The sequence below is a fragment of the Parasteatoda tepidariorum genome, chromosome 4 (assembly GCF_982258835.1).
Source record: "Parasteatoda tepidariorum strain Cologne lab strain chromosome 4, Ptep-v5.0, whole genome shotgun sequence".
In the NCBI taxonomy this organism is placed as follows: Eukaryota; Metazoa; Arthropoda; class Arachnida; order Araneae; family Theridiidae; genus Parasteatoda; species Parasteatoda tepidariorum.
In genome coordinates, this window is record NC_141758.1 from 98,453,044 (window position 1) to 98,597,222 (window position 144,179).

The 144,179-nt window shown below is 29.3% G+C and overlaps 7 protein-coding genes across 12 annotated transcripts in view; 4 read left to right on the forward strand and 3 right to left on the reverse strand.

The window, feature by feature from the left end:
- The window catches only part of RpL6 (ribosomal protein L6), a 6,467-nt gene extending 2,338 nt beyond the window's left edge, over positions 1-4,129 (forward strand). For all 4 annotated transcript variants that reach the window (XM_071181644.2, XM_087161777.1, XM_087161776.1 and 1 more), the window contains exons 4-6: positions 853-901; positions 1,829-2,016; positions 3,935-4,129. In XM_071181644.2, coding sequence (XP_071037745.2) covers positions 853-901; positions 1,829-2,016; positions 3,935-4,096 — 399 coding nt within the window. In that variant the 3' untranslated portion in view covers positions 4,097-4,129. The remainder of the gene's footprint in view (positions 1-852; positions 902-1,828; positions 2,017-3,934) is intronic.
- A 5,517-nt stretch (positions 4,130-9,646) lies between these two features.
- On the reverse strand, positions 9,647-36,790 carry LOC107455325 (epoxide hydrolase 1). The gene is made up of 7 exons (XM_043052899.3): positions 36,521-36,790; positions 33,159-33,445; positions 30,334-30,502; positions 28,987-29,119; positions 21,004-21,203; positions 12,272-12,503; positions 9,647-10,233 (listed from the first exon to the last, which is right to left on the reverse strand). Exons 1-7 carry the CDS (start codon positions 36,669-36,671, stop codon positions 10,032-10,034), a joined length of 1,374 nt encoding a protein of 457 aa, XP_042908833.2. The 5' UTR covers positions 36,672-36,790; the 3' UTR covers positions 9,647-10,031.
- Positions 14,598-18,199, forward strand: LOC147812069 (uncharacterized protein C17orf113-like). The gene is made up of 2 exons (XM_087161781.1): positions 14,598-15,108; positions 16,524-18,199. Exons 1-2 carry the CDS (start codon positions 14,749-14,751, stop codon positions 18,096-18,098), a joined length of 1,935 nt encoding a protein of 644 aa, XP_087017907.1. The 5' UTR covers positions 14,598-14,748; the 3' UTR covers positions 18,099-18,199.
- Positions 36,791-36,832: 42 nt separating the features above from the next.
- LOC107455326 (HAUS augmin-like complex subunit 1) lies at positions 36,833-50,062 on the forward strand. Of its 2 annotated transcripts, none has more exons than XM_016072845.5 (8): positions 36,833-37,081; positions 40,485-40,659; positions 42,717-42,840; positions 44,913-45,047; positions 45,158-45,281; positions 46,145-46,210; positions 47,157-47,228; positions 49,816-50,062. In XM_016072845.5, exons 1-8 carry the CDS (start codon positions 37,037-37,039, stop codon positions 49,942-49,944), a joined length of 870 nt encoding a protein of 289 aa, XP_015928331.3. In that variant the 5' UTR covers positions 36,833-37,036; the 3' UTR covers positions 49,945-50,062. The 2 variants fall into 2 exon arrangements, with proteins under 2 accessions (XP_015928331.3, XP_015928332.3); XM_016072846.4 differs by lacking the exon at positions 36,833-37,081 and adding an exon at positions 37,141-37,191.
- Positions 50,063-59,008: 8,946 nt separating this feature from the next.
- LOC107455327 (E3 ubiquitin-protein ligase PHF7) lies at positions 59,009-61,078 on the reverse strand. The gene has a single exon (XM_071181646.2). The coding sequence runs from the start codon at positions 60,885-60,887 to the stop codon at positions 59,904-59,906; it is 984 nt and encodes a 327-aa protein (XP_071037747.2). The 5' UTR covers positions 60,888-61,078; the 3' UTR covers positions 59,009-59,903.
- Positions 61,079-61,184: 106 nt separating this feature from the next.
- Positions 61,185-95,103, forward strand: LOC107455322 (endoplasmic reticulum-Golgi intermediate compartment protein 3). The gene is made up of 13 exons (XM_043052901.3): positions 61,185-61,412; positions 64,180-64,338; positions 67,131-67,250; positions 69,492-69,520; positions 72,530-72,597; positions 80,076-80,241; positions 83,430-83,487; positions 85,161-85,192; positions 86,323-86,419; positions 87,432-87,496; positions 89,157-89,293; positions 91,468-91,523; positions 94,728-95,103. Exons 1-13 carry the CDS (start codon positions 61,313-61,315, stop codon positions 94,802-94,804), a joined length of 1,164 nt encoding a protein of 387 aa, XP_042908835.1. The 5' UTR covers positions 61,185-61,312; the 3' UTR covers positions 94,805-95,103.
- A 3,242-nt stretch (positions 95,104-98,345) lies between these two features.
- On the reverse strand, positions 98,346-116,364 carry trbl (tribbles pseudokinase 2). Of its 2 annotated transcripts, none has more exons than XM_016072843.5 (4): positions 116,171-116,364; positions 114,521-114,978; positions 106,695-106,987; positions 98,346-101,541 (listed from the first exon to the last, which is right to left on the reverse strand). In XM_016072843.5, the coding sequence occupies exons 2-4, from the start codon at positions 114,791-114,793 to the stop codon at positions 101,088-101,090; spliced, it is 1,020 nt and encodes a 339-aa protein (XP_015928329.1). In that variant the 5' UTR covers positions 114,794-114,978; positions 116,171-116,364; the 3' UTR covers positions 98,346-101,087. The 2 variants fall into 2 exon arrangements, with proteins under 2 accessions (XP_015928329.1, XP_015928328.1); XM_016072842.4 differs by having other exon boundaries at positions 115,877-116,330.
- Between the last annotated feature and the right edge of the window lie 27,815 nt (positions 116,365-144,179).

The following is a 144,179-nucleotide window of genomic DNA, read 5'->3' on the forward strand; positions in this document are numbered from 1 at the left end:
GAATTCTCTCCCATTTTTTACTGTATTGAAAACACTGCTTATCCATAGCTGCCAACTCAACTGGATTTTTCCAAATTCTCCTAGTTTACTGGTTTAATAAAAGTTAGCCAGATTTTTGTACATTGAAGGAAACTCCTTTAAATTTAGCAAGTTTTCTATAAAATCCCTATTGAAATAGAGTTTCTACACTAAGTGTTGCTTGTTTGAATATTAAAATAAGTATTATATACAAAAGCTAGATTCATTTATAAAAATCAGTTTTAAAACTGTTTTTGTCCTTATAATTTTGATTGCTATAAAATTCCTTATGTGTAAAATATGTAATACATTATGCAACATTTACAATGTTTATATTTGGTAAAATCTGCTAGATTATTTTCCTATCCATGTTGGCACCTATACTTATTAATAATCACATGTTGAACCCTGCTCCTTTGATTGCAACAAACTTCAAAATTTATAAACATAGTTCGCTCAATAGGATGATTGTAAATAATGGCTATAGAGTTAAATGCGCCACATAGTGCGGCTTTGAGCAAAACTCCTGCAGGCTAAAATCTGGGGCTGTCTGCTGCTGTGGTAACAAGTGAGAGCACATTTCTACTGGTGGAATGAAGATGTTGATTGGTTTACTTGCGCTGACCTAAGCCAAGATCACGGCGAAGCTTTTTTCCCGCTCCCCTTTTCGAACCCTTTTTCTCGTGGCCTTAGTTCCAGCCATGGCATGGGACTGATGTCTGAAGGAGTTCTGAAATTCGCATTATATTAAAAATTTATTTATTATAAAGAGTGATTTTTATTTGATTCACATTCTTAACTATTTAAGGTTAATCTTGTTTTTATTGTTTACAGCGTGTTGTGTTTTTGAAACAGCTAGAGACAGGTCTTCTTCTTGTCACAGGTAATATTCAAATTTGTTATTTATTTAACTCTTTAATTAACTTTAATATATCTTTTTACTTACCAAGGGCTGATTGTGCTCCGGATTTTATGTTAACCATGATCCGGAGATCAAAGGTTCAGACGTTTCAAATAATCATTGATCACAAAGGTTACCGGAAATCAAATTTTCAAAGGTGGAACTTTAAAACACAGTTTATTTAATTTGTTTGTAAAGGAGAGCCAAATACTTTATAAGCTTATATTCAAGATTAACATTTATTTTTTATCGGTAAATAGTTATTATAATCATAAGCTCCAGAAGAAAAAACGGCTTTTTCGCTAACTGCGATTCGAAAGTTTCTGGAAATCCAAGTCCAGACTTTTCAAGAAATCATCGATCACATTTATGTATAGAAATTCTTGGATATTTTATTTAAATTATTAGAGCTAAAATTTATACTTGGCATTTCTTTCATTTGATAATATTTTGTTTGGTAGAATAATAAATGTGATTCGAGATAAAAGTAAACTTATACATGATTATTTGTTAAATTATTTTGCATATAATTTATTTAGAAATTCATAGTTTGAAAATTGCAATGATTTATCTTTATACAGACATAAATTTTTTCAAATGGGTCATTAATGATTTTACTCGAAATTTTCAGGACTATTGAGTTTGGGTCACATCACACCTGATTATTTTTGTAGATTTTCTTTTTATTTATTTTTCTTTTAAATTGGTTTATTAGGTTTATTAGGACTTAGTGTGCATTATGCATATTTAATACCATTTAGTGCTTCATATCTGTTTAAAGTAGAAAAGAAATTTGTGTGAATAATAATTTTTCTCTCTGTGCAACAGAGGCAACAAGTTAGTGTATTAATTCATTGAAGAAAAAAGCAATGCAGTTTTGATTGATGTGTGCTTTTTATTTGTTTGTAGGTCCCTACCAAGTGAATGGCTGCCCCTTGAGGAGGATAAATCAAATTTATGTCATTGCCACAAGTACTAAGTTGGACATTAGTAGCGTTAAAATTCCAGATCACGTGAATGATTTATATTTCCGAAGGAAGAAGCCACAAAAGAAGAGCAAGAAGGATGAAGAAGAAATATTTGATACTAAGAAAGAGGTATAGTGTGCTTTAGTTTTTTCTAGTCTGTGGTGCATTTGAAGGCCATGTCCAGTTTTGCTTTTTAATTGTTTTGGCTGTTACAACTAAATTAAAGTGGCATTTTTAGTCTATTTTTTAACAAAATGTGTCCTTAAATGTAGCACGAAACATCTAAGGAAGTCATATACATCAGGATTAAAATTTCATAACTCAGTGAGGGGTAATTCTCGTAAATGGGAAGTAGAAGATTAAATCTGTTGAAGAATAGGAACTGCCCCTTTTTAATGAATACCTCTTGAAGTGCAAGAGAGCATAGCATTTTTAAAAGGTGCTTATTTTTTATTCGGGGTTTGTAAGAAGTGCTTAATTTTGCTATCTTTTTTTTTTTTTTTTTTTAAATATTTTTTCTTTACCGCATCGATTGTTCTAAATTACAAAAAAAATGTGATTTTTCACAGGTGTCTCTGCAATATTTATCAGAAACTGGTTATTTTATCATGATTATGTAACATTTTTGAAAATGTTTCTAAATTTTATTGTTTTTATGTTTATAAATTAAGAACTTTAGACGATAGAGGAAAAATAATTTTTATTACTGCACATCTCTTGATTATAATTTTTTTTTCTTTGGTTGTGTGCTTAAAAAGTACTTAAAAGGTGTTTATTTTTTGTTGATAAAATTGGCTACACACCCTGAATCACAGCATTAAAGGATGATTTTATTAATCATCTTCCTTAACTTAAATTTTCTTATCTGCTGTTCAGCAGCCAGGGACTGAGTAATCTCTTTTTGACATGTAATTTCGCACATATGTTTTTTTTTTTTTTTTTCGAGTTTTTCCCACTTACTACGTGCTGCTTTTTACGACTTGCGAATTTCAAATTTGAGTTTTCATGTTTGACGCATTTGATTTCGTTGTAGATTCATTTAGATCCGTTTTATCAGTTATGTTTGCTTGCTTTTTTTTGTTGTTGTTGTTGTTTTTAGTTTATATTTAATCAATGCAATGTCGTTACGTTGATTTCGGTAATGACTGGTTGTTAATGATTGCTCTTGGGGTGTATTTAATTCCATCATAATTTCTGTTTTTTCCCCTATCCTTGACGTGTGTGTTAATTGTAAAAGCTACATGTACAAAAAACTGCTCCCAAGCTATTTTTTCCCCCTTTTTGAAGTAATAACTTATTTAATGTTTCTTCAGCTCTCCTCATCATGTATTACACCATTTTTAAGCTCTTAAAAAGTCTTCCCTAATCAGGGTTGGAAACACTGATCAAATATGTGATTCAGCACATACATTTTTTTTTAATTTTTTAAAAAAAGAAAAGAAAATCGTTCTGTTCAGAAGCTTTTGTGGCCGCACACCAACAGTCTGCGCCCTCCTATATTTTATGAAATTCACTAAAATTGCATAAGTTTTCTGAACTATATATATTTTAAGTATAACTAATATATAATTAGGTGGACCTCATTTTTAATAATCAGTTTAAAACTTCATATTGATCAGTTTTTTTATTCAGAGCTTCCTTTATAAATTAATCATTGAATCTTTTTACTATCAACAATGAATTGCTTGTGTATCGCTGTTTATAATTATAATTTTGAAATATTCAAATTCAGTGAAAGTCAGTTATGATGAATGGAAAATATTGCAGACCATTTATAGTTCTTAGTTTAATAAATTATTGTTAGTGAAATATTGATGTCTAAAAATCACCGAAATTCATTCCTTTAATGGTTCTATAGTTAAGATAGACACAGGAAGGCAAACTACATTTTATTACTACAGATATTTATTTTGTTTGGTTATTAAATTTGTTTGATAGCATGCTGTAAATGTTTTACTGTGCATAATACGTAAAGAATAAATTTGGAAGAAATTGAATTTATTAACCCAGTTGAAGGAGGTTAACTGAGATTGTTTTATTCTTTCAGGAGTATGCTGTAACAGAACAGAGAAAGAAAGATCAAGTAGAAGTAGATCGCCAGATTCTAAATGTTATCCGCAGCCACCCTGAAAAGAATGTGATGCTACACTATTTAAAAGCTTTGTTCTATCTACAAAACAAAGTATATCCTCACAAGATGAAGTTCTAGCTTTTTCCGTCAATAAAAGAAAATTGAAAAATGGTTGTCTGTTTTTTTTTTTTTTTTTACTTCTAATGATCTTGTTCTCATATTTACCTTGGATAAGAAGGTTCACGGTTAATCAAATCTTCACTTCCGTGGGTCGTCACCTCCCAATAAATCTTCGTTTTCAAATTATTAGGTTTTATCTTTGAAGAAAAAATTAGACAATTATTTTTTAGTAAATAAATTTAAAAAATATTACTTTTTGTGTAAACATTGTTTTTCATAATTTTTGCAAAATGATCAATTATGTTGTCACACCCACAGTGAAAGAATGGGACTAACCTCTATTTGTCTTAACAGAATTACTTTTGTTGAATCTGAATTCGCTTGAGTTTGTATTTACACCTCCAATATTTTAAAATAATGGGCTAAGTTGGTTTAGAGTTATTTTTTAAAAAATCAAGTTTAGGACAAATAATTTATAATGACAAATGGTGAAAGTAGAAATATGAATAGCTCCAAGGAAAAGTTAGTGGTGTAATTAAGGTATTGGTTCAAAAAGATATACAAGGTCAGCTATTTAGTCATTCATTTTGAGGAATGCTATTTCTAATGTTCATGATCTTCGTACCCCCACTCGGAAAACATTTTGAGTAAAGAGGAACTTTGCGTACATGAGTAAGGAATCATTAAAGAAAATGTGGAATCTTAAATGATGATGAACATAGAGAATTTAGTAATTCAAGCAAATTTCACACTTTTTAACTTTTAAAATAAAAATACAGAATCAAGGAGTTTCAGTTTTCAATCAAAGGAAAAGAGAGCCCTTATTACTATTTCTACATCTAATTTTTAATGGTGTTAGTTAGTTTTATTACTTGCAGAACTTTTAGAATTGATCCCCAAGATTCCTTTTTTAATTTGATCCCTGAAGTCCCTTTTTTTAAAAAAATAAATAAATATATAAAACGACCAGTATATGTTGGTGCCAATGTTCCAGAAGAGAAGTTGTTCCATTTTAGAGAGATTGATTTTGATGTGATTTCGAATCTCAGGCCAGTTACTGCAAAAATTCTTGTAAAGTACTTACTAGAATATTTTTCTTTTGCATTCTAATCATTCAGTTATAATCAAGTTAGCAAAGGCTTGGTCTGAAAGATAATTTTAAGGGGGACAAGGTTTTTTTAATTTAAAAAAAAGACTGTTTGCTTTATTATATATATGTACGGTGCGAAATTTCCAATGTTCAATTTCATTTTCTCCAAATAACCATGGATGTGCCACTCTTCAGCCTTTGGGAAAAAGTTTTAAGGAAGATCTGGACTGAAATTTTCTTTTTTTTTCATTTGAGATTAAACAATTTTTTTTGTTGTTAAAAATAAATAAAATAGCATTTTTAATGAAAACAGTATTTTTTTACAAGTTGGTACTCACACATGTGATCCATGACGTCAGCACCTGCTAGTCATTTTTAAGCGAAGTGACAAGTTTCTTCGCATAAATTATGTTATTTAATGTGAAGCTAATTATATACAATGCTGTGATGCACGTAAAGTCTTAGGATTGGTTAAACTTTAACATTTGCTTGTATTAAAAAAAAAATTGCCCACAGAATCTTAATAGTATGCTGGAGTTTGCTTCAGAACAAAGTTGTTCAGTGATTCGTGTAAATAACCAAGTGATTGATTAAATGTGTAGGCCTGTTATCAAGGAAAGGTAAATTTTGGTTTCAGTGAGCTATACATTTGGGGCCGTTCAAAAAGTACGTACACAAAAATGGAGAAATTTTAAACCCCCCCCCCCTCCGTACGCGTATTGACAAAACATACCGTAGATTATAAAAGGGTTGGCGAAACTTTCAATTGGCGTTAAACGAACGTTCTCCGCAAATCGCCAAACAGCTGTGTGCTTATGTTTTTGTTTTGTTTTTTTGGTATCATGTATCTATCATTCACCAAGTTACATATGGGTGTGACACTTCAGAGTTTCAAATAAGCTGATCTTCATTAGATTCTTCTGCATTATATGAAATATAAAGCGCATTTTTTTGTTATAGCTCCGACATAATCGTTTGTATCTATTGACATAATTGTGTTTATTAGCGTTTTTTAGAAGGTCGTAATAAAACTAAGATAAAAAATTTTATATTATTACCTCCATAATTCTGTATTTTCATAACTTTCATTAAATGTATATCGAGTAGTGAACTTCTTTACCTACTCATCCACTAATTAAAATTAATAATTTCACAATAACCTCTAATCCTTAATAATGAAATGATTATTACAATAAAGTTTGTTTACTTAAAAGATTTTTAAAAAAATTATTGTTCAGCAGAGACTTTGTTACTAATTCTGTATTCATTAATTAAACTTAATGGTTCTGCTCGATAACCATTTACAATTTTTTTAAAATTTTATTTAATTTTCAGTTATTATGGAATTTCTTAAATATTTTTCGACGTAGAGATTATTTAGCAATTATGCGAAAAGCTGAAATTTATAAATGTATAATATTTATAAATGTTTAAGAGAATTTTTAGCAGCTATTTTGTACTAATTATTTTAACTGAAATGTTCATTATTCACAGTTTTATAAAAATAATCGTAAAATTCATTGAACGATTGAGTATTACATTTTAAAATGCAAGTAGAATTCAATAATTATTTCATTTTATAATTGTAAACGGTAGATAAGTAACTTCGCCATAAAGTTTTACATGATACCAGAATATTATGCGATTGCTTTATAATGAAAGAACAACATTTTAAGTTTTAAACTTTTTGTGGAAAAGGAAAAAAAAAGAAATTTTTTTCCTGTCATCGGTTTTAGTGATTAGAGAGTGTTTTTATCGTATAAATATTCAGTCAGCACTGCTCCATTTTAAATAAAAATGCATTTTGCTCCGGAAAAAAAAATTATTTCAATTTGTCAGTAAAAATTCCTTAATTATCGCAGCAAGAACTTTTAAATTTCTAATCAAACTTTCCTTTATTATAATTTTGTGCAAATAATTATTATTAATAATATAAATGACTATTAAAAGGAATTAATTGAGAATATCCAATTTTAATAAATTAACTGTTTACGCAATCAGATTAATAACTTTTTTCATGATTTACAAATGTTGAAAAAGTCTTTTACAGTTCATTAATAAATTATTTTTATTTCTTCGCAAACACAATTCTTGTGAATTGCCAACACAATTCTTCTAAAAAAATTTAAAAAATTGAATATGTTATATCAAAAAACTAGATCGTTTTATAAAATATAAATTATAGCGTTTAATAAAATATGAAAACAGTGTATTTGTAAAGTGATCCTGACAGTAAAAAGGTCATTTTCATTTTTAATTCTCTTCTAAAAAGAATTAATGAGTTATTTTTATTCATCCTGGCTAGTCGAGGAGGGAGGGGGGGGGAAAGAATATCGAATTACACTGTTTAGGTTAATGTAATTTCGTTCTCCCACCACATTTACGCGTAATCCATCGCCAATTCCAACTGCAATCGCCTCGTTTATAATCCACGGTATGTTTTGTCAATACGCCCTCCGTACATAAGGTCTTACTCCCCCCCTTAGAGTACGTACATTTTTCATAAAAATTAAAATAATTATGTTTTAAATAAAATTAAATATTTACTTAAGGAGTGTGTAGGATAAAGTCAAATTTAAATTTGGTGTATGTTTATAACGTACGTACTTTGTATAATACCTCACCCCTCCCCATCGTACAAAACCGTACATAATAGCAAATCCCCTCCCCCCCCCTTCGGGATGTACGTACTTTTTGAACGGCCCCTTTCTAAAAGCTCTGGTACATAAGGCTAGACTAGGAGTGCATGCATATTTAGTCATGGTGGCAAATCTAATAATTTTTATCTCAAAATTGGTGCTCTGAACAATAAACATTTTCCTAAAATTAAATACTTTTAATTATTGAAATTCAGTCAATAAAAAAAAACTAATATTTTTTTTTTTTCTGAAAATATTTTTCTTTTTAATATTTAAGGAAAAGAGATATTATAAACTCTAACAAAAAAAAAAGTATAAAGCTCATAGATAAATATGTAAAAAAAACTACATATTTTAATGAATAATATAAATTTTAACTAAATATTTTAAAAGAAAATTTATAGGGTTTAAGCAAAAATTAAAACTTAACTATTACAGTACATATTATGATTCCATATTTTCTGAAGAGAAATTAAAAAAATTCTCAATTTTTACTTAACAAAAAGAAAAAAATATTTTGTTTAGGAGCTCTCGCGGGTCGCACATCGGCAGGCCGCATGTGGCCCGCGGGCCGCAGGTTGTGCACCCCTAGGCTAGACAGTATTAATTGTTCAAAAATAAATTCTGTCTTGAAATCATTTTAGAGAAGCACCCATTCAAGTAACTGGTTTCAAAATTAGGTTAAAGGTAACTTCATAATTATAATTATGTTAGATTCTCTTTCTTTTTTAAGGATCGCATGAACTGTGTTAAAATATTAAAATTCAGATATTTACTTCTACAAGCATAGAATTCTTATCAAAATGTTGATCAAGAACCAGGTGTAACACAGTATAATTGATAAAAACTTTTTTGAAGAATATGAAGATGGAAAAGTCAACATGTTGAAGTAGATGAAGTTTTTATATTTTCACTTCAGTATCTTGGGATTATTCAATTAGTAATGCAGTTTTCACTTTAGCCATACCATTTTTTCACATTTAAAATAGTTACTTTTCTTGTAAATACTGTAAATTAACCATTTTTACATGTTTTGCAAGTGGTACAATTTCAGAAACCAGTTGTTTGAATTGTACCTCACCTAGAAAAATTTGCAAAAATAGAGAATAAGTAATCAAAAAAAAGTGAGTACGGTCAAAAAAGTTGCCCTAAGAAAGGAGAGTTAGATGCTAAAATGATCAAGTATGACTTATACTTGGGAAAAAAACAATAAGTTCTTGTAAAACAAATCATTAGGTTCAATATTAGATAGTCTTGTTTTAGATACAACATTAAATTTTATGGCCAGTGCATTTTTCATGAACTCAAGTTTCACGTGGCAAATATTGCACTATATGTTCTAGTGAATGAGTCTACACGCAAACTTAAAAATAACATAATTCTGTAAAGAAGTAGATCCTTTTCTTTGGTTTAATGTACACCTAACTTATTTGATTAAAAAAAAATAAGCTTCATTGGTTTAAAAAATATGCAGCATTTCAAGTGCTCAAAAAATTGTTCCCTATTCTCAAGACTTGCCATATGTGAATAAAAAGAAGTCAAATTGATATGAAAAATAAAGGTAAGAACTTAAAACTAGTCAGGTTCGGAGGCTACATTTTGAATAATTACGGTCTCATTCACATCTGGAAATAACTAAAAAGTGGTTTTTTCAAACAGGAATAAAACTTATTCTTTGAAAATTGCACTGTTAAATGAGATATTTTTTGATAAAATAAACACGTCTAAGGTGTAAAGCAAGCTTATAAAAAAATTAAAAGCATTTAATAAAAAAGTAAAGAGTGTTAATAAATCATGTAATAGATATAATATAAAAAAAATTTATTCCCAATCCTTAAAAGAAATTTAAATAATTTTATTTTAATAGAAAAATACAATTATAAATATGAATATAATAAGTAGCAAGCCTAACAAAAATAATACTCAGTAACATATTCAACATAAGTATACAATAGGAATCACCAGTCTTTTAAAATTTATATAAATTTTGACTTAATGCAAGAAACAACCCATTTTGAGGCTGATGGAAACTAAGTTTCAAAATTTCCAGATAAAATATTTTCCGTTGATGACATAGTAAACTGTTAGATGAAATGAATTTTTCTTCCATCATATCCTATTCTGAGTGTTTTTTCTTCTTGAAACAACACCCATTTGCTATTCATCTCAGATTTTTTTCTTTACGGAAATGGCGACATTGATTGTTGCATTAAGTGATATAAAATTATGATTTTTCCACTGCTTCCACAAATCTCCAGACATCCTTTGCAAAGATTTCTGGTTCTTCCATGGCAGCGAAGTGACCTCCTTTAGGCATGTGGGTATAGAAGAGTAGATTTTTCATCTGTTGGGACATCAACAGCTTTGGAAGCATTAATCCTTCATTAGGGAAATGGGCGACAGCACTTGGAACAGTCACTGGTACTCTGCAAAAGAATTCAAATTATAAGTTATGCATTTTTTTTACTAGCAGTCAATCACAGTATGGGGAACACATAAGGGTGCTTTATGCATGGGGAACACATAAGGGCAATGCCCGGGGGGCTTGAGAATCTTAATTTTTATAAATTGTATTAAGAATAAAAGACTAAGAATAAACAACATTGCACTATGTATTTTTTTAAAAATATATTCTTGTGTAAAAAGTATTTTTTTCCAACAAAAGTGTTTGATTATCATGCAAACACCATTAATTTGTATAGTTTATCACAAGGAAAAAATTTAAAGGGCAACCGAAATCTAGTTTTCTATGTAATAATAAGTTAATAAAGTAATGAGTATAATAAGTTAATAATATAATAAGTTAAATAAAGTAATGAGTGAAAGAGTTTAGAATTACACAGCACTATGAGACAGCAACTTTTAAACTGGTTATGTCTAATGTGCATTTAAAGATGTTTAAACAACTGACTTTAATAGTTTGCCGAAATAATTCATACATTTTCAATTTTTTTATTTTGTTATACCCTTATGTTTTTTTTTAAATTTAATTATCTTAATTTGCGACTATTCCATGTTGCTTTTTAAAAGTTTTACCAGCAGCTATTTTTCATTTTTGCACACCCTTTTCATGTGGTTTTCCAAACTAATAAATAATCACCATTATGTATCATACTTTTTTATCATATTGTAATATATCTTAGCCAAAGTTGCATCAATAATCATAAACTAAATGATCACCTTTTGATTCACTCAATTTAAAAAGATTCCGATCGTTTCTTGCTTTTTCGTCTGTCTCCATATGTTTTTTTTTTTTTAAATAGGTTGTTGATAATATGACACATGAATTTTAAATTTGTGTAATCACTTTTTGTCATGCTAAATTCGTGATCATGCTGCCGTAAATGATCATTTTCCAAGTTTTGTCGGCTTTATTACAGTTAATTATTTTTCTTCATCAGCCATTTCCATATAATTTTTTAAAATTTCTATAGTTTATTTTTTATTCTGTCGTTGGCCTACCTTTGGCGATAAGAGGAATATAAAAAAGATAATAGTTCATAAAAAGATGATAGTTCAAACTATGTGCATTGCACAAAGAATGATAAATTGGTGAAGATAATACAAAAAAGAAGATTGCTTAAAATTAAGAAACAATTTAGATTCAAATATGGGCCAACCGATCTGTGTAGGGGTCAAAGAACTGGCCTTGTTCTGGGCTTAAATCCCAGGCAAGGCATGGATGTTCTTTCATTCTCTATACTATCTATCCTTACTGCGGGAGCAACGTTGATCCACCTAATATGATGCCCCTGAAAGAGTGGTAAAAAAAAATCTGCCCTGTAAATGCCTTAATTGACAAAATGTTAACAAAAGAGGGCAATGGAAATACAAAAATAAATATATTATTAAAATAAATAAAAAATTTACCTAACTCGCAATGATGTCATTCTTTTTCTTGCCTTCTGGAATTTTTAAGGTTTAGAATGAACTGTAATCTGTGATTCACAGTGTGGAGGATGTACAATGGGGGGGGGGGGACATGCGGCAAACTTAATTTAAATTAAGTGAAAGTTAAATTTACTTCATTTGGACAAATCGTTATTAAAAAGTTTTTGTTAAAATTTTGAGGGTTTAAAAAATTCAAATTTTAAAAGTGAAACAATACTTTCAATATCTGTGGCGTTATATACCAAAAAATCATACTTTTGATGTCTCATATATATCATACTTTTTGATCATATTGCATTATATTTTAGCCAAAACTGCATTAATAAGGAAACAAAACATTTTTTTTTCTGAAACAAAAATTTTTCTTTCTTGAAAGTGTCAAATTAAGCGCATAATTTTGGTTTACTGAAACATGGTTTACTTTTTTTTGTTTACTTATCCTTTAAAGTTACAAATTTTAATTAGGTAGGTCTTTGATTATTACTTTATTGAAATATTTTTTCTAAGTCAATATATTAATATTATTTGTTATTCACACTCAATGTTACATTTTTGATTAAAGAAAATATTTACTTTTCATGTATCACTTTAAACATTTCAGGTACATTTTCTTTGTAAAATCTTGCAGCAGAAGTGAAATTGTTGTTAACCCAATAGATCATGACTAGCGTAAGAAGTTCATCGAGAGAAAATTTCTGAGTCAGGCCACCATCAGGCAAATCCAAATTCTCTGCATTTGTTGCAACAGAAAACTTCTCCAATAAGTAAGCGGCCGCTCCTATCGGGCTATCCGACATGCCACAACCTGCAAATAAAATGCAACCAATTTTATTTCCTTCAGATTAATAAGTAAACATTACAAGTTACCCACAATTGTCGTAATTGCAAGAAAAAAAATATATTTCCAACTGTCTTTTAAAATATATAAAACATGATGTAATTTACTTCTGTGGAATTGTAATGGTTTTAAGAATTTCTAAGTATGTCATTTTTTTTTCCCCAATAAGGTAAAAAAAAAAAAAACATTAGCATATTACATTCAACAAATTGTTCTACATATAAAACCGTTTTATGTGAAAGATGGGTACATGAATGAATGATACAAAAGTGAGGTTGCAGTGCTGGAAAATTTTCACTCATGATAAAAAGTAAAGTAACAAATAAATTTGAACTGTTGTTATCAGCTTTCGTTTCTAAATAAAAGGTAACCTAACCGAGAAAATGAACTTCGTTCTTAAATGTGGGTTATTTTGTAATTTTTTCAAGTCATTTTATATTTTTATCACTTTGAAATTTGGCATTGATTATTAGGATCTTCAAAGTAGTGAACTGTAATCTTTACTTCTGCTTACTTTAATCCTTAATTTGGGCATTACTTAGTATACAGGCTGGCCACTGGGCGAATTTTATTAGTCAGGAAAAATTTTATAAATAGCAGGGAATCTAATTAATACAACAACAAAAAGCGAGAGAAAAGGAATTAATTGTAGTTTGAAGCATAAGTGATATGCAATAAATTTTACATTATAAATGATATAAGTGATATGCAAGTATAAGTGATATGCAATAAATTTTATATATAAGAAATGACATAACTGAAAAATCAGTAATAAAATGTATGCCAACATATACAAAAGTCTAGGAAAATCGATAAATCTTTTATCAGCACTATTATCTTTCTGTCATCATAACATCAATGCTGCTTTCATTTAGACAACCCTTATGCATCAGATAAACCTTTGTGGTTTTTCCTTCTTCTGAAGCAAATCTTGATTTTGTACTATCAACTAAATAGATCTTTCAAGGTATAATGCTAACTGAAAAATATAGTGTGATTGCAACAATATGATTAATTTATCAAATATATATAAACTTTTAGCTAAGAAATGAGAATAGGCCTTATTCTCAACATTTGAAATAAACATAAATAGTTTCTCTTCATGCATAATTATATTTGAGGCATCATTTGAATGCCGCATTTGCAAACTATTGCTCTAACTTGTAACTTCTACTACAACTTTCGAAATTTGATGTAATTTGTAAATTTTTATCCTGCTTGTAGCATAATTGATCATATTATAATTAATAATAATTAAAAACAACTACAATAATTACAAAAATTTAAAAAGGATCTCTGCTAAGCATGAAATTAAAAATTTTACGATCAAAACATTAGTTTAAAATCATATGTTCCATTTTTGGAACAGTGGCATTTCAAGGGTAAGTTTTTTTTAATTTTAAGTGATTCGTTGAGTTATGTGGTGAGCATTTTGTTCAAATGGTATTATGTTACTTAGGTATAGTGATGTTTAAATGGAAAAAGGTGGTGTACACAGTGAAGACATTTACGCGCTATAGCGCGTAAAATACGCAAAAAATTGAAATCGGACGCAAAAAAATGATCGCTACGCGTCCCGCGGGACGCGTAAATTTTTGAAGAAAGTTTATAAATTTCCCGACTTTTTAATCTTTGATATCGAAACATTTTAATAAAATCGAAAAATTGGGACGCAAAAAATAAATCGGTATGCATCCTCGGTATAAAAAAAAAAAAACCCTGTCTCCAGAGTTAGACCAACACATGTTAGACACACAGGTGGGAAACCAGTTCTATGACTCAAAATGTTGACCATTATAGCAGGAAACATCCTACAAGACTTTCTCCCCAAACTTCTTTTCTCTGCTGAAAACAGTGACGTCATCGGAACTGAGGGGCGCAGGTGTTATTGAATGGGGGAGAAATGACCGTACTGGATTTAAGTGACCTCGAATGAGCAAGTTGAAAGAAAGAGGTTGAAGGGGTTTATTTTCAAAATATCATAGTACACACGTAAAAGATTAGGGTTGATTGGTTATTTAATACCTACGTCATGCAATCACATTTTTAGTGGCCCCTTACCCTTTATTTTCGAAGGAGGTACTTACGCACCGTTATATTAAGCTATATGTTACTTTTAGTTCAGTTAGAGTCAAACATTTTTAATGACCTGACCTACGCATCCAAACTTTTAATTTTGTTTTATAATTAATACATGTGCAATAATTAAACGATGCCTAAAGTACGTAACTTTAATATTAGGTGGAAAACTGAATTTAATTGGTTAGTCTACGAAAATGGTAAAATGTTTTGTGATATATGTCGCAAGGCACGAATAAAAAATGCATTCACCACTGGCTGTGAGAATTTTCAACGTAGCGCACTAGTCCGGCATATTGACACATCGGGAAAAGACTCTTCTGCTCATCATTTACGTGCTCTTAATATATTAGAACAGCAACGGTCTTTTAAAGTGTCATCTGAAAAACAAATTGCTAATTGTGTTCAAGATTATTCACAAATGCGAACGGTCTATTGGATGGCTAAAGAAGAAATAGCAGAAGCTAAGTTCCCCGCATTAATTGAATTGCAGGTAAGTTTTTATTTTAATTATTAAAGAATTATAATTTACAAAAATTTTTATGTTTATACAAGTAATTAAATAACAGTTACGCAAGGGCCGTATTATACGGTTTGAGTCGTGACCACGTGTCAAATTTCTTTTTTAAATATTAACTTAAATGGTCATTTTAAGTATAAATTAGATAAGTGTAATAGGATATATTTTATTTAATGCTATAAATATTAATTATTTTTGTATTTCCGCACCACAGGCCATGATACGGAATTCAGCTTTCAATTATTCAAATAAGCGCCACTTTTTCTCTTTTAGGGTTTCCTTATAAAAAAAAACAGAAAGATAGTTTTCAAAAATAATTAATTATAAAAGAACATAGTTTCACTATTTTGTCTTCTCTGTAATGCGTATTTTTATTAATTTTTGAGTTTTTTTTTTTGTTCGGTTTATTGATTGGGCTGGTCGTTTACAATAAATAAGAATCGAATTGTGCCATTTTGTCTTTGCTGTAATGCGTATTTGTTTTCTCCCTACGATTTCGCTATAAAACTTTGGATTTTTTTTTTGTGGGATTTTTTAAAAAGGGCAAATCGTTTAGAATAATTAAATAATGGAATTGCGCCATTTTGTCCCCGCTGTAATGCGTATTTATTTTATAGCTACGATTTCTATATAAAACTTTGAGTTTTAATTTTGTGGGATTCGTTTTTACAATAATTAAATAAAGGAATTGCGCCATTTTGTCTTACACGTGATTTGTATTTTCATTCTCGCTAAAATTTCTCTATAAAAACTTTGAATTTTATTTTTGTGGGATTCATTAAAGGGGCCGATCATTTATAATACTTAAATAAGAATGGAATCTCGCCATCTTTTCTTCTCTGTAATGCGTATGATTATTCTAGCTAAGATTTCTCTATAAAAAGTTTGAATTTTAGTTTCGTGGGATTTATTGATAGGTTGATGGTTTTACCGTTTTTATCTTCGTTGTAGTGCTTATAGATTCTGTGTAGATTACATCATTTAATGATTGTTTAAATAAAATAATTGATTAAAAAAACTTATAATAGTTTTATTCCTCTAAGAAATGAATTATGTCATTTTATTTTTGTGATTAAAAAAAAGTTGTTTTTTTTAAAAAAAAGTCAATAATTGGTTTGCAACTACTTATGAATTAGATTAAATTTTAATAAATTGACTACAATGAATAAGAAATTTAAAGTTAATTATTTTTTTGTACACTGCAAAATATATAATTCAATTTTAGAATTGTAATTTTTTTATTAATATAATTTATTTTTTTTCACTTACACTTAAAAAAATTTTTTATTATTTTGTTTGTTTTATATTTATTACGACACATGTTTGGATAAAATAATTTTAAAACCCCCCTTTTTTTTAAATATTCATATATATTTTTTTTATTTCAGAAAATGAATGGGGTGAATTTTCAGACTAGTACTTACCAATCTAAACAGTCTATCTCTGATATGACATCAGCATCCGCCCAAGCTATTGAGGAACTTTTGATACAGAAATTTAAACCATCATCTTTTTTCGGAATAATTTGTGATGAGTCGTGTGACGTTTCAAATTTTAAAAAACTTATTGTGTATTTAACTTACATAGATGAAGATGGGTATGGTAAAACCGCGTTTGTGGACATATTAAACATAAATGATGGAAAGGCTGATACAATTGTCAATTCTTTAAAATCTACAATGGAAAAATTAAACATTGATTTAAATAAAATTGTTGGTCTTGGCACTGATGGTGCAGCAGTAATGACTGGCTGTAAAGGAGGTGTTGGTGTGCGATTAAAGACTGCTGGTGCAACGCATTTGCTGCAAATTCACTGTTCTGCTCACAGGGTTTCTTTGGCCTTGTCACAAGCAGCGAAAAATATTAAACAGACTAAAGACCTGGAGAATACTTTGCAGCAACTTTACCATTTTTTCGATGATAGTCCTGTCAGAGAATCTGTGCTACGTCAAATTTTTCAAATAAATGAAATATCGGAAATAAAATTGAAAGAACCCAAAAATGTTCGATGGCTGAGCTTGTATGAAGCGGTGAGCGCTGTAATACAGTGCTTTGGGTCCATTGTAGAGGCACTTGAGCATATCGCCGAAAAAATGAACGATTTAAACTCTGTAAAAGCAAAAGGTTTGTTGTCAAAAATAAAGAATGCCAATTTCCCATTTTTACTTGCGATCATACTGGACGTTTTAGAGCCAGTAAAAAAATTAAATGTATTATTTCAGCATCAAAATGTGATTTTCTCTAAGGTGAATGTAATGGTATCCAGTTGTATAAGTGTTTTAGAGAATCTTAAAGGTAATAAGGGGGAGCATGAAAATAATTATATTGAAAATTGTACTAATGATGAAGATGATGTTGTTTATCAGAATATAAAACTTGGAAAGCAAACTTTAAATGAACATTTTAAGTCTAATTTTATATCTGAAGTTGTAGGTAATTTAAAGTTTCGTTTCCCAGCGGAGTCATTAGATGTATTAAAATCACTAGATTCGATGTTAAACCCGTTTAATTATCCAACGAATTCAGAGGAATTACTGAATTATGGATCAGAAGATATTGATTTATTGATTAGAACATTTGGAGAATTGATTTCTGGTGATAAACTTAAAAATAACTTTCAGTATTTTAAACAGATCGTATTAAACTTTAAATCTATGAGTATGAAAGACTTTCTTAGAATCTTCATCAAACAGTATAGTGATGAATTTCCAGAATTTTCTAAATTAGCAAAGATAGCCTCAGTATTGCCAATTTCATCAGCTGATGCTGAGAGAGGCTTTTCAGCCATGAAAAGAATAAAGACATGTGCTCGAAATAGGATATCTGAAGGAAAACTGAAAACATTAATGATGATTACACTTGAAGGGCCAGATATGTCAAATTCCCAAGATGTAATTATAAGAGCACATAAGATATTTCAGTCTTGTAAAATACGTAGAGGGGGAAGCAGTGTAAATAAGTAGAGAGGGAAGCACACTAATAAAAATATTTTACATAAATTTAGATTTTGTTTTATTTTATTTTTCTATTATATTTCAATATTAGCATATTACAGCATTATAATTGTTATAATTCATGTACTAATAATCTATTAAGTATTTTTCAGAAAGATTATATTTGTTTAAAAATTTATGTAAAGGACCCATTTTTTTTCAAAAGGACCCATTTTTTTAAAAGTCATGGGTCCCAGGGACCCGGGATTTTGAAAGCCTAGTGTCTTCCCTGTGTACACATTCAGATTCAACTTTTTTTACATGAATTTGCAGTAGCTGATAATAGAGTGATCAAAACAGAACACTTAGAATTTAGCAAAATATGTAATTTTAATACTCAGTGTTTTTCTCTTTAGTTGAAATTCTAACTTATGAAAAGAAATTCGTTCTGACCAGGTAATTACTTTAGGGGATTGTTAAATTCTAAGTTATTTGACTCTGATTGGGTTAAAATTTAACATCAAAGAGTTTTTTCAATGTGTTCGAAATGTGTGTTTTCAATCGATTTTTGACGATAGTTTTTCCTTTCTGATTTTTGGATTTATTTTACTTCCCTGATAAATATGTTGTTACTGAGTGAGTCGAAAAGAGTGTTTCTTTTTTATTCGTCTCATTTACAACTTTTGCTTATACTTAGTAGTCTGAGATAAGCATAATGATACATGATAATAATGACCTTGTTAGAAACATATTTCGATCTAGATTTGGAAGATCTAGACATTTGTCAGCTAGAGCCTGAGAAACCAGGAGTTTTAATTGATACAGAAAACATAGATGAAAATAACTTAGAGCCAGTAGAATTTTGTTTTTAAAAGTAATATTGGGGAAGACGAGGTGAAAAATCTTACAATAAAAAAACCAGGGATGGGAGCAGTTGAAAAGTAAAAAAGAGGAAATTCAAGAATGAATATATATATATATATATATATATATATATATATATATATATATATATATATATATATATATATATATATATATATATATATATATATATATATATATATATATATATATATACAAACATTTGACAACAAAGTGCAATTTTTAAACTTGTAAACCATGTGATTATAAATCCCGATGATTTATTTTAAAATTGCATGAATATAAAAATATGAATCACATGCATGATTTTAAATTAAGAGAAAATGAATCCCGAAATGAGGCTTTTAAATCACGTGAATATAAAACTCTATATCGAATTTAAAAATTGCGAAAATACAAATCATGATGCGTAATTTTTAGATCACGTAAATACGAATCACGATGCGCAATTTTTAAATAGCGCGAATACGAATCCCACTGTCTAATCTTTAAAGCACGTATATATAGGAAAATCGATATTTGATATTACAACCGCAAAATTTTAAGATTGGATTTTAAGCTCGCGTGAATACGAATCGCTACATAGGGTTTTAAAAGGGCGTAATTACAAATCGCGATATTGGATTTTTAAATCTCGTAAATAAGAATCGCAATGTACGACATTTAAATCGCCTGGTTAAGAATAGCAACGTTCAACTTTTAAATCAGGTAAATACGAAAATCAATGTTTGAGGGGGGAATGAGGACTTCAATACTTTCGCTTCGCGGAAAATTTAATTCCTCATAAAATATTTTAACTTGTGCAAAAAAAAAAAATAATAATTTCAGAGGAAATTTAGCGGGAATAATCTGAAAAAAAAAAGCGGAAATCCGCTAATCCGCGGAAGAATTACATCCCTGATAAACAAAGGTAAAAAAAAGTTAAAGCCCAATTATAAAATTGAATAAGAAAGTGAAATTTGATGAGCAAACAGAATTAAAAAGCCGAAAATAATTTAGTAACAATATCAAGAAGGGGAATCAATATATAGTCATTTTATGCTTTACAATTTTTTTTTAACTATTCTGCATTTTTTAAAATATTTCACAGTTTCATGATCTTCTAAGAAGATAGCGTTTTGTCTTGAACATAGGAACATAGGTGAAGCAAATGTAGCAGCCTCCTGCCAAACATCTATAAAAAATGGAACATTACAAAAAACATTAAAAAAATTTTTTACCTTATCTCTTTATTTTACTGTTAGATGCTCTTAAGTAATAATTTATTAAATATAAAGTTATTTGTTTACCCTTTCTTAATTTGGTATTCAAATGGTTAAGAGCAATAAGGGCCCAAAAAATTTCTCTACTACCCTATTGTGGTATTTTGAATTATAGTGCCCTTTTTTTTCGGAAAAAGTGCATTTTAAAATATATCCATGTGGTAAAGTTACCATTTTTTTTTTTTTTACTTCATAGAAATTTAAATATTTTTTGCTTCTATGATATGAAATTTGCAACAATGGATGGTTGTATTAACCACATCAACTAATAACACAAAATATTCTCAAAAATAGTGGGATTGTTCTTAAGTTTAATGAAGGAAAATTTTTCAGTATTTTTTGTTCTTACGTTTTATTTCAAAGGGACTACAGATGGCAAAGCATGTGATTACAATTTCAAAATACTTCATTTGCTTTTACAAACAACTTCTTAATTCTGTCAATTTTAAAGTCCAGTGAATACTGACATGAGAGTGGGAAAATAAAAAAAAAGTCTGAATATCTATTAACTCAAATTACGAAAAAGAAAAAAAATCATCAGAGAGTGAAATTATTTTGCACAAAAAGGAAATACTAACTATTGGCATACTTTTTTGCAAATTTTCTTTTACTATATGTGTACAATGACAGTCCAGTGAAATGTAAAGCTTTATATATAAATCCTTATTAAAGAGAACCAAATAATAATAAAATAAAACAACAAAATAATTTAGAAATATTAAGAAAAAAGTATTTTCTTTCATTACTTTCTCTATGAAATTTTTTTATTTTTTTAAAATATACTTTACCAAGTGTATCAGGTTTAGTAGCATTCATGTGAAAGTAACCAGTTTCCCCTAAAAAGAAGCGCAATGTTTTCTTTAATGGAAAAAGGAGTTTGTATTCCTCACGACTCATCAGGAAGGGAAAAACAAAGAGCAGAACAAAATTTAGCTTTTCGAGAGAAAGCATGTTAAACAAATACATATTCACATGCAATCCAATGATCCTTCAATAAAATAAATGAACATAATTAGGAAGCAAAATTATAAACATAAAAAAAAGATATTAAGAAACCATACAGGGTAAAAACACTATAATATATTATTAGATTAAATATGAAACACTCTAAAACGTGCTATTAGGATGAGAATGAAACATCATTGTGACATATTACTAGGATGAGAACGAAGCAATACTGTTACCCGTTATTAAGATAAACTTGCAACATGTTATTAGGATGAATATGAAACTTCACTGTATAAGGTTATATGGATGAATTGAAACAGCACTGTAACATTTTATTTGATAATGGAAAAACTTCGTTAGCTTCAAAAATTATTAAGAAGGAAAATTTCAACATGTTTGAAGTACTCAAAATGATATGAAATAATAATTTTTTTAATTTTATAGCTAATGACAGATTATGAACAGTTACAACAGAAAACAATAAAAAGAAAGAACATAATATTAAAATGAGCAGTGGTCGAAAAAAAAAATTTTTTTTCAATTCCTACTATTAGTTCACACTCTCCCAACTCTCTCACTTGTTCAAATTTTCAATCATTAATAAAATACTTTTTATTCATCAGTTCAAATACATTTTTTTTCAAAACTTGTAGTGGATGACACTTGATGTTAATATAGTTTTTTCAAATATTAATTCATTCATTCATTAAACAGGAATGAGCGAAAAACAATGGAATTTTCTGATTGTTTAAGCGTTAGTCATTGTTTTAAATATAAGCGATTCAGATTTGCACATATTTTAAAGATAACATCAGTGATAATTTCTGACTTATAGCTTCATAGTTTAGCATAGTTTTTCACTCACATTTAAATATTTAATTATTTTATATTCTCTGTGTTCTCTGCGGATAAATTCAATAAAGAACATTACACAGTAGTTCGCATGGTCCACATTACCAAATTTATACTTTTATTTATATAAATACATTTGATGTTAATACAGTTTTTTCAAATATTAATTCATTAAATAAATTTAATAATTTTAGTTTTATATGAGAGAAAAAATTTTAATTATTTAATCAAAAATATTTTAAAGATAACATCAGTGATAATTTCTAACTTATAGCTGTATATGATCAAAAAAATAGTCATCAGCATAATGATAAAAGTTTGGGTTGTCATCAGCATAATATTAGTAAGTTTGGGTTGTCATCAGCATAATATTAATAAGTCTGAGTTGTCATCAGCATAAAATTAATAAGTTTGGGTTGTCATCAGCATAAAATTATTTTCGGGTTGTCATCAGCATAATACTAAAAGTTTGGGTTGTCATCAGCATAAAATTAAGTTTGGGTTGTCATCAGCATAATATTAATAAGTTTGGGCTGTCATCAGCATAAAATTAATAAGTTTGGGTTGTCATCAGCATAAAAATTATTTTCGGGTTGTCATCAGCATAATACTAAAAGTTTGGGTTGTCATCAGCATAAAATTAAGTTTGGGTTGTCATCAGCATAATATTAATAAGTTTGGGCTGTCATCAGCATAAAATTATTAAGTTTGGGTTGTCATCAGCATAAAATTATTTTTGGGTTGTCATCAGTATAAAATTATTTTTGGGTTGTCATCAGCATAATACTAAAAGTTTGGGTTGTCATCAGCATAAAATTAAGTTTGGGCTGTCATCAGCATAAAAAAGTTTTTTTGGGTTGTCATCAGCATAAAATTAATAAGTTTGGGTTGTCATCAGCATAAAATTATTTTTGGGTTGTCATCAGGAATGTCTAATGGAATTGTTTTTTTTTTAAATTTTATTATGTAAAATTTAAGCAAAAAGATAAAGTAGTTATTTAAAGAGGTGTCTGTTATAATATACTGTTATAATATTATGTGTACTAATCTATTATTATAAAAACGATTACATTGATACTTAACATTTAGTGAAAAAAAAATTACCAATTGAAAAAATAAAGCTGGAAATTATATTTTTTCTCAGTTCACATAAGAGACAATTATTACTTGAAAAACTACCTGGTTTAGCAAATTAAAACTACTGAGAATATACATTAACTAGCTGCCCTTACTGTGGGAGCAACATTGGCCAATCTAATATGGTGTCCCTGAAAGAGTGGCCAACAAATCTGCCCTTCAGGTGCCTGTATGACCTATGTCATTATCCAGGTGGGCATTGGAAAAAAAAAATATTTCCTTTTATTTATTGCTAAGAATGTTTTTATGCTATTTTTTACTCAATTTTCGAATACATTTTTTTAAATTAAAAATAACGATTTTACTTTTTTTTTTAAATTTAAAATATTAGCAAATTTTAATAATAATTATTTATTCTGTTTAATTTAAATACCTATGAAAGAAAAAGGATAAATTACAAAAATAGAGAAGTTAAGCTAAAGAAGTATGAAAATTGTGTTAAAACTCTCTATACTATTTGCATCAAATTTTATTTATTTTACTAGGAGGCTCCGCCCCCTGCTCGCTAACGCTCCCCAACCCCCGAGAATTGCTACGCAATCCTATGTGGGTGTGATCACACTGTGAACCATGGCTCTCTGCGCTCGCTCGCCAATGAACACAATGTTCTAGCACAAAGACATAGTATATTATCATCAAAGACATAGTATTTTATCATCAAAGACATAGTATTGTACTTATGTAGAAGAATTCTATCAATGTTCTTATTTGCTTTTAAAAAAGTATATTAGCTATTTAGATTGTACATGGTGAAAAAATCAAAACATTAGCTAAATAAGAAACATATTAGCAAAATAAATTATCTGAGATAATAACCATCAAAAAGTCTTTCATTTTCAAGAACACAAAAATTTGTTTTATCGCCAAATGAAATATTTTTTGGAGATCAGCATTATTGAAATCAATTTCTATATTAATCAACATTTGTGATAAAGTACATAGCATTTTAGAACAAAATAAGGATGTTTTACATATAATAAATTAAAATGCATGGCTGTTAGCATTACCCGAGAAATACCACGTGGAGGTCGCCATGCTGCATTTCTAATCGGGGTGTTTTGATTTTGTCAGTTCCCCTTGCCTACTGCCAATAGAACTTTCAATTAAATTTTTTTCCAAAAAACATTTTTTTCTGCAAATCTCTAAGAAATTAACACTAAGCATTTAGAATTTCTTTGAAAACACAATTATAGATTTGGCATCTTGGTGCAATTACTGAAAGGCTGTCAAATGACTTAACTCTTGACAGGCCAACATAAAGTTGTCCATGACTAAAAACTTGACTACATCTTTAACAGTTATTATTGCACTTGATCTCTGAAATCTACGCCTTCCATAACATTCCTCAATACTTTCTTGGGCTCTTCGAACACGTTTTCTTTCATTACGTTTAAAAGCCCTACTAATATTCTGCATTTTAAAGCGTGACAATTCAATGCGTAAATAAACGCGAAATACAAAAAAATTCAATGCATTCAATACAAACACTTAGACGTTTTTTAGACGTTTAGGTAGCTTCTAGTAGAAAAATATCAATTCAACAGCGGCCTTTTAAAGCATTCTCACTTCAATTAATTAATTCCTAATTGAGTTTAAATTAAATATTGTCATGTTTTTAGTGCATGAATCTGAATTAAACAACCTGATAATGCTCACTCTGGTTATTGTTTCCGTTTTTAAAAGAGCTATATGTTGAGCCACCTCATCTAGATTTGCCATGTGACATTTTTAGCAGCAATCATTGGTCGATTTTCTAAAGTTGCCATTCGGGGAGTTGTAATGAGGCTTTTTTTTGGTGCCGTGTAAGAGAAATATATATATAGATATTTCATTTCTTCTAATAAATATTGTTATGTGATTTATAGCAAATTTATCAGTAATATTACTTTTTAAATTATATTGGGAAAAAAAAACTTTAACAATGGACCGAATCATTATGTTCATATTATAGTCTAATCTAACTACAGCCCTCTGAAACATATCAATAACAGTGAAGTAGAAATATATAGTAACTCCTTAACATACAAAAATTGCTATTTTAGTTTGAAAAATTACATGACAATCAGCAACTGTTTAGATAATTGTTTCTTATTTGATAAGAATTTTGCATTTTATAGCATAAATAACAGCAATTATAAATACAATTTTGATGATGAGTTAATTAACTCTTTTTCCCCAAAAACAAATTAAATTAAATATCTTTTTAAGTGATTGCTTTTTTTCGCTATATCTTTTATGTTTTCTACATTTAGTCGTTAGTCCATCTTCAAACATCTTGTGACAAATCCTATTTTTTCTTCTTTGCAAGCACAGAATGTAAGTTTTGAATATATTCCCTTCCAGTTTCTCTGATGTTGTAACACTTACATATACTAATAATCGTCCTTAGAAAAACAGTCACCTTTATAGTAACTAATTTTAAAAAAATGTACTTCTTACAAGAATCGTGATAGTTGATCTTAAAATTGCGTGAATATGAATAACAATTATGGGTTTTGAAATCACATGAATATGAAACTAGATATATGATTTTGAAAATGAGAAAATACATACAGGGATATAGAATTTTTAAAACGTATAAATACAAATCACGATTCATAATTTTTAGATCGCGTAAATACGAATCATGATGCGTAATTCTTAGATTGCATAAATAAGAATTATGATGCATAATTTTTAGAATGCGTGAATGCGAATCCCAATGCCTTATTTTAAAATCACATATAAATACGAAAATCAATGTTTGATATTATAAACCGCATGAGCAAATCAAGACATTGAATTTTAAACTTGCGAGAATCGCTACATAGGTTTTTAAAAAGGTGTAAATACGAATCACAATATCGGATTTTTAAATCTCGTAAATAATAATCGCAACGTACAATATTCAAATCGCGTTAATAAGAATCGCAGCACACAAATATGAAAAGCTATGTTTGATATTAAAATCGTGTGAATAAGAATCGAGATATTAGCAGATTCCAGGCTTGGGACCTCTAAAAGGCTTGTCAGAAGCAGTGTCGTTTGAACTACAAAAATCGGAGGGCGGATAAAAAATTTGGAAAATCTTATCTGCTGCGTGAAAAAGGGGGAGAAAATAGCTAAAATAAGTAAAAATGAGAAAGGATTGGTAGCTATGTAGTTTGAATTTTCTGTTTCTCTTTGAAAATCGGTGAATTTTCTGAAAAAGTGGAATACTTATAAAAAAAAGTGAAATTTTTAGAAAATCCGAATTTTTGATAAAAAAGCTGAAATTCAAGAGATAAAAGGGAAAAAAGCGGAAAAATCTCATCCCTGTAGAGAACAACAAAAAATGCTGAAACAGAGTTCATTAATCTAACATCTCTAGCGTCCCAATAACGCTCGGTGAGAAAATCTTGCCCAGAGCAGGAGTCCAAGAGCTCTCCAGAGCTGCACAGAGTGCATATCGGGAAAGAAACAATTTTGAGACTATAAAGATGGTTTCTTGGGCAGTCATGTCCAGTCGCTAGGCGGAATTCAGTTGCTGCTCTACGCCTTGGGCCATTACACAAATTTGGGATGGCATTTTTCCCAGACTTTTGGGAAACACAGTTATAGAAGTCTTCCTGAGCACAGGCTTTAATAGATATTTTAAAAAGATTTTAAATAGTATGGAAGAGCATAGGACGAGAAATTCTTTGCACAATTAAAGCAGCCTTTTTAGCCAGGAAGTTGGCTTTCTCATTACCAGGAACTGAACAGTGGGCAAATGTAGAGTTCCAGGCCATTCAGCATCATTGTAATGGAAATTCTTTTCCATTAAAATGATGCTAAATGGCTTTGTTTAGTCGGAGTGTAAGTTTGAAACAATTTTATTCCCGATGAAATGAAATCCACCTTAATAATTTTTAAAGCTAATGAAACATTTTACTTATTAAAAAGAATATCTCAGGATTATTCATTTCAAAACAATAACAAGTTATTAGATTAAATATGCGACATAACATTGTAGTATGTTATTAGGTTGAATATAAAACAATTTAACATAAGATATAATACTCCCATACATATATTAATTTAATTCATTGTCACTTAAAATATATTCTGTTTTTAATCAATCAGGTCTATCAATTCATGATTTAATATGTCAAGAAAATCACAAACAGAACAAAGCCATTCAGCAGCATCGAAACAAGTGAATTTTCAAGTTTGATGGAAACCTTCAAAAATTTGTAGAGTAGAAAAAATTCTCAAGTATTTTTGAATAATAAAATGCACGTCTTGGTATCTTGCCTCTTACAGAAATCAGAAGGAAGTGAATTTGCTATTTTTTTTTAAAATCAATTTCTACTAAATAAAATTATAAATTATATAATTTGTACAAAATAAAAATTGTCACAAAACATCATCTACCGTAAACATCTGATAACTATTTCAATCCCTAAATATTGTCGCGAATAAGCATTTAAGCATAATGGAATATGGCTTCATTCTTTTTTGATTTTTGTGCTTATCATTGAGCTGTGACATATGATTGATTAAGTAAAGAAAAAATAAAAATTATTAATAAAAATGCCATTTGAAAGCATAATGTGGGATATCTGTTGAATAGTGTTTTGAGTTTAGTTATGTTACGTATATAATTTGTACTTAATTAAAATGTACAACAATTTTAAAACTACTACATGATTATTTATTGGGAGAGATGAACTAATTAAAACTAAATCTTACAAGTGCCAGGATAAAGTGAATTAGCAATAAGATCTTAAAACCATCGTTCACTGCATATATTTCATAATTATATCAGTCCTGTAATAATGTTTAAGTATAAGTTAAGTTAAACACTCTAGAGTATGATTTTATCTTTCTACAATTTTTTTGAAGCTAAATATTGTTAAACAGTAAAATAGGGATTAATAGTTAAATTAGTTGATGTATCTGAAAACACAGGGCAAAATATGCAAGCTTTGTATCTTTTAATTTTCAATATTATTCAACTCCAATTATGTGACTAAAAGAGTGCACTATTTAGTGCAATTTCGGACAAAAAAGTAGCACTTTTTTTAATTTCTAAATAGATTGTTCTTCTCGATCACTCATTCAGTATCTTTACCAAGAGTAGGAATTGAACAGTGCTGAATGAGCAGTGACATAGACAATTTATTTTAATTTAAAGCTAACTCATGATGAAGAATGTCTCCTATTGATATTTTAAAATAATGGAGTATCATCATATGTTGTTTTTCCTCCTTCCACACACATACAAAACTTTAACAACAGAAAGAAAAATATTTTATAAATAAACATTAAAATTATTTATTATTGATTTTCAGCACTAATGTTCAAGTATTATCTTAGCTTCATTTCATATTCTTAAAACAGATTAAAAAAACCTTTGCTTTGTCAGAAATGTCTAATATTGCAAGGGATGCAAGGTGAAATTCAAAAAGAATTCTTTTTTTAGTGAGGAATCAGAACATATATATATATATCATAATAAAGACAAAAAGGATAAAAAAAGAAAAACGAGAAAAAATTATAAAGTTTTATTCACCGTGCATAAGCTGCAGGTATATAGAACTCATAAAATAAGTTCAAAATACAGGGAAAACATGGAAAATATTAAAGATTAATTAAAAAAAGAAGAAGAAAAATTATTAAAATAAAATATAATAATATTTTAATAATAATTAATATATAAATAATTTAATATATAAATATATCAATATTTTATTTTAATAATTTCCATGCTTTCTCTATATTTTTAACTTATATACATGTATACATATTTAAAAATAGAAATAATACATGCAAATACATTAACATGGAAATTATTTAAGCAACTTATTAGAAAAGAAAAAGCTTTTTGTTACCTTTCAGGGTAGTATCTCGCCATTAGAGAAGCAATGCAAGAGCCCCAATCACCGCCCTGAACATAAAACTTTGAGTAACCAATTCTTTCCATTAAAGAAATGAAAATTCTAGCAGCAGCACGAGCATTCAAACCTAAAATAAAATTTTTTAAACATTTAATTTCAATATGAAATCTTAAATATAGATAGATTCAATTGCAAATAACAAATAATGCATGAAAAATATGTGTAATAATATAAATTTAAGGTTTTGTGAAAATTTAGACATAATTTGTGAAAAATAAAAATTATATTAAAAAATCAACACAAAAAGTATGGATTTATCGTTTCTTACGAGATACAAAAATAAAATTTTAAGAAAAAGTATTTTGTGAAACGACCGTTTTTCCTAAAGTTGAATTTGTGAAAGTACCGCTAAATGGTAGTAAATTTGGCCTGGACAGACCCCTGCTTAAGCAATGTTGAACACAACAAAGAGTAAACTAAAAACAACCTTAGGCGTACAACAGTTTAGGCGTAGTTTTCTATATAAATTTTTTATAAGTATTCTAAAACACAGATGAAACATCTTGCCTCAGTGCATTTCACTAAACATCTGTCATAACTTTCTCACAATAGCTCGATATTAGCAGTGAATATGTTAAAGTGTCGCTGCTTCTATGGTTTAAGATCATTATTGAAATCTCACTTAATAAAAAGAAAGACGAAGATTTTACTTTATAAGGTATTAATCAAGTCAGTTTGACTTATGCTTCAGAGACATAGACTTTAACAAAAAGGGAAGAGAAGTTATTAACCGCCATCGAAAGGAAGGTCCTACGAACCATCTTTGGCACTATCCTTGATAACAACAACTGGAGAAAAAGATATAATTTTGAAATATATAAGATCTTTAATCGTGATGATATCATTAAATCTATTAAACTAAGTAGAATGAGATGGGCCGGGCATGTAGTGAGAATGAGTCCACAACGAACAGCATTAAGAGTCTTTAATGCAACCCCCTCCAATAAAAGGCCAAGAGGAAGGCCCAAAAAGAGATGGAAAGACTGTGTGGATGAGGATTTTGCCATCCTAAAAGTAAAGAACTGGAAATCAATTGCTGGGAGAAGAGCAAAATGGGAAAAGCTTCGGAGGAAGGCCCAGGCTCACAAAGGGCTGTCGTGCCAATGCTGATGATGATGTTAAAGTGGGGTCATTTTGGATCAACCTACATATCTTATTATCATCTCTCTAGCAAATATTTTCCCATTTCTTTTTTAATACATCATAAAAACTTGTAACTGGAAAAATACAACAATTAAAATAATAAAAATTACCTGTACTCATTTATAGTAATTTACTTGCCTTTTCGATGAGGAGATTCGGAGAAACCAAAACCTGGTATAGATGGACAGATAACTTCAAATACAAATGGACAACCTGGACGTGGTGTGGTTAAAAGAGGAGATACTTTCATGAATTCCATAAAACATCCTGGCCAACCATGAATAATCATCAAAGGTACAATTTTAATCTGTTAAGAAGAAGAAAAACAATAACATGCATATTTATGTCTTCTGAAGCTTGGACAATGACAAAATTGTATCGCAATATTTGAGAGAAAGATTCTGCGGGGTATACTTGGTAGTGTAAATGAAAAGAACTGGAGAAGGAGATTTAACTTTGAACTGTACAAGATTTATAAACAACCTGATATTATTTTATACATAAAAATAAATAGAATGAATTGGATCGCCCACGTGATTCGAATGAGTGACGACAATGCTATGAAAAAGATACTGCTTTTTAGACCCGCTGGAAAAAGAAAGCGGGGAAGGCCACGGTTGAGATGAGCTGACTCAGTAGCCTAATTTTCTCACAATTAATGAAAAAAATTGGAGATCAAAGATAAATCGGAAGTCGTCATGGAGAAATCTTCAGAGGAAGGCATTGGCTCACATTGGACTGTCTAGCCAACTATGATGATGATGATGTATATTTATGAAAAACCAGAACAAATATATACTTGGACCCTTGCGATCCAGTGGACTATGCAAGGTGAGGTCATCCCCATAGCAGAATCGAGGCGAAATTGTTGCAAAACTTTATGAAGTTCTTGCAGAAAGATTTTTGTTTAGGAAAGTAAAAACTTTGGTTTGCTTGCACATTACCGTATATTCCGGTCGTATATACCGGCGCATAAAGCGCACTTTTAATACAAAAAATAACATTGGAATTTACGGGTGCGTGGTATACGCCGAATATAAAAAATTATAGATTAAAAAAATTTAAATACTATAGAAAAATACTTTTATTTTAAAGAAATAACATACCTTTACTTATATACTTTATTGATTTTCATTATTACATAAATAGTTCATTATATTCGTCTTCCGTTATTTCTTCAGGCACGTCATCACAATCTGTTTCGTCTTCATCATTTGTGTTACCCTCATCCATAAATAAACAGTCATCTTCTGATCCGACCAGATTATTTGAAATACTGCATTTTTTGAATGATTTTCTAACCATCTCAGGCTTAATTTCATCCCATACTTTTAATATTGATTCGCACACTGTTTCCAAACTTGCATGACCTATATGTCCTCCTTTCGTAAAGGTTTTCTTGCCCTCCAACGTCCAAATGTTTCACTGTTTTTTTTTAAATTGGCTTTAAATGGTTTGTTTAAGCATACGTCCAATAGCTGAACTAATAGTGTCAATCCACCCGGAATAACTGCCATATCGGTGTTACATTCTTTCAACAATTTTTTTGTATTATCTGTAAGGTGGGACCTAAACATGTCCCACACTAAAAGGCTTTCTGGTTATCTATTGATACTAGACGAGATATTGCACATGTACAGTCCAAATTTTCGTGCGCGTTATACGAAGAGTATATCTTAAAATTTTAAAAAAGTTATTAGAAATTATGGGTGCGCGCTATACGCCAGGGTGCGTTATGCGCCGGAATATACGGTAGTATTTTTTTATACATAAATTTTTAATTACTGTACCATTGATTCCAGCGAAATCTATTCAATTAAGCGGGTCATTTGATTAAAAGGTGAGCGCAATATTCAATCTTAAGTTCTAAATTTTTGCAAAATTTTACTATTAATGGTATTTAATACATAATATATAACGTTTTTATTAAATAAACTCAGTTTTATGATCAATAAAACAATTATAATTAAAACTGTCTGTGTTAGCATCATAAAATATTTTAAAGTTACATAAAAATAAATCAATGTTAGCGAGAAGTATAATATAGATACTAAAATATTATTTCATCCCTTCCGAAAAAATCTAAAATTTTTTTATACCCGTTTTTAATCCGTAGATTTATCAAAATTAGATTTTCCCTTTCAGTTTCTACTGAGACTTTTATGACTTACGTATTCCTTTCAAATACATTAGGATTTTTTTTTATTTATTTATTCATTTATTTTTTTCCTTATCCTCGAAACTTGAGAAATTCCAAATTCTTTTGCTATTCTAGTTTGAGATTTTTTGAAATTTATTGTCACTAAGATTCATTGTTTTTTTTCTCAGATTAATTAAAATCAATCCTTTTCAAGCACGGCTCTACTTGCAACCAACTCAGAGTTATTCATTAGATTAAGCAATGATTATTCTACTTAAGAGAAAGACACACTGTACACTAGTGTGTACTTTTTTCTTATCAAAGCTAATAGCGCACAAGGAGGGGACCATAAAACAAATCACTCTGCACCTTTTTTACATTCTAAATGATGCGTGTGAGTGAAGTAAGTCAAAGAGGGGTAAAACCCCTTCCTTTACTTCAATGTATAACTGGCAGCAAAACTTTATTAATTTTTCAACTTTAACCCCTAACACCTGCTTAGACCAACTGCCTATTAAAATGACCACCTATTGTATCCTTATCTTAACTGATAAATGGAAATTCCATTTTAGTTGGTGACACATTTCTCAAAAATAGTTTTTTATTTTTATTTCAGTACCTCTTCTTTGTGCAATTAGGTGGGGGGGGGACAACAAATATCCGTTTAAACAGGGAAGTTTAACATTAGTTTCATATAAAATGATTTGGTTAAATTAAACTTTATATGTATAAGCATGTTATTCGACTATCTGATGTACAATTAAACAGAGAACGACTGTACTAAAGTTAAGTTTGAAATGAGAAGGATGAGAAAGACACTCACCTTAGAACCTTCTGGTAGATTTGGTTTAATATGCATAAAGTGTATATCCAGTCCTTCAATTCTGGTCTTGAAATGTGAGAATTTGTTGAGCTCCTTTTCTTGTTTCCTCCAATCATATTGCGTCTTCCAGTATTCCACAACTTCCTTCATGTAATCTGGATTGAAGCCATAGCGGAAGTTTGAGTCTTTAACGGGCGTTTCATACCTTGGATTTTCTAAACGACGCTTCAAGTCGTTCAAGACGTCATCCGAGACATTTATTTTAAAGCTGTGTATGGCTTCATCCTCTAAAAACAGAAGATACAGTTTACATCCAAAGCCAAACAATTACTTCATTATAAAGTGCTCTCCCTAAATGTTTTTTGAAGGGTGGTCCTTCTTGCTTGACCTTTGATCCCAATTAATGCGCCCTTTTTGTAAAAATAAGCAGACATCCCTTACAAACACTGCCTATTCATTCATAGGGATGTAACGAATATTCGGCCACTATTCGGTATTCAGGCCTCTTGCCGAATATTCGGCCTAGCCGAATACTGAAGTTATTCGGCCAAATAGTGAAGTATATGCTGTTATTAATTATGCTGCTATTATTAATTATTTAGATTTGTGAAAGCCTTATTGTTGGCATCAAGATATTTAAAATATTACAAAAAATACATCAAGTTGTTAAATTTTTTTTAAAATATGGAAAGTTTAAAAAAGAAAATTTTTTAATATTTATTTCATTTTTAATTTAAAATTTGAAAACTATTTAATTACAAAATTAAAATTTCAAAAGTGAAACTTTTTAAAAAGTTCTTAATTTTCTGAGTTTTAATAATTTTTCTGACAAAAAAGAAAGTTAAGAATACACTTAACAGTAGTAAGTAATGAGTTCTTATCTTAAATAAAATAGCATATAAATTACAAGTATAACTTAACTAAAATATGCTATTATTAATTATTTAGATTTATAAAAGCCATATTGCCTTGTTATTGGCATCAAGATATTTAAATTATTACAAAAAATAAATCAAGTTGTTAAAATTTTTTAAATATACAAAGATTAAAAAAGCAATTTTGTTAATATTTATTTCATTTTTAATTTGAAAATTACTTTAATTACAATCAAAAGAGAAATTTTTAAAAAGTAAGTATTCGGCCTAAAATTTGGCCGAATATTCGGTATTCGGCCCCATCACTATTCATTCATATTCCAATTTGAAAAAAAATTAAATCACTATTCAAGTAACAATTACACACTGGCCCATAAGCAGAATATTTTCAAATGTTCTGCAACAGGACTTATTAATTTATAGAAATGTTCTGTAAGCATTTCACAGCAAAAAAAAGTAAACTTTACATTAAAATACTATATTTTCATTTATTAAAATACAGAATCATACACAGATACACTATATTATTTTTTAAACAAAGGCAAACATTCCTGATTTATTAATTTTTCAATCACTTTTGAAGAACAAAATTTTGTTAATGATGATGATAATGATGAATTATTAATAAAATGCCTATGATTTGAATGTCCGAACATTAAAATAAGGGTTGCCTTAAAAATCTGTAGAAGAATGTATGAGATTAGGGTTCGGGATTGTTCTGCAAGACCACCAGAGGCAGATGGGCGGGGAGGGGGTTTCACAAGAAAACGCTGACACTTATTCAAGTTACAAATTGTTCTGCAGGATTTCGTTTGTTCTATGACATATGTCACAGTTTCAGGCACTTTCTGTTTCCGGGCACACTGGTGAAAGTTTATGGGATTAATTCTGATTAATATTTACTTAGTTAGGATCATTCTCAGCTAGTTTAACTCTTACAAGTATATATATAAATATATATAGTACAGAACCCGTTATACGGAAATCAGAAAACCGGAAAACCAAAAGACCGGAACGAAATTCGATAAATTTTCCCGCCTTTTTTTAAAAAATATTTTGTTTTCCTCATAAGATTTTAGGATTTTTCTTTCTTTTTTGAAAGATGTTTACCTTCCCATCATTTTGGAAATAATCATTAGTGTATTACTTCATCGTTTTTTCCTCATTTTGAGATTATTTCCAAATATATATATTTTTTTAGTTGGGTTTAACAATAATTTAAACGGCTTTTTCAGAAAACCGGAAAAATCAGTTATCCGGAATAGCGATGGTCCCGATCATTCCGGATAATCGGTTCCCTACTGTATATATATATTTTTTTTTGGGGGGGGGGGAGTTATATTAATGAATTTTTGAAGAGATTTTAAATTTTAAAAGTATTTTTTTAATGTATTTTTTTTCATTAAAAAAATCCACTTTTAAATGTTTATCTTCTTTTAATTTTCAGTTTAAATTTAAGAAAAAAAATTCAAGTTTTTTAACAATTCATAATTTTTTGTTAGTTTATTTATTTATTTATTTTTTTCCTTGAAAAAAATATGCACAGAGCCTTTTAGCCTCCTTTAGTTATTTTCATAAACTACACATTCTTCTCTTATTTTGATAATGAGAGAAATAATTTTAAAAATATACACATAAAATAGTTTAACAGGGTAATTTAAAAATTGTTATGCTCTTCAAGTTAGTCCCTTACAGTGCTTTTTTTTTTTAGTTTCTCCAGGGCTACTAGAAACAAAAAGAAGCATTATAGAAGGGGACCAACTTGAAGACGTAACTTGTAGTGTAAATATTTCAGTATCATGATTTGTCTTGCTAACTCTACAACTGCCAAACAGATTTTAAACTTACAATTTATAAAAACAAAGGGGAGATTTCTGTATCGTGATCTGTGGCAGAATAATCGCCAAGTCTTGGAAACTTCCGGGCAGTGGCCTGCGAGAAACTAAAAATTTAAAAAAAACATCGCAGAAAGGGGCCAACTCGAAAGGTATAACTCATAGCCACCCCCTGGCAAATATCGACATGTTTTTTTTTTTTTTTAAAAATTTCAAGTTTAAAATCTATTTGGCATCTTGGCGATTGTAGTTGGCACGATAGATCACGATACGGATATATCCACAAAACAAAACACATCAGGGGTGACCCTAATGTTTTTTTTTTTTTTTTTTAAAGTTTCTCGCGGAGGAGCGAGGGCCTAATTGGACTGGACTTGGCAATTATTCTGCCGCTGATCACGATTCGAAAATCTCCCCAGTCTGTTGTCAACCTAGTAAAAACCTATAATATAATAAAGAAAAATATTGGAGATTTCCGTATCGTGATCTGTGGCAGAATAATCACCAAGTCTGCGCTACTGTGGGTAACTACCACTATAAATATTGGCAATAATATACCAGCCCATTACAATTTCTGGGCAGTCTATTGTAGTTGGCGCTACAGATCAGGATACGGAAATATCCCAAAAATATTTCTAGAGAAAGTGCATACCACTATCATCAAGAGGTTGTTCTTCCTTTCCAAACCATCCTTTATCATAACCAAGATCTTCTTTCCAAGATTTCTTAGAAAAATACTTTGAAATATATTTAATAACAAAGACAGCCAAAGCAATGGATGCACTAAGAATAATGAAACACATACTTGAAAGAAAAATCAATTTGGGAATACTACAGTTTGACTCATATAAGCAGTAAAGTATGGTTAGTTCCCCTATGAGCTGCTTGACAGAATGTAAACAAAAACAAGCTTATAAAGCCGGAAGAAATTTAGAAATTTTCCGGTGTATCCTTCCGCTTGTTTGACATTGCCATTCCGTAATAAAATCTATGGAAACAAAAGAACTAAAGCCTTTCGTTCGGTTCTTGATGTTGGCAAGAATAAACAACAGGAAGCGTTGATAAATTGAATTCAAATTTAAATTTATCAAAACCAAATAAAAACTTTATTTAATTAATTGTTTTAGTATTCTTTCGTAGTGGGTGTATATAAGTCCGATGAAAAGCAATGTCTAAGTTTGAATTTAATACTCACAAACGTGTGTTAAATTATGTATGATTTTGTTTGCTTATATTTTACAATTAACTAGCAATTTCTAACTTGTCTTTAATAACCAGTATAATTTTATGTATCTTACACGCCTTCTATTTGTAATTCAAACAGTATAGTATCTTTTGATAATTATTATAAAATATAATTGACCCTAAAATAAGCATTGTATTATATTTTAATTACTTATTTTAATTTAGAATCATCATGAAATGAGTTATAGTTTGTGCTCGGTTTATACACAAGCTTTCTTTATTTTAGGAGTTAGCAGATATACTTTGTGCTAATTTACTGTAATTGCATGAACTCTGATCAACTTTCACATATCATAATAACCTATTATCTCTCATCTGTTTCAGAGTACATTAACATGTATTCAGCTGAAAAATTTCACAGAAAGGCTATCTTCAGACTGCTCATAGGTTAGCCCCCACTCCAATAATTTTCCTAAACTTTGGACTTTCTTTAAAAGTTTTTTAAGCCCCGAACAACTTATGTATTAGACAAAATGCTTTAAGAAATCAAGAATGTTCCACAGTTTATGTATAACTAAACCAAATTATTTTATAATTATCACTTTTTTGTGTAGGCTATCTTTAAAACTAGTTAAAGATTTTTTGGTACTTTTCTATTTCATCAGTGCAAGTAAATTGTTTTTTTTTAAAATTTATTTAGTATATTTTTTAATAAAACACAACCAAAAAATTAAAAACAGTTGAATTTACATTAACTTTCATTGGAGACTTTATCACTTAAGTCAGCTAAATGAAAAATATCGATTTTTTTTAAAAATTTACAATTAAACAATTTTTCAATTAAACAAAATTTAGTTTTTTTTTTTTCAGATTATATTTGTAGGTAGCAGTTATTTTAGTTTAGTTTGTGCACAATATTATTTTTTTTTTTAGTTTTAATTATTATTTAAAAACAGTTAAGACTACTGTCAAATGTTTTTTAATATCATTAAAATAATCCTATTAAAATTTAATTATCTTTTTATGCTATTAAAATTAATATACTAGGAAGCTTCGTTTACCAACCATCGTTGTTGCCTTTCAATCATTGCTGTCTTTTATTCTCAAAAGTTTGCTTTTTTTTAAAAATTGTTTATGTAATCTATAAAGACAGTTTTGTGTGTTAATCTCAAAAAAATTAACGATTACTTGGAATTAAGAAATATTCAACTGTACATGAAAGATACAAAATGTGTTATATACCAGAATAAGAAAAATTAAGTGTAAAGTAATTTTGCTTGTTAATTATATGCAATATATTACAGAGGTTGGACAAAAATGCAGAAACAATTTTTTCAGAGTTTGGTTTTTTTATGTTAAAAACAGGTTTTTGACATGACATGTCAAAAATCTGTCATGTCATGTTGACATGGCAAGTTTCTTTTTTATCACTAAGGAAATTTTATTCGATAATAAATCATGCACAATACTTTCATTGTATACTACAATTATGATTTTTATTATAGACCATTAATAAAAATATCTAACCAAAATTATTGAAACTATTAATTGGTTTTTCTATAAACATGATAATCTTAATACTTTAAGATCAATGTTATTTTCTATATTATAACTGTTCAGTTTATTTTACAAGTAATATGTTAATTATTATAAATCTTATGATTTAATTCCTTTGAGCAATAATTTAGGAATATTTTTTTACAATATCACCATAATAGTCGAATCTCAATTGATAAAATTTTATTTTGATTCTCAATATTTATTGTAATTACTCATAAAGAAGCAGAATTTGTTTGATTGAACAGGCAGCCATGAAGAAATTTGCAGTTTGAAAAAATTATTACAGAATTTTTTAATCTTAAGAAATGTGTCACTTTGCTAAATATTTCCTTGTTATGAAAACAAATTATATAAATTTGTGTATTTATTAGTTAAAACTCCTTAAGTTCATGAAAGGGATTTCAAATTTAATTTAATAAATTATTTCAATACATTCTACTATTTTTAACTCATTGGCTCATTTATTCAAGAAGTATGGAAAATCAAATGAATTTCTTCCTTATATAAACTTTAATTTTCAAAAAAAGAGTTATTGTTCTATAAAAAATCAAAACTTAAAAATTTAAATTTTAGAGAAATTTTGATTTAAAAAAAAAACTTCATTTTGCGGAAATATTAGGCTTTTAGACTTTTCTGCAGTCTTGCTTATATGTAGATAATAATCATGTTATATGTAGGTACATAATAACCCATGCTTATAGTACCTACTTATATGTAAGCCATCACTATAATTCATTCCCTTTTAAGTAAATTAATTATAATTTACATATAGGGGTGCACAACCTTATGGAGTGAAGGACCACTTACACAGCAGGTAGATTAACGAAGGGCCGCATGTAAATTTAGTTATGTTAGCAGCAAATAATTTTTTTAAAAACAGTGTTCTAAGCACTAAATATTTTTATCAGTATACATTTTCATATATTTACAGAAAATTAGTTACTTTTAATTATTAGAATTTATTTATAACTAAAAAATTTTATACATTTTTTTAATTTTTTTCCATTTTTCACAATAATTAATTTACTATTAATAATTAGTTTATTATATACAGGGGTCTGTCCAGGCCGAATTTACTACCGTTTAGCGGTGCCTTCACAAATTCAACTTTAGGAAAAACGGTAGCTTCACAAATTCAATTTTAGGAAAAACGGTAGTTTCACAAAATACTTTTTCCTAAAATTTTATTTTTGTATCGTAAGAAACGTTAAATCCATATTTTTGTGTTGATTTTTTAATATAATTTTTAATTTTTTACAAATTATGTCTAAATTTTCATTAAATAGGTACCTCTCAGAAAAACCTAGACAGACCCCTGATATATATATACATAAATATTGGGGGATGGATATAAATTCTAACCAAAAAGAAGCTTACAGAATGAAAGTTCAGAAAATTTATACATTTTATCGAGTAATATAAATTTTAATTAATGAAAATTTATAATGTTTAAGCAAAAACTAATTTTTTTTTAATATCACCCCTAATTTACAGAAAATATGTTTAATTGAGTAAATAATTTTTAAATCCTTCAATGGTTTCATTAAGTTACTATCAATATTTAGTTCAATTTTTAGAATCAATTTCTTAATTGTTATTTAATTATGTTATAATAGTTTTAGTAGGTCTACATTTTAGTCTATGCAACTCAGCATTACTTGAAAAAATCGTTTCAAATTTCATTCTTATTCATACAGAACTGAAAATGTAAATCTTTTATGCTATTCTATGAGGATGCTTAATTAGAAGACGAGTATTTATGGCATAGTTTATTATGTTTTGCATTGTAATTGGTTACATCTTTTAGTTAATGTGATAGTTAATATTAGTTAATGTATATTTTATTAATTAATTTTTCATATCTCTTTAAGCTCGAAAATTGGCTGATACAGTTACATGGGGATGAAGTGTGTTCAAGTCTGCAACCTGATGCTCATAACTTAGAATATCTTTTATCACTTAAATCACAAAATGAAGAATCAGAAAAAAATGTGAGAGAGGAAATTAAGTTGAAGAGAGCTCGTATTCATTCCTTCAACACAAACAGTATTTTTTTTTCAACCTTTATAAATAATATTTGTTCTATCTTTGATTATAATTTAGTTTTGAAATGTGTCATCCAATTATTGTGTTCTGTGCAGTGACCGCTAAGTATCTCAAGAGTGGGGGGCTCTCTCCTTCCCTGTATGTATATATGTATACCCTAGCAGCAAAATAGCATAGACCTTCAATGGACCAATATTCACGAATCTTGGCTGAATAAGGATTCTAATGGCTGATATTTTTCCAATATGGGCCACGTACATGGGTGCAAGTCTTCCATCCCCAGGACGGATTTCCGTCTTTCGAAAATGTCCGCGGACGGAAGTAAGACGGAAACAAGACTGACTCGAAGACGGAAATCAGAAAAAAAAATTTCTGTCCTTATAAATATTTTTTAGGTCTACGTTATTGGTCTACTTTCTTATGTCCTGTTGTTATTTTATCAAAAGACAGATGAATAAATATTTTTTGTACAGTACTTAAACTTGATGTATTATGGTCAAGCTTTCTTAGATAGTTTGCATATGTCGAGGGGGTATTGTGTATGTTAGGTATTTCAGTCAAAAAATTTTCAGTCTTGGCCTTTTTTCCAACTTGCACCCATGGCCACGTATAGAATGTTCGATTGACCCAATATTTTACTGCCACTTTACAGCCAATATCAGCCTTATATAGAATTTTCAGATTCACCCGATATTTTGTAATCATTATTCAGCCAATATAAGCCCAATATTGACCCTATATAGGCCAATATTGACACTGCATAGGACCAATGTTAAAATCTAGGCATCCCAATATTGGTCCCTCGGAACATGTTCATTGAGCCAATTTTGAGCCCAACTTAGACCAAGGTATAATTGTTGCTAGGGTATATATACAACAACTGGGTCCAAATTATCTGAGCTTCACAAAATATTGTGAACTTGCAATTTTAACTTCTACGAATTGTTTTTGTTTATCAGTAAATTATTTATCTAAAAGAAATTGTTTACCTGTTAATTATTTATCTCTCCTTTAACGGTATATTTTTTTTATTCTGTTTTACTGTTGCTTGTTTTTTATTCTGTTCGCTGTGACATTTAAAACCAGGAATTTACCCCATCTGTCAGCAATAGGGACGTGTACTTCCTCTGCGAGGGGGATGAGTAAGGGATTATTTGGTAACAGTTTTCACGAAGGACACATTAAAGCTCACTCGAAATAGACATTATTTTTTAGAATTCAGACACAAAAAATTTTTGTTGTTTTTTAATTCTAAATTTAATTACACAAATATTGTGAGTTAAAAATATTAGTCTTAGAAAGGGATGTGTGCCTTCATTTATAAAATGTGAGGGGGCTAAGGCCCTAAAAAATAATCATCATGTACAAAGATTGTACATGAGTGTTAGTACAAAGATTATACAAGAGTATTCAAATAGTTTATGTAACAAACTTATAAACATAGTCAGGACTTGTAATTTAATTTCATTCTTTCCAGAATACAGAGAATTTCTAATCTACTTGAGAACATTTTATGATGTTTGAACAAATTCGAAAATACATTTACTTAGTTCAAACATTATTATATTTAACATATTAAATTAATTCTGTTAAATTTTTATGATTATTCTGCTACTGATGATGATGTTTTCTGCTAGAGCTGTTGTTTTTTTCTTTTTAACAACTTCAATGATTGCAAGCTGTATCATTATGTTCTTGCTATAGTACGGCTTTCAGGAGAACTTTTCCAAACACCAGGTGCACATAGTGGGGGGGGGGGTGTGCCAAGGTTACGAGGAAAAGTCACTTCAAATAGCGGTGTGGGGTGAATATTTTTGTCTTGATCTTTGCATAGGTCAGCATGAGTTAACACTTTCATTTCTCTATTGCACCTCCATTAGAAATGTGCTCTCAATTGTTACCATAGCAGCAGACAGCCCCAAACTTTTCGTCTGGAGGAGTTCTCCTCAAAGCCGCTCAATATATTTCATCTTATCTAGTCTGTCACTGTGAGATAAATAGTAGAGAAGTCACTATTATTATTTATATTTATTTAATTATTTATTTATTTCTAATAGTTGGGAAACTAAAAGCTCTTCTTAATAGTGAAGATGCATCTCTTAGTGAGGATACATGGAAACAAATTGACTGCGTAGCAGGATTGGCTGCAAAAATGAATATAGAGGAACTTGACTTAACAAAGTAACTTACCAATCCAAATGAAAATTCTTATTTACATTTAATATATATGTATATATGGCATTCGTGGGCAAATGCTGGGTGTATAAGGAATCAAACAAAGTAGACAGAAGGCGCTCTTTATTTAGATATTATGATGAAGAAAGTGAAAATCCAAGTTGCACAGAATTGAATTGCCTCCTTTTTTTAAAGTTAGGAAAAATCCTGCAAACTTGTCACGAACTGAATTTTTAAATCACATGCAAAAGAGAGTTATATTTTGCATTTGTTGTAATTAAATTTGGTAGTTTTTTTTATCATCTTTTTTTTTTAAAAAAAATAAAAGTTCTTTCAATGCATTTATGTCTAATAATTTTATAGAATTACATTAAAAAAATTAAAATAAATCTTATATTTATTTTTTAGACTTTGATGTAGGGTTGCCACTTGTGTCTAAAAAATTACTGTTTGCGAACTTCCTTTGACTTTTTTGAGCATTTGAAAACAAAAATTTTTTTTTTAAAAGTCGCGACTTTTTGAAGATTTAGCCTACTGTTTCCTTACGTATTGTGGTAAAATATAATCAGCAATAGGTCCTTATGCCTCTTTTAATTCCCCCCAAAACCAAACGGTTTTTATCTACAATAATTGAAGTATAATAGTTAAAAGGGTAAAGAAAAAGCTAGTTGCTGCAATATGATCTGCATCTGGTCGACAGATTTTTTTTATTATGCTGATTACCTTAATCAATGAAAATGCATCATAGTTAGCGGAATTTCTCCCTACTAATTGCAGTTTTTGCTCATAACTGATATTTTGAACACTTAACTGTTAGCAGGGCACTGGGCCCATGTCCAAGAGTTCATGGGTTTGATCCCCGCTGACCAATGACTTCCCATGTAGTAAATGGTGACTGATGCACGCTAAATCTGTTGAGTTGCAAAATTCTCCATGTTCCCATAACAAAGCAATACCTCTGGGGGTACTGATCCAGGAATTTCCTTGTCTTCTGGATTGGTTCAAAAATTACAAGGCTACGGAGTTGAACATTAGTAGTCATAAACCCAAAATTGGGTCAATGACGGATATAAAATAAAATACTTAACTGTTAGTCCAGGTAATCAAGGATTTTGCATGAAAATATTTGATAAAAAATTTCATTTTTTGTACATTTTAGTTTTTTCCTTGTTGACTTAAAGTTCCGCAGTCTTTGCCTCATTTTCTAATTAAGAAAGAATCTTTGAAGAAATCTTTTTTTCTTCTTTCGAAGTAAGAATTCTTTGAAGAATTTATAAAGATTTTCTTAAAAAATTTAATAAAATTGAATCTAATAAAATTGACTAATATAAAAATGATTAAATCTAATAAAATTGAATCACCTAATCTTCTTGAAACATTAAATGTTTTGTTTTACCTAATTTTAGCTTTATCTTAGCTTTGCCTAAGTTTTAGTCTCTATACATGGTGCGTAGCAATTTTAAAAAGTGCTTTTTTTCAATTTTCGTCTTTTAAAAGCCCTTAGAGGTGCTTTTTTCATTGGGCATTTTTAAAAAGTGCTCAATTTTCCCTTCTCGAAAATTAAATTTTTTCTGTTCCATGTCAATTTTCACCACATATTATGCTAAAGAGTGCTTTTCACATTGTTCTATTCGACCTTTTCACAATTCATTTAACCACAATCTATTTTAGCGTACCGTCGGTCCAAAGCGTATGAAAGCGCCAATCATTTTGCATGTTTGATGAAATACTCGGGAGTACACATGTGCATCTACTGGGTTCGGTAAGATTCTTGCCCTCTCGCGTGCAACTCTGCTGCATTTTGCAAGATATTCTCAATTTCAGGCTTCATTTTCCACCGGCTGATATCATACCGAAAAACCTCTTCATCTTTTTATGATGATTAATATAATCAAGAAAAGAATTCTTTATCAGAAACTGGTTATTTTATCATGATCATGTAAAGTCTTTGAAAATTATGTTGCATTTTGTTAATGTATATAGTGCTTAAAAATATTTTTTGAGTGCTTAAAAGGTGCTTATTTGTTGTTGGAAAATATGGCTATGCACCCTGTCTATATATATAATGATTTTTTCAGTTTCCTACTGGCGATTTGTGAAATGAAAAATGAGAATTTTAAAAATGAAGAACAGAAAATGATTAACTGTGCCTTGATGTCTTCGTATAGTCAAAAAAGCTTAAAAATAAGAAATTCTAATGATATTCTTAAAAGGTATAATTTGTTTAATATTGTGTAAATAAGCATGTTATCCTTTACCATAGAATTTCGAAAAAATAGTTGTGTATAAATCGTCTTTTTGTGCTAATTGTATTGTATTTCAGTCAATTAAATGCTTTGACAGAAGTAGTTGACACTCAAGAATCTAATAAAGAGAAGATGACTGGAAGAACAAAATTCTTCAACACCAAATCTGCAGAGTATGAAAGGGATATTAAATTATTTAAGGTATTTCATTATGTTTGTTTTAGTTAGCATTATAAATATCAAAATTTAAATACATATCTGCCAACATTGGAGAAATAAAATAACAAAGACTAGCCACATTTTTGAAGCTACATGTAAAGTTTTCATACATGTGCATAATCATTTAAGTCGAAATTGGTAATAATATGAGCAATTACATTTAGTGAAGTAAAAAATATGTATATAAGTTTTAATCTAAAGAAGTTTTTTTTTAAACCATAATTTATAATTACTTTAAAAAAAACTACTTCTTTTTAATTGTTTGGAGTTACCAAAATGTACTTAAAATTGTACTTATCACAAAATGTACTTTGAAATTTTTATACTCCCTCACCCCAGTTTTTAAGCTCAGCATAATTGTTCACTATATACAGTAGAGAACCGATTATCTGGAACGATTGGGACCAACGTTATTCCGGTTACTGATTTTTCCGGTTTTCTGAATCGCTACAAAAAGCCTTTTTTTTTTTATTGTCAAACTCAACCAAAAAAATATATATTTAGAATAATTTAATAAAACTCTTACTTCTTTTGACAGTGTAGGGAACTAATGATTATTTCTAAAATGATGGCAAACATCTTTTAAAAAAGAATTCTGAAATCTTTTGTGGAAATTTTTTTTTTTTTTTTAAATGGCGGGAAAATTTATTGAATTTCGTTCCGATTTCCGGATAAGAGGTTCTGAACTGTATTTATTACTTTTAACATATGGTGACAGTTCAGAAGAAATTTAATATTTATCAAAATTAATAATAAATTGTTAATTTCTCATTTATCAAAATATTGACATTTGGAAACTTTAACTTTTTCAAACATAATTTTTTATAAATCTTTAATTCTTTTAGGAAAGATTGAAAGTGGTCAGCTTTGAGGAATCATTACAACACAGCAATTTAGTTGAATCTTTAGAGGTAAGTAAAGGTTAATTTCTTTACAATTATTTTTGAGATCATTATTGTAGTAGTTATTTCAGACAGGGGTGATGGAATTCTGGGTTTTTAGTATTATCCTTCCGGGTCTAAAAATCAGAAGCAGAGCATATGATTTTTCTGGGAATATTGCGTAGTTTCGTGTTTCTCAAGACTATTGGTTCGCTGACTTTCGCTTATCAGAAACCTATAATCTGAAGAAATTTTCACAATCTTTCCTCAATTTAATTTCGAAACTTTCGCCAATTCCTGTTTTACATACACGCGATTCTTCCACCAGTGGGCTGAAATCCGCCAATTTGATTCTTTTGGTTTGGTGGATTTTTGCCTTTTTGGAACTATGCTTGATGATTTGCTTAGGTTTTATTTGATAAGAAAAGGTTAGTTTAAAGTGACAATACCTGGCTTTTGAAATTGCAGGATGGCATGTTGATTGCTTCAGAATTTGTATCTTTCGTCAAATCCAATTGGTTTGATGCAAATATTAAAGAAAAAGCTAATAGGAAATTTCTGAACTGAAATACTAGACTTTTATCTGACAATTATGTGCCATAAAAGACAGGGTATTCATATTCATTTAGCATTGCTCATAAAATAAGTGCTTCTTAAAAAAAATTTTAAATTTCAACACAAATTCATGTGTGACAGCTTTTTTGAACTGTTATCTTATTATCAATCATGATCTTTTGTAGCTAAATAAAATCGAACACATTTTGCATCAATAGATAGGTTAAAAATTGAGTAGTTAGAAGCTCATTTTAAGATATTTATGAGCAAAAATATGTATGCAAAATTTTTCTTTGGAAGACTGTAAAATAAATCTGGCTATTGAATTAAACCAAGCATATTGTAATATTTGATTTTCTACACTGGGAAAAGAATAACTGCTTCTCTAATGCCATTTTTAAAATAAATGTTTATATTTTAGGTTATTAAAGTTTTAGAAGAAAAACTAAAAGTTTCAAAAGATAAACTGAAAAGTTACATAAATCTTCCTCCTGTGAGTATTTTTTTTTTCTTCCTCCTTTTTACATTTTTTTCAGTAAATCATTTCAAGTTCAGATCTGTTTCTTTCAAAAGCATGTCATTTGCAGAAAATCTATGTTTTTTTTTTTGGATAAAAATAAATATTAATAAAATGTCATAATCCTTTTTTTTATTGAATTAACAATTATGATGAAACTCCTGTTTCAATTTAAGTATTCTGATAATGCAATTATGAATAGTTTAATGCATTTCAATTCATGTTAAATTGAACTAAAAGTCAAAGAAAATTAAAAGCATGTTTCAGTAAATGTTAACAAATTCTGTGTTAAATTGATACATAAGAAAAGATTATAACTTGCATGAAATCTATTTAATATGTCAAATAATGTGTTTTGAATTTTCTGCAATTTGGTATTTCAAAATCTCCTAAATGTTTTCATGACTCTATGTTAAATATGCAGCAAGATGTTATTTTTCATATTCTTTTCGCTTTATTGTTTATATTGTTCAAACTTTAAGTATAATTTTAAAAAAAAAATAGAAAAATTCCCATTTTTAGCCATTACAAAAATCTACAGAACTACCTAGAACAATGCCCTACAAAGTAAGCAAGAATTCTTTCTTCAGATCTCCAACTTAAAATTGAAGGAAAAATATGACATATACTTTTTCATGAAGAAACAAACAATGAATTTCAACCTCATCCGAAATCACCTATCTACTGCCCCACAGAGATCATAATATATATATATAGTTAAGAATCAGATTTAGCTGTAATCACCTAAACAATGTAATTGAAATATTCAGTGACGGCTCTAAATTAATTAATGTACAAACAGGATGCACATTTGTTGTAAATTAAAACCGGTCGATCATCAAAACAAAACTATTCAGACTAGTCTTCAAAGTAAAGCTCCGGGTCATTCTCCAGTCTATATACTAGATTAAAGGTCACAACATCTAACAGAATATTAAAAAATTTCGACTCCATGTCAGTTTTATGAAAGACTAATGATGTAGAATTTCTAACCACCACCATAAAAATTGTCATAACCCCAAACATCCATCTGAATTGAATGGATGAGAAGAGATTGGATGGATGAGTTAGATAAGGGTAATGAGAAGACTGACAGACTAGTTTAACTGGACTACAGGAAACTAGCTTACAGGAAAAACAACCAAGAAAACAATTAGACAAATTCTCTTAAAACAAATGAGAAAAGACTGGCAGACTAGATATAGCAGCCCAGATACCAGAGCAATGTATTTACTAATTTCCAGAAATAAGAAAATATACAACTCTTTTATTTACAAATTCCTTACAAATCAATAGGGCTTAACATTGCACCAACATAAAATGTATCAAAAACTATAAGAGTGCAGAAACTGCAGCCTAATAGAGAACCTTGAATGCATATTAATGTACAACCAAATTAGAAACTATTTTTCTAAACATAATTTTAACTTACAATATCATGAAACATAAAATACAGGGAATCCGATCTATCACGGAAGCTATCTTCAATAACGGACTGAATGTCCGTATAAAATTTTTTTGAGTTTCCTGGCCTCCAACGAACAATATTCAGATTTTTATTTTTAGCAGTTTATAATGAGCTTCTTTCCATATATATCTTAAAGTAAAATGTAGAAAACTTTTTATCATCAGTAACACATATTCTGTATATCACTAGAAAATTATATGAAACCAAAATTTCATTGCAATATCTGTACTGACACTTCTAATCATCACAATTATACATTATTCTATTGCAATCAGTACATTCAAATTATAACCTACTTCAGTAAACCTCAGGTGCTCCCTAAGGGGGCCAGTCGAATTTAGGTTAGAATTCTTGTTCACAAGCTCTAAATTGTGATAAAAATCTCTTTTTTTTTTAAAGGAAATCACCATTCCTACATTGCTTAGAAATACATTTATTGTTTTATAGCAGTGTTTCCCAAACTTATTACTTTTGTGTACCCTTTCTAAATTTTTCGTACCGCTGTGTACCACTAAAACAAAATGAATGTATTTTTTACTGTAAAAAAATTGTCCAAAAGTTAAAAATTACAACTGGCTGTTGATACCCCTAATTATTAACTGTTAACTCTGCAAAAAATAGCCAATAGAAAAATACGTAATTGTAAATTTTCATGGCTAGCTTTGTTTTTAAATAAAATTTTCGTTTGTTTCAAGATATTTCGCATTAGAATGTGTACCTCCGCTAAACTGCTCCCGTACCCCTGGGGGTACACGTACCACACTTTGGGAAACACTGTTTTATAGTAATGCAAAGCATACTACAAACAGATTGAAATTAATAAAAGTTTGATTTGTAATAGATGAGAATGAAATTTTTTATCATATTTCAACACTTAGTCATCAATGAATGACATTACACTCACCATGTTAATAATGAGTGATAAAAAAAAGACTGCTGAATATACTATTTGTAGTAAAAAGTTATGTTACATTTTTCTAGATGAAAATACATCTCCTAGGTGTAGAATGTGGAAACTGATCGCCTTTTCATTCAGAAATATTCTGACTTTTTTTTTTCTAATCTTGCACTATCTCTTTTTTCTTTACTTTTTAGAATGAAAGCCTGACAAGATTAAAAGTTGAAGAGAAAAAAGAAGAGTTAAAACAATTGGAGTTGGAGTTTATGTCTCTATTAGAAAAGTGGGAAAACCGTAATGATAGTATCAATAATACTGGTACTTAAAAGTTTTAAAGTGGTAGATTTTGTAAATACTTGCACACACACCATTTAATTATGTTCATCTGTTATATTAAATAATTCGTATGCTTAAGTTTCTTTAATAAAACAAATTTTTATTAAATTTTTGCATTTAGTCACAGCATTATTTCAATTTATATCCAACTAGTTATCAGAAAAGGGACTTTTTGTTTGTTAAATATTCTTCCAAAAATTAGTTACAACCTATTGATTTTAAAAGTAAATTTTTATCTGTTATGAGAAAAGTAGTTCTTAGTGAAAAATTAATGACAAACTATCTGACAAATGATCTAGTTTTTGATAAGTCTTTCCCTTGATCCTCAATAGTGATTTGCTTTTTATATAAATTTATTAATAACCTTTTATTTCATATTAATTAATCTTAGTATCAATATTTTCTGGCACCACTGCTTATTAAATTTTTACAAAATATAAGTAAGTATAGAATAGTAAATAAATTTTGGAGCGCAATATGTACAGACTAAAAATAAAGTATATTAATGTAGTTATGTAAATGAAGTTTATTGATGCTATGAGAGTTATTTTTTTGATATAAACGAAAGAAAAAAAATTATATTAACATAAAAGATTACCATCTCATCAAAAAATTTGAGTCTTTTTCAACATTTTATGTATGTGAGCAAGTTATTATTACTTTATAAAATTAGACATAAAAATCAAGTTTTTTAATTAGATCTCTTAAATGTAGTGTGAAATTAAGTAAATTATTACCGTCCAGTGACTAGTAGTAACATTTTTAATAAGGGCCACTTTTTCCAAAATTCTCAACTGTTAAAAAAAAATATTGATCTAATGCATTTTAAAGCATTTCTTATAGCATGAAACACTAAAGGTTCATTTGTAATATGAAAAATTAAGTCTGAATTTTAAACTAATAATGCTATATAAATTTACATTTTACATAAACTTTATAAGTTAAAAAATAAATCTGAAATAAAAATATTGTATGTAGTATAGTAAATACTATAATATAATGATGAAATTACATTCATTAGATTATTTTTAATTATTATTTATCATAAATTGAAAAAAAAATATTAAATTTAACTTGAAACTTTTGATAAGTTTTTTTGAATCATCCTAAAATAACCTGAACTTTCCAGAGATGATTACAGATATGAGAATTTATTAGCACATTACAACAAAAATATCTGTTGACGATAAATATTATATAGCTCATACAAAGAGACAAATCATCGCTCAGTATAACAATATTATAGACTTGAAATTAATTTTATTTATGAATTTTGAATTCTGCTTCAAAAAGGGTGGACAATCATATGCAATCACCAACCTTGATTTAAATTGTATTGTGCAAAGTTGTGTTTAATATTTGGAATCATGAAAAGAAAAAGAAACATTATTTAAAAATTGTTTTCAGGTGTTCTGTAATCAAAATCTTTTTTTTTTTTTCTGCACAATTTTACAAATAAGTTTTGTTATTGAGCAGCAAAGCACCCATATTCATAGTGGGAGGGGGTAAGAGAAGAGATAAAGCATCAGAAAATCACTTCTTAGGCTTTTCCTTATTTTCAAAATAATTTCAATTAATATTTATACAATGAAAAATTTATTTAAAATAAATTTATTTATTAAGAAAACTCGATGTTTTAACATATTTTATGAGTAATAATCACCAGTGAAATTTTGTTTCTTTTATAATATTTATGAAAATGGGTTTATTTCTGAAATACTATTATTGCTTCTCAGCCCACACTTAATATTAATTGTTCATAAAATAAAAATGAACTTTTTGCCAAAAAAAAAAATTTTTTTTTTTAAATATATTTTCTATTTTGAAACAGTTGGAATTATAATTTCCTTAGTTAAAAATTTAGAAGATTATTTACTTCAGGCTATATTTAAATAAAAAATCAGCAGCTCCATTTTGATTATACTTGTTCTTTTTAAAAACAACACTAGCTTAAATAATCACTTATTTACACTTTCCCCTTTATTTATTTTAGATCAAAAATCTAAAAATGCAGGTATATCCAAGGCAAGGTCATGTCATGACCATTAACCGGTCCTTAAATTCGTCAATGTCATTAAACAGTCAGAAAAAATTTTAAATTCTTCATATCAAAACTCAAATGATTTTTTTTTTGTGGTATTGCATTGATTCTCTTCTGATGCTTTGTTTTTCTGTCGCTTATGACACCTCAGAACTACTTTCAGTTTTTAATCCATATCACTTTACCATAGCTGCCAACTCAGATAGGAAAAAAAACAGAAGATTTTACAATATAATTTAAATTTCATAATAAGTGTTGCAAAATATACTAAATATTTTACACAAAGGGGATTATTATTATTATTGAAATAGAAAAACTGCAATATTTTCCAGTCATGATTTCACATTAAATGAACTAGAAATGTTATGTATTATTATTATGTATAATTTTGGATAGTAATAGGCATTTAATTCATCAAAGATAGTTAACTAAATTTCATAAATGAAGCTCGCTTTATAATTATAAGCGAGCCCTGTCGTATTAGTCACACTCTTTTAAATATTTAAGCAAGAAATAATCTGCACAAAAATTCTATTTCAATAGGGATTTCAGGCAACTTACTCAATTTTAGGGAATTTTTCTACAAAAATCAGAATTTTTTTTAAACCAGTAGAGCAGGAGAAACCCTGCTAAATCCAGTAGAGTTGGCAACTATGATTCACTCATTCATTTTTCTTAAAATTAAAATAACATGCAAACATTCAAAATGAAATAATAGTAACATTTATTTAGAAACTAAAAAGGGAAATTTACATCAATAAATTGTTATTTCTTTTTCATTTCTTTAATTTTTATTAGATAGTAAATACATTTAAAGTATCAAATTCAACTGTGAGGAAAATTTTAAATAAGGTATGTATGTTTAAAAATTCAAATTGAAAAATAATTAAAGAAAAAATAACCTGACCTTCTCACCTGTGTGCAGATCAGAAGTGGAAAGGAAAAAAAAGAGATCAATAGAAGATCTTTTGATGTAAATGTTAACATCAAAACTCCTGATTAAAATATTCAAAGTCTTTTCTTAAAAAATGAAAAGAGAATGTATGGCTTTAGTTTTGTGTAAAAGACAAAAAATATGCATATTTTATTACTCTTTCAGGACAGCGTAATATATATATTACTGATAAATTTAAGCTTTCTAAAATTTATTTACGCCAAAACTAATTCAAAAATTCAATTTTTAATAAGCTTTTTATCAAACTTTAAAATGATAATTTTGTTATTAATTTCATGTTGAGCCTGCTTGGAAAATTAATGGTTTTATTAAACAGAAAAGTTTATTTCAGAGACAGAATAAAACATTTTATAGCTATAAAGTCAATTCAGAGTTGGCAGTATCTATTTTTAAAGAGAACAGCTGTGTAGTTTTAGATTTTTATTTTTTTAAAAGAGAAAAATAATAATTTGCTCTTTTTTAAAAACTTTAGATGTTTGCAGGGCTGTCAACTTTCTACGCTTTTTGTAAAAAATTATTTTTGTCCAGGCAGCTAAATTTATGTTTAATTTTTTTTTTTTTTTTTTAACCTATTTTTCACACTACTACATATAAATGCTTTAAAAGTTCATTTGCAACGCCACTTTGTTCCAGATCCTTCGTGATAAGGCTTTTAAAAAGGTGACAAAATTATCAAAAATTCTGTGAAAGCTTTGGTTCTAAATGCCTACCATTTTATAAAGTATTTTACAAAAAGCATAGTAGTTGGAAGACCTGATTTTGTAACTTTACATCATCTAAATTTCCTACCTAATTTTTTTAAATTACATATCTTGAAAAATCATCAGTCAGCAAAGAAATTTCACTTTTAAATAAATATTTAGACTCCTTGCAAAAATGAGGAAAAAGAAACTAGAAAATAAAAAGCTGATACAAACGTGTATGATTTTGACAGATATAATTTGGTTTTAAAATTTTTGTTTCGCACATGAGTTTTTGAATAAATTTGAAGTTTTTAATTATTTTGTGCTCATGACCGATTATCTCGCTTTCCATCTCTCAAGTAAAACAGGGTGGCCACCCACCTTGAAAACCTGGAATTATCAGGGAATTTTTTTTATACTGGAAAAATCAGGGAATTTTAACGAAAAGCTGAAAATTTTTTTAATTTCACTAATTTAAATTATTTCATCCATTATACCCACTTTTTTAAACGGAAATATATCGCCAAACAGTTGAAATATCATCAACTTAGTGATACTTAGCTTTCATCAAAATTTGCTCCATTACTGCTCTGTTAAACTAGAATGCCACATAAAATTCTCCCACATATGCTAAACAAATATAGAAACCTTTGACCGCTATGGGACTGTGCAATTTAGGAAAGATTCTGGTGGAGGTGGAAAAAGGGATTAGGATATTAGCTTCTGTTTTTAAATTCTGTCTGTGGGCTGAATCCATTTATGGCTCAAGTTTGTTCGATGTTAATTTTTTTTTCTATTTTGACAAAATGTTTTTGTATTTTTAACCTTATAAAATTCTCCAAAAATTAGTTGGTTATAATTTAATAATAATAGATTTTATATCGCACTCTTTTTCTGAAAGCTTTTCTACTCCCATTCAAACCAACCAATCACACATTTTTTTACAATCGCTAACAGCAATATTAGTGGAAAAATCGTTACAATTGTTGCATTAATGCTAATTTTTTCTATTTCATTTTAACCATTTATAACATATTTTAATTTTTAAAAAAATGTTTTTTTAAGAACTTACTATATATTAATATTTAATTTTACTCTTTTGTTGATCAATATATGATTTTCGATTCAAAATTTTGTACCAAAACGTCAAAATAAATTATTTTTTTCAAGATGATATGTTCAGGGATGTGATTCTTCCGCGGATTTCCGCTTTTTTTCAGATTTTTAAATATTTCCCGCTAATTTCCGCTGAAATTTCTTTTTTGCACAAGTTAAAATATTTTATGAGGAATTAAATTTTCCGCGAAGTGAAAGCATTGAAGTCCTCATTCCTCCCTCAAACATTGATTTTCGTATTTACCTGATTTAAAAGTTGGAACGCTGCGATTCTTATTTACGAAATTTAAAAATCCAATATCGCGATTTGTAACTACGCACTTTTAAAACCCTATGTAGCGATTCGTATTCACGCGAGCTTAAAATCCAATGACGTGATTCGTTTTTGCGGTTGTAATATCGAATATGTATTTTCCTATTTATACGTGCTTTAAAAATTAGACAGTGGGATTCGTATTCGCGCTATTTAAAAATTATGCACCGTGATTCGTATTTAAGTGATCTAAAAATTACGCATCACGATTTGTATTTTCGCATTTTTCAAATTCGATATAGAGTTTCATATTCACGTGATTTAAAAGTCTCATTTCGGGATTAATATTCTCTTAATTTAAAATCATGCATGCGATTCATATTTATATATTCATGCAATTTTAAAATTAATCATCGGGATTTATAATTACATGGTTTACAAGTTTAAAAATTGCACTTTTACTGTCAAATTTTCATATATATATATATATATATATATATATATATACACACACATTCCTGAATTTCCTCTTTTTTACTTTCCAACTACTCTCATCCCTGTATGTTAAAATAATACAATATTTTATAGTATAAACACTTTTCTTGTACGCATCTTATACTTTAGAAGAAAAAAGAAACAAAAACCTGGAAATTTTAAGATTTTTATCTGGAAAAATCAAGGAAATTTGAAATCTGATTCGAGTGGCCACCCTGTAAAATAATTGCGGATTGTGTTGGGACAGTGCTTAGACTTACAAATTTATTCTAATGTTTGTGGTTTTAAAGAGTCTTGGAAGCAATATTGTCCACAAAAAAAAAAAAATTCAGATTTTTGTTATCAACATGGTGCCTCTATCTATCATCGTTCTCTTTAATTTTATAGACCATATTAAAATTTCAAAATCATTCAGAAATTAGTTCTTTCTTACATAATTTATCTTCTTCGTATATAATTTTTTGGGGGAAGAGAGGTTTAAAATAATGATAAAATATACAAATTAGAAATTTAGTATTTTTTTTCCTTCAAAGTATGGATAATAGCTAAGTATTTTTTAACTGGAAATTTTTTTCTTCATCTAATAGGATGGAGAGACACTTAAAAATCTGCTAGATTAAAAATTCTTTTCGGATCGGATAATTTTTCCCCCCTCTCATTCCAAAAAAAAAGAGGTCAAATCCACACGATTTTTCAGAAGTGACTGACTCTCATTCTTAACCCTTTGACGGTTAGGGAAATGAGCAGTTTCCGTTTCACTAATTCGCACAGTATCACGAGCAAACAGCAGTTGAAATAAGCAGCTGTTTTCCCCCGCCATACTTCCGAAAATTTCACCCTTCTCTGGCGATACCGCAGATAGCTCATCTCACACATTTTAAAAATTTCTTAAAGTATTTGTAGTACATAAATAACACTTTTTACGTACTTAAAAATAATTAATAAATGATAATTAGTAATAGTAAATTATAAATGATCATAATCAATTATATAAATAGCTAATTATAAATATAAGACAAATTGAAAGGACTAAATAAATACAGTTAATGTAAAACTTTATGAAGCATTTAAATACAGTAATTACCTAAATACTCTGAACAAAGTCTTCATCAGACTCAAAACTAGATAAGCTTTCTATATCATAATTATGTAACTTTCGCTTTTCAGCCATTTTACTTTACAAACACCTTAAAAAATACGCATAAAAAGAACAAGGTAAAAAAATTAATTCCCCCTTCATTATGAAAAAGAATTTTATGGAACCAGTACTGCCATCTGTAGGCAGTGAAACTAACTACGCTTCGCAAGTATGATTCGTTTTTAACATGATCAATGTAGATTAATAATGGCAAACGAGCTCAGCTCGTCAGCGCACACTGGGGAAGAATTTCACTATGCGAGCAGAGCTTATTACTAACCATTTTGGTCAAAATCTTGCTCCCGAGCGGAACTCGTTTGTGTGCATTATGAAGCACGATTTGATTGTGAGCCGAACTCGTTCATAACCGTCAAAGGGTTAATGAAAAAATTTAAATATATTACTAATAGAATTTTAAACAAAAAGTGATTAAATTTGAAGAAATATAACAAAGAAAATCCAAGCATTTTTCTCTTTTGTTACATAATTGATTGAAAATAAACTACAACATAAGTACATTAATTTAAAAAAACAAAATTTATAATTAAAATATCTTAATATTATATATACATGATCAATAAAAACCAAAAAACACATCATAACATCATAAAAACAATCATAAGTAATATCAATTTTTGAATAAAAGAGTTAATTAAGTTAAAGTCAGTTTAGTTAACTGTAGTTGAAATGAATTAAAGCAAATAGCGCAAAATTTTATAAAACAGAATTTTTAATAGGTCAATAAATTTTAGCAACAAAATTAATTCAATTGATCTAAATTACTTGAATTTTTTTTAAACAAAGAAACATTGATTTCTAATAAAACATAACATAATTTTTTTTTAAAGTCATAAATAATCTGGAAGTTTTTTTAAAAACTGTAATTAATAAATATATTATTTAAGGTGAGATTCTTTTAAATTTACTTTTTAATAATCTAATTTTAATGATATTGAAAGTTTTTTACTAAGAAATATGAAAAAATACATTTAAATCAGCTGAGCATTCCGGAGTATCTTGGAAGATGATGTGGTTGCGATGCTCAGACTTTGTACCCGGCATGACTGTCTGGTTGACATCTATTTTTCCATTGGTCTCCTCCCTCTATTATGTTTTCTGTGGGGATCACATCATCATGGATGGTCATCACACTGCACAGCGCTTCGTGGGAGTTCCTTGGTGGAGTGTTATTGGGAGGCTGAATGAGACAGACTTTTTTTTACGTTCATGTCTTAAATCCCCTTTATTTCAAGTTCTCTGCCATTGAAAATGAAAAAAATATGAAAAAGAAAGGCCTGAAAATCATATTTCAAAATAATCTAAAACAAGACCAAAAGTAGATAAGAGTGACATTAAATCTATAATTTTTCATTAAGAGTACATAAAATAATTTGCTGGTTAATTACATTTTTCAAAGTGTCAAAAACCTCGAACATTGGTAAAAGGTAAAAATCCTATACGTGTAACCATTGTACATTTAATAATAATTATCATTAACAATCATTTAACTCTTAACATAACTGAATAGAGTTATTTTCAAATAGTTTTTTTCTTTCCAAGACATAATTTGTATGGCAACAATCCAATTATCATAATAGTAACAGTTTTAATCTTTTGTGGATGGCAATGACTGGTAGTTCTGCTGGACTTGAGAGAATCTTCTCAAATTTCTCGTTCAAAGTATAGCAAACTGAGAAATTGTTTAGGTTTAGAAACTGCATCAAAACTTGTCTTTTGTTATAGATTACTGCAGAGTGCAAACAATGCAATATTTGATTTTGAATGGTGATAATTTTGTAAATAAATTGTAATTTGCTTAACATTTAATTGTTTTTTCTATGAATTATCCATTGCATGTTAATCTCAGTACTTTTATGTTATTTTCTTAAATTCTGCCATGCCAGTTTTAACCGGTTTCTACCAGTGGTTTTAACAACCTCGGCAGAAACTTGCCAACCTTGAATATTAGCTAGTGTTAATAAATTTTTTCAAATAATATGATTGGGAAATTTAAAAAATAGAAAAAGCAGTCTTCATTTTAAAAAAAAAAATTTAATTTAAATCAAATAAATCAGATTTTTTCTTTTTTTGAAAAAAAAAAAAAACCCCATGATTTACACCTATCTTGGTAAACAAGTATGTCGCTAACATATATATAAATAAGTACTGGTAATATATATTATACGATCCTAAACCAAAAATATCAATAATAATATAATATAGTAATAGTATACATATTTTTATGGTAGTATTTAATATGGTAATAGAAGTATTTTTTTTTCAGTAATTTTCTTCATAGGAATCTAATTGGCAAATTATCTGTCAATTTTTAATATTCATTTGCAAGTAGAGTTTGAAGAAAATAAACTTCGATTTTGTTAATTCATTTTTTATTAGTTTGTAATAAATTCATTTCTTAGTTTGCAACCATTTTTGCCAGATATATTTAACATTTTAGCTATAATATGTTTTTAAATAATATTAGCTAGTGTTAATGCACTTTTTCAAACAATATGGTTTGTAAAATTAAAAAATAGAAAAATCAGTCATTTAAAAATATAAAAAATTTAATCAAATAAATCAGGTTTTTTTTTAATTCATTTTTTGTTAAAAAAAATCCATGATTTACACCTAGCTTAGTAAAAAAGTACGTCGCTAATATATATAAATACAACAACAGATTTTAAACGATCCCAAACCAAAATGGATAAGCAACCAAAAATAACAATAATATTATAATATAGTAATGTCATAAATTGGTAAAAAATATAAAAATATAATCATAATTTTAACTACAGGTCATAATTTCAAAATTTTAACTATAGGTCTGCGTCTAAGGACCTCATGTAAAAGTACTGAATCACAATGAGAGACTCGTCCTTGCATTCAGAGGGTCGTTTGCCAATTACTTTCTTATTACATTTTACTTCAGCTTGAAGTCATGAGCAATATTAGTTAGTGTTAATACACTTTTTCAAATAATATGGTTGGTAAATTTAAAAAATAGAAAAAGCAGTCTTAATTTTTTTTTAAAATTAATTAAAATCAAATAAATGAGTTTTTTTTTCTTCCAAAAAAACAAAGACATGAGTTACACCTATCTTGGTAAACAAGTATGTCGCTAACATATATACAAATAAGTACTGGTAATAGATTTTATACAATCCTAAACCGAAATGGATAAGCAACCAAAAATATCAATAATATAATATGGTAATATCAATAATTGGTAAAAAACTAAAAATATAATCATAATTTTAACTACAGGTCATAATTTCATAATTTTAACTATAGGTCTGCGTCTAAGGAGCTCATGTAAAAGTACTGAATCACAAGTATAAATGAGAGACCCGTCCTTGCATTCAGAGGGTTGTTTGTCAATGGGTTTCTTATTACATTTTATTTCAGCTTGAAGTAGTACACAGTCATTACACATCCATGATTCAATATTATGCAAGCCTCTGCAAAGCGGATGCGTTGCGTGACTCCCACACACTGAACAAGACAACAATTTCCAACCCCCAACTCCGTCATAATCTTTGCCCTTCAGACACCTGCACACTGATGCATCGCATCCCGGGCGAGAGTAAAGTTCTTCGAAAGCGTTATTTTCCAATTCCCATTCTGCATCTTTATCAGGAATATCAATACCCAACTCTAACATTCTATCCAAAAAATGAGATACATTATTACAAAGAGGGCACTTGAAGAAATAACGGCCAGCACTCAGGGCATATTGCTGAAGGCACAATCGATGGAACCAGTTGTTTTTGCAACAAGGTGAATACAAACACTCCTCAAGATCATCTTTTGAAATGGGTGTGTAGCAAATGTAACAGAAAGGATCATTCAAAGGACCGCTTTTTTGCTTTGGCTTATGCGACGCACAGTAGGAAGAGAAGTTACCAAAATATTGATGCAATGAATGATACTGAACACCACAAGGAAAGTGAAAGACTCTCCTACACATTTTCACTATGCATCCAACTGTAGCCCCGATTTTTTTACAGTAAAAACATTTTAATCTCTTTCCACGCGAAGCTTCGGCTTGAATATCACTTAAAAGAAAACCAAGAATCCCATTTTTACTAGGTTTTGAGCGCTGAACCAGCCCGCTAGTAAAAAACATACACTTATGATGAACTGATAAAGCACGTCTGTGGTAAAATTTACCATACAATAGCTCATCGTCGTCTGTTCTTCTACATAAAATACAAGCCTGCATTTTTGAAAGTTTGTCTTTTTTTTCCATCACAAAAGTAATGAAAAGCAAATAAATTCATCAAAACATCGATACACAAGATCGTCAAAAGTTAAAAAAAACAACATAAATATAGAATTTATAACGCTTTTAAAGCATTAAGGATACATATATTTTTTGTAAACACTACATATCTACTTATTTTGAAAATCTGCTCTTGTTGCATTGGATTGGCTGGGGCTTTGTATTTCCCGGTCAAAGCTTTAACAGTTAAGGAACTTCCTAGCAGAATATTTAAAGAACTAATTTGGCAGCCGCTCCATTACCTAACCTTTGCGCTTGCGCATTTGCTCTGCCAGTTGTAAGCGGAGAGACTGGCTACGGATAAGGACTGGCAAGGGATAAACATTCATCCTGTTGGGTTGTGGTCTTTTTTAGATTTTTAATGATTGGGAAAATTGTTTATCGGAAGCATAATGTTTAGGTTACATAAATTTTCTGAGCAAATTAGAAAGTTTGACGCCTATCCTAAAACATTGGAAGACTTTCGAGTGAAAACATATTCTGGTGCTTTAAGTAAGCTTGAGACAAAAAATTTCCCTGGATGTTATTTTTAAATTTATTTGATATGTTCTGTTATTATTACCTAATCTGTTAATATTTTAAAAATATACAGAGTGTAAAGCTGTCTGCTTTTCTCATTAAATTGGAAATTCTGTGTTAAAAAAAGTTATCTTTACACTTTTAATTTAGAACATTTTTATCAAAAATGTTTTAAAAGCCATACTACCTACTCTTTTGTACTTCTTTTCAATATGTGTCATAAGTATAATATATAAATAAAAACTGTATGTTTAATATGGTCTGCTTTGGGAAATAGAGCAGTGAATTTTAACTGCAAGCATTTGATTCTTTAATTTTGGTTGGTGTTCTCCATTTGCACTATTCCAAACAGTGTAGGAATCAGCTAATTTTATTCTTCAAATTCGGTATTTAAATTTTTTTTTTTGAAATTTTCCGTTAAGAACTAATCTATGAAGTGATTGCACTGTTCATAGGATGTTGCAGTTTCGTATAGGCGATACTCATAAGAAAGCAAGAAATATTCCAGTTGTAATAAATTAAAAATAATTATTCTTCCTATGTAAAATGTCATCGTCCTGTAAATAAATTTGCTCTTGTCTAAAACAACCTGTTTCTTCTTGTGAGTCATAGTCCAATATTGGTATAAAATTCAAAGTTCGACTTCGCAACATAGGAGATCCTTATCGCAGAATTTTTTCGAGCTGTCTGTGACAAAACTTTTTAGCACTAATATTTTTCTGCAAGATACTTTGAAAAATAACAAACATATATATTACTAATTTAAAATAACAAAAGCGCTATGTTTATAGAAAAAAAACTTTTTAATTGAATGGGCAATAATTTTTTATTCTAATATTATGTGTGATGTTCTTGCATTTTATTGTGGAAATGACGCACAAATTATTTCTATCTTCGCATTTTGTAAATAATCATTACAATAGGAAAAAAATAATGAAAATCATTAAATCTGTAGTAGTAATTGCCGAAAAAAAGATCAAAGACGTTATCATACGAATCATACTCCTCAAATGCGTATTTCGTTTCGAGATTAGGTTGTTGTAATAAATAATATCGGATTTAAAAACTGTAGAGAAATTTAAAGCAATAACTGCCATTGAATTATTGCCTTTAAAAGTAAATACACAAATACACGATTTGAATTTTCCATATTGTTTGAAATACATCAGGATATTAAAAAAAAACATGCGAAAATCAATATCAATAACTGCCAAAAATACGATCAGAACATTACATTGATCGCGCGTCAAAAAGTGATTATCTAAATGCATGATTCAAATGTTACCTGTAAAATTCTGTAGAAATGAAAAGTTATTATTTTTTTATTCCCCTTTTCAAAAGAAAAATCAGTACTTTTCCATTATACCTGCGCAAATCTCGCCAAGCAGACTTTTTAGCGACCACACTCAGTCGCTGGAACAAATCACACGAAGCAGACTTTATTGGCCACAGCATACACATAAAATGCAGTTAATAAATGGTTCAAAATTTTTTTTTACTTTGGATGCTTAAACATTTTAATACAGCTTAAAATTTTTTCAAATCGGTCCTCCGTTTGCCTTCTCCACATAAATTCTGCAAGATAACTTTCGAGATGATGGCGTACAGTTTCTCTTTGTTTCTTATTTCGCCATTTAACGCTGCCCCTCAGTCACTCAATTTTTTGCTTGTGCGTTCCAGTTTCCGGATCGACTAAGATGTACTTATGGTTCACTTCGAAATGTTCGAAACTTTCAGCTTACTAATCAGTATAATTTCCATGAATTGGAATATATTATAGTTTCTTTTTCGATATTTTTTCCTTGATTTCCAACTGCTTTTCACACTATTTAACTGAGGTTAATTCTTCGCTCCAACAATAAATAAACTTTGCATTTGTGCATTTACGGATACTTCTTTTACAGTGGACAAGATGAAAGGTTGCAACGCCATTGAATTTCATCGTCAATATACAATTTCATTTGATGATTCTTATCAGAAATTGCAATTTCAGCCGAAACGACTTTCTCTTGAAAGAATCTGACCGCTTCTTTCTCTGTTTTGGGCAAATCCCAAATTTTCATTGCTTTTTGCGTAAATTTTTCATATTAAGAAAAAGACGTTACTGATGAGGGGAAAAAGGCAGCAACTTGTAAGTAAATGTAAGCAAACTAAGTTTTGTCTTCGGCAGACGCTTCTTCCTTTATTCGTCTGAAATGAATATTCTTTGCTGAGCAGTATAGGCTAAATACTAAATATTTGTATGTTGCATCTCTAATTTAATAGCAGCAGTTGCTGTTTATTTTTTAAAATTTAATTTTTTTTTATTATAATTTTACTTTGTTGGGCATAATCTTGTATCTATTTACAATTTAAAAACTCCTTGAAAAAGTTTTTTGTACTAACAGAACCCTATTTGCACAAATTCACAAAAGCAGGACCCTGGTTGAAAGAATGTGACTTAACGTTTATTTTATATTCACAAATTATGAGTAATTTTTTCACAATTTTACAAAAACGGAGCTTTCACAAAATGTCTGGACAGACCCCTGTTAATGTATATAGTACTTAAAAATATTTTTGTATAAATATTTTTAAAAATATAATTTTGTTTAAATATTTTTGTAAAAATATTTTTGTTAAAAGTACTTAAAAGGTGCTTATTTTTTGTTGAAAGATTTGGCTACTCACCCTGTATAAATATAAGTTTCATTATTTGTTTTGAAGTTTTACCTACTTATGCTTTCTTTGTGTTTTCCAGTTACAGTCATCAGTGCAGTTATCATAACTCTCCTCTTCATATCAGAATTAAATTATTATATGACTCCTGAAGTGGCAGAGGAACTTTTTGTTGATGTTTCTCGAAGTGAAAAGCTGAGAATCAATATTGACGTTATATTTCCGAAAGTAACATGTGATTGTGAGTTTCATTTTATGTATATTTAAACCTCTTTATAGTTTTTTTTTTCTTCTTTTTTAGAATATAATAAGTGTGATTGTGACCTTGTGCTTGCCATCATAAAATTAATTGGCGAATTAGAAAGTTTTTGAATATTTTTCCAACTAATTTCAATTAAAAGTGATAAAATTGTCATAATAAGAAAAGTTAATATTGCTCTTATTGTACAGAGAGGTAGCAATAGCAGCACGCATTTAATATTCACAACATAAAACAGTTGTATATTCTATTCAGAATTTGATTTCTCAGAAACTATTCTACTTATATTCAAATTTTATATTTAGTCATATAAAATTACATTCTTTAAAATGGTGTAAAAATTTGTAAATCTTACAATTCAAAATTTTTCGTCTATTAGGTATTAAAGTAAAATAATAATAAATAAATAAATATCAAATCTAAATAAATATTAAAAATTATTTTTTGCCTGAAATTATCTGTACTTAAAGGAATATTGTAATTGTATGCAAACATGACTCAATACCCTTAAAAAAATCATCGAGATATGGTGAAAGACGCAAAAAGTATAATTAACGTTAAAGGGTCCAGACTTTTTACCGCTCCTCTCTTGATTAAATTTTATGGATTGCAGTCAATTATCCCTGAGTTTTTGAGGATCAGAAATTCAAACTTTTTATTTTATTGGGGGGGGGGGAGAGTATATTCAGAAAAAGTACATTTTTGTGTCTGCTTACGTAACTTAATATTTTCAACACTAATTTGTAAGCATATTTGAGGTCACCTCAGTGAACCATTAAGTCTGAATCCCTAGTACAGTAGAGAACCGATTATCCGAAACGATCAGGACCATCGCTATTCCGGATAACTGATTTTTCCGGTTTTCTGAATCGCTACAAAAAGCCGTTTTTTTTTTTTTATTGTTAAACCCAACTAAAAAAATTTTTTTTGTGGAAATAATCTTAAAAAGAAAAAAAACGATGAAGTAATACACTAATGATTATTTCCAAAATGATGGTAAGGTAAACGTCTTTCAAAAAAGAAAGAAAAATCCTAAAGTCTTATGAGGAAAAAAACTTTTTTTTAAAAAAATGGCGGGAAAATTTATTGAATTTCGTTCCGGTTTTCTGATTTCCGGATAACGGGTTCTGTACTGCATACGAATTCTTGATCAAAAGTTATTCAGGGTGTTCCTTTTTTTTATGCTGAAGGTATGTAATAATTTTCATTTTTTGTACTTAGTCTAAAATTACCGATCTGCAAGTCATTGTATACAAAGACAAAATTTTTGGTGGTGCCAACTATTACGATTTATCTGCAATTGTTACGGTCTTATGATTGAATAATAGAAATTATGGTTTTTAAGAATTTCTGTCAGATATTTTTTTTTCTTCTCTGAACTACCAAGTGTTGTGAAATTTTGTTGCTTGCAATTAATCTACGCTATTTCTTTTCTACTCTTTAAAAAATTCTAAAAATAATAAATTAAATACAAATCACTTAATAGAAACAAGTAAGAATGATTTGATAAAAACATGTAATAATAAGAGCGAAAAAAATTTTTTGCTGACTGTTCCGAAATTTTATCTTCTCTCTTTAAAGAAAATCAAATCTTAAATTCTGTGAACAAAAATTTTTATTGGTTCAAATTTGAGATAAGAAGGAAGTAAGAACTTCTAATTTAACCAAAATCTAGAAAATTAATTCCAAATAATCAATTTAATTATTTTATAATGAAATGTAAAATATCTGTGTTGTGTAATTCATTTAGTACCCTAATATAAGTGTTATTTCTTTTAATTTAATAATAAATTCATGCTTAATTTTATTATATTTTATAGAATTATCTAGTGTACTCCTTAGAATGTTGCTAATTTGAATTTTGTAAACCCTATATATATATATATAATTATGTGTTATTATGCTTCCTGATAACTAATACAGTTAAGCTCCGCTATAGTAAGCACGGTTTATAGTGAACTCCCTGATATAATGAACGAAATGTTCGCTCCCGTGTCTTGCTACGCACGGATAATGTTATTGTGGATATATGAACCAAAAAAAAAGAGAGGTTGGATATTATGAACTTTTTTCTGTCTTCGACTGATTTTCTTCTTTTTTGAAATTTCTACTTCAAAATAAATACATATACTGATTTTTAAAACCATCTATAGCATGGAATGTAGTAACAAGCATTTTTTGTTTTTGTTTGCTTCATTATTGAAAAGCATTATTGAATTGGTTCAGCATTCAAAGAAGCCACAATCTTCCAGTATCTGGACAAATGCTTCAAGTAAAAGCTGGTGAATTTGCTAAGCGATTTGGCGAGACTACTTTTATGTGCTCGAATTTCTGGCTAACCAGGTTCAAAAAGCAGAATTGCATAAATTCAGAAAAAATTATCGGAGAGTCGGGAAGTGTTTCCATATCTCATGTTGAGGATTGTTCGTGAGCTAAAGATTATTCTAATTTTTTTTGTATGCAAGACGAAGAGTAATAAAAAATGTAAGTTAACACATTTTTTGATACTACGTATTATTTTTCAGTCATTTTTGTATTTCATTTTATTGATCATTTATTTAAATAATGTGTAATAAAAGGGGGGAACCATTAGTTAAAATTGTTTGTGAAACGGACATAGTGAAGTCCCGGTTATAGTGGAGCAAAATAACGGTCCCTTGAAGGTTCTCTATAGAGCGGGGTTTGACTCTAGTAAGTTTTGATACCTTTGCATTTCCTACATTGCATATACTTCCTATAATTGCATTTTTGTTGAAAAGAGTGTTTTATTTTAGTTCTGTCTATTGATGCAATGGATGTGTCTGGAGAACAACAAATTAATTTAGATCACAATATCTATAAGCGCAGGCTCTCTCAATCCGGCGAACCATTGGAAGAAAAACCTGAAAAAGAAAGAAAGTATACATTTTTTATTTCTTATTAGATGGTTCATTTTTTTTTCTTATTTATTTATCTTTTAACTTGATACTTTTGACATATTGAAAATGTGTTTAAAATAAAATAAAGACTTTCAAATGATAGAAGAGTTGAATATAAATTGTACATATGAATTATGATTTGGTAAAGATGCTCAGAATATTCAACTGTCTTTTTCTTCCTCAGAATCACATTGTTACCAAATTTTTTTTCTCCATTGTTCTTCATTGCATTGAATTCTGTTGAATTATATTCAAAAGATGCCTTTCTCGAGCATCAGTAGAGAGAAAAGTTGAAGTTATAACAGATATAGTTAAAGTGATTTTTCTTTTTTTTTTCAAGGGAAATTCAGGCAACATGAAAAAATTTTAGGTCTCAAAAAATCTCTAAGAAATTTTTTTATGTTTCTTAAAAAATTTCTAAGAAATTTTTTATGTTAAAAAATATTTTTTTTTGCACAATTTTTCCTTGTGAAAAAACATGTCAACTTGTGTATTTATTAGTATGAATTCCTTACATTTGAGTGGGACATTACATTTTATAAATTATTACTATTTCAATATATTTTGATTTCTATTATTACACATATGCTTATTTATTCAAGAATTGTGTAAAATTAAATGATTTTTTTTCTTATATAAACTTTACCTTCCAAAAATATTTTGAAAAAGTTATTGTACAAAAAAATAATAAAGCTACAATTTTTGGGGCAACTAAAAAAATAATAAAGCTACAATTTTTGGGCAACTAAAAAAAATAATAAAGCTAAAATTTTTGGGCAACTAAATTTGAGAATTTTCTGCACTTAAATGTGCATGAATATTTCCAATAAATCATGATTATATTTCCGTATAAGTTGTTTTAATTCCATCAGTTCAATGATTTAATTGAGAATAAATTTTTAGTATAGTTATAAAAATAAATGTCCTAATTACGTATTTTATAACTATGTTATAATAGTTTTAATACGTTTACATTTTAGTTTATGTTGCCCAGCATTAATCGAAAGAATAGGTTTGAATTTCAGTTTTATTCATACTAAACAGAAAAATGAACATGACGTCCAGAGCACTTCAAAACTTTTTTTTTTAATGGCATGCTTCCGGGAAAAGAGGAGTTAAAATGGAGTAAACGAAAATTTATTTTACGTATAATCAATAAGATGATTGTTGAGAGTTTTTTTTCTCTCTAAAATGATTTTTATTATTTTTTCTTTCTTCCCAAGATGATTGTTGAGTGTTTAAGAAAAAGTTAAATGTCAAAATAATTCAAAAATTGATTTAAATGCTTCATATTTATAATAGCTAATAATTATAATTACACCAAAATTTTGATTGTTGACAATAGTAAAAAACTATGCCAAAAAGGATTTCTGTCATGACGGTTAAAACCATGGTTAAAACAGTTTGTAACCATCAATTGTCAAAAACTTGCCATCCGTGCTTCTAGAGGGCATATCATATAAGGAATTGTATAGGAGTTAATGCCCAAAAAAGTTTTTGTGCAGATAGCTTCTTTACGTTTCTTCTTGTGCCTTTGAATAGTTACTTTTATTTATCTTTTGTGTTTTCTTATTATAGTGAAAAATTACAGATGAATAGGTTCGACGTTTGATTTTTAATTCTAGTTTAATCATGAATAATTTTGCGACTGGTTTGACAATTTCGCCAAATTATTAAATTGTTCTAAAACTGCTATTTTTACCACAATAATTATTAAAACAGCATAAAATTAAGAAATAATAAAAGTAACTGTTTAAAGGCACCAAAAAAAGTTCATAATTAGGAAGCACCACCAGCTGCGTATGATGACGTTTCTGGGCATGGGTCTTTATGCAATTCTTAATCCTTATGATGTGCCCTATCTTCCCTAGAGGTTTTTCACTACAATTAGGGTACACCTTATATAGGTGTATATATCAGGTACAGGAGATAGTTTTCTGCTACCGCTAATTCGTAACTGATTTTTAAAAAATGGACATCAGAAATATTTTTACCGTCTCCTGAAAATAAAAAATCCACAAGAAAACATTATTTTGAACTTTAAATTTCTACCAAGTGTTTCTTAAAAGGAAAATAGTCAGTTGATCCAGGCATATCATTCAACTGACTGCGTTTAAAAGTGAAACATGATTAACTTTCTTTTTAAAATACTTTTATTGTATTCATAATGAACTTTAATATTGAATTTACTAATGAATTATTATTTTTTTTTTACAGAAGTTGGAGAATCAAAGGTATTGAATATGGTAAGTGTTAATGGGTTTCGATATGTACATTTATATATGTGGTCTGGGGTGACCCGCTGGTTCGATTTACAAACTTGCCCCATCCTTGTATTACATGTCCTTTGCCTGTGGTTTTGAACCCTCACCGTTAGTATTTAACAGCAGATCAAATGGTGAGAAATCTTTCTCAAATTTGCCTGCGATGGTCAGTTAGTCTAAATAAGAAAATAAACTTTGTATTACGGAAATAAGAAGCTAATTGAAACATTTTTGCTCCTTTCATAATTGCTTTTTAAATTAATAAATTAAGAAAAAATTATATTCCACACAAATCTGTTACATAAAATTTATGACATATTCGTAAGACCATTGAAGGGTGAATTAGTTATGGTTACAACCAATTAGGCTTTTCTGCATAATTTTAACACATGTTATTCAATATAAAAAACTAGTGGACTGCGCCCCCTGCTCGCTAACGCTCGCCAACCCCCGAAAATTGCTACGCAATCTTATATTGTTTGCTTCGCTCGCTACTAACTTAGGTACATTGCAAATACACAAAATTCTAAGAATTCAAAACAATCATTCAAATCCATATAAAAACTTTTTTTTTTTTAAATTACATCTTTTTAGTAAAAACTAAGTCATTAAAATAAATTTTAATTCAAATAAATGACATGTAATTCGTGCTATAGTATAATTCCTATTAGAAATGTGCTATAGTATAATTCGTGATACAAGTTAGAAAACGTCAGATAAATTCGTAATACAGTGGAGCATCGTTTATACGACGTTTACATTTATACGACGTTTTAGTGTGGTCCCAAATCATTCCTATTCATTTTAATGTAAAAATATATCGTTTATACGACGCACAAAATCGGTTATACGTCGATTTTTAGATTTTGTTCTTTATTTAATTTTTTATTTTTTCTTGTGTATTTTATAAAAGGGCGGAATTTGCCAACATGAATGATGCAGAAAAGGGTGTCAACAAGAATGCTTGAATGACGACCGTAATTTTTACTAGATGACTGAAAAAACTAGACAATGTTATGAAGAGGAAAAAACGAAAAATTGCTCTATTCATCGACCAATGTCCAGCGCACCCATCGATACTAATTATTTTGGAAAATGTAAAAGCTCTCTTTTTTCCTGCAAATTGCACAAGTGCGCTTCAGCCATTAGATTTGGCCGAGATTAGAAATTTAAAATTGCATCATAGAAAGCAGTAACTTCAACTCGCTATTCAAAGCATTGTAGAGAATAATAGCAAGAAAATATAATTAAAGGTACCATACATTCAAATGGCTCACTGCAATTTTTCTCCTTTGGTTATTTGTTTGTTTTGCTTTGTTTAATTTAGAAATTTATGTAAATTAACACGTTAAACATTAAAATTAATTGAAAACAGAGTTAGTTTCAGTTTTAGAAGTAAAAATCGATTATACGACATTATCGTTTATACAACGTTTTTGGGTGGTCCCTTCGGCGTCGTGTAAACGATGCTCCACTGTATATAAATTTGTGAAAAAAGCCGCTTTCAACAAAATACTAAAATAGAGATCTATCGACAGGGACTACTCTCTTCTGCCTAGCTTAATAGTATGAGATTGCGGCAGCTGATGCTCTCTGGTTATTTCAGTTTCCATTTTTAAAAGCGCTATATGTTGAGCCACCTCAGCTAGATTTGGCATGTGACATTTTTAGCGGCAATCATTGGTCAATTCGCCATGTAAGATAAATAGTAAGGTAAACAAAACAAAGCAAACGTTGCTACCGGCAGAAAAGAAATACAGCCAAAATTTGGGAGCCACGTAAGAGAATTATATATATTAGATGTGGCAGAGGAATGATAAGTAGCAAATCAGTTGAAAGATTAACAAGGTTGCCACAAGCGACTAAAATGTAACTATTTTCAACATGAGGCGATTAAGGCAACTTTTTTTGTCTGAAAAGACAATAAAAGCAATTATTTTTAGGAAAAGGATACTATTGGCAGATTTTTTTGTACTCCTAGCAATGTTTTTTTTTTTAGCATAAATTGAGTTGAAAACCTGCAGCCCGCGGGAGCTTCTGAACACTCCGAATTTTTTGTTTTCTTAAAAAATAGACAATTTTGAATTCGAAACTTCAGTCATCACTTTTTACTTTGTTCAATTTGCACAAATTCCATTGTAAGACTATTCTGTCTTTCGATCGCCTTTTCAATGGTTATTGCTACAAAATTCCTCTCTCTATATCCGATACCTATCTATGTATAATTGCTACAGTTACATATTTGCTAAATCAATTATTGATAAAAGGGAAATTTTCTTTTAAAAAAGTGTTTTTTCCAATTAATTTTAGGAATTAAAAGTATTTAATTTTCTGCAGATAAGCTAATGTTTTTGATATAAAAGTTTAGTGCTAGAAAATTTATGTTTATATAAAAAATATCATATTTGCCACCAACTTGACAAAATGGATCATGGTTGATGACAATTAAGTGACTTAATAAAATTTTGTCCCGCAGTGGACTGATCGTTAAGACACGGTTCCCAGCAGATCACCAAAGTCAAGCATCACTGGCTGCGATCAGTGTGCGGGTGATTGACCCACTGGGATCAGTCTGCCGAGGGTGTGCGGTATTAGTCCTCGTTAAACTGTGCTACCGTAAAGTGCTCGACTTCTTGTGCAGGTTGTTGGGCTACCGAAGCGGGGATGCCATCCCCTCTGCAGAGGATCAAAATTGTGATGGCATGTCTTCGGATCATCCTCAGGGATGTTTCCCAGACCGTCGCCAATAGCCCATTGTGCAGCTCTAGTGCGACGTAAATGAACTACAACTACAACAACTAATAAAATTTTAGCCATATTTTTGAGGAATTTTTGTTCTTATTTTGGCAACTGTTTTCATGCTTTTGGCTATTAAAAGCTACTATTTTGTTCCTTTTTTTTTCAAACCTGTATCTTTAAAAAGATTTTGAAAGATGCTTAAAATTGTGTAAATCACTCATACTAAATATATTTGTGTATTCTTTAATGCAGACCATTCCACCCGTATTGGATCCAAATCGATGTGAAAGCTGTTATGGGGCAGAATCTCAAGCTTACAAGCAAGTTTTGTTTTTATATCTTTTCCTTCTGTCTATTCATAGCTGAAACATAGCTACTCTACTAAATTTTGTCTATTTCTTGTGATATAATCAAGAAATGTTTTGTTTGTGTTTTTTAAAAAATATCCAAAAATCAGAGAGCTTTATGAAAATTTCTAACCTAACATTTCCATTTCATTATTTTGTTTTCATTAAGGATTTTTTATTTTATACATACACCAGAACTCTCCTTAGGAATAGAAAAGAGGCAGAGCGCTTCCTCACAGAAAAGTACATTTTGAATTTTGAAAGGACACTCACTTAACACCGCAAAAATTTATCATGCAGGGTGCGTAGCGTTTGTAAAAAGTATTTAAAGGTGCTTTTTTGGGGATTTCGTTTTTAAAAGCTTTTAAAGGTGCTTTTTTCAGCTGGCGTTTTTAAAAAGTGCTTTTTTTCCGAATAATTTTTTTTCTCCCTTCAGTGATATCTGGTGGATCCCATGCATTTCACGAAAAATGGGGAGTTTGCTACGTAATCATTCACGCGGACTTCATGTCGTACCCACGTTATGACTTGCGCATGCGCGCACACTTGAAACTGAAACCCAAGTGCTCCAATTCGGATAGAAAATATCAGATCCTTATGAAATGTTTTTCTTTTTAATTTTGTTCTTGTTTATTTTACTTCTAACACTTTTTTTGACGTAGGGGGTAAGAAGGGTTACTTTTCTTCTGAGTTCAGGGTCAGGTTGAAATCACTCGGTGATGTGAGAAAGCAGTGATTGTTTCGATTTACGCCCATTTCTTTCTTCTTTTTTTTTTTTTTTTAACGCTAAAACTGTTCATAAAAAGTTTTTGTTTTTCAATAATATAATTGAATGAATATGAATTTTTTGAGTGCTTGAAAATTTTTGTAAAGTGCTTGAAAAGTTTTTAAAAAGTGCTTATTTTTGATTCAAAGATTTGGCTATGCGCCCTGTCATGTTATGTAATATGTAATGCCTGATTTTGATCCACAAGAATTTTTAAATACTATATATTTTATTTATTACGTTATATTTACTATACTATAATCTATTTACTATATAGTAATGTATTTACTATTTTATGTATATATTTCAAAGAGTAATTTTCTCGCATTATCAAAGCAAAAGAAAAATTTGTAGTTTATAAAAAATATTTAAAGGCATGCTAAAAGACTATCTCTGAACATAATTTTTGTATTAAAAAAGTAAACGCTTAAAAATGATTGCAATTGATATGCAACTTGAAAGTTTTTTTCTACAATTTAAACTGAAAATAAGAACATTTAAAAGTTGGATTTTTGAAAAAAGGTATTTATTTAAAAAATAATTTTAAAATCACTTAAAAAATATTTATACTACACTTCGATCCTACACATGCGAACTTCTAAAAAAAGAGAAACTTAAAACTTAACGAGTTGAGAATAACCCTAACCAAGGAAATATTTGTAATGAAACCTATGAACTCGGATAATTTTACCAGTGTAAAATTATTTTTGAAACATTGATTTTTTTTTAGTGGAATATGAGTAAAAAAAGCAGTGTTTTTAAGGGATGATGGCTTATTTTTACAAAAGGGCGCATTTATAAGGGTCAAAGGGCTGAAAGGTCGATCCCCCTCCTAAAACCGCTTAAGGAGAACACTACACAACAAATATTCTATAATTATTCTCATGATTTTTTTTAAGAAATAGATATTATTATAACACGCACATTTGTTTATAATTTACCTCCTAATTTGACGATTTCACCGTTTTTTAGACTTTTCTAAAATGGTTTTAATGTGTACTGAGTACATTTTAAAATTGTTAATGGTGAAAAACAGCATAAAAGGATTATACTAAAGTTTATTTCTTATCCATCACAATTATGAAATATTTAAATTCATAGTCACTTGTGCAACATAGTTTTTGTATTTTATTTATCTGTATTGACTTTAAGGCAGGGTTGGGTTTTTGCCGTCAAAAACTGGTTTTTGACATGACAGTGGTAAAAACCGTGTTTTTACCGGTAAAAACTGTCGAAAACCTACTGTTTTCTTTAATTTATGGCATATAGCGGACAATATATTATTTTCACATAATTGCCTTTGTAAATTATTGAATAAATGAATGTTGTAAACAGGGTTGGCAAGATTTTGCCGCAGGTGGAAAAAACCATGGTAAATACCGGTAAAAACCGTCCTGGCAAAAACAGGTTTTTGCCAAGCAAATTGGCAAAAACCTATATTTTCCAAGATGAGAGGACAAAAACACATTTTTGATACAAAATTATTCCTAAAATTGAAATATTTACCATAAATATAAATAATTACAAAAAAATTAACAAAATTATTATTCCATAATTAAATTATAATGTAATAATATATCATTTTAATAGTTTAAAGCATTATTGATTGGAAAATTTGTGATTATTCTCTTTTTTCCAGTGAAATGAACTTATTTTAAATTAATATAACTATAATTTAAAGCATAAAATATCTATCAAGATGTGTAGTTAATTATTGTACAAATAATAATTTTTTATAATAAATAATAATAATATTATGCAAATAATAATATTTATTTAAGGATTCTAAAATAAAAAGAGGTCAAAAACTTTCAATCTTTTAAAAATTATTGCCTTTATATTAATTATTAATATGATAAAAATAATTTTTTCATGTAATGTATCAAAATTATTATTCCTTATAATTGATTTAAATTTGTTTCAAGTATTTTGTAATAATATTTAATTAGCAATTTAGATAATTTGGTTTTTGCCGGTTTTTACCAGGTTTTTGCCACTGTCCTGGCAAAAAAGCCTTTTTGCCGGCAAAAACTCCAACCCTGGTTGTAAATGATTGCTATTGATTTTGCAACTATATACATGTATTCTTATAGAAGGATATACATTCATATAGAAATATACTTATTGAAAATAGTGATGCTTATTTTTACAGGGTTCCCACGGTCCTTGAGAGTCCTTGAAAGTCCTTGAATTTTTTTTTGCTAAATTTAGGTCCTTGAAGGTGCTTGAAAAACGTCTTAGGTCCTTGAAAAACTTGATAGGTCCTTGAATTTGTCCAATACTGCTGGCGGCCCTTTTTATAAAACACCCGCGGATCTTTCTCGTTCTTTCTGTTTTGTTCCCGAACTCTCTCACCTGGTTTTTAACGCCACCGTTTCTAACCGGGCCTAGCGTCTTGGTGTCTGCCAAGCACGCGGAGCACAGCAGACAATCAATGCGTTCGGGACGAGACTCCACTTCATCTTCTGTCACATATGCTTAGATCTTCTTTTTTCTTAACGAAACTGGAATACTCTCGAATTTCGTAACAATATGTACCTTGTAGTTTTCAATAAATTTGCCGTTTTACCATCCGCACTTGTCCTTACGTTTGCGTCATTTCAAAACTTTATTGTAAAGCGTATTCGCAAAGGCACGGCTTCGTATTTGTGTTATGTAGTTTAGACTAGTTATGCCTGGGAAGTGCTATTTTAATCCCCAATGGATGGATAATCAAGCTTATAAAGAATGGATTTTATCGATGCCCGAAAAGAAGTTCAGAGCCAAGTGCCGATTATGCATGAAGGAGATCGATATCGCGAAAATGAAAGAATCTGCAATGAAATCACACATCAAAGAAAGGTAAAACAAAAAAGCAGTCTCATGCCCTGAGTTCTCTTTTTCCAAAGACATCAACATCTAATTCATCTGGTGTAAATACTCCTTCGACATCGTGTGCCCCATGTGAAACAGAAACTCTAGTGGCCGAGGTAACATTGTCTTCTTATCTGGTCAAAAGGAATGTGCTTGATGCTGAAATTCTCTGGAGTCTGAAGTGCATCACTAGTAATTATTCATGTAACTCCTGTGAAGGGATTAGTAAATTGTTCTCCAAAATGTTTGCTGATAGCTGTATAGCGAGACAATTTTTTTGTAGTGCCACAAAGTGAGCCTATTTGGGCTCCTTTGGATTGGCACTATACTTCAAAGGGATTCTTATAAATGAGCTGAAGAATGTTGATTGCTACACTGTACTCTTTGATGAGACGTTAAGTCAGTCTCTACAATCTAAGCAGATGGATATTATGGTAAGGAATTGATAATAAAGTTTGCACTAAGTATCTTACCTCCCAATTTATAGGTCATGGAACTGCAGAAAATATTTTGTCCTCTCTTTACAAATGCATGGATGATGGTTAAAAGCTCTCTAAAATACTTCAATTATCCATGGATGGACCCTATGTCACTTGGAAATTCTATTAGAAGCTTCAGTGTGAATTAAAAGAGAAATATTCCCACCAGCTCATATTCATTGGCAGTTGTGGATTACACATAACGAATAATGCTTTTAACCATGGTGAAAATGGGATATGTTCCTTCTAATTTTTATTTTCAGAAAGAATTGTTGCTGCATAACATTTAGAGAAGGTTGTGTAAATTATGGATGAATAATTTCAGAAACGATGCTTAATAGAGGAGAGGAGGGGGTTATGGAATAGTCACGGAATATGGAATACCTAAGATTTAACTCTGTCTTTCATGCAGCCTTCACATGGAAATACACAGGATTAAAGGATTTCACCATTAACACCTCATTACCATTACTTACAGATTGTGCTGAAAATGATTTTGTGAATTAATATGTAAAACCAGTAGGGTTGTTTTTAAAAAAATCAGGGATGAGATTTTTCCGCTTTTTAGCGGATTTCCGCTTTTTTCACTTTTATCTCTTGAATTTCAGTTTTTTTTTTTATCAAAAATTCAGATTTTTCTAAAAATTTCACTTTTTTTATAAGTATTCCGCTTTTTCAGAAAATTCACCGATTTTCAAAGAGAAACAGAAAATTCAAACTACATAGCTAGCAATCCTTTCTCATTTTTACTTATTATAGCTATTTTCTCCCCTTTTACTACAGCAGCTGATAAGATTTTCCGAATTTTTTACCCGCCCTCCCGATAGATCCGATTTTTGTAGTACAAGCGACGCTGCTTCTGACAAGCCTTTTAGAGGTCCCAAAGCTGGAATCTGCTAATATCTCCATTCTTATTCACACGATTTTAATATCAAACATAGCTTTTCATATTTGCGTGTTACGATTCTTATTCACGCGATTTGAATATTGTATGTTGCGATTCTTATTTACGAGATTTAAAAATCCGATATTGTGATTCGTATTTACGCCTTTTTAAAAACCTATATAGCGATTCGTATTCACGCAAGTTTAAAATTAATGTCTTGATTTGCTCATGCGGTTTATAATATCAAACATTGATTTTCGTATTTATACATGATTTTAAAATAAGGCATTGGGATTCGCATTCACGCATTCTGAAAATTATGCATCATAACTCTTATTTATGCAATCTAAAAATTACGCATCATGATTCGTATTTATGCAATCTAAAAAGAATGAATCGTGATTTGTATTTACGCATTTTAAAAATTCTATATCCCAGTTTGTATTTCCTCATTTTCAAAATCGTATATCTAGTTTCATATTCATGTGATTTCAAAATCCATAATTGTTATTCATATTCACGCTATTTTAAAATCAACTATCGCGATTCTTGTAAGAAGTAAATTATTTTTTTAAATTAGTTACTATAAAGGTGACTGTTTTTCTAACGACGATTATTAGTATATGTAAGTGTTACAACATCAGAGAAACTGGAAGGGAATATATTCAAAACTTACATTCTGTGCTTGCAAAGAAGAAAAAATAGGATTTGTCACAAGATGTTTGAAGATGGACTAACGACTAAATATAGCAAACATAAAAGATATAGCAAACAAAAGCAATCACTTAAAAAGGGATTTAATTTAATTTTTTTTTTTTTGGAAAAAGAGTTAATTAACTCATCATCAAAATTTTATTTATAATTGCTGTTATTTATGCTATAAAAGGCAAAATTCTTATCAAATAAAAAACAATTATCTAAATAGTTACTGATTGTCATGTAATTTTTCAAACTAAAATAGCAATTTTTGTATGTTAAGGAGTTACTATATATTTCTACTTCACTGTTATTGATATGTTTCAAAGGGCTCTAGTTAGATTAGACTATAATATTAACATAATGATTCGGTCCATTGTTAAATTTTTTTTCCCAATATAATTTAAAAAGTAATATTACTGATATATTTGCTATAAATCACATAACAGTATTTATTAAAAGAAATGAAATATTAATGTATATTCTCAGTAGTTTTAATTTGCTAAACCAGGTAGTTTTTCAAGTATTAATTGTCTCTTATGTGAACTGAGGAAAATTATAATTTCCAGCTTTATTTTTTCAATTGGTAATTTTTATTTTCACTAAATGTTAAGTAGCAATGTAATCATTTATATAATAATAGATTAGTACAAAATTGTATGTCAACACATTATTTATTACCTTAAACTGTCTGGAATTTATTATCAAAGGGTTGCGCTTGCGTAAAATTTATGATCGTGGAAATTCAGCTTTTTTGCCTTTTGGCTAATCTCATCCCTGAAAAATATAAATTTTAGTCCATAATACATATACTTTCTTCTCTCTATATAGGCAAAGCATTTAGGTATTATATTTGAAATTAATTATTGCCACAACAAGCATTGTTGCTTCTAGTAAAATAGAAGAGAATAATTTTTGAAATTGGTTTTAGATTAAGGTCCTTGAAAATTTTGTTGAGGTCCTTGAAAAGTCCTGGAAAGTCCTTGAATTTCAATCTCATCATAGAGTGGGAACCCTGTTTTATCATTATAGCTTGATTTGCAAAGGATTCAAAATTTTGCTCTTCTTAATTGTTAGAAATAAACAAACAAACAAAAGAGCTTGGAACTATTAATAAATTCGAGAACTAAAAAGAAGAATTTAAAATTTGGCATTTCTTAAATATTAGAAATAAGCTAAACAAAACTTTCAAAACTTGTAGCTACTAACAAACTCTAAGTCAAGAATGACTTGACATTCTTCAGTAATGTAATATGCCAAACAAAATGATGCCTGGAAATGTTGAAAATTTTGTTTAGTATCCTAATATTTTACTTCAAATAGTATGTTTTGATATAATCATGCTGGGAAAATGCAAGAATCTGTTCTTAAATATCTTTTAACAACTTTTTTTCTAATTTTATTGCCTAAAATGAATTAATTTTAAATTACAAGCAGTTAAACTCAAATAAAAATACAGTTTTACCAAAACTATGGGTTTTTGACAGTTTTTGACGTTTTTGACTGAGGGGTTTTTGACATGACGGTAAAAACCATGGTATAAACCGGTAAAAACCGTCATGTGTCAAAAACTTGCCAACCCTGCTTTAAGGATAGTTTTGTATGATCAGTTATAATTTAGATTTACAATATTCATGCAAGAAGTTTCTAGCAAAAGTTATAAAACATGTATGTCTTTAATGTAAAAATGTGTCTCAAATTAAATGTCTTTATTTTGAAGTATAAATATACTTAACCTAAAGGGAACATTGAATATTATTTTTCATTGTAGCTGTTGTAACACGTGTGAAGATGTGCAGAATGCGTATCGCATGAGAGGTTGGGCCGCTCCTGATGCAGATAGCATTGAGCAGTGTAAGAGGGAAGGTTGGAACAAAAAGTTAGAGTCTGTGGATATTGAAGGTTGTCAAGTATTCGGTTACTTAGATGTGAATAGGGTGAGTGATTTCGCTATTTTTAAATTAGTGTAAACCTAATTTTTAAGGTTCCTTTATTGGAAAAGAACCTACCCTCGAATGTCAGAGTTTGTTATGGAACCAAAGATTTGACGGTCTCGAAAAGAAGCCTTTTTTTATCTTTGAAAAAGGCACTGTTGGTGTTGTCTCACTGAAATAAAAACCACCTTGATTTTGTGCCATAATAGAAATTGCTGCAGACCATTGAGAATGAAACATGCATATTAAGAATGCGTATATGGCAGTACTTGTACTTCGTTACTTTTTAAATTTTGTGCTTTTACTTGTTTGTTTGGTTTTTTTTGGGGTTTTTTTTGTGAAAAAGTGCAAGTATTTGTAGCGAAATTGTCTAAAGAAATCATTACCTTTTCCTAAATTTTTTTTTCAAAATTTTTCTAAAAAAGTTTTTTTTCTTCAAAATTTTTAAAATTAATTATTTTTATTTATAAATTTAATATATTATATGTTCTTTAACATCTACCTTCTTTTTCCAAACACCCTTAAAGTATTTCAATTTCCTGAAAGAGATAGGGCCGTTCTCTAGAGCACTCAATGTTTTTGCAGACATCATTGAATGATAAATTTTTCCTATAGCATTGGTACAAGCTTTATTTACTTTTTACAAATCAGTTGTGATGTATGGCGTAAATACCTGCAGTGTTGAAAGGAATTGTTCAGCTCTAAAAGTTTGTTTGAGAAAAGGGGGGGAAATGTGCATTTAAACAAAAAAAAAAAATTTTTTTTTTAATGGTGGGAACTTGGCTCTATTTCTCATTGGCCTCAGATATGCCAGAATTGCTACTCTCTTATCGTTACACAGTGGGCGCCTGTGGTTAAGGCATGGCTGTTGAGTAACGTCGCCCACGTCATTCAACCACAAACCCATTTATAGGGTGGGATACAATCACACAGAAGAAAGGACATAAAACACAGAGAGAAAGTTGCATCCATGCCTAGGGTGGGATTCGAACACACAACCTCTGGCCCCATAGTCCAGCTCAGTAACAACTAGACAAGTGATCAGCTGTAATATGAACTATGTAATGTATATATTTTCAGAAAGATAGTTCATCCAACCTCTTAGTATTGGAATATTATAATTATTCTGACATCGGTGTATTGCATACTTTCACACCCTCTGTCCTGTATGAATTATCTCAGTGGATATGTGAGTTTTAGCAACTTGCTTCCTCAAACTCTCTTGCATTCTTTCTGGAAATATTTCTTAGTAGTATTAGCTGGTAAGCAATGGAGGGGAGAGCGAATTATTCATGTTCTTATGAATTCCAATCAGTGGTAGTATCATAGAGTTTATATTGGTTTGCAAAAAAAAAAAAAAAAACAACTAGAGTACATTGCAAATTTAAACATTAAAAAAAAAATGTATTGTAACAAATTGGAGGTTTTTGATTTGAAAAATGCTTTAATCTATTTGCAGTCAAAAGTCCCATATCCGGAATCATTGAAACTTCGGCAAGTCCGAAAAATAGATTTGCCCGGATAATAGGTCTTTAAGGTAAACAAACATCAAAACATCCTTATTTAATAAAACATAGGTAATAGATGATAATTAACGTCAAGTTCAATCAACAACGTTTAAATCCACGGGATTTGCACAGTTTTTGCTACAAATTTTCACATTGTCTTTAAATCTCGATACTTTAATTTACCATTATAACATACTGCTAATTCTGAATCACTATTTCAGTTAATTATTTCTCGATAGCGATAGTTTAGTGAATTATTAAAGCGGATTTTTACTTGGTTTTTAAAATCTCAATGTTTTAAGACATTATTATTTCTCTGGGCTAACTTTAAATAGCACATTCATTTTGGATTCAATTATTAAGATTCACTGCAATCCCGCATGTGAATTTACGATTGCATTTTTGTCAATTATTGCTCTGCATTTTTTAATAAACCTTATTAATTAAATATAATAAACTTAGTTTTTTATGCTTTCCTTTTTTTTTATTGTTGTAATAGCTGGAAAGGGAGGCAGGTAAGGCAAGGACGCCAGTACTGGTTTTTCAAATGAGTAATTATCCTTCTTCAACAGCTTGGGAAAAAAAGTTAACTATTTCAACAAAAAATTAGGGGGAGTATTTTTCAGGATTGGCATGATTTAAATCAGCTGATTTTTTAAAAAAACTATCAGTTTAATTAAACTGATTTTTTTTAAAGTTATCAATTTAAACAAGCTAATTTTTTTAAGAAAAGATATTATTATTAAAGAAAAGTACAAATATTTACTATTTAAAGTATAAAATATTTTTTGTGCGACACAGTTAATAAATACATTCTTTAGAGTTTCATTTTTTTTATAAAGTCTGATTTCGGTTGACGGTTTTATACTAAGAAATAATGTAGGTTATGCATCTAAATTATTTTATTTGCATGCATATCTCTTTCATTATTTCATTTATAAACTCATTGTTTTGAATTAGCTAATTATTTAGGGTGTGTTCTTGTTTTAACATCTTATTTCATAATGAAAATTTCTTACCACGAAATAATAGAAGGGATATGCATGTAAATTATTATGTTTCAAAACAGTCTAAAAATTAAAAAAAAGAGGCTGAACATAAAACTTTTAAATTGAGATTTTCAATGTAAAATAATTTGCTTACAAAAAAACCTTTTTGATTACACCCATTTAATTTAATGTTTATTTGAATTCAGTGTGAAGTTTGTGTATATCAAGCAAAGTAACTTTAAAAAAAATTTTTTTAGTTATGTTTTCTAATCTAAGCTAATTTACTCTTCATTAGTCAAATAGTTTTCCTAATCTTTAACATTTATTAGCAAACTGAGCTTGAAAAACATAACTGTGATTCTATTTATTCAGTGATAAGTTTTTAATAATTAAATAATAATTTTAACCATTTTAGTAAGAAATGTGTTAGCTATTTTAGCTTTAGTTTGTTTTAAAATAATGTTAAGTATTACTAATACATATAAGATGTTTTGGTTGATAAATGTAATAAAAAAATAAAAAATCGACTCAGTTATTAATTAATTTTTTTCAAATTTTTCAGGAGTAAAACTCAAATCCATTCTTTTAAATACACATCTATATGCATATTAGCTAACTCTTGAGATATATGGATTTATTTGTTATGGTTTTAATTTATGCATTGTTACTATATAATGCCTATTTTGAATCTTAGGTTGCTGGAAACTTTCATATTGCTCCAGGAAAAACTTACACACAACATCATGTTCATGGTATGACTTTTTTTCTTGACTTAAAGTAATTTTGAAAAACTAAATTTTACATCTCTTTTTTTTATCATATTTTTTTTCTTCATTTTTTGTATTTATGCATGAAAGTATGTGAATTTTATGTATTCACCCCTTTTCATTTCTTTATTTTTTTATATTGACTATTCAAACATTTTAAAAGTAATAAAGCATTTTAACATTGAAACATTATATAAGTTATATAGCTTAAAGAAAAATAACATATTTCCCAAACTGAAAAAAGTAAAACATTTTTATTAATGTATATAAAACTAAACTCTGTGGTGCGACAGCCCATAGAGGACCAAGGCCTAATGTGCCCATCTCAGTTTTCTTGACCTTGGTCTCTGGGGTGCGGAAGCAGATGTTCCGGTTAGGTGGTCAGCCGAACGCGGAACCCCCAGTGTTTAGTTCCCAAGCATGCTTGGTACTCATTTATCGACCCACTGAAGGGATGAAAGACTGAGTCAACCTTGCCCAGCCCTAAGATCAAACCCAGGACCTGTGGCACAGGAGCGGGAAGCGCTACCACTCAGCCACCGGGCGTCATTAATGTATATAGCCTGTGTGAAATGACTCATTTTTCTAAACATTAGGAATTTAATCAAGTTCGCTAAATGCGGAGAAAAAAATTTTTTATTTTAATCAAATCAATAATTGCCTGGTATCATGTATTCAAATTTAACTATGCCATTTGTGTAAAAATTTACAACATGGTGCAAAATTCATTTCACTTTTGTTTAAAAAAAAAAAGTCCGCCTCTTCAAAGAAAATGTTTCTTTTTCAAAGAAATGTGATTTTTCTTACCATTGCAAACATGAATTAAAATAACATTCATTTGGTTTAAAATTGCACATCTCAATTCCTGTTCACGCGATTTTAGATCGTGCATCCTATTTCTTATTTTCATGATTTTATAACAAATATCGAGTTTCGTTTTCACACGATTTAAAAGCCACTATTATGAATTGTGGTCAAGTGACTTAAAAAGAGTATATCAGAATTCGTATTCTCGCAATTTTAAAATCAAACATCAAGATTTTTTCTACGGAAAGATGTTTTATAATCTTAAGTTATTAAATTTTAGTTATTAATTATTTTGTATGTGTCTGCTTTTTTGAATTGATCTTATTTTTTAAATTTCTATTATATATTGGCTATTTCTATTATGTGGGGATCATATGTATTAAAAAATAACTCATAACTTGAATATACGAAAGTTTTCATTACATATTGAAGTAATCAGAATTCCTCTTAGCGGAATGCTGTTCATTGTTTACTAAAACTTATCATAAAAACAATACAATAATACTTAAAATACTGATTTTCCTTTGTTTTGCTTTTTTAGTTCATGATTAACAGCCATTTGCGATTAAATTTTAGTTATTATTTATTTATTGCATAGGTTTGCTTTTCTGAATTGATTTTACTTTAATGAATAAAAATTTCTATTAAATATCGGTTATTTCTATTATATGGTGATCATATGTATTAAAAAATAATTCATAACTTGAAAATACGAGCATTTTCATTGCATATTCAAGTAATCAGAATTTGTCTTAGCGGAAGGCTGATCCATGTCAATTGATTAATTACTTATCATAAAAGCAGTATAATAATACTTCAAATACTGATTTCCATTTGTTTTACTTTTTTAGTTCATGATTTACAGCCATTTGCCGCTAGTCAGGTAATTATATATATATTTATAGTTATTATTTAATTTAAATTGTATAGTAATATTTAAATATGTCAATTATGGGCTACTTTCATAGAAATCGCCAAAAAAAGTTTCTTATACGAATGTATTGATCATTAGATATCTTCAAAAAATTAACCGCATGATTCGAACTTTCCAATCAAAGATGTTAAAACAACTTTTTTTAAGATTTAAAAGAAAAAATGTTTTTTTTAATTGTGAGTCTCCATATTTAATATCCTTCCAAATAGCTTAAATAATTTTAAACTCATTAGTTGTGTTATGTGTAAAGGTTTTAGAGATAATTTCTGCAAATATGATTACAATAAGAATATTAACAGTATTCTTTAGCAATAAAATATTTTTGAAACATAAAAACGTTATGCTTAAAAGTAATTTTTAATTCTTAAACAGCATTTTGGATAGAAAGTTTTTGTTTTTCTCCTCAACATTAAAAGCTCAAAGCTATTTTTGATTTCTCATTTATATATATCTTATTTTAGTTAAGTTTAAATTTTTTTCTTCATAGCTCAAAAGTTAAACTCAAAAGTTTATGTGCATCTTTCAAAAAAGTATTTTTGTATTTTTATTCCTTACAATTTCACCAAAACTGTTATATTTAAATATTACTAAAGCATGAATATTGCAAGAATAAAGAAAACTAAATTTAATTTTAAAAAAACTTGTTTCTCTCCTCCTTATTCTGAACTTTTATTACTATGGTTGCTCTTTTTTTTTTTTTTTTTTTTTTAAATGCATTTCAACATAAGCCATTAACCTTTTTTTCATTCATTTTGAAATTAAGCTTACACCAATAACAAATTCGGAACTAGACTAAGTGCTACATCATGAGTTAAAATGTCTACTGAATTACTGTTGATTCTTAACATTTTCAAAATAATAGTTGCCTTTCTTCATTTAATATGTTCACAATTAATAAATGCTTTTGATGCTCTAAATAATCAGGTTATTTTTTCCAAGAAATTAAGTGTTAACCCTAAAATACACATAACCACTGCACATAATATCACATAAATTTAGTTAAATTCTTCTGCTTTTTGAGTCCTGTGTATGTATATGTATAAAAATTTATGTTTTTTTTTTCTTTTTTAATTCCACAGTTTAATTTAACCCATATGATAAAGCATTTATCCTTTGGGAAAACTATACCTGGCAAAACTAATCCCCTCGATGGCACTACACAAGTGGCTAATGAAGGTATGTTTAAGCAAAATGAAATCTCGTTTAAACTTCATATGTTTTTAACATATTTTTCAAATATTTGAAATGAAACTAGGTTTTGATTATTTCTAGTTATAAGCTGTACCCATTGACCCTTACATATATATATATATATATAATATATAAAACAGTTGTTGCCGAGTGGAAGGATAAAAACAGGTCTAAGGCAAGGAAAAAGGGTTACAAAATTTATTAATTATTAGACAGAGAACGGTTATCAAAGTGGACACAAAATCGTTGTGCTTCTCAATAAAAGTTCGAGGAAAATCTTGCAAAGTAAATCCGTAATATGTTTCCTTTTAGGAAATTAGGGATAACTTAGTACATAATTGTAATTGGTTTATCAAATAGGTCGCGCGACTCCCACAAAGAGCAGAGGGGGAAATGTCTTACTTTTAATTGATGCATACTTGAACCAAAAATAGATTAAAGGACAGGATGTGAATTTAAAAGTGTGAGAAAGCATTTCGATTTTGAATGATAAATTAAGAAAAGAATTTACAGAAAAGGAATAACATAAAAAGGTTAATTGAAGCTCTTTATGTTACATATATATATGTATATAACGTCGTTGCTAAGTGGAAGGATAAAAGCCGGTCTTAGACAGGGAAAGAGGGCACAAAATTTATTTAATAATTATTAGAGACAGAACAGTTATCAAAAAGTGACCCAAAATCGTTGTGCTCCTCAATTTGTGATATATTTAATGGTAAAAAAATGCTCATAAAGATTGCAAAATAAATAATTTTGTCATTCGATCGCCAAATAGCAACCTTGTTCAGGTTTGTCACGTCCTTCTCCCAAAAATAGCGAAATAGTATCGTCAGATAACACGTAATGGGGGCGGAGCCAAGTGCCAACTCCTGGTGAACAAAAAATAACTCAGGCTCTCACGAGATTTTTATCTTGTGCTGCTATCTAGTGTTCTTTATGTTAGCTAACTATTTGAAATTGCATTTTATTACATGATGTGCGTATTATTTTTTAGGCTCTATGATGTTTCAATATTACGTTAAAATTGTACCAACAATGTATGAACGTATAGATGGTTTAGTAAGTCAATTTTACTTGTTTAAAGTATTAGAATTCGTTAAAGTGACCTTATATTTATAAAATTTAGTTGTTTAATATTAAATAAAAAAATATAAGTTTTTAGAAAGAATTTATTAATCATAGTTCATTGCCATCTACAGATGTTTTAGTTTATTTAATTAATTGCAAAAAAAAAGTAGTTAATAAAAACCAAGTTTAAAAAAAAATAGTATCTTTCAACACAATTAAAAATATGTATTCATATTTTAAAAAAAAAAATTTTATTACCTAGTTGCATTTTGAGAATTTTATTTATTATTAGCTTTCAGCTCTCTTACTTACTTTTCTTTTCTTTTTTTTTTTTTTTTTTTTTTTTTAATTGATCCATTGAATTTTCATAACAATAACTCATCTCTGTTCTGACTGTTAATTCTGATCCAAACTGCTGAATAAAGTTTACAGACAAACAATTTGGCTTAAAAAATAGTCATTTCATTTCTAGATCAAGATTACTTAAAATTGACTGTGGGTATGCGCTAGAATAAATATATTTTTAATTTTTCTATAACATTCAAAATTTTAGGCTTGTTTATTCCAATTTATAAATTTTACCTTGAAAACAGGGTTATATTGAAATATTTTCATATTTAAAGCTCAGAAATTCAAGAATAAGTTGCAAAAATTTTAACGTAATTTATCTTATAGAATAGCGTAATTAATCTTATTTATTTGTTACAAAAGCATATAAATTTTAATAAAATTCTGTATTTAAAAAACTTAAGTTCTTTTGTAGCAAACTTTTAAAAAACACTTTTTATTTTTTCCTCTTTGAATGCAAGCAATGCATCACAGAGCTCTGCCAACTGCTCCAGATTGGACAAAATATTTGGGGGGAAAAAAGGCTTAAAAATTGAATTTATTGAACCAAGAATCATACATTTAAAGATTACCACTTGAAAATATTTATCCACTGTCTGGAGCAAGTTGGAATCCCTGGCATTATGACACATATGTAATTTCCTTTTAATTCTCCTTATAATTTTTTATTATTAGTTTATCACTTATAATTGAGCTTTTTTTTGTAAATGAATCAAAATTGTCTACATAAAACTGGAATTATTTTACTGTTAATTTATCTAATTTATTGATATTAACATATTTATTAGTGTTATTTAAAAAAGTAGACTCTTAAGTATAAGTTCAGTTTTCTAATTAGTTTTAAAACCCAATTTTATAATTAATTTTGATTAAATTTATATTCTCAAGAAAGAAATACTGATTTTTGCATGAATTTCAATATATATGTGTGTGCATGTCTAATACATATATATAAAATACAGAATACATATTACATTAAAAACTATTTGAACTGTCAATATTCTGAGGGTGGGGGGAAACCTAATTATGTGGATATTAATTATTCAAGAAGAAATAAAAATTTCTTCAAAGATTCTCGAAGATAGTCTTGGCACTTAATGGGTTAAATAACTTCAAATTAAAATTAGAACTTAAATTATTTAGTGGGATAAAGAATGTGTTTTAATTACTCATAACTCGGTAGTTTAGTGATAATAAGTGAATTCAATGTTATCTAAAAACTATTCTGTGTCTTTTCCCGTGACTAAAATTTTAGTGAAATTGCATCTTATATTCTTTTAAGAAAAATAGATATTTATTGCAGACGTATCACACTAATCAGTTTGCTGTAACAAGACATCAGAAGCAGGTATCGCCCATCTTTGGAGAGCAGGGTCTTCCCGGAATGTTTGTCATTTATGAATTGGCTCCTCTAATGGTGAAATACGGTGAAAAACAAAAGTTAGTATATTCTTTTTCACTTCAAAAGTTAACTAAACTAAACTGGATGAATTCTTGATGCTGTATTGAAAATTCGGACTAAGTTTTATTTAAATCCACTTATGTCAGAATCTTCAATAGCTTTCTGTCAACAACATTAAGTGTTGCCTGATTGAAAGCTTCATTTGCTTCAAAAATAATAAAGAAATTTTATAAACATTTTTCCTTAAGAAATATAAAAAATAATTTCTAGAGTTTTCTCATGTTCATATAATTTAGTTCTGATTATTCATTTGCTTCTAAATGATGAATAAATTTTGTAAAACATTTTTCCTGAGTTATGAAAAATAATTTCTATTTCACTCAAATCTTTCTTATTTTAAGTTTTCAAAGACTTAGAATTTTAGAGTTTCCTCATATTTATATAATTTAGTTTTGGTGATAAACTTGTGTTCTTATTGTTGTACTATAAGCAAATTTCCATCAATATTTTCTTTTACTCTTGTCTGATTTTATATCTTAAACAAGAATATAATGATTGGTTTAATTTTTATCTGTTAGGTTATTAAATAAGATCGTTTTAAATTAGATATTGAATGTGCTTCAAATACAGTTTTCTTTTAGTCTTTCGTTTATTTCCTACTTTCAGGATTTATAGTTACTAATCCTTGCAGTTCCAAATTTTTTTATTTGTATCTGCATTTGATTTCAAAATTGATTCTTATTAACACTCCATCGGGCGCGTTGATCTGACAGATACAGACGTGTCAATATCTCTGCTTTTGTCCCCTGAAACATTTTCTTACGACCTTGACCTTATCAGTATCTGTCCATCTGGCCCCCTGCTACTTTGGAATGCAGTAGTGACCAGTTCGGTGTAGGAGTATTTCCTGTTTCCAAGCTTGTTTGGAATTTTGTATCTGTTAGATACACGCGCCTGATAACTTTTGTCTCGTGAAGCTACATGGAAGTATTGAGATTCCCTGAGCGTTTTTGATTTATCTTTTTCCTACGATGAGTGCTAAACGCTTTTTAGATTTGAAAAATCAGAAAGACCTAGAGCTAGTTCATAGTATTCTATTTAGTGATGGAAATGAGGAATTCAATGCTGAAGAATTTGATGAAAGTGATGCTGACGAAGAAGATATTTTAGAAACACGTGAAGCTGATTGTCATGGCAGTGAAAGTGTTTATAATGACTCAGAACTCGATGATGATGTTAATAATGATTATTTTTATGTAGGAAAGGACAATAATACTTAAATGGGCAAAACAGATCGGAAGAAAAAATTTGACTTAAATTTAGAATCGGATTCAATTATAATAATTGATTTGTCACTTTTATATTATGTATTATTTGTGCATAACTGTCCTTTTTATACTTTTTCAACAGTTTAACATGTTTAATTAAATGTTTTTTACAGCATTTAACTTTTGTAATAGCGTTTGTGATTAATAAATAAAAATTATTATTGAAAATATTAAAAAATATGTAAAAATTAAATAAAAATTAAAAATATACATAAAAAACTAATAAAAGGTCCGGGTGTAAAAGCCTGGACCTAAAAAGAGTAAAAATAGAAGATTTAAAGTAATACATATTAACAGAAAACACACAAAACAGAGATGTATCTGACAGATACATCGCGCCCGATGCCGTAAGTTTCGAGACGCGCCCGACGGAGTGTTAATTCATATTATTAAGAATTATTAAAAATTCAATGATCACAGAATTTTTTAATGTTAAGCTGATGGACCATCCACAAAATTACTTTTCACAAAGATGTCTCAGTACATACTCATTGTGTTTTTTCTATGGAAATAATTAAAACTCTAAATATTTTTCTAAAAAAAATAATTGAGCTTAATTACAAATATTAACAAAGTTAAGTGCTTATTAACAAATCTATGATTTTCTGTTAAATATTCATGTTTCATTATTTTGTGACTTTTTAATTCTTAAGGGAAATAAAACAAATTAATGAAATTTCAAAACAACCAACTTTTATCTGAAATCAGTTTCTTTTCCTATTTTCCATTGTTCGCAGAGTTGAAAATCAATAATGGTAATCTCAAAAATGAGCCAGCTGTTCAACACCAATTTATAAAATAAAATTTTAAAAAAAAAAAAATTTCCCCTCTCTTTCTATTGTTAATATTTATGAATGCTAACATTAAAATGTCTCCTTTTTTAGGTCATTTTTTCATTTCCTTACGAGTGTATGTGCGATTGTAGGAGGTGTATTTACAGGTAAGACTTTTTTTCCTTTCATCTTATGCCTTTATTTTTATATTTACTTTTGTTTTATTGTATGTTTTTTTCTGATACTCTTTTAATTTTGCAATATTAGTTTCAACATTTTCTGAGCCAGACATCTCATAATCCTCTAAAAAAATCATGTGGTTATAAAAATAATGCTAAATCCCACTTTTTTTTTTTATTGCCAACGTATTTTTGTAACGTCCGAGCATCAAATTCTTCGAATATTTTTACCAAGATTATCCCTAGCAGAATAATTTGGGCTCTCATTGGACCAATATTCACAAATCTTGGCACAATAAGCTTTCAAATGGCCGATATAGGTCCCATACAAAATTGCCCGATTCACCCGATATTTTACTGCAACTTAACAACTGATATCGGACCTCTACAGAATTGTCAGATTCACCCGATGTTTTATAATCATTATTCAGCCAATATAAGTCTTATATAGGCCGATATTAACACTGCATAGGACCAATATTAAAAAATCTAGACATCCCAATATTGGTCCCTCGGAGCATGTTCATATAGGACTCGGACTTATAGCACTATAAGGCTTCAAATGGCCGATATGGGGTCCTTTGTAGAATTGCCCGATTCACCCAATATTTTACTGCCACTTAACAACCAATATCGGCCCTTTATAGAATTGTCAGATTCACCCGATATTTTATAATCATTATTCAGCCAATATAAGTTCTATATAGGCCGATATTAACACTTCATAAAACCAATATTAAAAAATCTAGACATCCCAATATCGGTCCCTCGGAGTATGCTCATATAGGACCATATTGAGACAATTTTGAGCCCAACTAGGGCCAAGGTATAATTGTTGCTAGGGGTATGAAGTATGGAAAAACGGTAAAAAGGCAAAGTGAACTTCAAATTCCTCGTTTGCTAGATAAAAATAAAATCTTTGGTTACTTAAAATTAATTTTATCCAGCTCTAATGAAATATATTTTGCTATGCATTTATGGCTGACCAAACAGAATAAGTGAATATTATTCAAAGGTTCTTGCAAAACGTTTTGTCTAGACTAAAGGATCCGGCGAAGTTTAACAAGGGCATTATTGATTATGGTTTTTGTTTATTTAACGAAATGCATTAATTCTTGCTGGTGTTACCATTTATTTGTTCGACCAACATTTTAAAAAAAAGTTGAGGTTTTTCTTGGTAAAATTTAAATTTAACTGTTAAATTAGTCTTCTGCTGTAAAAAGTCTTTGACTGACTAATTACAGCTCACCTTTTTCAAAAATTTTCAGCACAAGTACAGGATTGCTTAAACTTAGAGGTTGGGCTGCTCCGAAGAGCAGGGCACATCGACCAGAGGTCTATTGTACCCAAACCCTAAATCATGATTAGCATGAAAGCCCTATAGCTGAAATAAAATTCAGCAAGCACCTTACAGGAACATCCTGCAGTTCCCAGGTTTTAATGCAATGCTGCCCAAAAGGCTCAAATCTTTGAGCAGAATAGACCTCACAATCACAAGGTATATGTCGTGATGTCTCTTCTTCAAGACGACAACCTCGACAAAGAGAATTAGATTCAATTTCCATTATGTATAGGTGTCTCCTGAAGATGTCTCCAGTAAGAAGACCAATGATCTTCCTCAAACTGTTTCTATTAAGCTTTAAAAGCTCTCTTTGATGTACACCAGGACAGTCACAATTCAGCTCCTTAGCTTGACCGTCAGCGACGCGCCATTGCTCATGTGCAATTTTACCATAGAGCTTGAATATAGATGTCCTAAAAGACGTGGGAGAAATTCCCAATGCAGGTTCAGGGCCCCAGAAAATTGCACTAGAGCCAGCCCGTGGTACAGGGTCGCTACTTCACATTGAAAATCTGGAAAATATAGAGAATTAAAAAATCACCTAAAATAACATGGAAAATGCAGAGAATTTTGTGATTTTTTTTCTTAGTCTCTTAAACAATGGTGACCACTTAAAGCATACTCTATGGGATATTTAGGGATGATATTTCATCTATACTAAACTATTTCATTTACTATAGCATTATTTAAGTATGTTCAACTGTACGTTTTTTTAATTCCTACCATTAGTTCACACTCTCCCTATATGTTGTTCAAATTTTCAATCGTCAATAAAATACTTTTTATTCATAAACTCAAGTTCAAATACATTTTTTTGAACTTGTAGTGGATGATACTTGATGTTAATACAGTTTTTCAAATATTAATTCATTAATTAAATACGGATGAGCGAAAAACGAAATGGAATTTTCTGATTGGTTAAGCGTTAGTCGTTTTAAATTTTACTATTAGTGATTTAGTTTTTCACATATTTTAAAATAGCAGTGATAATTTCTAATCTATAGCCCTATTTGAACAAAAAAATAGTTTATTGTGAACATTTAGTTCCTACTATTAGTTCTCACTCTCCCTATATATATTTATATATCTTGTTCAAATTTTCAATCATTAATAAAATACTTTTCATTCAAGTTCAACAACATTTTTTTAAACTTGTAGTGGATTACGCTTGATGTTAATACAGTTTTTTCAAATATTAATGCATTAATTAATTTTATATAGATGAAAATTTTTTTTAATTATTTGTTGTTGTTGTTTCTAATGCTACAATGCCACACAAGCAAGCATGCTTGGTGAAATCGAGCAAATTTAAGGCAGAGTGTGCATTTCTTGTTCTTCAGTGGCGCCATCTATGGCCAAGAATTCGACTTCTGTCGCACCATACGTCTCACCCGTTTGTAGGGCGGACCCATCCATTCATTCATCCACAGAGTGTAATTTTGACCTGAATCAGAGAACGATCGATCTCCAATCCAGTACCCCCAGAGGTTTTAATTTTTTATGGGAACATGGAGTACTTTTGCGACTCGACAGATTTAACGTGCATCAGTCACTTTACTACACGGGGAGTATAGTTATTTAATAATGAGTAACTAAAATTAAAAATTTCTTTATTGACCTAAGTTGACATTGACTTTAAATTTTTGTTTTTATATTATTTGTTTTCCTCTAAGTTTTTCCAGCAATTTAAACTAATAAATATAGTTAACCCAATATCGCACAGTAATTGTTTTCTCTTAATATATTGTGTATAATATGTACAGGGAAAACATGGTGCAAAATGTAATTAGGATTTTATCTTTTTTAATTGTCTTTTGATGTGCAACAAATTTTTTTTTTTCAATTTTTAGTGGCTGGTATGATAGATTCAGCTGTTTACTATTCTTCCAAAGTCATACAAAAAATAGAGCTTGGTAAGATAAGCTGATGATGTATAATATTATAGATCTAATTTAGTTTCTCCTTCTGTGATCTTTTTTATTTTGATATTTTCTTCCAACTGAATGGATTGCAATGGATTGTGATTGCAAGTTATAATTTAACAAAAGATATCTTCCTAATGAAAATGCACAATTCCATGTTTGCATTTAAGAAAAAAACAAACTTGCCCTTGTATAAATAAACCCTTTTATAGATACATTTTGTTACTTATAGTGTGTTGTTAATAAACTTTTGTTGTTGTGGAAATTATAAATTATTTTTATTAAAAATATTTTTTTTTTCAAATTGGCATTTTGTGTCTTCCATTGTTTGTGAACAAAATTTAGTGAATTTATAATTTTGAGTGAATTAACACAAAACAATTATATTAAAACAATCAAACTCGACATTGTTCTGATAGTCTAACTGAAACTCTATAGTCTTAGATAATAACAAATTAAATATAGGCAACTTTTTTAAAACCTAAATTATAGAAAAAGTGATTTTAGGTAAACCTAAAAGTAAGGCATGAAGTTAAAATTGCTGAAAAAGAAATTTCAAAATGCCAATAAATTATTGGGAGAGAACTTCCCTACTGCGTTATCCTAAGTTTTCGACTCATAATTTGCTATCATTTTGATATTTTCTCCTCAGTATTTAAAATTTCCTGACTTACTCTAGGTTTGCCGCTTTTTCTATACTTAAAAGTTTCAATTACTTATGGAGATGGAAAACAAAATTTGCAATAAAAAGTTTCTCACATGGTATAGCATCCTCTTAACCTTCCTAAACAGGCAACACTTAACATTAACAATCGATATATTTCTTTTCCACTGATATATTTAGTTTTTTTTTTTTTTTTTTACAAAACAATTTTAATTGTGCAATCAATTAAAAAATTAACTCTTAACACTGAAGTTAGTAGAAAATCAAATCCGTTAATGTCAAACACAAAACTATTATTCTAGTCTAACAAAAAACTATTATTTGTGAAGCATCGAGTTGAGATACTAAATATTGAATACAGAACTAAAATTAAAATAACTTAATTAAGAAATTTAATTTTGATTAAAAATTAAGAAATATTAACTTTATGAATGATCTTTGAAGTTAACTTAGCATTAATTAACTTTTTTTTATAAATGTGTGTGTGTGGGTTGTAAGTTTCATCCTTCAGACATTTCAAATCTTAAGCCAAGGAAATCAAAGCAAAATAAAACAGAATTATTATGGCGGTGCAATTTTCTCAGGGCTAAAGAGAGAATAGAAGGGCTGGTTCACTCCCTTGAAGAAACGCTCGTCTCGCCAAACCTCCGATTTTCCCCTGTAACGTCACAGGGGTGCAAAGCTTGAACTTTTAATTCAAGAACAGAGCGTTTGGTCTAACTAGCTCTATTTAATATTGGAGCATTCCTTTTCCAATACATTCGTTATTTTCTATAATGATTTTCCTCGGTTTTTTGTAGTGATTTGCAAAAATTTTGATAGAAACACAGAAGGGAACAATATAATTTTCCACGCATTCCCTTAAGTAAATGAACAACTATTTAAAAAATGGCTTCAATGTTGCAAACTGAACAACTAAGTTAATATAAAATATACAGTAAGCATTTCTTGAATGAAGATATGAGAAATCGTTTGCTTGGATAGCCTGTTAAAATGATTTTAAAATCTACTGCAATACAGAGAATAAATTTTCCATTTTCTACTTTTCAAACAAGTTCTCTGCCAGAAAGATTGGATAAATGCAAAGTGTTGGTTCGTGCATTGGACAAATTAGAAATTCTAACCCAACAATATAAATACTAGGAATGAAAATTTTTTAAGTACAGCAAATTGTGATAAATGCTGCAAATTAGAAACAGAAGTTAAAGTACTGAAAGAAAGAAAGAGAATTGAAACTTTAGAAACGGATTTGAAAAATAAAAATAATGAAGAAATAAAGTTTAAAAAATATCAGTAAATATGATACAGTGGAACGCATCCAGAAAAAAAAATTATGAGAAAAGAAGAGAATTGTTTAAATTAGAGCAAGCTTAAATAATAAAAGCTTTAGTTAAAATTCTCCTAATTTCATAACTTATTTTTTAATATAGTTATTTCTAATTTTTTTTTTCAATTATAGTCTCTTAAATTTAAATATCTATAAACAATTGTAAAATTTCTAATATTATGAACGTAAATTATTTTGTTTCAGTAATTAGCGTTAAGGTTGTTGTTTCCTAATGATAAATAATAAACAAAATCCCATTAACAGTATACTTTGAAATCAGGATTCTAAATTTAACCAAACTTTACAAATTATTGTTATCAAACAATATGTAGCTTAAAAGTGTTGATGTATGCTTTAATTTTTTTTTAATAATAAAAGTTAAAATTGAAAATTTTAAAATAAAGTATTTATAGTGTCACTCACGATAACTAGTTAAATATTTGTATTAATTTAAAATGGTATTTTTTATTTAAATTATGTTCATGAAAATTTTTTTGAACGGGAATAATGTGTTGTTTGAAAGCTAATATCAAGAAAAAGTCTATTTTTAGAGAGAGAATGATGCATAGTTTTAATAATATCTTTGCTTGCGATCTCCGAGATCTGTGTGTGGCGTGACGTCATGAGGAGGGAAATCGTACCTTCAATTCTAAGAGAGGAATTAATGAACCAGCCTTTCTCCTTTCTTTAGCCCTTCTATTTTCTAGCCTGCATTTCATATCTCAGGGTTGCAGGAGCTGACAATCAGTTTTGTAGTGTCCTTTGCAGAAATGAGTAAATTCCATGCCTCGCCAGCTATACATGCAAGTCACCTACAGATAAAATCCTAAACTTGCTCAATCTGCGACATATCCGGAGAATAGGCAGGCCACAGAAGAAGCGAAACCTGGGGTGTATTGAAAAACATTTGTGTCGTCTTAGAAACATGTGCACAGGCATAATCCTGCTAAAATACAGTACCTGAAATTACATCGAAGAATGGGGAGGATCTATGGCTCCACAACTTGCACTAGAGACTAGACAAAATAACGAAGATTTTACTTGCGTCATTTTTTAGGCTTCGAGTAAAGTTTCGATACAGCATGCATTATCATATAAGTCAAAAAGAGAAATTCAAAATAATATAAGCACTTACGTTTAGTGATGAAAAAAATATGTATATAAATCCTTATCTAAAGATTTTTTAAATCAATATTTATAGTTTAACTATTTTATTTCATAAACGTTGTTGAACAGGCGACCCAATTTTGGGTTTATGACTACTATAATTCAACTCCGTGGCCTTGAACCCAATCCAGAAGATACTGTAACTCCTAGATCAAGTATTGGAAGAAATTTGCCTTTGTGGAGGACTTTTAGATGGAACCACATCTGACACTACTTTACATCTCATGTAAGCTAAGTTCAATTTGCATAATTATTTCATGGTGTTGCAATTTTTCACAAACATGAGTGATTATAAACTTGTTCCACTTAAATGGTTAAATTAAAATTTTATTGACAAAGGTGGGTTTCTGCTACTGGGGGTGTCGCATTACTTCGAAAGAAAGACAAATTTTGCTCATGTCACTGAAAAATTTATTGAATGTCTAGGTGAAAAAAAAATATGCACAATGGTAATGAACTGACATGATTTTCATCCACATGGAACAAATACTTGACACACAGTATTTAGATTTGAATTTTACAGTAGGTTTTATCATAAGATGTTTGGCAGAAGTAATGAAAATGCAGTGCATAAGTTTTTACAATAAATATACAAGCCTAATCCACATACAATTCTTACTTATAAATTATACATAAAATATATAGTACATTTAATTTTGAAGAAAACTTTAATCAGGATTAAAAGATTTGATTGACATAAAGGAAATGATTTTATTCTAAGTACTCTTTTTAACATACATTTCAATGATTTGTATTACAATGTTAAGAGATATGCCAGCCATCTAATTAATGCTGAACTTATTACAAGAGTCTAGTTGTATACAGATAAATAGAATGACATGCAGAACACATACCAAATTTTGCTAAAGGGTTTTACTATAATGCACGTACAGCGATTCAACTTTCGTATAAAGACAATGTGTATTACCCATATAAGACCAAATTTACTTTTGAACAGAAAATTATAATTAGTATTTATTAAGAAGCTTAACTATTTTAATAATATATTAAGATTCAACTGCTCAAATTAAAAACAAAAATACTAACTAATAATGTACTTTAAAGTTTACTGCATAGCTGCCAACATGGATAGGAAAAAAAAATCCAGTAGATTTTACGAAATATTAATTTCACGATAATTGTTACACCATGTGCTAAATATTTTACACATAGGGAACTTCGTAGCCATCAAAATAGAAAAACTGCAATATTTTCCAATTATGATTGACATTAAACAGACTTGAAATATGTATACCCATAATTGCGAATATTAATAGGCTTTTAATTCATCAAAAGATTTTTTTAATTAATTTAAAAAGGGAGTTCTGAATAAAAATAAACTGAACATTTTAGGACAAAAACAGTTTTAAACTGATTTTTATAAATGAGGCTAGCCTTATTATATATAATACTTATTTTAAAATTCAAGCAAGTAATAATCTATGCAAAACTTCTTTTTCAATAAGGATTTTTTATAAAACTTACTCAGTTTTAGTGAATTTTCTATATGTACAAAAAAAAGGAGAAACTGGAAAAATCCAGTAGAGTTGGCAGCTATGAACTACTGTATGTAACACTCTAGACATATTTAAATTTCTAGAAACCTAAAAACATTTCTTGGGCTCAAATTTTAGGTAAAAGAAATTACTGATTTGTATTTTGAAACAAAATATATATATGAAATTAGTTATCTCAAGTTGGGTAAAAAAATAAATTTCGATTAAAGAAGTTATTGCTTGATGCAACAATTCACAAAAAAACATCTCATGTTCTAGTCTGAAAAAAATCAATTACTTCAAACACATTTTTTCTTTTGAATTTTAAAGGCGAAATATTGACTAAAGAACTGAGAAAACTATTTACTGACAACTTGAAACGACTTCCGCACCACAAGACATTTATGTAACTTTCCACCAAATGCAGAAATTTTCTTACAGATTGCACAGTTACACTCAATCAAATATGAACACAATTTACAGTTACAACTACATTTAAAATCTTTTTTTCAATTTATTGCACTGATTTATGCCATATTTTAATAGAAATACAGAATGAAAAATACACGTGAAACTCTAGTAAACTGAATGGCCATTAAATGACAATAAAAAATTTTTTAAAAAAAACAAATCTGCTGCATCAAAAATTTTAAGATTCTTAATAGAAGTGAGCTCTTGCCAGAGCAATTTTAATAATTCTATTTACATTCAAAATGTAATAACTTATTTCCATAAAGGTCTGAATAAACAAAGCTGGAAAGAGTTCAGTAAAACTGTCACTGATATAAACAATTGAACACAAAGAAAATTTCAAAACAGTTAACGTTAAAAGTCTTAATTACTATATCTTTGCTGATCTACTGTAGTTCTGTTTTTAAACGGAAAGAACTAATTCTTTTATCTGATAAAAAAAAAATTCATGATAGATCAACTTTTAAAAAAAAAAAGTCACTCTTTCTTTTAATGTCCTATTTCAATATCTTTAAATACATTTATAAAATATTACATGATTTTTAAAAAGATTTGAACAAAGAATGAAAATTTAATTTAATCATATTATTTGAGTGAGGAACCATCTACAATGGTACATAGAAAAGTGAACTATTTCCTAAAACACCATTTTACAACTACCTTATACATACCAGAAAGATAATTAAAAAAAAACTAATCCAAATATATTGAAAGATAGGTACCGAGCAGTAAGTGCACTCTTCTAACTATTACTACTATTACATTTTACTTATAAAAATAGAACAGTGAATTGCTTGGTAATTAATTATTACTAAAAACACAAATTTTCAAAACTTAATAAACAAAAACTGTAACAAAATATAACTTTTTTGGGAACAATTGGCAGTGTTACAAAAATGCTGTCATATCAAACTGGCTTGTCCCACAAGGAGATTTCTCATTCATTTATAGCAGAGGTACACAGAGAAAAAAAAAATGCTTGCATAGAGACTTAGAGGCACACATTGAATAAATATGCAAGAAAAATTACTGCTAGCTTAGGAGCTAACTAGAGAGTCATATTTTACACAAATTTTTTTTTTTCTTCCTGCTATTTCTCCTTGAGGATAGAACAATAAAACTAAAACTAGTAGCTGCCCTAATTGTCAGAGATGTCCGAGGTGTCATACAAAAGGAGCACTGACCATGTGTTCGAAATCTGGTACCATTTGGTCAGATGGACAAAGAGACAATTCATCGGTGAATTTTGCTGATTTGAACCAGGGGTGGTCTAGTACCTCTTCGGCTGTTAGCCTCTCAGATGGATCCATTCTAAGCAAGCTTCTGATGAGGCATTTGGCTTTAGAAGATAAATGTTCTGGCACAATGTAGCAACCTCTTCGTATTTTGCTAAAAAGGCCACTGGGTTCTGTGTCATGAAAGGGGTAACGACCTACCAGCATTGTGTAAAGCATAACACCAAGGCTCCAGCAATCAGCAGCTTTGCCAGAATAATTACTTGTAGGACTTAAAATTTCAGGGCTGACGTAAGCAGGGCAGCCATGTTTATCATTAAGCCAGTCATCATCCTCATCCAGCAGTACAGCATCATCTAGGGTTTCTAACTTTAACTGAGTCCTAGAAATAATATATACCACTGTTAACATCTTATGAGACATTTAAACATTCAATGTCTGAAAGGAAATCTATCTTATAATTGACATTTAAAAAAAAAAGAAGAACAGTATTTCACTAATAGATCAACGTTAATTTTGTAAAGAAAGATCTGCTAACTGCTTTTTAAACTTAAAAGATATATATATATATATAAGTTTAAAAGTAGAGAAAAAATTGCAGAACAATGAAAAAAGAAAAAAAAATCCTTCTTTTCCCCTTTTTTTATTGTTCTGTAAGTTTTTCCATGTTTCCTCGACTTTTGAACTTATTGTACAAGTTCTATTTACTTACAGGTTATGCACAGTAAATAAAACTTATTGTTTTTCTTAATTTTTTCTTTTGGTCCCTCATGTATTTATTTATTATGAGATATATATATATATATATTACACACATAATTGACCCACTTATTGTGAAATGATTGGTTAACATTGAAACTGATAAAAAGTATATATCTAGAGTTCTTTACAATAATGAAACAACCATGAAATACCAAAGAAGAAAAAAAACAAGGTTGAAATTCTTAAATTGGTTGTGTTGTATTGTTACTAAGAAGTTCTTAAATTAATCAGAATTTGATTTTAACGCAATTTTGGAAAAGATAAACCTTCACAAAAAAAAATTGTGGTCCAGAATTCAAATAAAAGGATATATATATATTAGTTTTAGTCAAGAGTTTCAAGTTTTCAACAAGTTCTAAGTGTTACTTAATAATTAATTATATTAAAATCTCAATGAAAAAATAAATAAAAAAAAATGGTATCTCTTCCAAAAGATAAAGAGTAATTTTATCTCTTTTTCAAATCCAGAGCGATGCGGCTCTTCCTGTCCCATTACATAGTATCAAGAGAGAGAGGGAAGAGATTGCGAAATTCAGTTATGTTGCAATACTCAGAACACCCATCCAACTGCAGCAATCAGATAATGCATTTCAGGAAACGCCACATGAAACTTACGCAATACTCTTCCCTTCTTACAACAATCTAAATTTTTTTTCTCCATTGGCATTTAGCCATTTACAACCAAGTTCAGTATGCATTACAAGAAATACATACTTCCCTGTAAAATTTACAGCCCTGTTAATCATAAAGTGTAAGTAATAGAGATGTCTAAGCTAACGTCACTTGAAAGTAACTTTAATCTATTCATTCCCAATATCAACTAAAAGATGCAAATAATTAGTGATGGTCAATCGATCTAGTTTAACCTCACGTTGTGGAACACTTCTATGTAGTCAATGCAAAATTTAATATTTTCGAGACTAAAGATCCACATCTGCCTTATATATTATAACCATGCCAGAATTCCGAAAAACGATAAAATTTATTTTCCATAGGTTTTCAAAGTTAGCAACTAGAACTATTTCCAACTAAAATGGTAAGGGAATTTATTTTAACATTTAGATCAAATCAGCGCAGAAAATAACGGCCGAAGATTTAATTAAATAACGTTTTTATTTTTTATTATTCATCTTTTGTTTTTAAACTCGGAATTCTGGCTGCCATATCTTTCAATCCACATAATTAAATTTAAAAGTAGCTACTAGTTATTATTTATCGGTTGACTCCTTTTCAGACTAAAAAACACTTCAAATCAAGCAGGAACTATCAAAAAGTATGATTTCAACACTGAAAATTGCTTCCTGATTAGCTGCGGGGCAGGCAGTTCCAACTAACGCCGTAGCGCAATCAAATGAAATTGAGAGAATTATCGAATTTCAAATTTCGGACAAACAGCCTAGTGAAACGCATTGGGGACAAGTTGATCGCCCTTAATGTGTGACCCACCAGAAAGGATGAAAAGTAAAGAGCGATTAAAATGGGACAGTTTTCAAAATACTATCTAAAATTTTAAAATTCAAGCAGTTTTAAGAAAAATATTAGAAGCAATTCCTCGCATTTCAAATATAAAATTTTAAAAAAAAAAATCATTTAAACAAGTTTATTATTTAAGTCACATTTTAGATTAATTTTAATCTCTTATTTCAAATCCATGACTTAATAGCTTACATCAAATCCATGAATAATTTCACATCTATTGAAATGATATGTAAAAACCAAAACTCTGCCTTCTCTTATTTATTGATTTTAAACTTAAAAAACGGTAAAGAAAGAGTTGAAGCAATAAAATAGCTGAAAAAATACAAAAGCAAATAACTAAATACTGTGAGATATATGTAGTTATTTAAAGCTGTTTTATTTCTTCTTTAAAGTGTAATATAAAAAGCCTAAACTAGAATTTTAAATTGATAAAATAAAAAAATAGAAAAAAAAATTCTGAAATCACTGTTTAAAAGATAATTCCCTCTAGAAATGATGTTCTTTCTTTAATTTTTTGAAAGAACACCATAATTTTTAAAGAACAGGATAAAAACATTTTTTTTTTTACTTGAATATGCCTATGAGTGGGTATTCTACAACAAATTTAGATATTTGGAACACTGTGAAATTAAGAGGGATTCACAAATTCCATTTTAAAAATTAGGAGAGATACACAAATTCCATTTAAAAACCTAGATTTCTTGGCGACCTAAACCCATGACTTTCCAAGTTTTTTTTACTTTTTTTAAACAGTTAAAATCGTGACATTTCATGACAAATTTTGTTCAATACGGAAATAAATCCATGACTTTCCAGGTGCGCAGATACCCTGGTTGTCGCTTTGTTAAAGAACCATTCCAATATATTGTTCCTTTTCTAATACGAAACCCTTATTACAAAAATTGAATTTCCTCAGAAACTAACTTTAATTGTAACTAAGCAAAATTTTAAAAGCATTTTACACAAATAGATGCATAAAATTCGTGTGTGAGAAAAAGAAGATAAAAGAAATTAACTTTTAAAGTTCTCTGAACTGAATTATTAATATTTTATTTGTAAATAATGAATTGTTTACATTTTGTAAGCAATAATTTCATAAAATAATTTTACTTCATACGGAACATTAACAAAATTAACTTTTAATGATTTTTTTTTAACTGAACCACAAACAGGAATCATGACAATTTGACAAATGATCCATGTAAAAATTAAACAAGTATTGAATTAACCACCACAGTTATAAATGTAAAGTAAAATTAAGAAGTTTTTCATGAAATGGAATTCCTCTTGGCTTCAAAGGAAAACGAGATAAAGAAAGAGCGCCAAAGGAAGGTCGGTCTTTCATCCGGTTCTTATTGCCTACTTGAGGACGTTCAACGCGAGAAATCCGACTGGAGAAAGAATAGGAAACAATCATGGACAGAAGAAAATCAGCAAAAAAAAAGTTCAAATGAAGGCCATATCTTTGTACTTAACGAGTTCAAAAACTCACTTGAGCGAGCAAAAATGTCAGTATTAAGATTTTTTTCTTTCCCCACTGCTTCATTGAAAAAGGGGGATGAAAAAAAAACTAGCTGAGCAGGTTTCTAACTAAGCTGAAGAACATAAAGGGTTGAATTTGAAATCTCTAAGCAAAATAACATGGGAATTTAAAAAATGACGCACACTGGGAATGTTTTATGTTTATGTATAATATAGATGAACGCCGCGGTAATTTTTTAAATATAACTTTAAAAAAAAAAGGTTTTATGCAATTTAAAATTACAATCTGTTAAACAAAATTTAACACATTCCCAGATTTAAAATCACACATCGCGATTCGTATTTATGCGATTTAAGATCGCATTTACGATTCAAAATAAAAAAGTCTCGCTCCGTATTCCGAGATTTTAAAATTAAATATCGTATTAGCACGATTCAAAAATCACACAGGGATTTATATTCACACAATAAGTAAAATTTCGCATCGATCTTTATTAAAACGTTGATAACATTCTGTCAGGAAAAAGCTTCCTACATGCATTTTATTCTTGCTGAAATTTCAATTATTTAAAGTGTTTGTGTGCACATAACATTTTTGATCTCGATTTTCAGCATCCCTATGGTATGAATTCAATATTCAAGTTTTTTTTTTTTTTTTTTTTAATTTTTTTTTGACTTTTAAACTAACTTTATCAGATTGAATTGCCGACGTAAAGACAAAAGAAAAGAAAACATTCTTTTAAAAAATTGAGTCAAATGATTAGTCTTCCAAGATAAATATATTAAAAAATAGACAGGAGAATAAATATTTTAATCGTATCGTATATATTAAATTGCATTAATAAATTCTGTTGCGATAAATTTTAAAATTAATATCCTAACTCATTGTGAAATATCTTCTAAATTTAAGAGCATTCAATCGATTACTGAAATGCATACTAGCAAGTAACTGCAAAAGAAAATCTACTATGTTCATTTATGATGGTCATTTTATTATTTTTAATAATCATTTAATTTGTTTTTTATTTATTTTTGTTATAATATTTGGATACGAGAAAGGGAAAGATAAATTTGCAGATGAGTTAAACCAAAAGAGGATGCGAAAATAAAGCAGAAATTTCAGCAGAAAAATCTAATTCATATTTTTAGACCATGTTCTTATACAGAGAACAAAACCTCTCTGTATCCTCTTCTCCATAAACATTGGAAATCTTGGTTGAGAGGATGAGTCAGCCATACGCACAGAAGTTGGGGAAAGAAATCAATTGGCACCACCCTTAAAATGATGAGTTTATCCCATGACTAGCCGCACTTGGATGCAGACGATTTTTAGTTGTTTCCATCTCCAAAACCATAAATTAAATCAGCTGTTCCCAATTTTTTTGGCTACGGAACCTTAAATAATCGACCTTCTTGGGCGAACCTCGATTTTCGAAATAAAGTAAACGAAGAAAATTCTGAATATCTGATCTATTTTTACTTACTTTATATATTTAAAAGAGGAATAATATTGTTTTATCATTAATAATTTCAAATTTAGTTTCATGTTCGACATATGAATTTACGATCTTACAGCTGAATATGGCTATTTGTTTTTAAAAAGTTGCTATGCTAAATAAAAATATCTGCTTTAAACGTTGAAAATGGTTATATGTACAACAATTAAACAAATTTTAGCATAATTAAATTTTAGAATGATTAAAATTAACTTTTATTTTCCAAAATGGAGTAATATCAAAACGTATGACAAACGTCGTAAATTTTTTGGTTTTATGTCGGATACAATAATTAATAAAAAACACGACAACTTACTTTTCTTGATCTTTAAAAACGAATTTCCTGAGTTTAAGGTCCCTCAAAACAATTCCAGCTGAATGACAAGCAGCCACAGCAGATGCTACCTGCTTGAAGAGAGAAAGGGCTTCACTTTCTCGGAGGTTTCTTTTGTTTCGAACATAGGAATGAAGATCCCCGAAACATTTAAGGAACACAATATATGTACAGGATTTTCCCACCAGTACTTCTTCAACAGTATTGATATTGGGATGAGAATCTAATCTAAAATGACCACGAAGAACATCACGATACCTGTCATTTGGCACAACCTGTGAAGTACAAAAGAAAAGCTTATAAATTTTACATTAAATTAAATTAAAAGATAAAATTAAAAATTCTCAAAATGTTTCGCTCGGTTAAAAAAAAATCCGTTGTAATAAACATTTAAAAAGAAAACAATATTTTAAATTTTTTACCAAATCATATAACTTAAAATGTCAAACGATTATTTTGATTATTTTCAAAATAAATTAAAGATGGCAGCACGAAATAATTCTAAAATTGTTCGCTGTTCTAGTAAATATGGTCTTTCTTTTCTTCTCTTTTTTTTTTTATTTTTACTTATTTAAAAATACAAAATAAGATTATTTTTATTGACCTCTGCAGTTGGAGAATGGATATTAGGAACTCTCCATATTTAAAAAGTAGATACTATACAGGTAAGATCAGTTTATTATTCTTCACACTATGAATCAAAATAAAATTGTGATTCAACAGAGAATCTTAATAAATTAACTATGTTTTTCTTTGTTCCAAGTAATTTAATACCACTTCCATCAAGACTTCATATATAAGGTAAAATTTTCATGCATAAAAGAATTTCAGTATTAGTACATAAAAAATATTGCTTATCAAAAATATTAAACTGGGTCCAAATTGGACTTTTACCTTTATACAGTTTAGAATAATTTTATAATTTGGTATCTATTTTAAACAACTAAAAACTTGAATAAGAATTCAAAATTTCTGAAATTATGTTTATTACAAAGTGTTCTTTTTTTTTTTTTGCTTTTACATCTAAAAGAATCCGTAATACGTTTTGATACTAACCAAATGCCTTTTTTTATTTGCTTATAAATTGTTAGAAAAATATACATTTGTTTCTACTGCGAAAAAGTTTCAAAAAGAAGAAGAAAAAAATAATCAATAAAATAAATTCTCTTAAAAAATAAAAAAATTCGCTTCATTCATGTTTGAATTTTTGTTACGAATTATTTAACTGAACTTATTAGTTATCCAACGCTTTAGAAAACACACAGATTGGAATCTTCCAGAAAATCTTAATTGCGAATTGTAGTGAAACTATAAAAGTGTAAAGAAAAACTAATATATACTAAGACTGACTTGAGAAAAGGATTTGCATTTTTTAAGGTATTCGGGGGGGGGGAGGGTTCACGTATTTAATTTTGGCGACGTTTACTGGCTTCCTCGTTAATTTGGCATGTTTCACAACTTTTTGAGGATTTTGAAGAGTCGACATAAAAAGAAGGAAGATTGTTTTCCTTCTAGCCAGTAGGAAAGGAAATCAATTATTTGATGGAGGGGGAAACAGCTGAATTACAACACAGGAGAAAAGTAATCAGAAAGATTATTATCATTTCAAAGGATGACTATATTTTCACAAATGTTTATTTAACCTTTTCTTGGCTACACTGAAATTAGTGTAGTGAATCAGGATTAGTCAATAGAAGATTATTATGATTAACGAATATTCCTCCTACAATTCACAGTTAACAAATTACTTTAAGAAAATTTTTAAGTTATTTATTTGTATGTACATTTAATGGTATTTTTAAATGTTCAAGTACAGACAAACCCTACAGTGTTAACATTCAAAAATGATCAAAACGTGAAATTATGCATTAAAATTTTACACAATTTATAAGATATTGCTATAAGATAATTAGCATATTATACATTGTGCTCGAGTGCATGAAATTTAACTCACAAACAAATGCTAAAAATTGATAATTCATAATTAAGAGGTGTAAAATTTTTTAAGAGACTTCAAAAATAAAAAATAAATATAAAAAAAAAGAAAATTTTGGATCATTTTTCATAACAATTCGTCTTAAAAAGCAATTTTTATTGATTAGTTGCAAAATATAATTTTAATCAGTTTCGCACGCCTTAAAAAAAATTAAAACAGATTTTTAACCTTCTCAGAAGAAAAACTAATTTTTAATTATTTCTTTTACTGTGTATAACATAACCATGCCGTTAATTTTGAAACAAAACCTGGAATTACACTATTTGTTTCTAACATATTTTAGGAAAAGAAAATAATCTTAGAGCATAAGAAAACCCTCTATTAAAAAATTCGAAAAAACAATTGATATAAATCTTTGACACACCTTGAATGAGAACCTATGCCCTTCGAAGTGTTAATGTTTAATTAGGCTATTTTTTCAAACTTTATTGAAATTAGTTTTGGAAAAAGAATTATAAAATACCTTATGCTAATTATGAAGTTTTACCAAAAAACGTGAAGTATATTAATGATTAAAATTTAATCTACTACATAAGTGAAAAATTTTCATTTTTAATAAAGTACATTTGTTTTAAAAAAATAATGATAGAATGTTCTGTGGTTGAAACTTAGGGATAAAATAGACGTTGACGATAGAGAAGGAGAAAATAAGGATCATTGTCATTAGTACGTAAGTTGATAGAAACATGTGACAGATGCCTTCAATAGCTTGAACAAATTTTGTAATAAAGAAACATGTAAAAACCAATTTCGTAACTGCCAACACGAAATAATGGGAGGAAAAATTCAAAATAGTTCTCAAAACTTTTGCTTAAGACAAGTAGGAAAAATTCATCTCATAATTAACTTAATATTGATAATGAAGCAGAATTTCAGTTTGTTTTAAAATGCGTTTTAGTTTATGGGGATAGTAATAACAAAAAGGGACAGCAACGTCAATTAATTGGGAAAACATAATTATTTGTTTATAATTTTAAGATTTTTTTCTTAACTACACCATTTGCTTTATAAGAATTTAAAATTTACTTAGGGAGCATTTTTTTTAAAAAATTTGCCGTTACAAAATTTTGTCTTTTTTTTTACTCCTTATGAGTACTGTATGCAAAAAAATACTATTAAATAATAAAAATGAATATATTAATAAGAAATATTACTTAAGGAACCAAAAGTGAAAAAAAAACTCGTTACAACTCTGAAATATATTATGCAAACTATTTAGAGTAAAAATATTCCTCCAAATAAAGAATTTTAAAATTAATAATAGAAAAATGAAAACTAAATTAAACTATAGGTAAATTTAAATTGAGAGCAATATTTTCCATTCAAAACAGACTAAGTAGATATAAATATAATAAGCAAACGTGTTTATAACATTCTTAAATTTATAATTTTGTTTTTTATTTAATGATTTCTTTGAAGAAATAGCATTTTTTTAAAAAAATTTATTTCTTAATATATCTCTAACGTATTAAAAATTAATACAGTCAATGCTCTACATTATAACCTCTATTACTGCGGCCCTTCCTTCCATATGACCCTTACTCTCCAGTTTGCTATTCCAGGATTAAAACATCCAAACTGAACCTTTTATTCCAATATTTACCAAAATTTTGTATTTTTTTTTTTTAACTCCAAGAAAATCACTTGTAAAATAGGTTTTACAACAAACATTTTCCCATTAACAATGAATCAATGGATAGCAAACGTATCAAGGAAATTATTCAAACCACTAGTTCTTTTAATGCTATCACTTAATATCAAAATGAGGCTATTCTCATATAAATCACTCAATATCAACAATGAATGATTTCCCCCAATATCACTCAATCGAGAAAATATTGTCAAAACTTAATTCTCTAAAATAGGGGTGCACGACATGCAAAAGCTTTAGAACACAATGAAAAATTAATTTATTTTTGGAAAAAAAATTTCCAAAATTTTAAACCGCACATTAAGTTATCATTTTCTGACACACTTTATTTGCGTAGATTCTATTGTAATTCTACGTTATTTTTCGATCGCTTTTTCAAAGATTATTGTTTCGAAATTCGGCATGGTTTTAAAAATCTCAATATTTTTAATATCTAATATATATAATTCTCTTACGTGGCTCCCAAATTTTGGCTGTATTTCTTTTCCGTCAGTGGCAACGTTTGCTTTGTTTTTATTTACGTTACTATTTCTCTTACACGGCGAATCGACCATTGATTGCCGCTAAAAATGTCACATGCCAAATCTAGCTGAGGTGGGTCAACATATAGCGCTTTTAAAAACGGAAATAACCAGAGAGCATCAGCTGCGACAATCTCATACTCTTAAGCTAGGCAGAAGTGAGTAGTCTTTGTCGATAGATCTCTATTTTAGTATTTTGTCGAAAGCGCTTTTTTTCTTGAATTTATATATTACGAATTTATTTGACTATTTTTGATTTATATCACGAATTATACTATAGCACATTTCTAATAGGTTTAACGAATTACATGTCATTTATTTGAATTCAAATTTATTTTAGTGACTTAGTATTTACTAAAAAGATGTAATTTTTTTTTTTAAAAAAAGTTTTTATATGGATTTGAATGATTGTTTTGAATTCTTAGAATTTTGTGCATTTGCAATGTACCTAAGTTAGTAGCGAGCGAAGCGAGCTTTGTTTGCGAAGCAAACCATATAAGATTGCGTAGTAATTTTCGGGGGTTGGCGAGCGTTAGCGAGCAGGGGGCGCAGTTTTACTAAATTAAGTAATCGCTTTTTGACTCGCTTTATTGTTACCGATTTCATCATAAATTCAAGTGACGCGGCAATCGTTTTTTAAGCGTTTATAACTAGCAAATTTTTACTAGGTTTTTAAAATCCCATTACATCTATTACGGTATTAAGACTCAAGTCCCGCATTTAATTTCTTTTTTACATGTTTCATTTAAGCAGATTTCATTGTAAATCTAAATGATTTTTGATTTTTTTTAAATGAAGTTATTGCTGAGCTTTTCCATATGAATTTGAAAATTTCATACTTTAGTATATTAAGACACGAGAGTTTCAAATGGCACATTTAAATTTCACTTTTCGACACACTTTGTTTTTGAGGATTTTATCGAAAATCCAAGTTATTTTTTATTTTTTTTTTTGGGCAGTTTCTACGATGTAGTCCTAGTAGTTATAAAAATTCAGATTTTTCTTATTATAGATATGCGATTTTTATGAATAATTACTAAGATGCGCTTTATTTGTGCTGTTATCATTTCACTTTGTTTTCTCCTAAAATCTTAACCCGAAATGTTTATGTTGCAAACATTAGTAGGCAGCCACTAGCTAAATAAGTCTTAATCCCTATAAGAAAAATACCTCTGCTATTTTTGGAAATTCTGCTGCATACTTAAAAAGAATGCACTTTTACTTTTGTTGATCACAATCTATTATGCACCCTATTTTCTACCTTATAACTAAGAAGATCAACATTCAGTCAAAACCCACTGCACTTCATCTTATTTTTTCCTGCAAATACTTTTTATGTTTGGGGAATTTGTTGTTACTTATTAGCTTATTTGAGTTTTAATGCTAATTTAAGTGTAGTTTGTTGAAGAGTGACAGTGTGAAGGAAAAGAATATAGTATTTATTTTTCTTTCTTTTTTTGTATTATTTTCTCCCAATTTTCTGTTGAAACCACCATGAGGCCTGTTTTTGCTATAGATATTTTTTTTTAATGTTTATTATATGATTTATAAATTAATCTAACCTTTGGCCAAAATAAAACATTTGTGTATTTAATATATTGTCACTAGTCTTGTTAATAATATAATAATCAGTGGTCTTGAATATAACATTTTTATTCTAATTTCTAATGTATACACATCATTGATATTCATTTTTGTTGCTCTCCTGATCTTTAAAATCTTAATACATAAAAAAAAAAATTTTAAATTGTTAATTTATCAGAACAAATGATTATTTCGGAAAATTTTGATCTCATACAAGTTGAAATAAGTAAAATAATTTTCTTCCTTACCTAATTTTATAAAAATAAATGACAAAAGATAGGTAAGACGAATCTTTACATTAGTTGGATATTCATTATTTCTCAGCAATTTTTGGAAAGTTTCATCTATTTATCTTTTCTTTCTTTTTTGGATAAATAAATGATACTACAAATTCTTTAAATTCTATACACTTGATTAAAAATGGCATTTAAATAAATGTTTTTTGAAATATTAGAATTTCATTTCATTAGTTTATGTTAAATTTTAAACCGTATAAATCAATTTTATGAATTCTATATAATTGCAGCTTATGCACAGTAAATAAAACATATTTTTCTCAATTTCCTTCGATTTTCACAGTCCCGCAGTTATTACTATGAATTTCTATTCATCACGATTTTTTAAATTCCTTTTTTCATGACAATATATCATTATAAAACATGGTAACAGAAATCTGAGTAATGCACATCAGTGCAAAAATAAGGGGGGGGGGGATTCTTTTTCTACTCCAACTGTTGAAAATAGGGGGGAGAATAGTTAGAAAATATCATATGAGCTTTATTCTTAAACCAATTTTTTATTAGAAAAATTAAAATATAATGTTAGTTTGCAATTAAAAATATAGTCGCCACAAAAAATTTCTAGGTGTTGCCAATCCTGGCTAAGCGACTTTCCAATGACCGTGTGTATAATTTTTGTCCATTCACAAGTTAAACTTTTAAGAAGAAAAGTTAAAATTATTTCTAAATAAACATGCTTATATTTTACAAATAATATCAGTAAATATATTTATAAACTCATTTAGCCAAATCTTGTTTTCTCTTGGAAATTCATGAAGCTTATCAATAAAATTAGCATTACCTCTAAATAAAACTAAACTTTATTTAAGGACTCATTACAGGAGATTTAATTACTATACATGGATTTGAACAGCTGTTTGACTTTTATGGATACTAAAAATTTATTACTTTATTTATTAAGAGAACAACTAGGAGTGGGCAAAGTACTTCCCTTGGAAAATCCTGAATATTCTACTAAATTAATATTGAATTCTTTTTTTGAAAATTATTTACATTTTTTAATATTGTTAATAACAAGATTGACATACCGTCAATTAATAATGAGTGCTTTCAACATACGAAAACGATTGTTAATCTTATATCTAAATTTTTTTAAATAAAAGCATTTTAAACAGAACATTAATGCTATTTTGATTTATCGCAAATGCTTCATGATAAATTTTTCAGGCAAAAATAATTTTCTTACAACAAAAGTTTAAGCTGTGAAACAAATATTTTTATCTTAACTACCTATTTAATAGGAGTATATAATAATAATGGAACGCAGAATCTGTGCCTTGTGAATAACCAATTTAAAACACACACAAATCACGATTCCGAGTCAAAAAAATTAACAAAAATTTAAAAGCACTGAAATGATATTAAAATTTCAAATGGAAAGATACTAATTTTAACAATTTAAAAAATTTTTAAAAATTGTACAAAAAATTTCTTTAACTAAGACATGTTTAAAAATTGTAGTTCAGGGGAAATTTCTATATCGTGATCTGTCTCGCCAACTACAATCGCAAAGGTGCCAAATAGATTTCAAACTTACAATTTGAAAAAAAAAAAAAAAAACTGTAGATGTTTGCCCGGTGTGGGCTACGAGTTATACATTTTGAGTTTCTGTGATGCTTTATTTAGTTTCTCGCAGGCCGCTGCCCGGAAGTTGCCAAGACTTGGCGATTATTCTGCCACAGATCACGATTCGGAAATCTTCCCAAACTAAACTAAAAGTCATTAAAAGTAATAAGAACACAGAATTATAGACTTACTTTGCATACATATTCTTGTTGACTCTGAATATGAATACAGCGTCTTAGATTACTGCCATCTATTCTATTTAAAAGCACATACTTTTCTCCTATCTTGGTGGCTGTGAGGGGTTCTTTGTTAATTGGGTATGATGGTGGTGACGGTGGTTGTAAATTAGGACTGAGGCTTCCTCCACCACTACATCCAGATTTTTCAAAGTTTGTTTGCTTATGGTTTGCATCTCTTAAATCAAGACGCAAGTTTGTTTTAGCGATTCGAGTGGCTACACTCATCGATGTTGATAATCCAAAATGATAGGGTGGCACAAAAACACTTCACTTATTTAAAAAATGGTAATGAGAAGAGCACACATACAGTTGGTCATGTAAACTGGAAAGACTAGGAAATATCACAATGTATTTTAATCCAATATTAGAACAACTTTAGAATGTTTACCTTTCGTTTAAAGTCGATTTACCTGCAAATTAAAGAAAATACTTTAGTTAGACAACTATGTAAATTATATTTTATTACTAATAATAATTCTGGTAGTTCTTCACAATATTTTAGGTAACTTAAATCTTAGAAACTAGGTTCATGATTATATATTGGTACAAATGCATATAACAATAATATTTCAACATAAGCACCACTCTTTTACAAAGTAATCTGCTTTAATTCGTATCGCAGAATAGTTCAAAAATTGGCAATTCTTCCTGAATATAAACAAATCAACCATAACTTTATAAACAGTAGTTAGAGGTAAAGTTTATATATTGATAGATTTCTTCAAAGCTACTATTTCAGGAAACTGTTTTTTAAACTTTTTGCATTTTTAAGGGGAAAAAAAACAAAATAATACGAAAGAAAAACATAGATTTTGAATAGAAAATAAGGTTAAAGGGGGAAAAAAACAGCTTTTAACAAGATTATATCAACAGAAAATAAATTTACGTTAAAACATGTCAAATTACATCTAAAATTATGTTTTTAAATTTTCCAAACTCAAGTTAATTATTGTATGTTTTAAATCATTAATAAATTTCACAAAGCATCATGATATAAATTCGGAAAATATCTTTTAGTACAAATATAAAATCAAAAACACATTTCATAGGGAAACAGCAGGGAATTTCATAGGGAACGCGGACCTGAGAAAGCGGATGTAATGCTATCGATCAGAAGTGCAACATACATGCAGGTCATTATTACTTTGGGGATTATTTAAACAAGAAATCACATTTTTACGATCACATAAGACACAATTACGTTAAAAAATAAATACATTCAATTAAATTAATGTACAAACACACTAGATCAATCAATTAAATAATGATATGTTGGCATTTCCTGATGACAAAATTGCATTAACTCACCCGACGAAAAGTATAATTCCATATGAAAGGGAATATAATTTAAGACGGGTTCGATACTTCCAAATTTGGGAAGTTCAAGAAATCGAAAACAAAATACTGCTTTCAGTGCTAGGGACCGGCCGATGTTTATGGCCTACCCTAGTCAGAGAGCAGTACAAATAAGTTCAATTGTCAAAGCAATATTCTCCATTGTGCAACGGATTCAAGAGTGCGTTTTAGCAAGCAAGCGAATTGCATCCGCGAATGTCAACAACCGGTGTTTTAGACATCCGCCCAGAAACTAATTGCACTTACCTTAAAAATCGCGCATTTTTATTCATAATCGAAAACGGGTGATAGATAAAGACATTTTCCAACACAAAAATATTGTTACAGCAATATAATAAACTCTTAACATGAAATAAGTTAAGAACTCTTTACTTAGCGGAAGAATATTTTTCTGAATGAGGGCGGTTTCGAAAAGGCAGAATCATTGAAGGATTTTCAACGAGTGACGCAAGCGGCGTACGTAGATGTGTCGTCACCCTACAACAGATACTATTTCTTGCTGCATAATCACGCAACTACTTTTAGCAGAAAATAAAAGGAGCACCAAGAAACATCAAATTTGGAATTAGACGTATTTGAACTAGTCGGTAATTTCGAAATCTAATTGAAAACAATGCTACCAGAGGGGGGGGGGATGAAATCTCCTCAACATCGAATACGTGTTGAAGTAAAGACTAAAACTAAGTAATTAGTTTAGTTAAAAATTAGTCTTAATATTGTTTCGTTTATAATTAGAAAATATTAATTGATATTTCGTAAACCAATTAGCTAGCTTATAAAATACCTGATAAGCTCAGTAGAGTACTTTTGTTTGGGTTTTCTTTATTTCCCTATCATTTATTTGCCTACTGTATTGAGGAATATTCTTCAGAAATGCTAAAAACTTTTTTTCTTCTTTTTAATTGATCGTTTGTCAAAACATGTTATAGAGTATATTATAAGAGAATGAAATAAAAGTGTTGAAAAATACGAAATGTATAAAAAGATCCATCCTCTCCACAAACTTCAAACTAATCCTTGTGTATTAATTAATTTTAAAATAATATTTCATTAAATTATAAACAATTAATTATTTAAAATATTGCTTAATAAATTCGCAAGATTCCATTAATTCATAATATTTAATAAATTTGAGATCATTTTTGCGTTGCGATATTCTTTTACCATGCTTTTTTTCTATTACTTTTTTTCCCACTTACTGTGAGAATACAAACTCTAAAACAATGACGGATTTTTTAAGTTTTATTATAAGTCTACTTTTTTTTAAAGTTTAACCTTGCTTAGATTTCTGCTGAACAACTTGTAACATTTAATATTGTCAGCAGTTGACGAAATAAAAAGGGGTCAAGATAATTGGTTGACTAAATGAAATGGTTATATAAAAACTTTTTTAAATTAACAGAGCTCTCTATTTTGCTTCTAACACTCCTTCATTATATTCAGAAAAATCTTTTTCTTCTGCGGCCCTTATTATGACATAAAGATCCTTTACGTCATCAGTTTTAACATTACTTTCGAATTCTTCTTAAAATGGTACGGGAGGAATTTAATTCTTGTACCAAAATTGGAGGAATTTAACCTGTGAAAGGAGACTTGTTAATGCTGTAGTAACAAGATCTAAGGATATGTCGAGTAAAAACTTTGATTTATTTTGAAACTGAAATCAAATTCGATTTATTTTAAAACTTTTTTTCGAATATAAAATAAAAATGATCCTAAAGAAGTAATAAAAATTATCAAAATAGCCCCACCAAAATAAATCATCTTCAAAAATAATAATAATAAATAAATAAAAATGTTTTAGTTCAACAAATGCGCTGGTTGTAAATGCACTCTTCTAAGAATATTGGAATTATAAACTGGCTCATGTAAAAATGAATATATAATTCTCAATTATTCCCTCATATTTAGTGTAAGCCGATTTCGTATTCAAAACTATTTTGAACTAGGCGCAAATTAAGTTCTCCCGCTAAGTTCGTCTCCTTCGTCAACAACGCCCGAAAATAGAGTCACTAAATTTTAAAATGCATTTTAAAATAAAATAGTGAATTACATTGAATACTAAAATAGTGAATTACATTAAAATAAATGAATTTGTAATTTGATATTATAAACTAAAATTTAAGGAATAAAAATTTTATTACAGTGCATTAGTGAAAAATAAAATATTTTCTGGCTGAAAATCGAATTTTGTTGGGGGATTGTTGTTCCTTCAACCCCTGAACTTTTAAATCAGGCTTTGACTGGCTAATTACATCATTGATAATGAAATAATTTTATCATTTCTTTTTAATTTTAAGTCAAAAGATGCTTGCAACGAAATCTAGTCTAATATGTATATACTTTTTTATGAAGGTGTCCAAAAATTAGTGAATTAGCAGATCACACTTTTTTTTTTAATTTCTTTTTCCTTCAAATAATGCTTCTTTTTCCGAGTTTTTAGGATTAGGAAGTTTTGAGCATATCAAATTAATCGACCTTAAATTTATTTCACCTTCGACTACTTTTGCAAGGAAAACAACAATGAAATGAACGCGAATGTCATTTCCGGTTGACTAGTCTCCGGCGTCCGGAAATCCCTCCGCAATCTGCTCTGAGGTATTTCTCTTTTTAAGAGAGCGCTGAAATTGTGGCCGAGAATTGCATCATTGTTACTGAGCAGCTTTTCTCTTTTATCTCATTTAGTATGATTTGTCGGGTTAAAAAAAAATATATATATTGAAATAAAATGCTTAGATTTTTCAAGGCTATTTTTGACGCAGCTTCTCGATTCACCTGTTCTCCTCGGATTCTATTACTTTTCCCAATCGGTTCATTAGTCATTTTCTGTTGTATAACCGCCATCCAATAAGAAATTTAATTGCACGAACTAATTTGCATCTTTATGCAATCCAATGCATAACATGACGTGCCATATTTATCTATATAAAGTTCTGAGAAATGTGTAATCATTTTATACGAAATTTAAAAATATGCAAGCGAGTTTTTTTAATGTACTTAATCATGTATGGAAAACTATTGCACGCTAATTACAAAATATTCCTGGTTAACGGCTTATACGAATTTTAAATTTTAGTAATGGAACAAACACTTCAATCAGTGGCGTAGTTTTGGGGAGGGTTTGGGGGGACAAAAAAAAAATCAATAAGTTTTATTTACTCTGCATAAGTTGCAAGTATCTAGAACTCATAAAATAAGTTCAAAATATAGAGAAAACATGGAAAAAATTACAGAATGATGGAGAAAAAAAAGAAAATTATCTGACAAAGATATTAATAAAAATCCGGAGAAAAAAGATATAATCTCTTCATCAGCTCACACGATTATATCCGCAAAAAAAAAGTGCTTTCTAATATTGTATCAACATAGCCAAAGCAAAATATATCAATACTATAGCGCGAGGAGCACTAAAAAAAAATTTAACAAAATAGAATACATTAAGTAATAAATATCACGTAAAAAACAGAAATTAAAATGTAAAGAAAAAACAGAACAAAACATGAAACGAAATCTATAAAGCGAGTAGCGAATTCAAATGAACTTACATGAAGTGGAAAATATTCCAGAATCTGGCAATCTTATTACGAAAACATTTTAAATCATTCTTGAATCTATATCTATATACACTGGTTATCATAAATTAAGGAAAAATCACAAAAATAGCGATAACTCTTTCAAAAGTAAGCCAAACCGTGCAAAATTTGCATATGTTGTCCACTAAGAGTAGCTGAGTAAAATTGCAATATGCAAATTAGTGGCGCTGCACTCGGCTTACGTCATCTGCCTGGAGCATAAAAGTCCAAGTTTGAGAGAAAGCACACAAATTTTACTGTGATTGCGACATTGAAAATCTGAGATAGCCAATTCGTAATAATGACCTCTAGGCATCATTTGCCTGAAGAACTACGATGGAGAGCCATCGGGAGACTAGAGGCAGGGCAGAGTCAATCAGAAGTGGCCAGATGGCTAAATGTGAGTCCATCTGTGGTTCATAGACTTTGGAGGCAATTTCAAACCACAGATTCGGCATCTAGGAGGTTCAGTCAAGGACGGCCAACTGTTACGACCAGTGCCGATGACCGATATTTGACATTAAGTGCACGCAGGAATAGAACCGCTACTCCGACACATCTTAGATCCTCTCTTGCTGCAGCCACCGGAAGGTTGGTGTCAACGTCAACTGTGCGCAGAAGGCTCCACGAAGGTGGTCTGTATGCGAGACGACCAGCCATTTGCGTGCCGCTCACATCACGCCATAGGAGAGACCGTTTGCAGTGGGCCCGACAACATGTCCACTGGACGTCAGATCAATGGAGGCCTGTTCTCTTTACGGATGAGTCCAGGTTTAGTCTAGAAAGTGACAGTAGACGTTATTTGATATGGAGAGAACCTGGGACCCGTTATCATCCATCAAACATCCGTGAAAGAGATGCATACGGAAGAGGCAGTGTCTGTGTTTGGGGAGGCATATCCTTAGGAGGGCGCACATACCTCCATGTCTTTCCAAGGGGAACCGTGAATGCTCAGGTTTATCGAGACAACATCCTTGATGCTTATGTGCGCCCATATGCCGGGGCAATTGGTGATTGCTTCCTGTTACAGGACGATAATGCAAGACCACACAGAGCTCGCATTGTTGATGATTATCTTCAACAGGAAACAATTACTCGCATGGAGTGGCCAGCTCGATCCCCGGACTTGAATCCTATCGAGCACGTTTGGGATGCTCTAGGGAGGCGTGTATCTGCCATCAATCCGCCCCCTCAGACCCTTGCCACGCTTGCAACTGCTTTACTAGAGCAATGGCTCTCACTTCCTATTGAACTGATAGACCGCATAATTGAAAGCATCACACATCGCTGTTTGTGCTGTATTGCTTCTAGAGGCAATCATATTCCATATTAAAGGTACTTTTTCTATTGCAAACCGATACTTCCAATTTGTTTATTTTATACATGTGCTAATTTCTATACTACTATTAATGTCTGATAATTTCTTTTTATGTTGTTTAATACCTTACTATGTGTTGTATATTGTGGGTAAGTTTCATAAAATTCCATGTGTAATTTCTTGAGTTATCGCGATTTTTGTGAATTTTCCTTAATTTATGATAACCAGTGTATATATATATTAGAATGAGATAACTTATAACCCCGAACATGCATTAAAACTATACCACTGACTTCACAAATAAGACATGATTCCTTCCACTCTTGTCGAAAAGTTTCAGTTTCTTTTTCTTTATTTCCTCTCCCCCCCCTCCCCTCTCCCTCTCTGTTTTCTGAGCACCGTTTTATGAATCTATTGTATACTTTTGAAATCAGTCAAATTTTATCCTACATACCTATCTAAAAAAAGGGCAAAAAATAACCTTTGTTTGTCAGAAATCTATGTTTCTAAAACATATTCGACGGATTTTATAGATTAACATATGTATATAAAAAAAATTTATGTCTATCTCTCCTTTACATATTCCTAAACCATCCGATACGGAGGGATGAAATTAGTCATATGTTAGCTCGAAGTACCAGAAGGGATTTTTGGCACCAGTGATGCTTAATTAATTTTGACATTAGGAAACGAAAATAAAAGCTGCGTACTAAACAGAAAATTTTGTACTGTAAAGCAAAGCAATACAATACTGTAAAGCGAAAATAAAATAACTCTTTTACTGTAGAGTAAAGTTAATAAAGCAGTGGTACTATTTCGTTTAGGAGAAAAGTAAAAAAATATCACCTTACCCTTTTTGACACCACAGATGTTCAAACGATTTTGAAAATATAGGAACTGATTGAAAGTAAAACAAAAACAATAACTTTTGTACCGTAGTACAAAATTAATAAAGCTCTCGTACCAATTCGCTTTGGATAAAAGTTAAAAAAAATCATTCCTGCCGCCCTATCGTAACTTCTTATCCCTAAAAGTTTCAGTTTCTTTTCTTTCTTTTCCTCCACCCCCCCCCCTCTCTCTCTCTCTTTTCTGAGCTCCGTTTTATGAATCTATTGTATACTTTTGAAATCAGTCATATTTTATCCTACAAAAGTACAAAAAAGAAAAAATTATTTGTTTGCCAGAAATCTATGCTTTCTAAAACATATTCGACAGATTTTATTTATCAATTTTTATATATTAAAACAAATTAATGTCTATCTCTCCTTTACATATTCCTAAAGCATCCGATACGGAGAGATGAAATTAGTCATACTGATAGCTCGAAGTACAAAAAAGGTGATTGCCGACATCACAACATAAAATTTCAATCAGATCAGAAGAGACACTTGAAAAAGGGATTTTTTTAACAGACTTAGTAATTGTCGTTGTTAGAATTTTAAAAGCATAAAATTCAAGTTTTTTTTTCTGTCTTACAACTATCATGAGTTTAGCACGTTCCTTAATATTAAAAAAAAAAAATTCTAATTATGACGGATAAACTCAACAATCAACAATAACGCATAAGCAGACTACGTTATCAAATTAGTATTCCTAAAGCTATCCAAGCGTTTATTTTGCTGATCGTTGTACTTTTAAAACGAGTTTCTATAAAACAAAATAGTATCAAATAAATGGTAATTGAAATTTAAAAAGATATACACTGAAAAGTGAAATTTATGGAGAAATAGTACTATTTCGTTTGGTAGAAACGTAAAGAAATCAAATGATGCTTGTTTAATTTTGTTAATTGGAAATACATGAAATTAAAAAAATAAAATAAATATGTGGTAAAAAAGAGCAAATTTATTTCATACGGCGATATTTCATACGATTTAAAAAAAAAACTTTCTAAAACAGTCTAACGCATTTAATAATTCCAATCTAAGAATTTGATTTAAATTAAACTGGTTGTATAACTGCAATGCATTTCTCTTGACAGAAAATTCTAAAATGGTGCAAAAATATTTGTGATAATAGGGAAATATCTGTTCTAACTAGTACTTCATATGAGCATTTCCCATACTTTCTTTCCCCCTTTTATTTTTATCCAAAAATAAGATAAATATATCATTCCTTATATCATTAGCATAATTCTTTAAATGACTTTCACTTTCTAAATAAAGAAGAAATAAACTTTCACTTTCTAAACAAAGAAGAAAATTTAGAAGTTAAACTTTATCAATTTTCTTGCACTTTTCTTCGTTTTTGTCTTTTTTAATTATTTTTTTTTACTGATAATAAAATAATTTAAATTAGTAGTAAAGAAAAAGGAAAATTTCATTACGGCGTAACGAGCAATATTTGCGTAAATATGTCACACAAAAAATTGAATAAATATAATAAATGTTGAATAGGAGAATTGTATTTAGGTTTCAAAGCTTACTTGGTTGTCAGGAATGCCTGTGTTCAACCCCTGAGAAATCGGAATAGCTTATTAGCTGAAATAGATTGTGATTGCATAACAGGAGAATGGAATAATTAGAACGTCACCGCATTTATGTATCCTGCATTTTGTATGAACTGTCATTAATAAAAATTTCATATAAATCTATAGATAAAAAATAATGCAGAGACTTTTTAATTTGTTTTTTTATATAACCGGGATATGAATAAAATTTTATCAAGATATTTTTTTATTTATTTATAAAACAAAGCTTCGTCACTGCTTAATTTTTCCAACACATATTTGGAACTGAGTATTTTCTACAACACCTTTCCTCTACATAAAAATTGAATCAGCATTAATTTCAAGAAATTTCTACAGTTTTTTTTTTCTACAGTCAATGTTTTCTTAAATGACTGCGATTTTACGGGTAAAAAACTATTTTCCTTTTAATGAAAAAAATTCCACTTCAATAAACAGAAATGTCGCTAATAATAATACTAATAGCAATAATAAAAACTTCAATATCCAAAAAATAAACTAATACTGGTAATTTAAGAAACATAATCATTAAAGGATTAATCTATCGGTTTGTATTATTTTTTATTGCAAAAAATCATAAATAATATTCGATGTTAGAACTGTGCATTATTTACTATCAATCGAATTTTTCCGGAAGCTAAGGAGAGAGAAATTTCTTGAAATTATTTTTTCTCTTTATTATAGTTCATTTTTAGTTAATGGTTATTGACAAAAACGCACATTATTGTCCTAAAATTCAAACAAGAAATAAATTCGATAAATATCGCAGATGCAGATAGTAAAAAAATAAATTATCAATACATCGATGTTAATCGAAATTCGATATTATGCACAAAAGTGAACGGCTGACACAATTAAGCTAAAATAAATCGAATTTATTGTTATAATTTATTTATTATTATTTATTGATTTTTATTATTTAATTTCATTCTCGGAGACTTAATGTAATTAGATATAACAAAACACGTTTTCAAAAAAATACATATACCTTATCAAGATAATGTATATAATAATAATTATATAAATGGGCAATTGATGCTTTTGATCAACTCAACATAGTCAAAATTCGCCACAATCAAGCAATTCCCTTCATTAATGTTGTTTTTTAAAACGTGACATAATTTTATTTCAGTTGCAGTAGATTTTAAATTATTTAATTCTATAGAAACCATTTGTGAAAGCGTAACTAAAAATAAAATAAACAAGTGGTTTTAGATACTTTTAGAAATAGCTATACGTTCATCCTTGAGCTTGTCATCTGTCAGAATAACTAAAAACTACCAAATAAACACCATTTTTAATTAAACAGAACTGTAAGCCAGCAAACGATGTTTTTTCTTTTGAACATTTGCTAAAACATAATCGATTTATAACAATGTCTAGTATTAAACTACATTTTTCCACCTCAACGATTAATTAAAATTGGGGCTAAAATTAGGCATTGAAGGACCAGCGGTTCTGATGTTACAAGGTCATTTCCTTTTAGAGAGTTAATTTCTGGACTGGGAAAAATTATACACAAAAGCCATAAGAATCTAATTTGTTTTAAATTTGTTAATATCGCTTCTGTTTGCTAAATTGTATTTATTTAAAAAATTTTAGATGACTCTTGCTTCTTTAAGAAATATTTTAATTTATAATTATTAAAAATCTTTATCCAAAGTAGTGGTTTACTCATTTAAATTTAACCCCTGAAAATACCTATTATTGTAAAAATTATCAAGGCTTTTTAACTGTCTTTTTTTTTTAATATATTAGAAAAAATAAGAATTAAGAAATAACACAATTGATGCCATGAGCTTTGTATAAAATCTGTTCTATCAATAAAATGTTATTCTGTTCGAAATAAGCCGTTGTTTCGTTCCATATTATATCGTTCTCTGAAAGTCTTAACCTTGCAGTAATTGAGCAACAGGCATTTTCGCAAAACCTCTGAAGAAGGAAAGGATTTCGCAAAGATATTTTTCGACACTCCCAAGTGAAATTGATCCTGGAAAACATCCCTCCTGCAACTCTATTGTACACAAATGTTAAAAATAAATAAATAAATGACTGTTTCGTTGGCATTTGAATGCTGCTATGCCGAGAACATCTTTCATTCCTTCTCGCTTAAAAAATCGTAATAAATTAACTCGACTTCTGTCCCCTGATTGTCACTTCTGTGCCGTCGCGCTACTTTTTAGTTACAAGCAAGAAATTAAAAACATATTTTCTGACTTGTCAAATCCATAAATTTGAAATTATTCAAAAAAATTCTTTCCCTTTGCAAATTTAAGGAATAAAAAGATTATAAACTTTCGTTCATTTGTGTTTGAAAAATATTTTTTTTTAATTAATTTTTTAAAAAAATGAAAATAATACTAGGGAGCCTACCTCCTGCTTGCTGTGCTCACCAATACCAGTAACTGTGTTTACAATTCTGGTACGATTAACTTGCTCGTTCATTCTCATTGCATAATTTTACATTTTAATCTAGCTGCTGATACTTTTGTTTGAAATGAAATTTTAAAAATATGCAACATTTACATCGTGTCAAACTTTTAGTCTATAAGCATTTAATTAATTTATATACATTACGATTTTATTCATACAAAATTTTAGTATTAGGGAATTCTTTATTCTTACATAAACTCATATACTCTCTCTTACAGAAATACCTTTATTATAATTTAAAATCTTACGATGAATAAAAATTCAAATATGCGGGGTAAAAAAAAACAAAGCTGCCTATTCTTTGTTAATAAAACGTATCTCTCGTCCGCGGTAAATATGTGAAGTATCATTAAAACTAAAATCAAGCTCTGACTTATTATTGACCCTGCGTAAAAAATTTAAATAAATATTTGAGATTCAGAGTCATAGTTTTATAATATTTAAGCATCATTAAAACTGAAATAGGGTGGCAGATAATGTAAGCAGCGTAAATCAGTTAATTTATATGAATTAATATGGAATCTAGGATTAAATTATTATTGGATCTGCGTAAATTGCTAACCATAATTAAAACGAAATATCACTTTATCTGCTTAATTCAAGTAGGCTAAGACATATTAGATATTTTCTTTCTCCTTTTTCATAATTATGACTGCTCATTCGCTTGATATTTTAGGCTGGTATTCTTTTTATAATGAAATTCAAGTAAGTAAATACGTTTAGACGAATTGCATACAAAATTGTGTTTTATAAGGGTCCGACTCACTCATTTAATCGACAATCAACAAACCGTTTTATCGACAGGGTCATTTTGTCTACAAGTTATTTCGTTGATAGGGTTATTTCGTAGACAAGTTATTTCGTCGACAGAGTTGTTTCGCCGACAAGTCATTTAGTCGACAGTGTCGTTTCGTCAACACGTTATTTTGTCGACAGTCATTTCGTCTACAAAGTCGTTATTTCATCTGCAATTTGTCATAATTAAGTATATTTTTAAGTGTCTAAATTTTTTAAACTGAAATTACTTACTTTTTCAATTTGAAATTACTTACTTTTTTTGTTGTACTACGTTACGTTGCATAAACTCAGCCTCCGTTTTAGTGGTATTTTATCAGAATTTCTTTCTAAGACGTTTATTTATGCTTAGTTTCTGAAAATTATACATTATACATTATGGATTAGCACCGCAAAGCAATTATTATAATTACTGTAAGTGATTATTGATATCGCGAGTAAAAGAAGGAAGAAAAGCACAGGGGAAAAGAGACAAAATTTTTCATTTTTCGGTAAATTTTCTATTCAGCAAAATATTGAATTTGATATTGAAATAATTTTCGAATTAAAAATTGTTTTCTAATTTCACTTTCTTTTAATAAATTGATAGTTAGTTGGAGAGAGTTTAACCAAGATCGGTTGATGTACTAACGTTTGCTTTTCTAATATCTAAATTGCAATCGAGCAATGCACAAGGATTGTTCTCAGATCATTACTAAGCATGATTCTTTGACCGTTGTCAACAACCCATTGTGGCTCTAGTGCGGCGTTAACAATTTAACGATATTTAGAATTAAATCAAATAAGATATCGTGAAAATTAAAAGTAATTAAATTATACTAAAGTGACGAGTTGACGACCATTTGATTGCAGGGGGCTCTATTTTCCGTTAGAAATATTTTTTAACTTTTTAATGACACTTAAGCAAATTTTTTATGCTGTTTAAGAAAAGATATTACTATTTATGAAAAAAAAAAACAATTTCTCAATTAAATTCCCATATTTCTTAAAAAGCCTTTTTTTACTTTTAATACACTTCATTTACGGATCGGTGAAGGAAAAATTTTGTGATTGAAATTTTGACAACTTTTCAAATTGTTAGTGTGTGCTCAAATATCTTCTTGCAGCACTATGCCTGGTGGCAAAGAAAGGTTCAATGGTATCATTATAAATGCAGGAAGACTTTTTATCATCAAATAAAATTTTTCGTCAATCTAAATTTTCGATCACCTTCCGAATTACTTAGGTATACTAATTTAAACTGCAGCTCTGTGTCTGAGAACAATATAAGTTTTAATATTTTCCTAACCTCCACAGGCAGAATTTGTATCTATTATAGTTTCTGGAATTTATCGTTATTGGATATATGGATCACTTTTTGACTAGCTATTGTATTTAAATTTTAACTAGAGTTCTGTGTTGAATAGCAATATAAATATCAATCTTTTTCTGAAGAGCTATAAGCAGAATTTTTCTAGCTAATTCAGCGCCTAAGAAAACTTAATGCCCATTAAAATTTCAATCACTCTTCAACAAACTATCATGCTTAAAATTTAAACTGGTGCCTGATGCTAAACCAATTTAATATTGTTTTATTAATGATGTGAGCAAAATTAATGGCGATATTATCACTACTTTAACTATCGAAATCTCTATCATTTTTAAGTAGGAAATCAAAGAAAATAACTGTAAAAAAATCATTCAAGCAGTATTTGAAATGCTTCGTTGTTAATTAAAAAAAAAGTGAAGGCTAGTAAGTTTTGTTTTAATCACAGTTAAGAAATTAACGAAGTTATTTTATTTTATTTGACAACTGCACAGGCGATGCATATTTGCCTGTTTATACTCGTATTTTATTTAAAGGCATTGTGGTTTTCTTTCGTTTTTATACTTATGACTGCTCACTCGCTTGATATTTTTATTAAATTTTTAGCTGCCATTGCGAGAAAAATTTCATGGATTTAAACAATATACGTACATACGTATTTGTTTTTTACACAGTAAAATAATTAAACTAGGGCCTCGCTGTGATGGCGAGAACAAAGAGAACATCCTATGCATGCAAATCTACGCAGATCCTCGTTTAATACTCAAAAAATAAAGAGAAATGTCCATGAAATCTGCTTCTAAAAATAGGACAAAGACGAAAGCGAGCTCTTTTAGCTGAACTTATTTTGAGAGAGGAATTAAAATGTGTCACATTTTACGGACTCACTCAATGCTTTCTTTTACCCTCTTCTTCCCAGTGATCTCCTTGGGAATGCCGCTACTGAAAAAAGAAAGGAAGAAGAAAAAAAAAGAGTAATATTTCGGCTTTGCAGAGATCAAAATCTACAGTCTAAACAAAGCATGTTTTTTTTTTTATCAAATATAAATTTAAATAATTTTAAAAAAAAAGAAAACGTTTCTTTAAAAAGGATGATGTCCAGATTCAAGCCTTCAATATAGGCTGTAAACGAAAATAGTCCCGTTTCAAGAGGTGATTTCATATTTGGCGATGCAACTTAGTTTGGTTTTAAAACAAACTTCAATACATAATTTATTAGCTGAATAGACTTCAATATAGTTTATAGTATATTGATTTATACTGAAATATCACTTTATTTCTTTTAATAATTTCAGGATTAGTTTATTTAGTTTTTAACTTCCTAATTTTTTCCCCTTAAGAAAGAAAACATCGGTGTATAGAGTATGGACTATCAGTGATGTAATCATCATAAAAAAAATAGTCTTTTATAACTTATAATAATTGTCGGATTTATGTTGATAATAAGACATATGTATGTGACTGTTTGCTCTAATATACCCTATATTCTCTATCCTGAAGTTTTCTGACATTAAATGGCACTTGCCGGTATGCATTGCCCAGTATTCTCCACTGATGTTTTTTAAGGTTAAGTACAATTGTCAAATATATACTTGCCTATTACTCCCTATACGAACATTTATTTAAGATTTAGTGCCACTAAGTACATTTGTTCGGTATATTTTTAAGGTTAATTGACATTGCTTGATATTTCGTACACTGATGATTTTCCTAACATAGAAATTAAATTTTAACCATACGAATTTTTAAAATGTTGATTACTCAGAAACTATTCCACCAATTTTGATCACAGGTTTTGTCATTTAAAAAAGTTCTTTAAAATGAAGTAAAAATTTATAGGTCTTTCAATGCAAACTATTTTTTAACTGTTATTAAATAAAATAATGAAAAATTCTAATTAATTATTAATTATCTATTAATTATCTAATTATCTAGTAATTAATTATCTAAATATTTTTTTGCATACCTTTGGATAAACGAACTTTATTATAGTGTACAAAAATTATTCGTTTAGCTTAAAAAGTTCCTGGGGGTTTACGAAATACGCAAAATGAAGGAGGCCAAACTTAAAACAGCTCTCCTGACCAAACTATTGAAATTTACCGGATAGTGGCCTTATTTTGATGGTCAATAATAAGATACCGTTGAAAAATAGTTATGTTTATTCAGAAGAAAGTTCGTTTTTGTGTCTAATTTGGTAACTTAAATTATCCAATGTACTAATTAAATAGTATACTTAAGGTGAGGTCCTCGAACCAGTATGTTTGAGTCATTAGTTATTCAAGGTGTTCCTTTATTTATTTGTTAATTTATTTTCATTTATTTATTTGTTTTTATTTATTTATTTATTTTTGCGCATTTTACATACCTACTTACAAAAATGATCTCTTATAGCTACAAATTCCCAAACAAAATTTTGATACTTAAATAAAACGTAAAACGTACCATTTCTTCTGAATAAACATGAGTAAATTATTTTTTTTCTTACGCCATTGAAAATGAATGGGAGAGGCTGACAAGAGAGGATAGGGCCAGATTAAAAAAGCGTCTAATTAGTTTGGTTTATATTTCAGTGTACTTTTTTTATCCGTATCTGTGATTTTGATAAGATATAGTTGCACGCAGTTTTAAATTTCATTTGACAAAAGATAGAGGTTTCATGGTAAATAAATAATTTTCAATATTTATTTACTATTTTTTATCAAAAAATTTGATTTGTAGGACGTAAATTTTTGAGCAGTCTTATTTATATTAATAACTAAATCAATAGATCACATTTAAATACATTTTTAAAAGAATCTGGTGAATAGTTACCAAGAGATAATAATTCCAAAAAATCTTATAATTATTTACAAATATCGTATTTCTCACGTATTATTCAACTGATTTATTTCAATTTTGGATTTTGGCATTTAAATTTACCAAAATAATTTAAATGCCAAAATTAATCAAAATTAATGTCTAACACCCGAGTTTATGGAGCCACATAAGAGGAATATAAATATATATAATATTTCTAAATCTTATGAATGTAATGAATATAATGAACAATAAACATTTGTTTTAATTTTTTCACATTTACTACTGGCGATGAAAGTAAGTTTGAATTAAATAAATGAGCAATTTTATTATCTGCAAATGCTGGAGAATTTAAAAGTCAAGAAAAATTAATTTTATTTTAAAGGTTCATTTTTACGCAGATTATAAAGAGAAGTAACATCATTTTCTTCTAATTTTATGTAAAAAAATAACAGTCAAAACATATTATTTTATTAAATCTTACCGTTGGGCTCAAATATATAAATAAATGAGCTTCTTTTTCTTAGTTAAAACGATGCTGACACAAAAGGTTATTTAAAACTATTTTAAATTACGTACATTTAAAGAAAACTCAAGTCGCAACAAAAACAGCCAAAAGAATAATCTTTCACCACATTTAACAAAAAAAATAATAAATAATAAAAAAATAAATAAATGATAAAACAACGTTTTATGCAAATTTTTTGATTCATTTTTTTGATTGGTTTGACGTTATAGGTTACGAGAAATAATTTGCATATTCCTTCCTAGAAGTTTTACAAATAAAATATAGTATTTCTTCCTGTCACGAGATTGGTTTTTTGAAAATTAAATAAGGAGTTGAAAGTTGAATAAACAAATGATCGTTTGCAGTTTTATTTTCAATTTTTTACGCGTCTTTTTTTAAAGTCAATTTTAAGACTTATTTTTAACATTTCCTCTAATATATTGGAATGAAGAAAAGTTTTTAATGAATAAGCATTAAATATGACAGTTCATCAAATTTTAATTGCGATGAAATCAGTATTACAAAAAATACATCTTGGTTTGTCGTAACATCTTCTTACATCAATGTATTTAATTAATAATGTATTTAATGCTTCATTAACAAACACACTATCCACATATGGTTCGTCCACCAATTTTAAGTATTTAAGGTATTTTAAGATTTAAAACCAATAGCAAAATATCACGCAATTTTATAAGGATCAACTTGCATTGCTTTTAAAATTCTTGTAAGTATATAAATTGAGACCGCGGAATTAATTACTGATTTATGTCTTTTAAATATTTTTACTCATGCATTATATGTGTATATTTTACACATTTTTTTTTTAATTCAACGCATATCTTAAAATTTACTCTGGTAGGACACAATATTCAGAAATCTTCATCGTTTGTAGACCTCAAACCTCATCCCTAGGGGAAGAAGCTTGGAATTGAAGAGCAGATGGGGAAAGTTTGCATTTTAACCCGAGACAGGCGCAGCAGGCTAAATAAATACATTTTAAATTTAGAACTCGAAAGCAGTTATCTTGTTTTTTAAATTATTTTCTCCGCAGTGAAATTATTTTTGTTAAGCTGTTGGGATAATTTTATTTTATTCATAATTGACTTTTTCCTTCAGAAAATGGCTACGAATTTAACGCTTAGGATTGATTAAGAAAAATGTCAATGTAGGAATACTGGTGTAATAGCCTTTAACTTTAAGAGGAATAAACAGAAAATGTAAATTATTCTAGGCCAGTGTAAACCAGGCAATGAACTTTTACTTTAAAAAACAATAATGTAAGGAATAACAAGCAAGTGTATAGTGAATTAAGTCCCACACATTCCTTACAAGGTTGATTTGTTAATTATAATATTTAGTATGACCCCTAGTACTACTGCCATAATACGTACCATAATAACTACTGATTTACCCGTCAGCTATTCCATAGGAGCAATGTTGTATTTACGTCCATTAGAACGTTCGAAATGGACCGTTCATTTCAATATGCCCACCGATGTATTGTTTAACTTTTTTTTAAATTTCTGTGAAAATCAGGTCAAAAACAAGTGTTTTACGTTTGAAAGCTTTATATAATATATATATACATACATATATATAGCGCAATAAATAAATACAAAAAGGACAAAAAGAAAAAAACGAAGAAAATTAAGAACTGTTTTTACGCGATATTTTTACTTAATGTGTTCGATTCTATTCTGTTTCAAAAATATTTTTTTTAGTGCTCCTCTTGTATTGATATATTTTGCTTTGGCTATATTGATGCAGCATTAGAAAGCACTCCTTTTTGCGGATATAATCGTGTGAGCTGATGAAAAGATTATATATTTTTTTCCGGATTTTAATTAATTTTCTCCCCTTTTTCGGATTTTTTTTCTCAAATTTTTCTTTTCCTTCTTTTTTCTTTTTTCCCTTTTTTTTTATTATTGTTCTGCAATTTTTTCCATTTCTCTACATTATATATATATATATATATATATATATATATATATATATATATATATATATATATATATATATATATATATATATATATATATATATATATATATATATATATATATATATATATATATATATATTACAAATGAACTTTAAACGACATAAAACTGATGTGAAGCTAACTTGCTCTAAGATTAGATTTTTGGTAGCCAAAATGTCTTGCTGTTAAAAATAAAGCGTCACGAAAGCTGAATTTCTATTTTGAAAGAAAAACACACCCTTTGCAAGCAGCGATTCCTTCTCAAGAACTGTTGACCTTTTTATTATTCCTCTTATAAAGTTATTTCTTTGCGTAGTTTCTGCATGATTGGAAATGTTTTTTATTCATTACTTTCCCGAATAGTTTTAATTTTTTTTTTCTGATTGTTACAAATACACTTTTCAATGAAAATTTCAACACCATGGTTTAGATATTTTTTCCCCCTCGTTATTATTCTAAAATAATAAATATTACTCATACAGCCTTGCCATAAAACAGCCGGAAATTATGAGACACCGGCCCACACTACACTTGTATTTCTCTCTCTTTTTTTTCGAAAGGGAAACCACTCACACACACTTTAATATATACATTAATTAATTTAAAAACCGTAATTTACTGTCTAAATTAAATTTTATAATTTTAAAATTTATATTTATTTATCCTATGCTTGATGTGAATATCAGTTGTTTGATTAGCATAACTATTTTTTTCCTCCGCTTTTGTAGGTTAATTCACAACATCAATTATAAGAATTTTTTTTTTTTTACATTGTACCTATTCTTATAAAAATTATTAAATAAATATATTTTTAAAGCAATAATTACAACTCACACTGCGAAAGGGGTTGTTCAAATAGTACGGAAGTATTTCTTATTTCAAAATATAATTTACCTTCTTCTTAATTACTTATTTTATTCATTTTCAAGGAACATTTTTCAAATAAAAGCAATTCAACATCTCACAAATGGGCATCGATCATATCACGACTCAGAAAAAACAAACAAAAAAGAAAAACGTGAAGAAATGTTTTTATAAACATGAAATTTCTTAATCAATCCATAAAAATACTCGTGTTTATTTTCAAAGAAAGAAAAAAAATCTGAGAAACAAATTATAATATTTTTGCACGTGCAGTGAAATCACCCGTACTTGGGCTATTACTTACACTCTCGAAGTGACCGCAGGAGGTCGAACCTGCCACTCTGAGATGGCCCAAAGTCCGAAACACAGCGATGCGAACACTGTTCATGATAAGACAGTTGGAATCCCTTTTCCCTTGGTCTAATCATTGAAGATTTTCGTGGCTTTCCCCAACAAAAAAAAAACAACAAAAAACGCAAATATGAATTGGTTCTAAGTGAAAGCACTCAGTACAGGCTAGTTTGTCCCAAATGCTTGATTCAGGAATTCACATTGTTTTCTAGGATGGTTCCAAATTTACAAAATTAAGGAATTAAATATTGATAGTCGTAAACATAAGTCGAATGCTTAATATCGGTTATAAAAATTTTTTTTTTTTGCTAATACGTTCCTCAATGAACTGGAGACATACAGAAAAATATCCATTTTTAGTCAAACTTAGTCTACAACACCGTCTGTTTAGACATAAAGCGATGCGAGGAGGGGGAGAAAGTCTCACACAGTTGGAAAAAAAAAGGAGTTATTGAATTTGTTGGGATAAAAATTTTGGCTTTGATAGGATTAAAATTTAATTGGCTTTGGTGGGATACAAATTTAAATGCAACCATGACTAGGGCTGCAGATCTGTCGCGGAGCAAATTTTCGCGAAATTGCCATCTTTTTTTCTAAAATCAGCGAATTTTTCAATATGTTTTGATTTGTGCAAAAATTGCTTAAAATGTGAATTTTTTTTCTTTTTTTTCAATTTTAATTTATTATTTTTATTTAACAGAATTTTTTACTTTCCTGAAGCCTTAAATTGAACATGTAAAGTTGATTCGATACTTAAGGGTAGTGAATCAATAGCAAAATGACAAGAAAATAGTTCAGAGATAAGAGAATATGACAATCTTGTCAAGTAAGGTGGTTTTTCTACACTTAGGGAGGGTAATAGACTGATAGGATTACCTTCCTGAAATCAGTAAGAGTACAAAAGGAATTTGAATCACAAAAGAAAGAAAATGTTATAAATCAAATATTTGACAGGAAAATTGCTATACAGGATATTGCACTGGGCAATGAAATTTCTACTGCCTTTCTACATATCCAGAAAATTTTTCCTGGGCTGCATTTTGTGATTTCTTAAATAGGGATCAGTTTCTTAGCTGAGAGGGAGATAAGGCTTTTGTAACTAGTATAGTTTGAATGTAGAATGTTGGGGTTTTCACAGCAATTACTTTTTCCAAAGCATCGGTCGAGGAATTGCGCGTTGATGAAGGAAAATTGATCGAGTTTTGGAAATCAAAGACCGAACGCTTCCCAAAATAGGCAAAAAGGGCAATTCGATGTTTGTCGGTGCCTAAAAACAGTGTGGACGTAGAAAGATCGTTTTCTAAGTATAAAAATGTACTAAGTGATGAAAGACGAAGCATAAATGAGAATAATCTGACAATGTACAGTACTTTGTACCAAAATTCTGCTCATTTAAATAAAAAATATTGCTTGAAATTAAAAGAAATACTTTGTTGTGTATTTTTTAAGCCTTTTTTTACTATTTGCGCAATTTCTATCTTTTGCATCATTTAAATAGTAAATTTTTTTATGTTTAGAATCTGCGTAATTTTCAAAATTTCCTGCGAATTTCGGGTCTTTTTTCCTACGACAAACTTGCAGCCCTAACCATGACTACTAAAATGTTTTTGTTTTTATTTCACTGATGATTAATTTTTTCTGATTAACTTGGTGTGTTTCTCCGTTAACAAATCAATTTTTTTCCATAGTGTTTAAAATCATCCATTTTATTTTTATACTCATTTTAAGTGATATTTTTTTCACAACAGAATCTCGATTACACTTTTGTTAACCTAAGTCAACAACAGTTTTTTTTTTTATATATATATATTATATACATTTATTTACAGGTTTTAGACAAAATAATGGGAATATTTCAATCCATTTTCTGATATTTTTCAAAAAATACTTAAAGAATCAATTTATAAATTTAGAAATGTTGAAATCGTGCGATTTCTCATAAATGAAGTTTAAAGCTTTTTAAGGATTGAGGAACCGATAATAAATCACTGACGAAATAAAAAAGGGCTTTTAAACACGTTATACCAAAAAAATGTAGTAATAAATTTGTAACTAATAACAATTATTTTTAATTTTATTATATGCAATAATTGCATAAAATTTTGTAAGCCTAGCTTAAATATGCATAAAAATATGGACATTTTTATAAAAAAACAAATTTTTTTGTCTTACGTTTTTTTTTTTTTTTTTTTTTTTTTTTGCTATAACTTTGAAAATAAACTTTCGTATAAATTTAAAATTGATTACAAAAGTACTTTTTTAAAATTTGAGAAAAATTCGTAAGCATCTGTGCAAGATATGAGTAATTAAAATAATCTTTTTTATACTGCGCTTGAGCGGAAAAATTTTTTAAAAAAATATTCTTAATTTTGTAGTGAATCCTAAATATGTAAACAAATAAATAATATTATAGTTTACTACAAGAAAAGGGGAAGGGGAGAGGAGCGCACTAAAAATTTTTTGTATGTGATCCCAATTTTTCTTTGAAAAGAATGAAGATTTTCACAAATTTCATTACTATGTTTAGAGTTGCATCGTTGTTCAGTTGTGTAGCAACAGGGGAAAAAAATTCAAATATGAAGATGTTTTCTACTAAATCTGAAGGTAATACGATACGCAGAGATTTCTATTTATTTTTGTTGCTAAATACATATTTTAATTAAATTCGTCGTTAAATACATACTTGAAAAAATATCTGAACCGATATTTAATATAAACGGAAATGAATACGTGTTGAAAAAACGAATTATTTTCTAAAAATGATAAAACGTATCTCAAGAATAATTTTGGATATTATTTCTCTTCATTTGTCCCACCATAGATGTTTCAATATTTATCAGTCATCAAAATCAAATCAAAATTTAATCAAAAAATATTAAATTTCTTATATCGACGATCAGAACATGCGTACCACTGTTTTAAATAAACGTACCGGAAACCAAACGAAGTTTTTAACTACACCATATATTCACTACTTCCGGGATTCGTTCATATCAGCCAAATAAACTTGTAGCTCTTTAAAAATTGTTATAACACAAATGTAAGGGGAAATTTCCATTTTCCTTCCTTTATTCTATCGAAAACGTATTAAAGATGCGGGGGAAAGAAAAAAAAAGAATAAATGTAGAAAAGTAAATGAAAACGATAATAAATATCTCTTTCTTTGCGAACATCGCAGCTCGCGTAACCTACAAAGCGTTTAGGCAAGATGGCCTGATTTATGAAATTGACCATTTCGTAGTATGAAAAATAAAGGGGAACATGAGTTTGAGGAACTGTCACCTTGTTCCTCTATGCTTAAGTCGGGGCGTATTTTCTCACTTCTCTTCCCGTTTCCTTCTTCTTCCTAATAAAAAAAAATAAAGAACTATCAGATAGGAAGAAGTGGGCCGTGAAAGGAGATCGTCTGCTGTTGGAGTATTGTTCGAATTTGCTTCCGGGGGCGTGACCCCAATCCCTTGCTCTGTCCCCGCTTCCACATCACTCTGTTTCGAACTTACAAATGTTTTAAGAAAACTTATTGAAACATTCTTTTCTCTTAAAGATATAAATTTCGTCCCATGAGTCATAACCTCTTTCTGATTTAAATTTCAATTTCACTTTTATTTTATTTTTAATAATATATTTAATTTGTAGTAAAAATTAATAACTTTGTTAAACTTCAACTAAGTCCAAAAAAGATAAGCTGGAAAAATAAATAATGAAAGATGCATTATATCAATCGAATCAATTTACTGCTTTGATTGCTTTGGAATATTCAGGTCGCTACGAAAAAATATAAATGAAAGAAAAAAAATCTTTAATTTAATTTTTAATCAAAATATAAACACTAGTTAATTTCTTTAATCATCTAAATTATTATAACAACTCCGAACTGGCAATATGTCTTGCTGACAGAAAAACTCATTGCTCTGGGGCAATCAGAAAGAACAAGATGACATATCCTATAAAAGTTAATAATAATAATAAAAAAGATAACGCAAGCTGTAGCAATCTATGTTAATGGTGTGATGATTGCAACATAGCAGGACAAGAGAGCTGTCATTTACATTTCCAAAGAATATAAAAATGATAGGGTGACAAAAAAATGTGAAATTAAATAAGTTCATGTTATGTATTAATAAGCAAGATCAGATGCTTGAGAGAATTAGGTGGCTCATGTGCCTGTTTTTCAAATGATGAGGAACAGTTCCAACTTTATAAGTATTCCAATGAAAGAACATCAGAGCCTTGATGGCTCAGGAGATAGAGTGTTCGCCTTCCAATGGGGTGAACCGGGTTCGAATCTGAGTGATGGCTGATTGATGCGAATTCCGCATCCTTCTTGCTCCGACCACAGTGCTGACATAAAATATCCTCAGCAGTAGACGTATCATGGGCTAGAGGCTCCTTGCCGTGAGGCTAACTGTGGAAGGTTTTCGTGGTTTTCCTCTCCATGTAACGTGAATTCGTGTTAGTTCTATCAAAAAGTTCTCCTCGAAGGCAATCGCCCAATACTATATTTAGAAGCTTCCTTGTCTTCTGGATCGGGTTCAAAATTACAAGGCTACGGAGTTGAGCATTAGTAGTCGTAAACCCAAAAAAGTTGAGTCGGCTGTTCAACGACGGTTATAAATATAAATATTTATGCTACGAAACATTCGAAATTTTTTCACAAAGATTCTTTCTCAAAAATTTCAATTATTTCACTATATATTTACACAGAGACTTAACGCAAAGACGGGCACGAAGCCATGTGGAACATAAACAAACAAATTACGCATCGAAGTTGCCAGGTACACAAAACAAAAATGTATCACGTGCTACAATAAAATACATAAACAAATAATAAATCTATGTTAAGTAAAAGAAGTAGACGAGAAAGAATTATTTTTCAACTAACTCAATGTGCATTACGGGTCTGTATCTAATTAACTTATCGTTAGTTAACATTCTAACTTATGCAGAGAAACTTAGCTCAACTTTAATACGCCATTTTGCTGATAAAGATTAGCTGAAGTCAGAGGTTACATGTGTGGGTATGGGAGGTCCTCTTCTTCTTGAAGTACAAATACCCCAATAGTTTGAAATACAGAAAATAATGCTTTCTGTCACTTATTCTGTCACCTTCTACTTGCACCAGCGCGTAGTGTCGTGACCCGAGGATGGTCCGAAGACATATGCCATAGCAATTTTGATCCTCTGCAGAGGGGATGGCTTCCTTGATTTAGTAGCCCGACGACTGGCACTTTACGGTAGAACAAGTGTTGTTGTTGCTTTCTAGAGCCCTAGACCAAGTCCAGAAGATCATGTCGCATCATCAAGTCATAGACAGTCTCTCCATCACTCATCAGTTGCCTCACAGAGGCACCAATGCAATCCAAAAGATGAGATGGAGAAGCGATGGCCGAGCAATGACAATAGGAATGAATCTTTTCTTTCGCTCTGAAGGTCAAACACTTTATATGGCCGGTCCTAAGTCTTGACAAACGGTAGAACAAGTTAACGACTGATGCATGTTAAATCTGTCGAGTCGCAAAAGTCCCCCAAGTTCACATAACAAATTAATACCTCTGGGGGTACTGGATTGGAGATCGACCGTTCTCTGATTCAGGCCAAAATTACACTCTGTGGATGAATGAATGGATGGGTCCGCCCTATAAACGGGTGAGACGTATGGTGCGGCAGAAGTCGAATTCTTGGCCATAGATGGCGCCACTGAAAAACAAGAAACGTACACTCTGCCTTAAATTTGCTCGGTTTCACCAAGCAGACTTGCTAGTATGGCAAGTGGAATTAGAAACAACAACACAAGTTAACGAGGACCGATACCGCGCACCCTCGGTCTCTACACTGGTTGATCAAAGTGATCACCCACTCGCTTGATGACCGAAATCAGTGATGCTTGACTTCGGTGTTCTACTGAGAACAGCGTCTTTACGATCAGTTCACTGTAGGACCAATGTGTAGCATTCGAATATATTTCAATTGCATAAAGTCTGAATAAAAATGTGTGAAATTGTAACAATTCTAATAAAATTTCACTTGCATAATGTCTGAACAAAATGTGTGAAATTGAAAAAATTCGAATAAAATTTTAATTACCTAACGTCTGAACAAAAAATCATTTCTTCAAAAGTCCTTTATGAACGATTTTTAGGATCGGGGTGCGTTACAATAGCCGTTTGTACACTCTGCTTAAATTTCAAGACGCTTTTTCTCACTAGCTGTTCTGTACTTAGACACACGATCTCTACCTTTTGTTATATGTGTTATATATAATTTGTAATTTTTGTTATATCCTATTATACATTTATCAGAGATGCAGATGTGTTACGTTTTTTCGGTGTCTTAAGCTTAAATTTATAAAACCCTTAAAAACATTTATTTCTGTTTGAGTTTATAGTATAGTTCTTATTATAGACCAGCTGAACACAAATGTGTAATATAAAGATTATAAATGAATCTGACTACGTAATCACTCAAAAAAAAAAAAGTGAAAAAAAAATATTGGAAGGCATAATTGTGACAATTAAAAATTTTCTAATTTCCTTTTCTTTTTACATTTTCGATTGTTGAATTTTCTATTAGCAATTGTTGTCCATCCCAGTGAATTTACATTACATGATTACGAAAAGAAGTACAGCTTGACCGTAAAAAGGGTTAATCTCATACTCAGTAGTATTCGGCACAGAAAGTAATGCTATAAATCGTGGTTAACATTTGATAGTTCAGATAAGCCACAATCAAGCAATTTTTCTAATGATATCTTCAGTGCACAATTTTAATATTTTTTTCAAACATTTCAGTTGCCATTTGCCGTTGCTTCTATCACCGTTCTATTATCTTTTTTTTTTACTTCTAATACAACTTTAAATATTTTAGATTTATACAAATTCGCTTTAAAAGGGTAACTATAATCAAAATGAACTAAAGGTTTTAGAAAATTTTTGAATACTGATTCCGTTACGTCCCCACACTTTTATTTTGCCCATCATCACTACTTACATATATCTGATACAATAGTCTCCTTTTAAACAGAGTTCGTAAGGTCCTTAAGAAACTGCAATGATACCAGCAAAACTAAGAAGATAAATGTCTTTCATTGCATTTATATTCACCACATTCAATAATCACTTTCAATAACTCCAATTATCTGGTTACAAAATCTTAAGTTTTAAAATTTTAAAGTTAAAGATAACTTCATATTTACAATATAGATGCCACGGCTTTCTAATAATTTTAAGGACCGCTTGATTCCTGCTAAAATAATATACAGATGTTTGCTTTTGCGAGCATAAAAATCTCACCAAAATTATAATCAAGGCTCAAATATAACACAGTATACTTGCTGATAAAAATTAAAATGAAAATTAATTAATTGAAAAATTAAAATGAAAAACAAAACTAGAAAAATCTCAGTGGCCGAGAGAGGCAAATCAGGGCAAAATGCATTTCCACGTGGTTTGGTGAGGAACTCATGTCGTTAACAAAGGAATCGACATTCATATGAAAAAATACAAGATTCACGGGCATCCAGGTGAGGTGAGGTGACGGTGGGGGAGAATTTTGGCTTTATCGCAATTAAATTCGTGGTTCCCGGATTTCCAACAAGGAACGGCAATCGATGATTTATCGCATTCTGGATGACTGACATAACTATCGTGTTCCTTTAAGGCCTATTCACACTTATCAGTCACGCCACAGTTCAGTCACCGTTCCGAATCAGAACAGTCGCCGGCCAGTCTCAGACAAAATAGCGGCTATAGTCACAGCTACCCGTCAGGTTACTTCGACTGTATTCAGTCTTTTTTTTCTTCTATCAAGTGTGTCGAGTACCTTCTAGTGTACTTAGCTGTATTTTTGGGGTGGTATTTTCGGAAAACGACCTCTGGCTGTCATAGCATTAATTTTGGATGAAGTAAAGAAAAAGCAACGGAAGAAGAATAGAAAATGGGTTCTGCGAGGCATGAAATAATAAAAAGAGGAATAGAAAGAGAATTTATCACGTTATTCGAAGAATTGATCGACGATGAAACAAAGTTTTTTCAGTATTTATGAATGACCCAAAACTGTTTTAACATACTACATAGTAAACTGGAAATGCATTAAAAAAAACAAAATACTCACTGGAGAAAATCCGTAACACCAAAGGTACGTTTAGCAGTTTGTTTGAGGTAAGTGAATAAAAACAATAAAGTTACAAAAGCACGTACTTTTGTTAAACATTCATTATTTTTAAATCATTACTTTAGCCAGGATAGCCTGGTCGGTAAGGCGCTGGGCCCATTTCCGAGAGTTCGCGGGTTCGAACCCCGCAGGGCGAAGACTCCCCGAGTAGTAAATGGTGACTGATGCACTTTAAATCTGTCGAGTCGCAAAGTCCTCCACGTTCCCAAAACAAATCAATACCTCTGGGGGTATTGATTTTGAGATTGATCGTTCTCTGATTCAGGTCAAAATTACGATCTGTGGATGAATGAATGGATACATGAATGGGTCCGCCCTATAAACGGGTGTGACGTATGGGTGTGACAGAAATCGAATTCTTGGCCTCAGATTGCGCCACTGGAAAACAAGAACAATCGCTTCCCTCTGCTTTAACAGGCATACGTCTACAACAAATCATTAGTTAAATAAGATAATCTGTATCAGGTTGGAACGGGTGACCACTTGGATCATTCCACGTAGGGACCGAGGGTGTGCGGTATTGGTCTTCGTTAAACTGTTCTACCGTAAAGTGCTCGACATCGCGCGCAGGTCGCTGGGCTACCGAAGCGGGGATGCCATCCCCTCTGCAGATGATCAAAATTGTGATGCCATGTCTTCGGATCATCCTCAGGGATGCTTCCTAGACCATCTCCAATAGCCTATTGGCAGCTCTAGAGCGACGTAATAGAACTACAACAACAATCCATATTACTAATTGATTCCCTTCCCTCAAATGAATATTTTTTTAACAACTTAACAATTCGGAGTATTTAGAATTTTTTTTTTCTTTTTGCACTTTGACCACTCTTAGTAGCGTTTCTTTTAAGGGACTTCCTATAAGTGTCCCTGATATTGTTCTATCTCTATTTACATGCCGCGTCTACAACATAATAGAAAATTATTAGATTTATGTCAGTAATATACAGTCAGTACCTAATATTTTATTTTTATACTGTTCCAGGTACCTAGCAACAGGTGACTCACTACGAACTTTTTCATTCAGTTACCGCTTGGGGCATAGCACAGTGTACCAAGTAGTAATGGTGACTCGTAAAATAATTGGCGACGTCCTATTGAAGGAAATGATGCCAAAACCTATTCAAGAAATGTAGAAATCTATTTCCGTTTATGTTTATACTATTTGAAACTTCCCCAACTACATAGAGAAGCTCTGGATGGTAAACGTATTACCATCCAAGCACCCATTTTATTGCTGCGAATATTGGTTCTTATGAGAAAGATAGTGATGGTGGCATAATTGAGAAATCTAATCGTAGCGATAGGGACTTGAACAGGGCATACTATCAATATCAGGAAAAACAGCGTTACCAAACACATCAGTTGAGCCTCCATACGTAATTGTAGGTGATGAAGTGAATATTTAATTACAGCCTATCTCATACAAGAAGGGTTAAGGAGAACGCATTTGGCATTTTGTCACAAAATTTCAGGATCTGTAACAGGCGGATTCAGGCTACACCTCAAAATGTCGACCCTATAGTACTTGAAACTTGTATGCTTCACAACTTCATAAAAAATATGATCGTAACACAGACAACTATGAAGCAGAATCTCAAAGAATCACAAATATGGGGAATTTGCCCTTTCAAGGTGGAAATGCATCTCGGGAAGCTTTTCAAGCAAAGGGAAGAGTTAAAATACTTTTTC

What these genes read in the sequence shown, in the direction of transcription:
- trbl (XM_016072843.5), bottom strand. Translation starts at nt 114,793, where the DNA reads ATGAGTGTAGCCACTCGAATCGCTAAAACAAACTTGCGTCTTGATTTA. An exon ending in AACAAGAATATGTATGCAAA is followed by an intron (nt 106,988 to 114,520) that starts GTAAGTCTATAA and finishes TGTACTTCACAG; the next exon opens with GTTGTGCCAAATGACAGGTA. An exon ending in GTTTTTAAAGATCAAGAAAA is followed by an intron (nt 101,542 to 106,694) that starts GTAAGTTGTCGT and finishes TATTATTTCTAG; the next exon opens with GACTCAGTTAAAGTTAGAAA.
- LOC107455325 (XM_043052899.3), bottom strand. Translation starts at nt 36,671, where the DNA reads ATGTGTTTCATTATTCTTAGTGCATCCATTGCTTTGGCTGTCTTTGTT. An exon ending in CGAATCTCCTCATCGAAAAG is followed by an intron (nt 29,120 to 30,333) that starts GCAAGTAAATTA and finishes ATTTTATTTTAG; the next exon opens with GTTTGAATGCTCGTGCTGCT. An exon ending in GCGAGATACTACCCTGAAAG is followed by an intron (nt 21,204 to 28,986) that starts GTAACAAAAAGC and finishes ATTTTATTGAAG; the next exon opens with GATCATTGGATTGCATGTGA.
- LOC147812069 (XM_087161781.1), top strand. Translation starts at nt 14,749, where the DNA reads ATGCCTAAAGTACGTAACTTTAATATTAGGTGGAAAACTGAATTTAAT. An exon ending in CCGCATTAATTGAATTGCAG is followed by an intron (nt 15,109 to 16,523) that starts GTAAGTTTTTAT and finishes TTTTTATTTCAG; the next exon opens with AAAATGAATGGGGTGAATTT.
- LOC107455327 (XM_071181646.2), bottom strand. Translation starts at nt 60,887, where the DNA reads ATGGAAAAAAAAGACAAACTTTCAAAAATGCAGGCTTGTATTTTATGT.
- LOC107455322 (XM_043052901.3), top strand. Translation starts at nt 61,313, where the DNA reads ATGTTTAGGTTACATAAATTTTCTGAGCAAATTAGAAAGTTTGACGCC. An exon ending in AATCAAAGGTATTGAATATG is followed by an intron (nt 69,521 to 72,529) that starts GTAAGTGTTAAT and finishes TCTTTAATGCAG; the next exon opens with ACCATTCCACCCGTATTGGA. An exon ending in TGTAGGAGGTGTATTTACAG is followed by an intron (nt 91,524 to 94,727) that starts GTAAGACTTTTT and finishes TTCAATTTTTAG; the next exon opens with TGGCTGGTATGATAGATTCA.
- LOC107455326 (XM_016072845.5), top strand. Translation starts at nt 37,037, where the DNA reads ATGTCTAAGTTTGAATTTAATACTCACAAACGTGTGTTAAATTAT. An exon ending in GGGATATTAAATTATTTAAG is followed by an intron (nt 45,282 to 46,144) that starts GTATTTCATTAT and finishes TAATTCTTTTAG; the next exon opens with GAAAGATTGAAAGTGGTCAG. An exon ending in GTTACATAAATCTTCCTCCT is followed by an intron (nt 47,229 to 49,815) that starts GTGAGTATTTTT and finishes TTTACTTTTTAG; the next exon opens with AATGAAAGCCTGACAAGATT.